At 38.2% G+C, this 144179-nt stretch overlaps 4 protein-coding genes across 9 annotated transcripts in view; 3 read left to right on the top strand and 1 right to left on the bottom strand.

Annotated features, from left to right (window-relative positions):
* LOC115430433 (nipped-B-like protein B) overlaps nucleotides 1–1249 on the top strand; it is a 52011-nt gene extending 50762 nt beyond the window's left edge. For all 3 annotated transcript variants that reach the window (XM_030150432.1, XM_030150433.1, XM_030150434.1), the window contains exon 47: nucleotides 291–1249. In XM_030150432.1, the coding sequence (XP_030006292.1) occupies nucleotides 291–650 (360 nt within the window). In that variant the 3' untranslated portion in view covers nucleotides 651–1249. The remainder of the gene's footprint in view (nucleotides 1–290) is intronic.
* A 2402-nt stretch (nucleotides 1250–3651) lies between these two features.
* Nucleotides 3652–31597, top strand: nup155 (nucleoporin 155). Of its 4 annotated transcripts, none has more exons than XR_003936938.1 (34): nucleotides 3652–3800; nucleotides 4022–4192; nucleotides 5137–5274; nucleotides 5427–5523; nucleotides 5946–6016; nucleotides 6105–6197; nucleotides 6738–7001; nucleotides 7081–7154; nucleotides 7238–7329; nucleotides 7473–7570; nucleotides 7699–7866; nucleotides 9811–9911; nucleotides 10441–10611; nucleotides 10709–10819; nucleotides 13236–13330; nucleotides 13407–13492; nucleotides 13686–13827; nucleotides 14451–14517; nucleotides 14606–14721; nucleotides 15975–16078; nucleotides 16825–16958; nucleotides 17062–17253; nucleotides 18951–19089; nucleotides 20380–20515; nucleotides 20598–20751; nucleotides 20835–20939; nucleotides 22479–22633; nucleotides 22739–22868; nucleotides 22966–23079; nucleotides 23173–23293; nucleotides 25018–25128; nucleotides 29076–29212; nucleotides 29327–29533; nucleotides 30089–30169. XR_003936938.1 is itself a non-coding variant. In XM_030150440.1 (34 exons), exons 2-34 carry the CDS (start codon nucleotides 4051–4053, stop codon nucleotides 30853–30855), a joined length of 4104 nt encoding a protein of 1367 aa, XP_030006300.1. In that variant the 5' UTR covers nucleotides 3652–3800; nucleotides 4022–4050. The 4 variants fall into 4 exon arrangements, 3 of the variants coding, with proteins under 3 accessions (XP_030006300.1, XP_030006302.1, XP_030006301.1); XM_030150440.1 differs by lacking the exon at nucleotides 30089–30169 and adding an exon at nucleotides 30717–30855 and having other exon boundaries at nucleotides 29327–29433; XM_030150442.1 differs by having other exon boundaries at nucleotides 29327–29465; nucleotides 30089–30178.
* A 4462-nt stretch (nucleotides 31598–36059) lies between these two features.
* ora5 (olfactory receptor class A related 5) lies at nucleotides 36060–37250 on the bottom strand. The gene has a single exon (XM_030150457.1). It carries the CDS (start codon nucleotides 37185–37187, stop codon nucleotides 36060–36062), a length of 1128 nt encoding a protein of 375 aa, XP_030006317.1. The 5' UTR covers nucleotides 37188–37250.
* Nucleotides 37251–43688: 6438 nt separating this feature from the next.
* zdhhc8a (zDHHC palmitoyltransferase 8a) lies at nucleotides 43689–102457 on the top strand. The gene is made up of 10 exons (XM_030150448.1): nucleotides 43689–43855; nucleotides 73655–73776; nucleotides 76362–76519; nucleotides 80928–81100; nucleotides 83285–83387; nucleotides 84814–84905; nucleotides 92290–92419; nucleotides 92588–92699; nucleotides 96298–96410; nucleotides 100716–102457. Exons 1-10 carry the CDS (start codon nucleotides 43752–43754, stop codon nucleotides 102015–102017), a joined length of 2409 nt encoding a protein of 802 aa, XP_030006308.1. The 5' UTR covers nucleotides 43689–43751; the 3' UTR covers nucleotides 102018–102457.
* Nucleotides 102458–144179: the final 41722 nt, after the last annotated feature.

Below are 144179 nucleotides of genomic sequence, written 5' to 3' on the forward strand. Positions count from 1 at the left end.
GCAGTGTTTACACATCATGTTTTAGTATCTGTTCCCCAGTCTTGGAACTTCGGCGGAGGTGATACCAAAAAACTAGTACAGGGTACCAGATTCCAGGTCCGTTTTTGTAATGGAAATGCAAAAAAGCAGAGTTGAGTCGAGTTGAGCCGATACCACGAATAGTAGTGGAAACGCAGCATATTTTATTTTGTTTGAAAATTTTTATTTTTTTTTTCCAATTTTACCACTTTACTGTTTTACTGATTAAAAATGTGTCCGTAAATAAATGTGATGATCAACTCAATCCCCAGAGGAAACCAAGAAAAGGCAAGGAATGTGCAGAGGATTCAGGTCAAATGAAGGAGATGGTGGAAGTCATGGACGTCATCGCCATCTGCTGTCCCAAATACAAGGACCGGCCGCAGATTGCCCGGGTGGTCCAGAAGAACCGGACCGGCTACAGCATACACTGGATGACCGGAACCTACTCTGGACCCTGGGCCGAGGCCAAGAAACGGGACGGACGCAAAAAGGTGCCTTGGCTCGACACTATCAAGGAGTCGGACATTATTTACAAGAAAATCAGCCTGACGAGCGGACAAAAGCTCACCAACAAAGTGGCACAGACGTTACGGGCGCTGTACGCCGCCAAGGAGAAGAGTAAAAAGTGAAGTTACTCTGAACCCCCTTTCAGCCCAAAGGATTTGAAAAGAGAACAGGCTTTGAAAATCGAAGAGGTGGGGAAGTGAAATATGGTTACCACTGATCTGTTCAAACATGACAAACACACTAGAAGAAGGAAATGTTTGGGAAAACATTGTGCGGGGGTTCCTTCGCTGTTGTGCAGCAACTTGGTTGTTTGATTTTTACTCCCACTGTAAGATAGTTTAACTAAACACATGTTTATATCTGAACATAATTCTGTAAAAAATAAAGTGAATGTTGGAAATTAGTGTATTGATGATGTTCTTAATAAAGTGTTTTTGGAGTTTAAACTAGCACCAGACGATTTATTCACCAGTTCCAAAAGCTTTGAAATGTTCTCTCTTTTGTTTTGTTTTAAAGTTTGGTCATTTGGTTGGTCACCCAGACTGTGTAATGGAGTATATTTGATATCATTTCTTAATGTTCAGACCAGTGCAGTATCTGTGCCTATGACATGCAGGGGAGCAAGTTAGATTTTGATGTTAGAAAACAGAGCGAGTCAAAAGGCATTCCCAGCAACTCTGATCAAACAAATACTGCAATAAATTTTCTTATGCCTTTGTTACCTGTTTGCATTTTCTTCCATTTTAGGAAGTTATGTTGTATTTCCTTCTTTCACAACAGTTTTTCCAAACCTAAGGGAATTTATGCAAATTATGAAAAAGTTGTTTCCGGAGCATATTCCACATTTGGAGTCCTACATTTCAATTTTATTGCGAATGCAGTTCAACCAGGTTATTGTGGTGCGTTCCAAAGAGCTGGGAGGTCCAACTCGGTAAAATGCATTGGAACGCCCGTCCAAGGTGGAGGTTCTAGTTGCAAAGTGGGGTCAGATTGAACTACCCCCACTGCAAATATCAAAATCTTACCGAGTGCATTTTTCTCATTTCTAGTCCAAATATCTCATCACACTTAAAATAAGACAGAATCACCTAAAGAGTAACTTTTCAGTGAGATATATGAACTGATTTTTAGACAATAGATCTGGAAAATCTTATTTCAAGAAATCTTACCAAGATAGTTTTCACTTGTTCCAGTGGCAGATTTTTTTTTTTTTTGCTTAATTCAACATTTTTTTTGCTTAATTCAAGGAAAAAAATCTGCCATTTTCCAGAATTTTCCAGATCTATCAATCAATAGAAATCAATAGAAGTGAATCCCCAAAGGAACTTTGTGTTGGTAAATGCAAATTATGCAAATTTACAGGATTTCACTTCTGTTGCAACATGTTGATGGTCATATGAACTATGTTTTCAGGTCCAAAATGTCCAATTTCATCACAATTAATGCTATATTTTCATGTCACAAATGACCAAGTGATATTTGAACTGATGTTACCTGAAAGCAAATATTCTATTCTTTTAGATTCCCCAATTTTTCTTACAAGATTCTATCCTACATATCACATGTTTTATTTTTACAGGTTGCAATATGGAGTATGGTGCTGATCCATCCTGCTTATGTTACGCCAATACATACATTAAGAATGTCACATGTCACTTTTTAAATTAACAGTTTTCTGATAATAAGCATTTTTATTAAGAAATAACAATTCTATATTGTTATTTCCTCTTTAGTATGATAAACTATACAATAAATAATTCTGATCCTAGTTTTTGCACAGGGATCATTAGTGTAAACGGTGACATGGCTGCTGAGCATCAGTATGATGGGATCTGTAACAACCATGTCACATCCGTCCACTGCCACATTTTGTGTTTTTGTGTCAGCTGTTATTGTTTTAGATCCACAATACTAGCATTTATGAATAAGAGGAGAATTAGCAATAGTAAGTATATAAGTTTATTCGTAATAAAGTACTGGTACTGACCAGATCATCATGGGTAATGTCACGTCCGTCCACCAGCAAAAGTTTTCACATACACGTGCTATTCCAAATCCAATATTTCTGAAAATGTAGCTTCCACTGTCAGATAATATCAGTAGTCTGTGCACAAATGTATTAGCATTATTTCAACACAGTTCTATGCATTTCTTACAACTTTTTTTTCTTGACAAAAATGGCCACTCATTTGACCCCTTAAGTAAATTTTAGCTGTTTTAAATAAAATAAATTTAGAGCTAAAATCTACATGATGCTTTTCAGTACTGTTACACAACTTAAAGGCTTTTAGAAGATAGAAATGAAGGATGAAAAAACACTTAAAAATAAAGAATATATTTTTATTACTGCAATAATATTCTTTCTACATCTTCACAATAACTTGCAAGAAAAACACATTCTTATTCTTACCATGCATTCCATTTTTAAACATAACACTGGGTTACAAAAAAATGTTTTTTGCAAGTTGTCTAGGTTTTTTCAACTGAATTAGGACCATTTTGCATCGCTAAATCCAAAAATGACATCTGTTTTTCTCAATCAGGTCAGGTTTTTTTTGCTAATTTGATTTTGAAAAATTTGATCTTCTCACAAAATATAATAATACCAAAATAAGATTGGTAAGCACACTTTATGAAACTTGTGACTTGATTCCTGTTAGGTACAATGGTGTATTCACCGCAGATGTAGCAGAATACGTCAGGCTTATTTTTGCAAGATCTTCTAGTCGAAGCCATTTCATTCACCTGTAATATTAAAAAAAAAACATTAATCATAAATTGTCAAAAGTAAAATCTTCAGAACTTGTTTGTTGCAAAAAATATGAAAGAATTTTGTATCATAGGATGTGAAAATGCCCATAAATGTAAGCAAAAATGTTAAAAAGCCAATATGTAGCATAGTTCAGAAAGTTGACCTGATTGAGCAAAATTAATGTGATTTTTGGATTCAGCACACCAAAATTATCCTAAATCAGCTCAAAAAACTTAAACAATAGATTTGTTTATTGACCAGTGTAATTTGTCACTCTGCTGTGGTGGATGTATGGTGACTGACCGCTGGATGGCAGCACGACGCCACACTATGTATGAGTCTACGAAAAAAACACACGAAGAAGAAGATGTTTCACCGGAAAACAATCTTTGACCCGTTCGTCTGTGCATGAGGTTGGCGGGCTACGGTTGGAAAGTGTTGGAGGAATTTGTTTTAACTACACTTTTGAACCGGTGGACAGAACTTATCGGCCACTATCAGCGCGGAATCTTAAAAAGGGGTAAAAAGAGCATTTGAACACACTTCTTAATGCTAAGTTAGCCAGGTAGCATAAAGCTAACACGGGTTTAACGGTAGCTGAGTGAGAGCCGGTTCAGGTTAGCTTAACTAGCTCTTCTTCCCACAGACTGTAAACTGGTACCAAACTTGGCAGCCGCTCTTTGTCTTGTTTTGCTTCTTCTCTTGGTATGAGTCTTGGTTTTGATTGGGTTTCCCCGGTAGGCCTGTAAGTTAGCGGTGGTAGCTCAGCCATGCCGTCCGCCGCCGGACCCAGCAGCCCCGCCGCTGCTCTCGCCGAGGCGCTGGAAAACTCTGCCCGGCTGATCGACAGACACCTGCAGGATGACCGCTGCTTCCCGGACCTGTCAGAGCTGCTCAGCGTCCCCTCTCACAGTGAGTGAACACTGAGGATGACAAGAAAATAAGGAAACATGGTTCACACAAGCTGATGGCACCTTTCTTAAGGATCTTTACAGAATGAATGTGTAATGTTATGTTTCTGACATCTGCAGGGACAGAAGAAACATTCACCTTTTTTACTTCTGATAAAATACTAATGTCATATTGTGAAAACACACAGCTCCAAATAAATGTTCAGAGTTCAATCCCTCATTATTAATATGTGAATATTATCAGTAAAGTGTAGTTAAAGTATGAAAAGTGTTCAGTTAACAGTAAAATGTTCCCCAACATTGTTTAACCATTACGTATGATGTTTTTCTAACTCAAGGTAACCTTTATTACAGAGCTGTTTAGAAAACAGTAGTTTGGAAGTTTTTAAAATGAACATCCCACAAAACTTCACAGTGGCAGTTCTGGGAGTAATACCTGAAGGTCTGGATAGAAAGGCAGATAAATACCTTTTGAATATACTATTCACCGTTGCCATAAAGTCTATAACCATCAGTTGGATGAAACCAGAACCTCCCTCATATAATACATGGATTCAAAAAGTTTGGGATATTTACCAGATGGAGCAGATCACATACTTGCTCAGGCTTCAGAAAACCATATTTACTAAAAGATGGGAACCTATGTAATAATATTTATTGGTGATGCAATACTCCATGTTGTTTTTCAAGGTGTTGTCATTCTGCCTCTGATGAAGATTTATATCTACAGCCTTTTTTTTTTGGAAGTGAACATTGTTTGTTTGCTATAATTGTTCAAAAAAGAAAGAAAGAAAGAAAGAAAGAAAGAAAATAGTAGTTTTACTCCCACTGTATGTCACCTTTTGTGATTCTCACTCTGAATATATTTGTGTTCGAGTGAACTGTGAAGTCAAACTAAAGACTAGTGCATAAGCATATTTTGGTGTGTGCTGATTGTGTTTCCAGACATGCCGTCCCTCTCTGGTGTGTCGGACATGGACTACCCCCTCCAGGGCTCAGGTTTGCTGAGTGTGCCAAACCTCCCAGAGCTCAGCGCAGTCCGCCGAGTCCCTCTACCACCTGAGCTAGTGGAGCAGTTTAGCCGTATCCTTTGTCATTTCATAAACACTAAAACAACTTTCTAGTGGACTTTGAAGTTTGTCTTATTGACTTTCTATTTCAACTGTGAAAATGACCATTCTTTTGTTGAAAAAAAATGTCCAAAACGTTTGACTTTCAGCTTAACATTTTTGTAGATATGCAGTGTAACTGCATGATGGGAGTTTTTCCTGAGATCTCTAGAGCGTGGCTTACCATTGACAATGACATCTTTATGTGGAACTATGAAGATGGGTGAGTACACTGAGATCTTGATAAAACTGGGTTACTGTTAGGTATATTTATTTTTTAATTTGCGTAATGATAAACATGAAATAAATATGATTAGTTATTCTGTTTTTGGGGCAGGTGTATTTAGATACACCAGGAATTCCATCCATCTGAAATTTTTGTCAAACCGATTTGTTGGATACTATTCACTCGATCTTTTCAAATTTCACACATGTTCTTTACATGTGCCTTTCCCACTTTGCGCATTTTTCTTTTTTTTGGGGTTGGGGGGGGGGGTTAAAAGATTCAAAGTTAAGACTTAAAATAAATCCCTGGATATGCAGGGTATCAGTGAGCAGGAGGGGCACAGTGTTGTGTGACTGTGTAGGGGACTGGGGTATTGTTAACCTCTGCTGACTTTTACTCTTGTTCTCTATTCTTTGCAGAGGAGATGTGGCCTACTTTGATGGCCTTATTGAAACCATCTTGGCAGTTGGTCTAGTTAAACCAAAACAAGGTACGTGTATGTAAGACTTAATTTCACTATAAATCAAAAAGGTAATTTTTTGCATAATTTTTTCATTGTTTCTTTTTTGTTTTCTCAGGGATTTTACAGCCTCACATTCACTACCTGTTAGTGTTGGCCACTTCTGTGGATGTCGTGATCCTGGGGCTCAGCTTTCCTAAGAGCCAGGCTGGTAAGTCACCCTCCCCCACCACCTGCCCCTCTCTGTTTAGCAGTTTCTTCTCTAACTTGTCCACAAAAAAACATGCACTAGATAAAAGGTCCAAACTGAAACAGTGGCATCCAGTGGTGAAGGTGCAGATTGCATTCTGGGCTTTTGAATGAAGAGACTATCAACTGTGGCCTGACCAAATTGAATCTGTCTTTGTGGTAATAGCATAGGACTTCATCATTTTAACCATGAACTCAGACAGATGCAAACATTTAGATTTTTATCAGAGTGGGAGTGTTAGCAAATTATTTTGTTGTTGTGAAAGACAGTAAAACATTGAGTGGCTGAGTGAAGTTATACTCCATGTGCAGTTCTATGAGTAAACGAAATTGAGACTGAATACACTGTGGCAGGCTGCCAAAAATAAATAACTTTAAACATTGTTGGTTATACAAGTATCAGCTTAGACTTGGGAAATCAGGGCATCATACCCCACGTGGTTCATATGGTGAGTTACATCATTGATTTATCTGAATCATCATGTTCTGTCTTTTTTTCTAGGCTTGAATGACAGCATGTCTGGTGGGATGCAGCTGCTTCCAGACCCCCTGTTCTCCATCCCCACAGACAACACCTACATCCTCTCCATCACCTCCACAGACCTGGGACGTATCTTTATGGCAGGGAAAGATGGCTGCCTCTATGAGGTGGCCTACCAGGCAGAAGCAGGCTGGCTGAGCCAACGCTGCAGAAAGATCAACCACTCCAAAAGTTCTCTTTCCTTCCTCGTCCCCTCCGTGCTCCAGTTCTCCTTCTCTGAAGATGGTAAGCAAAGGAAATGTGCTCTATTCTGGGAAAACTGTCATTTGCCTTAAGACCTTCAGCTTTGCTGTTGTTTTCTTAGACCCCATTGTGCAGATTGCGATTGACAATACCCGTAACACCCTCTTCACACGGTCTGAGAAGGGAGTCCTGCAGGTAAGATGTTTACTAATTATCATGTTAATATTTCTCTGGTGCGGAAATCACGTCTTATTGGAGATGACTGTTGTGTCCTCCAGGTGTATGACCTGGGAGCAGATGGACAGGGGATGAGTCGGGTGGCAACAATGTCACAGAACTCCATTGTGGCAGCAGCTGGAAATATTGCTAGGTTTACCAGACTTTACTGCACCTCATACATATCATATACTTTTATCTCAGTGTTTATTTTGAAGTTGTTTACATATGTCATCTAACTCCTTCGTACAACTGAAATTGCACTGACTTTACGCACATTCTCTCCGTCTCCTACAGGACAATTGATCGTTCTGTCTTCAAACCCATTGTTCAGATCTCTGTGATTGACAGATCTGAGTCCACAGACTGCCATCTGCTGGCTGTCACTCATGCAGGTAAATTTAAGTGTTGAGTCATTAAATTAAATGTTAAAACAGAACACAGCGGTACATATTGGATGACATTACTTGTGTTTTTAATTTTGTTTTTTTGTTTTTTAATCTGTCATATGTTTTGCCCGTAGGTGTACGTCTTTACTTCAGTACTGCACCGTTTGCCCCTGCACTCCAGAAACATCTTCCGGTGAGACCGAGTCTCTTAGCTTTGGTCCACGTTCGCCTTCCACCGGGATTCTCTGCATCCTCCACCCTTCAGAAGCCTGCCAAGGTCCATAAGGCACTACATATCAAAGGTAACAAACCTGAGGTTAACAGAGGGTTGTAGTGGAGTTAAAGGTGTTGGTCATTCCACCCTGCTCTCCCCTGTCTGATTCCATGTCCAGGTGACATTTTGTTCCATGGAACTGCCTTCTCTCTCCTGTCCTGGTTTCCTTTCTCCTCAACAAACTGCTGTTGAGGGAGAAAAAAGTCCAACATTGTCAATAATGAACTTAAAGCTGCTTATGGCTTTCATCACCAATTTTTCATCAAATCTGTAAAGCCCGAGTCATAGCCGAAGTATCACGACTCTGTAAGTCTTTCCGTGATTACTCACCTGAATCTCTTCCCTCACAGTGAACAATTTCAAAGTGTTCTCCACCATAAACAATCCATTTGTTTACAAACAGAACCGGTAGGTTACTCTGGCATTTTCGTGGAAATTTGTTGCGACATGCATTGTTTGAAGTGGAGCTTCATGCGGCTGCAGTTGCAAGTAGTAGCAAGCCATACACATGCCATACACATGTATGTATGGATAGATAGTCTGTAACAACAAACCAATAATAAGCATTAACTTCAGTTATCACAGGTCTCAATTATTATAAGTAAAATAAAGATGCAAAAGATCAAATAAGCCTGAGAGTGTTACATTGAATGCACACAGCATATAGACTCTAACCCAGGGGTCCCCAACCCCCAGTCCCTGGACCGGTACTGGTCTGTGAATCATTTGGTACCATGCCGCAAAGAAAAAAAAATTGTGGTTAATATTAGAGCAATTTTTTCCATTAGACTTGCGGAAATTTTATTTTGAAAAGCGACCGTTTCCGCCCTCGCCTCACAACCGCTCTTGACTCTGGTGCCATTTTATGAATCAGTAGCAATACAACCTAAAGAAATGAGCAAAAAACAAAATTCACTGGACAACTTTTTCGGGAAGAAACGAGGAAATGATGAGGCTGCAGAAGGGTCACAGACTGTCTGCAAACAGAAAGCTGCATTTGGAAGGAAGTATCATGATTCCTGCCTAAGTTACAGGTTCATTGCAAGAGGTGACACACAAGCACCTCAAACCTGATCTGGCACATCAATCCATGTTTGAGACAACTTCAGACCTCTGTGCATTCCGGATTAAAGTCAAAGCAGAATATATGGATATCACCACAAAAGCCCTGAAAGTCTTTCTTCTGTTTTCAACCTCATATCTTTGTGTGGCTGGGTTTTCTGCGATGACAGTTAACAAGACAAGAATCCAGAGTAGACTGGATCTACGGAACACAATTGGAGTGTGTCTCCCATCACCCCCAGATGGGACCGTCTAATTGCAGGGAAACAAGTCATGCATGAAATCGGTCCGTAGTACAAAAAAGGTTGGGGACCACTGCTCTGACCCCTAACTCACCCAAGAAATGCAATAGAATGGCGCCATCTAGTGATGTTAAAATAAACTACAATGTGGTGAACACGTGCACATGACTTAGACCTTACACCCATCCCCACATTAACATAACAATGAATTACAAGTGTTGTAACATTAGATAACTCTGTAATATGCAAATGCTCATCAACAAGCTCTTATTCACGTGTATTAATGGCCATGATCGGGCTGCAACCCAAAGATAATGAGCTAGTGTGGCTAAGTGAAGCAATGAAGCCGTTTTCATGTTTGTTGCCGCTGTGGCCATAATGCAGCTGCGTGAAGCTCCACTTCCCACAATGCACATGCAAATGGAGTGTTTATGGTGGAGTACACTTTGAAATTGTTCAGGGAAGAGATTCAGGTGAGTAATCACGGAAAGTCTTATGGATTCGTGATACTTAGGCTATGACTCGGGTTTTACAGATTTAATGAAAAATTGGTGACGAAAGTCATACGCAGCTTTAATGGTTATGGTGGTTATTGTTGTTTTCCATTTAGATCTGTATCGTCCAGAAAATTCAATGTTTGTGTTTTTTTAATGTTTAAATGATATTAGGAGTCCTGCTCATGGCTGCGTCTGAGACTGAGGACAGTGACCTTCTGTGGTGCATCAATCATGACTCGTTCCCTTTCAAGAAGCCCCTGATGGAGACTCAGGTAGCTACTCCAAAGCATCAATGAAACTGATTAAACCTGTCTTTCATCTTGGATTGAGCTTTTCCCTCCAGTGCAGCTCATACATGTACAGTAGAATTTATACTGAATAATCAGGATTAGAATGATTTGCCACTTATATGGCTCAAAATGTCTGTGATGAAATCATTCCTTGACAAACACTGTTAAAATGATTAGCTTGTAGTGTTCATTTTGGGTCTTTTCATATGTTATTATTGGAAAAAACCTGTACCACTTTTAATTTGGAGTCAAAAATAATTAGGTATGTTACAACATACATACACGTGCAATGTAACAGGTTCCAAACTGTAACTGTCTGCATTTACCAGCTTTTTAAGGTGTATAAACCCCAGTATATCTACCAAACGGAGCTTTAGTTGGTGACAAATGAAATGTTTTTGTCTAATAATTGTCTGTTTAGTAAAAGCTGGACAGATGTGTTCATTATAAGTGGTTTCACTCTATTTTTTTGTCAAAAGTAATAGACCAGACCCACTGTCTTTTTCTGCAGATGATGTCTAACGTAGACGGACACACTTGGGCCGTTTGTGCCATCAATGAGGAGAAGCCAAGTAGAATCACCACTCCTCTGAACAAAGACCAGATCCCCATCACAGACTCACCTGTGGTGGTTCAGCAGCATAACATCCCCCCACAGAAGTTCGTCCTGCTCTCTGCAAAGGTTCAGCTGGTTTCAGTACTCTTGGTGTGACCATGTTTTCTGATGATCTGTTGTCTTAATTGCAGATGCTAACTGTAGACTTTGTACGTTCTTGTAGGGGAGTCACATCTTCCAGAAGCTCCGACCTGTGGACCAACTGCGCCACCTACTGGTCAGCTGCGCCGGAGGAGAAAGTGAAGAGATTGAACGATTCTTCAAGCTGCACAGGGTAACGCAAATCCTTATGTTGCACTCACAGATTTGACAAGATCCTTTTAAAAACATGTCTGAAGCTATAAATAATGTATTAAAGCGTAAAGGCATTTTAAGTTTTATTTTTTCTATCAACACTTTTTCTTAAACAGCCACGTTAAATGCAGAAAGGCTAGTTTTGTTAAGTTTAACTGGGCTCCTCTTGTATTCTTTGAATGACAACATTCACAGCCTTCAATAAATACTGACTGCAGTCTGGTTTGTCCGGTGATATTTTTGGACCAGAGAGAAAGTTGGAGAAACCAAACAGTTCAGTTATTCATAAAACTTAGAGAAGATGCAGTAAGTTTATCAGTACAAACCACACCAGTAGTCTGTGATCAACTTTCTTGTTTCATTGATTTTGGTTTAAATCAAAATAAAGTGCAATCTGTGTTCTTATTCAACAAAATGAAAACACCAAAGATGGTTATTTATGGTTTTAAACTCTTCTTCATGCAGGGATCCCATGGGGTCTTAAAAAGTCTTAAAAGCCTTGAATTTCCAAATTTGCATTTAATACCTTCAAGTTTTTAAAAGGTTTTAAATTTGATATGGTAGGTCTTAAGTTATGTTGCCATAAACTTGTTGGCTGTATTGTGTTGAAATGTGTTCAAGCTGCAAAGAAAGTAACATTCCAACCCGACAATTTGTACTGGAATTAGGAACCAGTTATCACTAGCTTTGCAGCCCCCAGTGAGAAATGACAGAACTTTGAGCCCAACACACACACATGCAGCTGTTAGTCACACACCCACCTGAGAAAGCTGCCTTTGAGAACTTTAAGGGACAGCTCGCAAGTGGAAAGTAACCACAAGGAAGTGCAAATGTAATAATACCTGGTTGTAGGAAAGATCATTCTGGACCTGGTTGACATGAGTGGAGGGGAACGTGTTTGAAGTTTGCTGCACCTTGTGCAAGAAAACAATTTAACTTGGAACAATGGGAATCAAGGCGATGAAGTAAATGAATAAATGTTCCTAAATTCTAGGAGTCAGGAATTTTTGCCAGTATGGCCACAAAATAGGCATTACATTCTGTTCTAAGTGTCTTATAAAGGTCTTAAATTTAACTTGTAGAACCCTGTAGGAACTAGAGATGCACAATATATGGTTTGAGCATCGTCATCGCAATGTATGCGCAATAGTCACATCGCAAAGTCCTGCAATGTAGGAGGCAAATGAACTCAACGTGTTCTCATCTAACTTACCTGGGTGCCTGACACACACTGCACGCAGCGATCCACCAATCACAATTGTTCTTAATCAGTTTGCTGAAGCAGACCACGCTCCTGCACATGGAGGGAATCACTGGTAACAACATTGAAAAACGAGCAACGAACAAGAGAAAATCACTGAAACCGAAGACATAGTGCCAAAAAGAAAAGCAACTTTGGTTATCTGGAATTATTTCAGCTACAGAAGGATGAAACTGAAACATGTGTTCTGTGTCGACAGTGCCTTCCACCTGTTGCCACAACGAGAGGAAACACAACTAATTAGTTTGACTATTTATGTCGGCACCACACAGATATTTTATCCTCCTGAGTAGTTTTTCATATCGCAATATATATCGCAGGGTAAAAAAAAAATAAATCGCAGTGTCAGTTTTTTCCAGTATCGTGCAGCCGTAGTAGGAGCCCTGTTATGGTTACAACAAAAATTAGAATGTTAAAATGTACATGAGTAAAATTAAGTAAAACAACAAAACAAAAATAAACCTTGAAGGCCAGAGAAAAATGTTTATAATGATGATGGTATTTATTCCAACATATATTTTCAGAACAATAAATATCAGTGCAACACCCAGTTCTAAGTAACCTTATATATATATATATATATATATATACAGGGGTTGGACAAAATAATGGAAACACCTTAAAAAATCAACAAAATATAATTTAATATGGTGTAGGTCCGCCTTTTGCGGCAATTACAGCCTCAATTCTCTGAGGTATTGATTCATACAACTTGTGAATTGTTTCCCAAGGAATTTTAAGCCATTCTTCAGTTAGAATACCCTCCAACTCTTTTAGAGACGATGGCGGTGGAAATCGACGTCTTACTTGAATCTCTAAAACTGACCATAAATGCTCAATAATGTTGAGGTCTGGGGACTGTGCCGGCCGTACGAGATGCTCAACTTCATTAGAATGTTCCTCATGCCTTTCTTTAACAATTCTAGCTGTATGGATTGGGGCATTATCATCTTAAGGTGACGGTGTTTCCATTATTTTGTCCAACCCCTGTATTTTTTTGTAGTCATCGAGTCATAGACATTTGAAGTTATTCAATTTTACATAATAAATATGCATAAATATACATTGTTTGATGCTAAATGACCGACGGAGGACATTGTGCTTATCTGGACTTGTTCGCCTTGTTTCTGGACAGGAGGAGCAGGCTTGTGCCACATCGCTGATCCTAGCCTGTTCACGTGCTGCTTCTGATAGAGAGGTTTCCCAGTGGGCGACCAGAGCGTTCTTCAGGTCAGATGAGACTGTTTATACACTTACATGTTTCATACTGGACATGAGTTAAAATCAGTTCTCTGACTTTTCTCAGATATGGTGGAGAAGCACAAATGAGATTCCCATCAGCGATGACGTCTCCAAGTACTGTTGGACCTGTGATGAGTTCTCCAGCACCAGGTTAACATTAACAGAACATATATATAGTCTAGTTTAGAGATGTACATGAATAAGGACCAACACTCTAATAGATACATAGATAAGTGTGGCAAACTCTAATAGCACATTGTCTCACTTCAAACAGCGCCAACATTTTAAAACGGTAGATGATAGAACATGTTTTAAAAGGTTTATGTTAACTCTCTCCCCTCAGGTGTCGTGCCCCCGGCTTTGGCCACTCCTTTTGCACCAATGCATGCTGGGTCTGCCCCCATCACTCCCATGTCAGCCGGCCCAGAGGTGATTTTCTCAGGGAAACACAACGGCATCTGCATTTACTTCGCCAGGATTCTTGGGTCAGTAACGTGTAAAATCAACATGTTTTGAATATACCCTGGGTGACAACTGCTGGGTGCAAAATATAAGGAGTTTTCCTGCATTCATACAGAGTGTCTTTGTCTACGTTCAGACTGCAGGCAAATGTGACCCAAATCTGATTTTGTATTTTTTTTTGTGCATATGTGACCTGTATCTAAACTGTTAGACAGTTTGAACAGAACAAATCCAATTTTTTTTTTCCAAATCTGACCCAGACCACTTTCATATGTGGTCCTAAATCCGATACGTATCTGATATTTTGCAACGTGACTTCAGTCTGAACGGCCAGGTTGCATTTATCCGAGCTTTACTTCATTGAAATGCGACAAACGTCACAATTCAGCAGGAAAAACATACTTACGTCTGTAAACACAGTGCGTGCCTTTGTGGTCATGTAGTATTATTTCGAAGGCTCTGGTATTAGGCTACATTGGGACCTCTTTTGCACATGCAGGTCACTTCAGGGTCACATTCAGTTCATACTCAAGACTGATAGAAGTGGCATTTAATGTGTAATATGAACGAGCACACCAAAAAATGTGAATTGTGCATTAAGATCTGCTGTTTGAATGTTGCATTTGTCTTTTGTTCTGTTTATCAGAAATGTATGGGATGGGAGCCTTGCTTTTGAGAAAACGATAAGCAAAGGAAATCAGACTGTCGGTATTGTAAGTATCTTAAATAAACCAATCATCCATGTGTAGCAGTTTTTTTCATTATTTATAGTGTAAACATTGAAAACAATTGTTTTTACAGTTGGAAAGCAGCGTTGGTTCTTTTGATCTGGAGTCTGTGCTGCTGGAGCTCCGTGGTTTGCAGGAGTTTCTCGATAAAAATTCTCAGTTCAGTCCGTCGTCCCTCGGTGCTGCGAGGTAAGACCTGCTGGGTTAGCTTGTTAGCTCATGATGTATTGATGTGTTGTGACAAAATTGGTTCACACCCCTCTTAACACTTCATTAACCCTGTGCCAACACTACAAATAGGTCTGGCACCATCCACTGTCTTTCTGGAACAGGGAAAGACCTGAGTTGTTTGTACTTAAAAACAAACAAGTCCCATTGATAGTGGACAGCTCTGAGTACAGGGGCAGTAACAGCACCTTTGTAAAATAGTCCTGGGAGAGAAGCTGCTCTCATCAAATGTATGCATATGAAGAAATGGGATGGTTTTGACATCGACAGGTTTTCAGGAAACTGGCAGGAATGGTAAGAGTATTTCCTCTGGGACAGAACATGAGAAAACACCACAAAAAAACATATTTATCACTTATTTTCAGTGTGTAGTTGCAGCTTGAAGATTGTTGTTCTTCAGGGTAGTGAGGGGGACTTTCCAAAAGGAAACACAGATCGCAGAAGGACAGCGTCAGTCCTTTTCCAGCAGAGTACAGCCTGTATTAGGGCTGCATGATTTTGGACAAAAAAACAAAATCCAGATTTTTTTCCTCAAAAAACTCAATTTTCAATTCTGATTCAGGCTGGTGGTGGTGTTTTAGTCGGGAGGTCGTTTTAGTGTGCAGCCCGCAATGCAACACACTGCTCCCACTCTGGTGTGTGATGATGTTTGAGGAGCTGAAATAAGTGGGTTGTGCTGCTCTCTTTGACTGATACTGCCTTCAGGCTGAGTTTGCAGTGAGGAATGGTTTGGTTCTCATTGGAAACTTCGAAGCTGTACCAATTCCACACAACTGACTTGCTCTTGCTATTTTTAGCCACGAACTTCTCACTGTCTTTAGCAAATGCCATTTTTGTACTGGTGCGTGGAAACCAAAGACTGTGGAGACCGCTCTCACAGTTAGGAGGAGGAGGAGCTTATGATAGCCCTGAGGCACACGACCCAGGGACACGAGAGATGAAATTAAATTTGACGATTACCGTTTTTAAACATTGTCCTAATTAAATAATCAGATTTCAATTTAAAATCGATTAATTGTGCAGCCCTAGCCTGTATTCCAGACTTGTTACTGAACACAAACTGCTTTTGTATGTCTACTAATTGTGTTTGTAACTGGAGGTTAACCAGGTTATTTGTAGTTTAGTTGGTTTGGTTGTGTGACTTATTATGTACTGAACCTGTAGCTCAGTCTTGTTTGTGATCTGAATCGCATCTTTTTTTCTCCTGGTTATAGTTTTAGCTCCCCTGCCAACTTGCAGCAGAGGTTGCTGGGATTTATGCGTCCTGATGGTGCCAGCTCACAGCAGGTTCAGCAGGAGCTCCAGAGAAAATATCACAGTGAGTTATGACACAGTCCCACCTGTCCCTTCAGTGTTATTTATATGTAGAGTCAATGATGTATTATATTATTAGGAGTATCTGTTACAATATCATTTGTATCCAAAAGCATGTTTCTGATGGGCATATGTACGTATGTCTTTGATGTATAAGTAAATACACATGTTCTGTTTATCTCACTGGCCAATTGGCCACGTGCTGAAAGTGTTGTGTCCAGTGCTGTTTTTGGTGTCTTTGTTAGCAGTTTCTTCAAACATCTTCTCTAACGAAACTGCAGGTCGAATTCATTTTTTAAAAAATTATGTCTCTTCTTTGGGACAATGTCTGCAAGGTTTGTTCACAGTTTTTAGATACTTAGATTTTTAGAAAAAATTTGGACACATTTTTGATATATTTAAAATGTATCTTTCCTTCTAATGGTCCATATTTTGATGGTTTATAACATGTAAATGGTTCCAGATATCAATATAATTCCTATTGATCACTGATAGAAGTCATACATGGACTTGGATTGAATGAGTTGAGTTCTCCTCCAGTGAAAGTCCCATCCACTTCTATTGTTAGATTGATCTCCTGCATCCAGACCACAGGACTGGAACATAGAGACAGAACCTGACAACCTCACACATTCAACTGGGGATTGATTCAGATAGAACATGACGCTGACACATGGGAACTTTGGAAGTATTTTTTTTTCCCTTCATGTTGTGACTCCTGTCTTTTTGTCGTTTCCTCTGTGCATCCAGCTAAGGCTCAGGTCTATGAGAAGGTGTCTCTGCAGGGCATCCAGCAGTTAGTGCATCGTTCCTATCAGACACTGGCCCTCTGGAAGCTCCTCTGTGATCATCAGTTCAGCCTCATTATGTCTGAGTTACCAAAGGTACATGTGCAAACACCAGCAGTCATCTGGAACACACACCACTGCAGGCTCTGCTGTTTCTGGAGGCATAGATTTCACTGTGGCCTTTTCACCTCTTTTGTAGGAGTTTCAAGATCAAATGAAGGGAGCAAGTTTTAAGGATGTTGTTATCCGGGGCAAAGAGCTGTCTGGAGCTCTCATCACTGCCCTCATTAATGTCTACATCAAAGATAATGCCTCTGTGGATGCCATCAGTAATCATCTGCGGGACATCTGCCCCCTGCTGTACAGCAGTGATGACAGCGTGTGCTCTAAGGTACAAACACACTCGCATGGTATATTTGGTAGTTTTTTTAAGCAGTTTTATATTTCCAGACATACTGTAGGACAAAAACATTGTACTCAAATTAACTATCTCTTATTATTGTATATTATTGTTCAGGGATACCGGATGTTTCCTGCAATCTTCCATTTTCAAACCTGTGCAGTTTTATACTAGGTACTGTTTGGTACCAAATGTCTTCATGCTCATTTGACCATTAGACTGGCGTTCATATGAGCACAGGGAGATTTCTCATCTGTCAGAAGACGGATGTGACTGTGTCAAACACAGATGTCATACTTCTCAGTGGAGTTGGACAGGAATTTAAAATTAAACCATACTAGATATCCAGTGTTACCACCGTCATGAAAAACTTCAGTAAAGTCAAATTGTTAAAAGTTTGAAAAAATCCTGTATTTAATTTTTTAGCATATAAATTCCTTGCCTCCTGGTGAAATCTGCACAAATTAGCTATAATTATATCCCCAAAATTGAGTTTCAGGGATTTAATGGTTTTACCCCAAATGCCACTGCTGGATTTCCTTTGTGTTTTGGTGATAACAAGGACAGATTTGGTTGGATTTCTTCTCCCTTGATAACAACATAGGGGATCCCTAGTGGAAGAACTGTATGGATTTCAGCTTCTCTATGATTATTATAAGTCATCCACATGCTTCATCCACGCTTTAGTTGAAAATCTGTTTTGTTTTGTTTTTTTACATAAATCAAGCAATAATAGGCTGACAGTTCAAATTTGGTTCATATTGATGTTCTTCCAAATGTCTATGTTCTGTCTACCATCCAGAGTTCATATGTGGTCATTTTCATTCCCTAGGTGGAGTTTTGTGGTTCTCTGACCATTATTCTGCCACTATCAGGTCTAACAATTATCATGGATAGATTTATATATAGCAGAGGATTGGGGGGATTTCGGGAATATACCCTTGCTGTTGGCCCCCGACAGCGTTAGCCTCGTTCTATAGATGTGTTATGTTACCAACAGTTGTAACAAGAAGTATATTTGGGGAAGCAGAGGCATAGTTTAAAATGGAATGAATGAATTTTTTAACAATTAACCAAATTATATAAAGTAAATATGAACTCAAGTAGAAAAAGCCAAAAACCTAAACTAAGAAAATGTCAGGTTCATGGTCTGAGAGGTCTGTGGGGGCAGCAGGAGCAGCAGGAGCATGTCTTCTGAACCTTTATCTGTAGAGGAGTATTCAGCTGTTAATCATCTGGTATTGATTAGGACCTGCGGAAGATGTAGAGCAGGGGTGGCCAACCCTGGTCCTGGAGAGCCACAATCCTGCATGTTTTAGATGTTTCCCTCTTCCAACACACCTGATTCAAATGATAAGCCTATCATCAAGCTCTGCAGAAGCCTGATAACGACTGTCAGGTGTGCTGGAAGAGGGATACATCTAAAACATGCAGGAGTGTGGCTCTTCAGGACCAGGGTTGACCACCGCTAATGTAGAGCATGAATAGACCACAGACAAAAGGACACTGTGGTACCGGGGCACACAGGTACAGGAGGCAGCTCAGTCTTCCTGACACAGTCTCAGCTTTGTATTTTTTATTTTCAGGATCATTCTGAGGACGTGATGATCATGGATTAAAGTTACTGATTCCCTGTCTTCATTCATGTATGTCAGGACCTGACTGAACTACTGTTGTCTCTCACTCAGGCTAATGAGCTGCTGCAGAGTTCAAAGCAGATCCAGAATAAGGCAGATAAAGAAAGAACGCTAAGGGAGTCCATGCGACTCTATCAACAGATCAGCCAACACACAGATCTGCCGCTCGTCTGCTCCCAATACAGGCAAGGTAGGAACACGGTCATTTTCTATAGTCTTTACTCACAACCAAGAGATTTACACTGGCTTCAGTATAAAATAATATTCTAATCAATAGAGGATTGAAGTTGATGGCAACCACAGACATCACCTGGGAACAGATGTCATTATTGATTATTATACATATTATCCACAAACAGGCTCAGGAACTCTTTAATCCCCTGGCCGTCAGATTGTACAACTCATCACTGAGTGGTCGGGGGGGAGGGGGGTTGGGGGTCTTGCCGCCTTTCCACTACATGGAATTGACTCGGCTCGGCTTGACGCGACTCAGGTACCTGGTCCTATTCTTGGAGACCGTTTCCATTACAGGATACTACCGACTTTACAGTACCTGGACGTCATAGCGGTGCGGCATGTTACTTTCGTGTCGTCTGCTCAGAGAGTTGCTGATAAATTCGCTCGTTGCGTGTTGTCTCATCAAGCTTATGCTGAATTTTTACGTTGGCCACCAAAGACTGAATCTCCTGGACCAACCATGGTGTAGTTTCGCAGGCTGTCATCATGTGGATTAACCTAGCGCTATATTTACTGTAAACTTCCGCATTTGTTTTATGTAAAACGGCGGGTCACAGAGACAACTCTATGACCAATCAGTGGTCTGCAGTGTTTACATGTCATGTTTTAGTATCTGTTCCCCAGTCTTGGAACCTCAGTGGAGGTGATGCAAAAAACTAGTACTGGGCATCAGACTCCAGGTCCTTTTTTGTAATGGAAACGCAAAAAGGGCGAGGCGTGCCGCTACCACATAGTGGAAACATGGCATCTGTCTCAGTCATGATCACATTAGAGCTGATCCAGTGAGACTGTAAAATATCCAAGCACCTTATGTAATTGGACTACACCTACCTTTCAAACCACCGTAGATCACTTAAATCACTGTTACACTTTATATCACTCTACCGTGAAATGTGTAAATACAATCAGAAGTCTTTGTTTACAGCATTGTACAGGAAGTTTTTTTTTTAGAGTAAGTTCTTTCACAAGTTTTTTGGAATGTGTGTGTGTATATATATATACTAACCTTAATGTCAGCCTGGTTACTGACCCACCTTTTTTGGTCTGTTTGTTTTTTTGTCTTCTTGTGCTGTATGCAAAGCTGCTGAATACTTGAATTTCCCTCAGGATTAAAAAAGTATCTATCAGTTATGAGGGCAGAGTTATTGCGCCGATATAATTATTACATATCTGCCAACTGACAGTTAACCCTTTCTATATTTGTGTAGTTGGTGTGTCTGCTAATGCTATTAAACTTTGCCAGTGCGCTTCTACGAGGGAGTTCTTGAGTTGTGCCTCACAGCAGCTGACAAAAAGGACCCACAGAGACTTGGACCTCACTTCTATAAAAACGGAGAGCCAGAGGAGGACAAAGTGGGACAGCAGGCTTTCCAGGAAAGGTAAAATGAGGCAAAAAGACAACATTAATTCAAAGTGTTCGTAGGAAATCACCAACATTTTCAACTCTTATTGCTTTTGTAGACTTTCATGTTACAAGTGCATCACAGACACAATGCAAGAGCTGGTGATCCAAAGCAAAGCTGCCCCTCAGTCCCCCAGTGTCCCTAAGCAACCAGGGCCTCCTGTCATGACCTCTGACCCCAACATGCTCAGTAATGAAGAGGCTACTGCACATGTGAGTTACAGTGAGACAGATGCATGTTTTAGCCTCGTAGTACATCGGATCTGCACTACCAATGAAAATCTGTTGTGTTGCAGTTTGAGCAGATGCTGGGACTGGCCCAGAGGTCTCAGGATGAACTGTTTCACATCGCTCTGTACAACTGGCTCATCCAGGCGGACCTGACCGACAAGCTGCTGGAGGTACTGTGTCTGCTTGTATAAGGGGAGGCTGAGAAGTCCACAGGGTCATTATGATGCCCTTCTGGTCTAATGCTGTCTTCACGTGCTATTGAGCCTTTCCACTTTCCCACAATTAACCAGTGCGTTGTGTTCAAGTGCTTTTGTTGTCGTAGTGAAATGAAAAATGGCTGATACACAATTTATGGTGACCTGCTACTCGGGTAAAACTGTTTTGGACGTGTTAATTCATCTGATACAGCATTTAAAAACACATTTTTTGCACATTGTGTGTAATATAAATGTGCAAAATCATCAGCTAACAGCAGCAGAACATTGATAAAAGCATTGTTTGTCATTGGCCATGAATCCCTCGTGGCTCTCTGCCATGTTGAAAAGGTCAAAGGTTATTTTCATCTCAGCAACTCATGGATCAAAAGTTTTTCCCAGTTTTCAGGTGGAAAATACGATGTGAAGAGGTGTTCGTGTGCAATTTTTGAGTTTGTAACTAGTATTTCCTATAATTCCTGTAGCACATGAAGGCAGCGTATGGTTAGGTCTGGGATAGTTTTGAACATTGATCTTCTGTAACGCACACACTTTTTTTAATGACACTGTTTTGCTTAAAATGTTAAATGTTTGAATATGGACCTCTCGTTTGCATTTTGATTCAATTTAGAAAGATTTGGCTTTAAATACATCAGATGGGAAGTCAGAAATCACATGAAAGACATGAAATCACCATTTAGATATTGTACACCACAAAAGTAGAGGCTTCTGCTGTGTCCTTTGCTGCATGGCCTCTTTTTCCACCTGTCTTATGTATCTCTGCTCTCATCAGTAAAGGCTCAAAGTGCCCTGAAATTTAATTTTGTAATAAACCATCAGCAAACCCTAACCAACACCCAGTCAGTCAAACTTTTACTATAGATTCAGGGTTTAGGAAAAACATGAGACATACAAGAGCAGTAGCTACATACAGAAGTGTAAGAGAAAGCACTAAAATAAATAAATAAAATATGATTTCAAGAGTGTGTGCATATACATATTTAAAATAATCAACCAAAGACTTCTGGTAATGTGTAGTAGTGATGCTTTTGTTTGTCAACCACATGATTATTTAATGTTTACAGTCATTAAGCCAGCATGCTTTAAAAGTAGTCATTCTTACATTCACAAACAGTAATTGTCATATAGCATTGTTATGCTAAGTTTCTTTAAAACACATACGTATGGTCAAACGTGGTGTACAATATGCACTGAACAGGGACATCTTTGTTTGTTTTTAACATGAACTCAGGACAAACATGATTGAAAAATACTCTTTCCTCGCTAAAACTATATGCCATATATTACAAGAGAAACACATTCACAATGAATATATTGTAAGAAACAGGTTAAAATGTCTATAGTTTTCCTGCGTTTCTCCATCTGGCTTCTCCTCTCTTTTGGTAGGTTTATATTTTTACTCTGGCTCAAGGCAAACACCTGTCAACACTGTTAGATAATTTCCTGTTTGTTGTTTAAAAGCTCTCTGTGTTTGTTGTGTGTTCTGTGGTCCAGGTGAACTCTCCGTACCTGGAGGAGCATTTGATGCATATGATCAAGCAGGACCAGAGTAAGGTGCACAACATGGACTTACTATGGCGCTACTATGAAAAGAACCGTAACTTTGGCAAAGCAGCGCACGTCCTGGCCCGCCTCGCAGACATGCACAGGTTTGGAGATGTCACATGAGGACCCAGCGTTGGTTCTCCTTTCTCCTTTCACATGTTTGTTGCATCTTGCTTAGTATTCACTTGTCCCTATCTTTTTGTTTCTAGCACTGAGATCTCTCTGAAGCAGCGTTTGGAGTACGTTGCTCGGGCCATACTGTCCGCAAAGAGTTCCTCCTGCATCTCAGCTCAGGCATCTGATGGAGAGTTCCTACATGAGCTGGAAGAAAAGATGGAGGTGTGTGTTCTGCAGGTCACACTGTAGTAAATATAGATGCAATGCAGCCATGGTAACCACTGGGTGTTTCTGTTTTTATGGGTTTGGACTCTCTTAGCTGGTGCGTATTCAAGTGCAGATTCAGGAAACCCTCATCAGGCAGTATTCCCATCATCCCTCTGTAAAAACGGTCATCTCTCAGTTGGACTTGGAGCTCATGGATATTACAAAGGTAACATACACCACCAGGATGGTGGAACATGTGTGGTTTGGGTTTATTTTTCAGTATCAAACATGTTTATAATGTGTAATGTCATTTGTGTAGCTTTATGGGGAGTTTGCCGACCACTTCAAACTGTCTGAGTGTAAGCTGGCTATCATTCACTGCGCGGGACACTCGGACCCCATCCTGGTCCACTCACTGTGGCAGGAAATCATGGAGAAAGGTGGGTGGCATGTTGGGACCATGGGCCTTGTCTTGGATCCTAAATGAGTGTTGGGTTTTTGGGATCAGTGTTTTGTATGTTTGTTTGTTTTTTACTTAAATTTTTATTAATATTGTCAACATTTCTAAACAACAATATAACACTGTTTGGTAGGGTTGCACCAATCCATTACTAGGATTGGATATTGGCCCTGATACCAACATTTTAGCTGGATCAGGGATTTGTGAAAGCAACTGATCCGTAAGACCGATCCTTCCCCTTTGGGTTATAGCTCTGTAGACAAAGCTGTGAGAAAGTGAAATGAGCCCCCCCTCACCTTATCACTGACTACCTGCTGCCCCCGAGAAACAAATTTGCGACCGGGGGGGATGATGTACGGGACAATATGCACCCCCCAGCACCCCACCACATCGTACCCCTCTCTTTCTGTCTTGCTCTCAAATTTCACTCTGTACGCACGAGGTACACAAAAGACATACGGCTCCAAGAACCTCTTCTACTCTACCTGGAACCGAGTAATGTCCTTTATTTACAACACGAAAAACTCTCCCTGATAACTCATGAATTCATGAGTTTTAAGCTAGATCATGAGGGGCGACGTGTCGTTACACAGCCTAACACAACACATCATTTGCTCTCAAATCTGGCTTGTAGACCAACTCCACTCTTGTCTTCTTTTTGTTTTATTATTTATGCCTGATGAGTGTCATAGCTACAAATATTATTGTCTCTATTTGTTTTGTATATTTATTTATTTAATCTTAGATGGGGATGCGTTGCCCAGGACTTTGTAGGGTGGGGGGAGGGATGGGGTGGGTATTGTGTTTTTTGTTATGTAGAAAATCCAAAAATATTGTTTGTTTTTTTTTCTTGTATGACTGCCACTTTCTTTTAGCTTGACTTCAATAAAAAAGAATGCTGGAAAAAAAGACATACAGCTGCAGGTTGAGAACCTCTTTTCTAAATCAACAATGATATCAGATCAGTATCAGGTATTGACCAGTACGCAAGGCATCGGTACTGGCATCAGAACTGAAATAGTCAGATCGGTGCATTCATACTGTTTGGGAGTCCCATTGTCAGTAGTCCATCCATTCTTTGCTTCTTCAGTTATTACCTTTTTGTTTTGTTTTTGTTGCTGTTTTGGGTTCTGAATAAAGTCCATTTTCCCCATTTTTCTTCAAACTGTGCCTTCTGTAATCTCAGAGTCCACTTTTCCATTATACAGATTTCTTCTGCAATCTCTGTCCCCTGTTCCTGGTTAGGAGGATCTACTTTGTCCCATTTCCTTGTAATTACTTTCTTGCCAGCTTTCAGTAATCTTTGAACCAAATAGCTATCAGATGCTTGGACATTTTCTTTAGTGTTATTAAAATGACAAAGATAAAGGATCATGTAGTTCATATGGATGTCATATCCCTGTAGCTCCTTCATGCTTGTGTGTATATTATCCCAAAACAAGGATAATTTATGACATTTCCAAAATACATGTGAGTGGTCTGCTTCCATTTCTCTGCATTCTATCCAGCTTGGTCATTTGTACCAAATATTTACTCTTAACCTTAGGTGTGATTTAAAAAAAAGAAAAAAAAACATTTCAAATTCTTCCAGGAGAACTCCCTCCTTATGTGTGAATTACTGGATGTCTGATGTATTTTCCGTATCTTGCCATTAATCATCTGATATTTTTGCATTGAACGGTGTTTTGTATGTTTCTTTCTTAGAACTGGGGGACACTGTGGCCATGAAACCCATAGACAGGATGAGGTCTCTGAGTCTGAAACTAGTGTCACTGGGAAAGATTTATGCTGGAACACCAAGATATTTTCCTTTGGGTAAGCATCCACGTCTGGTACCTACGGCTGTGTTTCATTTTCATCTCCTTGGAACTTTCCGTTTCACTCTTGACTAATTATAAATAGTTGAGTTGTGCATCAGTGGTGTCAACATGTCTCTGTGGTGTAATTCTGCAGGGTCCTGTAGACGTTTGACATGACTGTATAATTACCTTCCTATTACAACTGGCTTGCTCTAACTTGTCTTCTCTTTGGAGACAGTAATTCATTTTACATTTGGGCGCTTCTATGAAACTGGTCCAGAAAACAGGACAGAGGGGCTAAAAATTCAAACCAGATGTAGACTAATGTTATGAAGCAAGTTTGGAAGCACTTTGGGTCTATTTGCTGAGATAAAAGAGAAACTATTTTTCAGATAAAACACATTTTTAAATTATTTCTATACAAAAATCCGCATGTAACGGTAAAAAAAGACACGGAAAATTACACACAACTATTTTTTTGAATATCGCTTTGTTCTCTCACAGGTACATTTTGGGAATCAAACTAATTATTCAAGGTAGAGTGTTTCACAAAAATGACTGCTGTTGCAAAATCACTCACAATTTATATGCGTTTAACTGTGCAGGTTCTGTATGTAACACCAGTTGACACGATGGGTTCCACACCAAACCTGGAATGAGACTGAGATTGATGAAAAACCCTCGTGTGGATTAGAAAACACACATTTAACACAGTGTCTTTATTTATTGTCTATATAAGACCATTTACAGACATGTTTTCAAATCTAATGCACTGACACCTAGGAAGATTTAATGTCCATATTTGGGTTCTATTTTTGGACCCAATATTTGGTTAAACATTCATTAATTATGGGATGGCTCAGAGCAAGAGTATAATGCTTTTGCATTTATCTAAGGTCATCATTAGGTCCATCCTGGGGGGAAATATGTCTACATTTACCTTTTATTATTGGGTCTACAAAGCTGCAAAAGTGACAGATACTAAAATAAATCCAGTTTCATACAAGCACCCGTACGTCCTCTGTATACTCACCGAATCACAGTAAATACTGAGAGAAAACAACCATCGGTTTTTCCAAACTGTTAATCACTGTTTATGGAACACATGAGGCGTACGGCATACTTTCAGAATGAGCTCAGATTCATGCTCTACTGTCCTACTTAAACCTGGTCTGTGCTGAACTGATACCTGGTTCCACAATAATGTAAAATGATACATATCTGACAAGTGATTAGGACATGAGCAGAAAATATTTATCTAGAAAACAGGTCTTTATACTTGTCTTGGATCTGTGTTGTCTGCATTGTTCCTCCCTTATACTGTATGTAATAAAATAAGAATAAAATATGTCAAAATAAGAGAAATGAATAAATACAACTCGGTTCCAATCCCACCTGAATGATATGGATGACAGGTCAGTGTGGCGTTTACCAACTAAACTCCTTTAACTCAGTCATTTGTGTTTTACTCACTTTTTAAAATTATTTTCACAAAGATAAAGAGAACATGTTTTTTTCTGTGGAACTCTGTTTTTCTTAAATCTCCCTCAGCTCTAGTATCTCCTTCATGTAGGGTTAGGGCACAGGTAAGTGGACGTCACCTGAGTGGATCTTCAAAGGCCGATACAGTAACGATGAGTAGTCCTCAAATATCATCTTTATCATCAAAGTCAAACACTTAATCGGCAAAAGTGCCAAAGTAATTATTGAACTGAATAAAATGATGGTAATAATTAGGGCTAATCGTTAAAAGATCACGATCTCAATTCACACATGTACGTGATCTCATTTCTAAACACGGACAATTCTTAAGCATTTTATTTCATGGCTACATAACAAACAAATGCCCACAAACACAGAACCGCCTCCGCCTCCTCCCAAGGTTATTATCATTAACGAAAATTAACGAAATGACGAAAACTAGAATTGTAAGAACATTTTCGTTAACTGAAATAAATAAAAACTATAATTAAAAGAAAAAAAATGCTAACTAACTGAAACTGTATTGTATTTACAAAACTATCTAAAACGTATATAAAAATTATGGAAAAAATTCCCTTCATTTTTGTCTTTGTCAACGTCGGATTGATATGAAATCGATTTATTTCCCTCAATCAATTTTAGCTCCTGGCACCATATGATATTTAACGGTCCGTCACTTCTTGTCACTTGTCGTTTAGGCGTCCTCTCGTCCCCACTCTACCTGGAAACAAGAAGACTAAAGTTGGGAGAAAGCAGCAGAGTCCTGTACGGGATTTATTTGAATTCGACGGTGAAGAAGATAAGATATAGAGAAACTAAAACTAAACTAAAACTGAATATTTAGAAAATAACAAAAACTAATAGAAACTAGCAAACCTGCTCTAAAAACTAATTAAAACTAACTGAATTAGAGAAAAAAAGTCAAAACTAAATAAAACTAAACTATAATGAAAAATCCACAGCTATTATAACCTTGCCTCCTCCCTCAACCAATGGTAAAGCGTCTTTAGAACATGTGACCTGCTGCTGTCGGCTGCAGTTGAGTGAGGAAAGAGTGAATTACAGCGGAGGAACGTCTGCAGTTAAGAGAGTGAAATGGATGAAAGCCCCAGTTGGAGTGGGAGAGTCACCTGCCTGAACTGGTGTCTAATAAAGGTTCACATTCGGCGGAGTTAATCTCATGTCGGTCATTTCTGTCATCCAGATCCAAGTGTCTTTTCACTTTCACTTCTCTGACTTCTGCTGCTGTTCTTCTTCTCCTTTTCTTTGCCGGTGAGGATAACTCGGCCTTTAACCAACAATCAAAAGTCTCGCCCTCTCCAAAAATTTTAGATTAAAAAAATTCCATTGTGCCGGCTGGAAAGTTTCTTTGCGCTGAAAACTTTCACACATCAACTGATGTCGCTTAGCAACCAGGACCATAAGTGACCGGACTATTTGCGGAGTGGTATGAAAGACAAGAATCAGAGGTAAAAGAACCCATTTTCCTTGACAGCGGTGCAATAAACATTTTGTGAAAAAAGTCGTGCCAGAGAATCGTGATCTGAATTCTAAGCAGAAAAATCGTGATTCATATTTTTGCCAGAATCGTGCAGCCCTAGTAATAATCCCTTAAACATCAACACCAAAATTAGTGGTTACTCAGTAAATCTGTAACTGAACATCAAACCAGCCTCAACAGCAGGGGTGTCCAACATACGGCATGGGGGCCAAAACCAGCCCATCAAAGGTTCCGATCCAGTCCACAGCATGAATTTGCAAAACGGAAAAATTACAATTAAAATATAAACAGTCAAGGGTGTCATTTGGTATTATGAAAATATTTACAATTACAGACTATTATCACAATAAAATGTGAATAACCTGAACAAATATGAACCACCTGAAATGTTTTAGGAAAGAAAAAGTTCAGTTTGAACAAAATAATAGATTCACTGTGATCTGTAAGTTGTTGATAATAAGCTAAGGCATAATATTCTTCAAATTGCACTTATTTTTCTTAAATGTCAGGTTTACATGGTTGTTGAGGTTATTCATATTTTCATAATGCAATTGGACTTTTTTCACACTAAAACAAAGTGAGAATTTTGGATTATTAAGTATGTAAAAGTTATTATGCCTAGTATTTTACTGGTCCGGCTCACTTTAGATCCCATTGTGCTGAATGTGGAACCTGAACTGAACAGTCTGAGTAATGGGAGTTCTGTTCCCACAGTCAGTCGACTTTCCCAAAAATCAACAACTATCAGAGCCACATTGTGTTGGTCTCAGTAGTTTTCTGCACCATCCTCTGAACACTTCTGAGAAGGCCTCTCTGCAGTGAATCGGTTCAAACTGCTTTAACCACTTGGTTCACGTTGACAGTTTCTGTTTCTGTCTGATTTGACCGCATCCATTCTGATCTTTACCTGAAGACTGTTTTTGTTTTTAAGTGCGGGGGAGAAATGACCATGACCGAATTGTGTGTGTTTGTGTTTGCAGAGTTCCTGGTGAAGTTTCTGGAGCAGGAGGTGTGTCGGCTCAACTGGGACGTGGGCTTCGTCACCTCCACCATGCAGGAGATCGGAGTCCAGCTGCCACGTCTTCTGGAGGTCTACGACCAGCTCTTCAAAACTAGGGTGGGTCATATCGCGACAGAACATTATCAAGTCTATCCATCAGTGGTGTGTACATGTCCCTGAATGCAGCAGCGGTCCACAGTTCTAAAGTGTCCGTCTCCCCTCGGTTCACAGGATCCCTGTTGGCAGCGGCTGAAGAAACCCCTGCACCTGGTGGAGTGTATTCATGTGCTTCTGTCAGGATACGTGGATGACCCCAGCAGAGTCCCCACCTATGACAGGTAACCACCGTCTACTAACCCATCTGTGATGGGTAACCACTGCCCACTAACCTAACCCACCTACGACGGGTAACCACCGTCTACTAACCCATTATGACAGGTAACCACCGCCCGCTAACCTAACCCGTCTACTGCCCCGTTTCCACTACGCGGTATCGGCTCGACTCGACTCGACTCTGCCTTTTTGCATTTCCATTACGAAAAAGGGCCTGGAATCTTGTACCCGGTACTACTTTTTTGGTATCGCCTCCGCCGAGGTTCCAGGACTGGGGACCAGATACTAAAACGTGACGTGTAAACACTACAGACCACTGATTGGTCAGACAGTTTTCTCTGTGACCCGCCGTTTTACAAAAACAGATGCGGAAGTGGACAGTAAATATAGCGGTACATTAATCTACATGATAACAGCCAAAAACTACACCATGGTCGGTCGAGGAGATTCAGTCTTTGGTGGCCGACGTAAAAATTCAGATGAGACAACACGCAACGAGCGAGTTTATCAGCAACTCTCTGAACAGATGACACGGAAGTACCGTGCTGCATCACTATGACGATCAGGTACTGTAAAGTCGGTAGTATCTTGTAATGGAAACGCTCTCCAGGAATACTGGGTAAAGCTGGTTCTACGCAGTGGAAACGCGGCATATGAAAGGTAACCACCGTCTACTGACCCATCTATGACGGGTAACCACCGCCCACCAACCTAACCCATCTATGACGGGTAACCACCGTCTACTAACCCATCTATGATGGGTAACTACCGCCCATTAACCTAACCCAATCTATGACGGGTAACCACCGCCCATTAACCTAACCCAATCTATAACGGGTAACCACCGTCTACTAACCCACTTATGACGGGTAACCACACACTGGGTTTATGTTCAGTTAATGAGAGATTTTACTGAAAAAGTCAACTTTTCTTCAGTTTTCTCTGTTTTTGATCTAATAACCCTCAACTTAAATCTGAGTGTTAATGAACATCTACATGATCAGTGAATTAAATATAGGAAAATACCAGATTTATACCGAAAACATGCAAAATACAAATGATAATTTTTGAATAAATGGTGTAAAATGACTTAAGAAAGTTGAAATAGAGAGAACTTTTGGGAACTGCCACAAAAGTAGCTCTGGGTCTTTAAAGGTTAAATTATTGAAATGTGTTGTTATTGTTGAATAGTTGATGTTAATAATCAACAACTAATCAATGACTAGTTGGAGCTGTTGTGTGTAATCCTGAATCCTGGTTGAACTCTATTTTCTCTGCTTCCTTTCAGACGTCGTTTCACTAACGTGTGTCTGGACGACATCTGCGGTTACCTGGTGGAGCTTCAGTCTCTGAGCCCCAACGCGGCGCTTCAGCAGACCATCGGGAACTTCAAGGCCCTGCAGGCCAAGCTGGAGAAGCTGCACTGAAACCACGCGGACCACGCTGGAATCTGACCCACGGACTTTTATTTGCATTGTGTGCAAAACACTGAAAGTGACCTGATGTTGAAGTTACTTGTGTTTCTATAAAGAAAAAAACAGCTGAAGTCTGCGATGTACAGGATAGTTTTCACTGATCTAAAATACACCTGCTCTTCATGTTTGAAGTGAATCCACAGGTGAGAACCAGCCGCTAAAGCCTTCACATCCAGAGGAACACGGTGGATTGGTTGGACTTGTTCTTCTGTAATGGATCTTGTCATCTTGTACAAAAACTTTCCCGCTGTGTTGTCTCTTCTGCCAGAGTTCATCACACTCTTCAACCTAATTTCCATGTGTAATTTTATTTTAACTGATTTGTTTTGTGATTTTATATTTTAACACGGTGCTGCACTGGGGAAGAAGGCAAAACAACTCTGGCCTGCATTCATGAAACATTTTTATAATGAAATAAAATGTTTTTGTGTACTAGACCTGTTGAACCCACTACGTTACGTACCTGTTTGATCATCGGCACAAAGCGTTCAGTGACTGTTTTAAAACGCTGATGATGCAGAGGTCGAATGAATGGACTGTTAGTGTAATTGGCTCTAATTGCGGTGCCTCCCAGAGCTCCATCAGCACGGCAGTAATTGAAGGGATTTTAACTTTAATTACATGTCAACGCTCGTAAACAATTCTGTTTAATTTTTAACCGTTTGAAAATAATAAATTTCACTGACTGTTTGGATTAATACGTGCTCGTATTCTGCACCTGTCATGTAAAGAACATCCACCCCACAGATTCTGAAATGAACAGTCACATCTTCGCAAACCAAACTTTTGCATATATCAGGAACTGGCAAGTTTTTGATTTTTTTTTTTTTTTTAAATCATTTCCTCATCAGCAAAGGCAGCTATTGCTCTGGATTTATTGAATTTTTTAACCCATAAAGACCCAAACAGCCAACAAGAGAACAGCTGGAGAAGAACTGTCCACTGGAGTGACCAGTCTGCATGAAAGTGTTCAGTTCAGGTACACTGTTCTGTCACCTTTATCAGGACTAAAGGTCATGTGAGCATTCAGAGGTGGATTCAGTCCATGATCTGATCCGAGCCACTTTTTTCTCTTGTAAATATAAATGATTTACCATCAAACTATAACATGCAGTTTTCTCTAGAGCAGGGGTGTCACACTAATTTTAGTTCAGTTCCACATTCACCCCAATATGATCTCAAGTGGGCCGGACCAGTAAAATAATACCACTGAAAAAAGTAAAATTACATTATGATAATGTTTATATCTACATAATTTCCTTAATCTGAATAACGTGAACAACTTGAAATGTCTTAAGAAAAACAAGTGCAGTTTTAACAATATTCTGCATCATTTTATCAGTTTATCGTTTACACGTGCGTTACTACTTACATTACAATTACAAATACACAAAACATTTAGTAACAGGTAGAATATTGTTAAAATTGCATTTACTTTTTTCAAGACATTTCACCTTGTTCATATTTCTTCAGGTTATTTGCATTTTTTTTTGTACAAGGATAGTTTGTTAATGTAAACATTTTCATGTAATTTAACTTTTTTGCACTAAAACAAAGATAAAATCTGCAGTTGTCATTATTTATAGCTTATTATGACAGTATTTTTCTGGTCTGACCCAGTTGAGATCTAATTGGTTTATATGTGTATGTATGGAACCTGAATTAAAATGATTTTCACACTATTGATTGTTAATATCTTCAGTGTAATTTTTGCATTTCACAAATTCATCCTACAGGCCAGATTGGACCCTTTGGCGGGCCGAATTTGGCCCCCGGGCCACATGTTTGACACCTGTGCTCTAGAGGCTTAGGCTGTGCATGATGGGTTTTTCTGTTGCAGTTTGACTAAAAGCAGCAGAGGTTATTGCATTTAGACTAAAACTACAAAGAACTGCTCCTCAGTCCAATTCATATAAATATTGGCTCAGTGGGAAAGTTTGGACTGCATTATTTTAATTTAATGACACAATGAAAAGCAGTTTGGAAAACGAAGGAATGAATTATTTATTGAAGAATTCAGAGGAACCACAATGTAAAGTTATGTCACTTTGACCAGACACAGAATGGAATAAAAGAAAAACAAACACCAGGAACCAACTGAAGAAACAATGATTACACTGGGTTACAAAAAAATGTTTTTTGCAAGTTGTCTAGGTTTTTTCAACTGAATTAGGACCATTTTGCACCGCTAAATCCAAAAATGACATCTGTTTTTCTCAATCAGGTCAGCTTTTTTTGCTAATTTGATTTTGAAAAATTTGATCTTCTCACAAAATTGATTACATTTTTGTGACTTTATCAGTTGATTTTTTTATATAGTTCTCACCCAAAATAGGTTTTAAGAGAAAAAAATCATTTTCTAACAGGATTCCTGTTAGGTACAATGGTGTATTCACCGCAGATGTAGCAGAATAAGTCAGGCTTATTTTTGCAAGATCTTCTAGTCGAAGCCATTTCATTCACCTGTAATTATTAAAAAAAAACATTAATCATAAACTGGCAAAAGTAAAATCTTCAGAACTCGTTTATTGCAAGAAATATGAAAGAATTTTGTATCATATGATGTGAAAATGCCCATAAATGTAAGCAAAAATGTTAAAAAGCCAATATGTAGCATAGTTCAGAAAGTTGACCTGATTGAGCAAAATTAATGTGATTTTTGGATTCAGCACACCAAAATTATCCTAAATCAGCTCAAAAAAACTTAAACAATAAATTTGTTGACCAGTGTAATCATCAATAGTCATCAAAAACAATGGTTCTGTAATCCAGTACTAACTCCTGTGTGTACCATGTGACTGAAACAGACAGAAAAGAAAACATGGAATGTCTAAAAGCACTGTTTTTATCGGTACAGTGCCACAGATACTGATGGAAGAACTGAAGTGATTTTGGTTATTATCAAGAAAACATGGAAAACAGATAGATATAAGCTCTGAAATTCAACTACTATGAGCTGTTTTTGTTGTTATCGTTATATTTGTCCAAACAAATGGACCTTTAGTCGGACCAGGCATTAAAATGAACAAGAAACTGAAGAAAACAAGGGGTGGGATAAGAATTTTTTCCACGACTATATGTCAAACAGATGAGCTGTAGCTGTTAAAGCTGTTAAAGATCATTTACAGAACGTACAGAGTTTTACCTTCACGAACTACAACACCTATACTGATAATCACTTAAATGGACTGAGTAATTTTTTAAAAAATTTTTATTAGTGATTGTTAACAAGACAATGTGGACAGAAAAACAACAACACATAAACGAAGGGAAAATCAAACAAATAAACAAACAAACAAAAAACAACAACGACAGAGTATTGACAAACAGCAACGACAACATCATATTACAATGAAAAGATCATAAAGTTAAATAGCAGCTAAACAATATAGCTTGGTTAGGGGCGATAGGGTAAAGAGGAAGAGGGGGGTGTGAATGAAAGTAAGAGAGACGGGGGAGTGAGGGGGAAAATAATAATAATTGTTGTAATAATACAAAAATATATAATAATAATACCAGTGGCCTAATTTGCTAGTATTATTGTGGCGGCTGAGTCATTTTTTTTAAGAAAACCAAGTCCTTCTGCTGTAAAGTTATTAATTTCTTTCTTTTAAAAAAAAATAAAAAATTGTTGAGATTAAAAAAATGTTGTGCTTATTGTTTTTATTTTCATGACAGTGTATTAGGGCCACATAAGAAAATATAAACAGTTGTCACTACAAGAATAAGGTCATAAAATATTAAGATAAAACCCGTAATTTTAAGGGAGTAAAGTCAAATTCAAAAAGAGTCATAATTTTATGAGAATAAAGTTGTAATATTATGAGAATAATGTCCTAATTTAAAAACAGGTGGGAAAAATATAATTATGAGAATAAAGTCGTACCCACTGGTCGCATAATGTAGAACTTGGAACATTTTGTGAGGTTCTACTTTCATTTGGGGTTTACGCACAAAGGCCAAATACTGAGCCTATTAGCCCCGCCCACCATCAACACATTCGCATTAGTCGAAGGACTTTGAAGACAGTTCGCACACATTTGGGTTTGTTCTGTCGTAAGATCTGAATGGATTTGGAGCAAATTACTGAACTTACTTAAGGGTTACAATTTCTAAATCATGACTTTTTATCGCACTACTGTGAATTTATTTTCAAAACATTACGACTTTAATCTCATAAAAGTATGACATTATTTTTGTTCACTTATGAAATTTTTAAAAACTCCAACTTTATTCTCATAATATTACGACTTTATTCTCGTAGTGACAAGTGTTTTTATTTTTCCAATGTGGCACTAATACGCTGTCGTACATTTTCACAACATTAAATCAAAATGAAGCAAATTCAAACAATGTGAGTTCTTATTTTCAGCAGCAGGAGGAGAAAACATTATAAGTTAACCCTTTCATGCATTAATTATGAAAACCTCAGTTAAGATTTTTTTCTTGAGTGTTTTTGTTCCTCCATAGGCATGAAAAAAAAAAAGTGATCAAATTGGGTTTTTTTTCATGGAGTTACAAAAATGTCCATGCATTTAATTTTTGAAGTAAAGAAATGTGTTTTAAAACCCAATATCAGAAAGTGAGATAAAAAACAATGAAATAAAATCTGATGTTTTCTCACATTTTAACATATTCTAATGCTAGTTATTACTCTTTTGATGGAAATAATATGCAAAAAAAAAAAAAAACAAAAAAAAAAACAAAACCTTTTTTCTAACAAATAATTGATTTACACTGAAACATGTTACTGCAGATCAGGTTTATCAAGAACAGCAAAGTTACAGTAATGGTATGAACTGCAGTGTATGGGATGATGCATAAGTGTCCACTGTGTTGGCTGATATGGAACTAAAACAACAAAACCCATCAATATACAAGAGAACAGCTGTGAACAACTGTCCACTGTACTGACCACTATGCATGAAAGGGTTAAACTTCTTCCTGCTCCTTGTCGAATGTTGGACTTTCTTTTATATAATCCTATTGCTGTTTGGTTTGAATGCAAATTCAAAATAAATAAATAAATAAAACATAAAAGAAAACATCCAAAGTCAAAATTCAAATTCAAACTTGTCTGTAGTGTAAATGATCCATCAGACGGGTCCCTGTAGACCGTGGCGGTGACCCTGGGTTCATTTATCATCTGCCCGTTTCTACCGTTTACATGAACACGACAGCTTTTTCACCCCGTACAGGAAAATGTAGGGGATGATGCAGGTGTAGGAGGCTGCGATGTAACTGGCCACCTCCACCACCAGGGACGAGGTGTGGATGTTGTTGGTGATGCGCAGCAGCAGGTGGGTCAGCCAGCAGACCAGGAACACACTGGCCACGGCCACCACGCTCTTGGCCGCCCTTACCTGAGTGCTGGGGTTGGGCTTGGCCGACACCTGCACGGGCTTTGAAGAACTTGGTTGGTCTCCATGGTTACCGCCTGTGTTATTTGAATGATTAGAAGTGTGACATGGTGTATTTGGACCAGAAGAACCAGGGACACCTGTGTAGATATGGGGGTCTTTGCTGTGTCCTGGACTGGGCTCTGCTTCTGGACCAGGCCCTGCTTCTGGTCCAGTCCCAGCCGGTCTCCTATCATTCGTTTTTGCGTCGCTGTCTTTATCCTTGACCGCTTCCCTCGGGGCCTCAGACTTGTGACTTCGTATGCGTTGCTGGTTTTTCAGCAGAGTGATGACGATCTGGACGCTGACAGACACGATCCCAGCCAGAGGGAGAGCGTTGGCCAGAGTCAGGTAGAGGATCTCATATGTTCGTCCTGCAGCCGCATCAGGGAAGTAGTCCACACAGTCTTCTTCGCTCTCATTGGTCGCCTCCACTGTGACGAAGAAAAAGTGCGGTATGCTGAAGACCACAGCCACGGTCCAGCCGGCCGCCAGCAGACAGGCCACCAGACGGAGGCTGTCCATGCGGACTGGTGCTCCCCCCCGTTTCAGAGAACCCACCAGCTTCTGGTGCCAGAAGGCGCTGATGAAGAAGGTTGTGAAGATGCTGCTGGTTTCAGACAGGTCGGCGCAAAAACGGAACACGCCGCAGTAAGTCTCCCCCAGGAACCAGCGGCCGGCGAAGTCTGCCATGGTATCGGGCAGGTCCACCAAGAAGTTGGTGATGAGGTTGGAGACGGCCAGGTTTATGAAGAGCACCTCACTGGTGCGGATCACAGAGATGGTCCTGGGCAGGGAGCGGATGGCTAACCAGTTGTTTCCCAGAATCCCTGCAAGAAACATGAGTCCTCTGATGATGGACTCGATCAGCTCCTCTGCATCCATTGTCAAGAGAGAAATTCACAAAACAATCCCTCAGGTGGAACTGACAGCAGTGGGATGGGTGTGGCCTTTATAGAAAAGTACCAGAGCTGAGGCCAATCACATGCAGACCTTCCCCCATAGACCTTCATCAAGTCCTCCCACCGACACAGAGGTGGAACAGTGCCTCATGACGCCTGGTTCATCTCCTCACTCAGCTGAGTCCAGTCAGACAGTCACTATGTCCGCATCAGAGGTGATTTCTCACAGACTGCAAGGGAAGCCCGGCTTCCCCTAAAATTACAAAAATTAAATGGTTAAATATGTTCGGTTGTGTTGACATTTCATTGACTACAAATGTGTTAGAACACGTTCATCTCACAGACGAGTTCATTCAGAATCAGCTTTGTCACAAATCAACAGACTCGATGTTGTTCACTTCTCATACATTCCCGTTGCGCTGTTTTCTCATTCGATCTCTGCTCAGTGCGTTTGTCCGTAGACGCTCAGCGTCCATGCACTTCAATGGGACTGAGTGGAACTGTTTTTTTCATTGCCTCAAAACTGGACGGTAATTGGATAAATGCCACGATGTTGTCCCGCCCCTGGACACTCGGCGTCTCTGGGGGTGAATGGAGCTGTGGGCGGAGCTCGGCCGGGCTGGACGCCGGGATTCCACGTGCTGATTGGAGGATCAGTCGAAAGGCTGAATCCCATTTGATTGACAGCTATTTTGAGATCTCCTCCTTCACTGACACAGTTCAGTTTAATACCGTCACACATTCTGCTGTGAAATCGAGAGAGAAACCACTACGAAATTACTTGTTCATTTCTTGCACTGTAAATAAAACACACTCATTGGACTTCCTTGTTTCAATTTAACATAATTTCAACATTTTCTTTTTTAGTTGGTACGATAAGGTCACTGAGCATTTTCTTAAAAAGGAACGGAGGGACGAATTTATGTTCAAATAACTTGACTTTTTTTTTTTTTTTATGTAAGCTGACAATGAGCTTCCCCTCTCTGAAAGACGAGCAGCCACCACTGGTCCGCATTAAAGGCTCATTTATGTTCTACACCAGCGGTTTTCAATAGATAAGGTGCACCTCCCCTGGGGGGCGCTGGAGAACCCCAGGGGAGGCGGAGGAGGAAGTGGTGCTGATCCAGCTCAGCTTGAATATGGACTTGAAGCAAAGACTGGGAGAAATGCCACTGGTGTTTCTGGTTGTCTGTGGAGAATGAGTTTCCCCAGATGTCCTCTAACTCTATGGAAGTCCTAATCCCAGACTCACCTCCACCTACTTGTGTCAGTGTGGGTTTTCCGCACTGACCTTGAATAAAAACAAATACCAATCCAGGCTGCCGGTGGAGGACAACTTGCATTTATTTCTCTCTACAGTATAGCGCAACAAATCTATGACCTCATTGCTCCCACTGGTCTAGGGATGGATGATTAAATAAAACACAACGTTGGGTTGTCTTTTGAATGCATGAATTTGTCGGGCCATGTTTGGGGTTGATGTCGCTCTAATAGCATAGTCTATTCTGTTTGTTATTTTGTTGTTTAAATCTGAGGCAGTGTGGTTTATGTGGCTGAAATCGTTAAAATGGTTCGAATCTGTGATGAAAATCTGTGTGAATCTGTTCGATCTGATGACGTAAGAATGCCTTCAGTACAGTTAGTTGACTGTCAAATGTTCTTTGTTCCATAATCAAAATAGTGTCCAATAATGACAGAGCTGTCCATGGTGCTGATTCCATTCGAGATGATGTACATTTCCTTCAAATGTGCAGGGGGGCAGAATAAACTCAGGCTTCAGCAGATTCCTTTTGAGACTCTTTCATTTTAACCCAGTGGTTCCCACCCTTTTTTGGCTCATGACCCCATTTTAACATCACAAATTTCTGGCAACCCCAGACATTCAAAATGGAGCCTTTTTTTTTTTTTTTTTGTTGCTAAAATTCATTTGTTTTTGATCTTGTAATAGTTTTCTATACTATGTTGCAAATAAAGATTAATTTTAGGCATATTTAGTCTATATAATGTTTATTATTGTGGACGGAGGCAGAAAAGCCAGGTGTAGATTACTGCACAAAGGGAGAATTTGATTTTCCTTGGTCAGGATATGTACAGTCAGTCCAGCTTGGATTTACAAGGCTGACAATTAATACTGAACAAACAAGAACTCAAACTATGAATGATGAAAGAGCTGCAGCATCTGAAACTGACCACAATGAACATTTGACACATAAACAGAACCACAGTGCTGCAGTTTCACACTCACAGTTTGTCTGCTATGGATTGGGATTGCCTCTGTCAACTCACCATAGATTTTTATTTGTATGTTTTTTTTTTTTTTTTTTAACAATTACAGGAAATTTAAGGCGACCCCATGTGAATTCCAGGCGACCCCACGTGGGGTCCTGACCCCAAGGTTGAAAAACACTGTTTTAAACATTGTATCTGAACAAATGTATAAAGTATGAAATGTCTGAATAAACACAATCAAACTGAAACTAAACTGAAAAAACACCAGACTGGTCAGAGTCAGGATTAAACACAACACAGATGTCCCAGAACAACTGCAAACAAAATATGAAGTCAGTGTTCTTCTGTTTGGTCTGTGGAAGAGCATCCAAACACCACAGAGGAGGTGGACTGGTTTACTGGTGCAGGACATGGTAGGTAGGTGGAGCACATACACTGAGGTCTTCAGACTCTTATTAGAATGAGGATAAAACCGGTGAAGGCACAGTTCACCCTGGACGTGTCGCACTTCACGACAAAATTTCCAAAAAGGCCCGAGTGACGTTTGGGTTTGTTCTGTAAACAAGTGGACTGTGTTTATGATGGAGTCATCTTCTATGAAGGTGTTGACTGTGAGGGCAGTGGTTCAGGTGCAGAAGCACAGACACACTCATGGATTACAGATAATACAGATCTGACTGGGGTTGGACACATCTGAACAAACATCTGGGATCAAAGTCAGACGCTGCTTTCATGTTGTTCTAGTCTGTTTATAGTGATCGGCATCATGACACCATTTGAAGTCACAACATGTCAGTCTAACCCTGGTTGTTAAGTCCTGCCCCCTACATGTCATTCAAATGACATATGCAGTTAGTGGATCAGGTCCCGGTGTGGTCTGTAGTGGATCAGGTCCTGGTGTGGTCTGTTGTGGATCAGGTCCTGGTGTGATGTGGTCTGGTAGTGGATCAGGTCCTGGTGTGATGTGGATCAGGTCCTGGTGTGATGTGGTCTGGTAGTGGATCAGGTCCTGGTGTGATGTGGATCAGGTCGTGGTGTAATGTGGTCTGTAGTGGATCAGGTCCTATTGTGGTCTGTTGTGGATCAGGTCCTGGTGTGATATGGTCTGGTAGTGGATCAGGTCCTGGTATGGTCTGTAGTGGGTCACATCCTGGTGGTCTGTAGTGGATCAGGTCCTGGTGTGGTCTGTAGTGGGTCACATCCTGGTGGTCTGGTAGTGGATCAGGTCCTGATGAGATGTGGATCAGGTCCTGGTGTAATGTGGTCTGTAGTGTATCACATCCTGGTGGTCTGGTAGTGGATCAGGTCCTGGTGTGATGTGGTCTGGTAGTGGATCAGGTCCTGGTGTGATGTGGATCAGGTCCTGGTGTGATGTGGTCTGGTAGTGGATCAGGTCCTGGTGTGATGTGGATCAGGTCCTGGTGTGATGTGGTCTGGTAGTGGATCAGGTCCTGGTGTGATGTGGATCAGGTCGTGGTGTAATGTGGTCTGTAGTGGATCAGGTCCTATTGTGGTCTGTTGTGGATCAGGTCCTGGTGTGATATGGTCTGGTAGTGGATCAGGTCCTGGTATGGTCTGTAGTGGGTCACATCCTGGTGGTCTGTAGTGGATCAGGTCCTGGTGTGGTCTGTAGTGGGTCACATCCTGGTGGTCTGGTAGTGGATCAGGTCCTGATGAGATGTGGATCAGGTCCTGGTGTAATGTGGTCTGTAGTGGATCAGGTCCTAATGTGGTCTGTAGTGTATCACATCCTGGTGGTCTGGTAGTGGATCACGTCCTGGTGTGATGTGGATCAGATCCTGGTGTAATCTGGTCTGTAGTGTATCAGGTCCTGGAGTAATGTGGTCTGTAGTGGATCAGGTCCTGATGTGATGTGGTCTGTAGTGGATCAGGTCCTGATGTTGTCTGTAGTGGATCAGGTCCTGATGTGATGTCATCTGTAGTTTATCACACATCCTAGTGGTCTGTTGTGGATCAGGTCCAGGTGTGATGTGGTCTGTAGTGGATCAGGTCCTGGTGGTCTGTAGTGGGTCACATCCTGGTGGTCTGTAGTGGATCAGGTCCTGGTGTGATGTAGTCTGTAGTGTTTCACATCCTGGTGGTCAGTAGTGGATCAGGTCCTAGTGGTCTGTAGTGGATCAGGTCCTGGTGTGGTCTGTAGTGGGTTACATCCTGGCAGTCTATAGTGGATCAGGTCCTGGTGTGATGTGGTCTGTAGTGGATCAGGTCCCGATGGTCTGTAGTGGGTCATATTCTGGTGGTCTGTTGTGGATCAGGTCCTGGTGTGATGTGGTCTGTAGTAGATCAGGTCCTGGTGGTCTGTAGTGGATCAGGTCCTGATGTGATGTGGTCTGTAGTGGATCAGGTCCTGGTGGTCTGTAGTGGATCAGGTCCTGATGTGATGTGGTCTGTACTGGATCAGGTCCTGGTGGTCTGTAGTGGATCAGGTCCTGATGTGATGTGGTCTGTAGTGGATCAGGTCCTAATGGGGTCTGTAGTGGATCAGGTCCTAATGTGGTCTGTAGTGGATCAGGTCCTGGTGGTCTGTAGTGGATCAGGTCCTGATGTGATGTGGTCTGTAGTGGATCAGGTCCTGGTGGTCTGTAGTGGATCAGGTCCTGATGTGATGTGGTCTGTAGTGGATCAGGTCCTAATGGGGTCTGTAGTGGATCAGGTCCTAATGTGGTCTGTAGTGGATCAGGTCCTGGTGTGGTCTGTAGTGAGTCACATCCTGGTGGTCTGTAGTGGATCAGGTCCTGGAGTGATGTGGTCTGTAGTGGATCAGGTCCTGGTGTGATGTGGTCTGTAGTGGATCAGGTCCTGGTGTGGTCTGTAGTGGGTCACATCCTGGTGGTCTGTAGTGGATCAGGTCCTGGTGGTCTGTAGTGGATCAGGTCCTGGTGTGATGTGGTCTGTAGTGGATCAGGTCCTGGTGTGGTCTGTAGTGGGTCACATCCTGGTGGTCTGTAGTGGATCAGGTCCTGGTGTGATGTGGTCTGTAGTGGATCAGGTCCTGGTGTGGTCTGTAGTGGGTCATATCCTGGTGGTCTGTAGTGGATCAGGTCCTGGTGGTCTGTAGTGGATCAGGTCCTGATGTGATGTGGTCTGTAGTGGATCAGGTCCTGGTGGTCTGTAGTGGATCAGGTCCTGATGTGATGTGGTCTGTAGTGGATCAGGTCCTAATGGGGTCTGTAGTGGATCAGGTCCTAATGTGGTCTGTAGTGGATCAGGTCCTGGTGTGGTCTGTAGTGGGTCACATCCTGGTGGTCTGTAGTGGATCAGGTCCTGGAGTGATGTGGTCTGTAGTGGATCAGGTCCTGGTGTGGTCTGTAGTGTTTCACATCCTGGTGGTCAGTAGTGGATCAGGTCCTGGTGGTCTGTAGTGGATCAGGTCCTGATGTGATGTGGTCTGTAGTGGATCAGGTCCTGATGTGATGTGGTCTGTAGTGGATCAGGTCCTAATGGGGTCTGTAGTGGATCAGGTCCTAATGTGGTCTGTAGTGGATCAGGTCCTGGTGTGGTCTGTAGTGGGTCACATCCTGGTGGTCTGTAGTGGATCAGGTCCTGGAGTGATGTGGTCTGTAGTGGATCAGGTCCTGGTGGTCTGTAGTGGATCAGGTCCTGGTGGTCTGTAGTGTTTCACATCCTGGTGGTCAGTAGTGGATCAGGTCCTGGTGGTCTGTAGTGGATCAGGTCCTGATGTGATGTGGTCTGTAGTGGATCAGGTCCTGATGTGATGTGGTCTGTAGTGGATCAGGTCCTAATGGGGTCTGTAGTGGATCAGGTCCTAATGTGGTCTGTAGTGGATCAGGTCCTGGTGTGGTCTGTAGTGGGTCACATCCTGGTGGTCTGTAGTGGATCAGGTCCTGGAGTGATGTGGTCTGTAGTGGATCAGGTCCTGGTGGTCTGTAGTGGATCAGGTCCTGGTGGTCTGTAGTGTTTCACATCCTGGTGGTCAGTAGTGGATCAGGTCCTAATGGTCTGTAGTGGATCAGGTCCCGGTGTGGTCTGTAGTGTGTCACATCCTGGTGGTCTGTAGTGGATCAGGTCCTGGTGGTCTGTAGTGGACCAGGTCCCGGGGCTTACAGCTCCCCCTTCAGGCGGATGGGGCCGCTGTTCCCGGCTCTGCCTCCGGGTGGGCTCACACACAGGCCGGGCAGCAGGAGGAGGAGGGGCCGGGGCTGCAGACTCCAGTTCCGCCTCTCTTCATCCTCTCTTCCATCTGTTGTGTCTCCGCCGCCGCTGCTGTCGGTCCTGTGGGGGTCTAAACCCGGTTCTTTCCTCATGAGGACTGGCGGATGAGGACGCAGAGGACACCATGCCCTCCAGCGGAGCCGACTCCCTGAAGCCCAGCGCCTTCATCCCGGTGTGCACCGCCGCCTGCCTGTTGGTCGGATCCACGTCCCTGTTCTTCGTCTTCACGTAAGTGATCCACAAAGTCCATGACGACATGCAGCCGGTCCTGCATCTGGGTCTGGTCCTGCACACGGGACTAGTTCAGAAGTTGCATGTTCAGCCTGTTCCATGTGAAAACCCTCAGAACTGGACCCAGACAGAGCCACTGGTACTCCAGGCTCACTTCACTGACACATGTGCTTTTAGACTGGAACTGTCTGAAGTCCAGGAGATAAATACATGCACTTGATTTATTCTAAACTGGGAAATTCCAGTGCAGCAGCAGCATGACACACATTCAGTAATAATATTAAAAAACACAGCAAACATGCACTGTAAAAAAATCTGTAATTTAACAGAATTTTCACTGTTTATTTTACAGATTTTTCCTGTATTTTTAAGATACAGGAAAATAAAAATGAAATTACAAAAATAGACTGATTTTACATGTCAAATGTAAAATAACACAAAAAATCTGTAACTGTGACTAAGTATAAAATTAACATTTTTAAAATAATTTTTTTCTTTTTTCACTGAAAAATACAGTTAAAATACATTTGCAAATGTACTGTAATTTCCCAAATATTTCTTTTCTATTGGTGAGATTAAACTGTTAACTTAAAGTTTAATACTGTAAGAATAATAATAATAATAAAACGAGATAAAAGTACTGACAATTAACCGTAAAAGAAGTATTTGTTCTGTAAGTTTAACCAGACTTGTTTGTTAATAGACAAATATCTTGTGTAATTACAGGAGGTTTCACAACAAAAATGTTGAATAAATGTATTTTTGTGAATGTATAACATGTATAAGCACTGATAAACTGTCCAAATACAGTTTTTATCAGTGGATTGTACAACTGAGTGTCATAGAAAATTATTTCTATCTATCTATCTATCTATCTATCTATCTATCTATCTATCTATCTATCTATCTATCTATCTATCTACATACATATATATGTGTGTGTATGTATGTATGTAGGTAATTTGATTGTTTTAATACAAGTAAATATTCTTTATTAAACATTAAAAAGTCCAAAAAAAAAAGGAAAATCTCACGTAAAGTTAGGGCAAAAAACTGTATTTTAGTTACGGAAAATTACCATATTTTTATGAGATGGTTATTTTCTGTTATTTTACAGTATTTTTTCGGCACCCCTGCTGCCAGAATAATACTGTTTTTTTACGTTTTTTTTTTTTTTTTTAAAAGTGTGAGTAAAAAGAAATATATTAGAAGAGCAAACACTATACACTATAAATTAGAAATATAAAACATTTTTATCACCATTTATTGTAATATTATCCTCTTTATTTAGAGGTTTTTTCAGTGTGAATCATGTATTTTTCTATATTTAATTCACTGATCATGTAGATGTTCATGAAACGTTCAGAGTAAATCCAAAGGTTATTATATCAAAAACAGAGAAAACCGAAGAAAATCTCACTTTTTCAGTCCGATCTGTCGTTAACTGAACATAAATAAACCCAGTGTGTCCATGCACTGTCACTGATCCAACTCCATGGCTTTTACTGGTGAATCAATGTTGTAGAAGATGGCGGTGTTTCCATGGTAACTGAACGTCCAAATGGGTCATATCTGATGAGCACGAACAGATAAAGAACTGCATTTGACACCAGTTATTGACATGTATGGATCAGATTAGTGGATCAGCAGGTATTAAACAGCTCAGATCAGTAGGTGGTTCTGGTTCTGGTGTTTTGGTCTTTCTGGGTTAAACGTCCTCAAACATTGTCCATTTGACAGGGTTTGAATGTTTACTGTTGGAAATGTTTGAGCACATGGACGTAGATTTCAGTGGCTTTTGTTATTTTTGACATTCTGCTAATTTTTATGCTCTTGTTCTGCTGTTTTTGTGTGAGATACGGTTGGAAATGTTTTTAATTGATATAAAGCAAAAATTCAGGCATCAGCTGATAATTCAGAACGTGGAATTCGGAACGTTCTCCCGCAAAGCCACTTGTTCCATTTGATTCATTTTTGAGAAGAAACCTCTGTGCATGTGAACGTCTCACTGATGTGAACGGATCATACTTCCATTTAATCCATAAACCCTTGGATTGAACAGCTGTCATGTGCTGGAGCTAGGGCTGGGTATTGGCAAGAATCTGGCGATACAATACAAATCACATGATACGATATATCACGATATATCATGATACTGTTAAAAAGACAATTTTTTGTTTGATTCTTTTTTTATAAATGATTATTTCCTTGAGGAATTGAATTACATGAGAAATATGCACAAAAACTAAACATTTTTATTTGATCACAACAGGATCTAATGTTATATCACAACATTTTTCTGTGTTCGAACTTAAATTATTTTTTACAGACGTTACAGTTTAAGATCCTGTTCAAATGTTCATATTCTGTTAGTTCAGAACTAACGTCAGAACATTATTTTTTAGTTCAATCCCAAGAAAGGAACTAACATTATTTAACCCTTTCATACATAGTGGTCACTACAGCTGACAGCTATTCAAAGTTGTTCTCTTGTTTATTCATGGATTTTGTTGTTTTAGTTCCATATCAGCCAACACATTGGGCGCTCATGCATCATCCCATACACTGCAATTGATACCATTACTCTAACTTTACTGTTCTTGATAAAATTGATCTGCAGTAACATGTTTGAGTGTAAAATAATTGCTTATTATTTTTATTAGACTGTAATTAACACCAAAAAGGTGTTTTTTTTTTTCTATCCATTTTATTTCCATGAAGTGAGTAATGACTAGTATTAGGGTAAGTTAAAATGTGACAAAACATCAGATTAGTAGCATGGAAAATGTTTTTATTTCATAGTTTTTACACAGCATGTTAGTAAATACATGTTTCTTTGCTTCAAAAATTAAATGCATGGTGTCCAGCTGACTGGACATTTTGCAACTCCATGAAAAATAGATTCATAAAAAAAAAAAAAGAAAAAAAAAATTCTAACGCATTGTTTTTTTTAAAAATCCAATCCAATCCAACTTTATTTGTAAAGCACAGTGGATGAAAGTACTGTACAGAAAAAATGAATAAAAAACAAAATAACAGAGTAAAATACAAGAATAGATTAAAAGACATAGAAAAAGTGTAAAAAATAAATAAATAAATAAATAAAATGAAATAAAATAGATAGATAAAAATACAGAAGAGTAGATAAAACCTAAATAAAAGAATAAAATACAAGAATAGATTAAAAACATAAAAAAGCTGTACGATTAATGGCAAATTTAAGAGGAATAAAAACACTTAGTAAAAAAATCTTGATGAAGGTTCTCATAATTCATGCATGAAAGGGTTAATAAAAGAGTGTTAAATAATAATAAATAAAATATAAACAAAAAAGAAAAAACAAAAATGAACCTCCACAATACCTGCATTTGAATAAATACCTAAAAATATCGATACTGTACTTTTTAATATCGATACAGTATTATGAAATGAAATATCGCGATATATTGCAGAACTGATATTTTCTTCCACCCCTACTTGAGTTCGTCTGGAAAACAATAATGTAATGTTAAAAAGAAGTCAGATGGAAAACTATAAACCAACAAGTTAATGTTTACAAAAGTCGAATGGATTCCATATTTATCAGAAATGTAAAGTGGCAGAGTGGATGTACTTGATTATGAAACATGATTTGCATTTTATTTTGCAGACTTTTAGAAGATTCCAACCAGACTTCCATTCATTAGGTTTTATGTGTATTTTTTTTTTATATAACTTTAAAGGGCTGTCCACAGAACCACCAGAACCATAATGACAGTGGATCACTAATGGTTCATCACTGTGGATACTCATGTCGTTCTAGTTCTTTCCTGCCGTCTCTTGGAACATTGTCTTCCAGGCTGTAAAATACAGTCTTGGATGGTTTTTGGCTTGGGGGGGGGGGCATGTTTTTGTGGGGAACTCACGAGTCTTGGCTGAGGTTTGTGTTCTCTGACAGCTTTCCAGTTTTTGTTTTGTTTTGTGTTTAATTTAGTCTAAATGTTTCTCATTTTTTTCTGGGATTATGAAGAAAATGTTGAAGAAACTGAAAAATGAATGAATGGAAACTTAAAATGGGATTTACTAAATAAAACAGATTTTAGTTTAGTTCAATCCCAACAAAGGAACTAACATTATTTAATAAAAGAGTGTTAAATAATAATAAATAAAATAGAAACAAAAATGAAAAACAAAAAAAACCCAAAAATGAACCTCCAGTATATCTGCATTTGAATAAATACCTAAAAATGTCGATACAGTATTGTGAAATGAAATATCGCGATATATTGCAGAACTGATATTTTCTTGCACCCCTATTCATAACTAACATCAGAGCATTATTTTAGTTCAATCCCAACAAAGGAACTAACATGATTTAATAAAAGAGTGTTAAATAAGAATAAATAAAATAGAAACAAAAAACAAAAATGAACCCCCACAATATCTGCATTTGAATAAATACTTAAAAATATCGATACAGTACTTTTTAATTTTCATACAGCATTGTGAAATGAAATATCGTGATATATTGCAGAACCGATATTTTCTTACGTCACTAGTCGGAGCAGGTGTTTATTCATGTTGATAGTTTCAGGATTAGGGATGTAACTGTAACTTGTGACCAAAATTATCACAGTTATCATTATTATCTCGGTATTATTGAAATTGTGCTCAAAATGTTCAAGAAGTACTAATACACACACTGAAATCATTTAACCAAGTTGTATTTTGAAAAAAAAACAAAAAAAGCAACAACAACAAAAAAAAACAAATAAAATAATTGGCACAATGTACCTTCTGTTGCAGAAACATTCAAATATTAACCCTTAGTGGTCTGAGCCTATTTTCTCTGTTTTTCAGTTGTTTTGATTTTGCCTTTATATTCTATATAAACAAATGTTTACTATACCCATGTTTGATATCTTTTTTTTTCAGCACAACTTCATCTATATCATTTGTCTATTATTTTTTTCACTTTAACCTACTATATCAACATAAAAGGACAAAAAACACAAAAAAATATATAAAATCCGATTAGAAAAATGTATATAATTTATTGCATAAATAACACAAAGATGCTTAACGAACCTTTTCAAAGACTTTAAAAGTGAATATTGGTTCCACATATTAGGTATATAAAACTAAAATTGTAATAAATTAAAACTATACTCAAATGTTTGACATAAAAGCAGATCTTTACATAGGTGTTTTTTCCCCTAAAAGTGCAGTACTCAAACACAGTTATCATGATAATTAGAATTTAAACGGTAATACTAACCGTCTGCAATTTTACCGCGATTTATCGTTATACCGGTAATCGTTACATCCCTATTCAGGATAATAAAAACATGTCACATCTAGGGATATAACAATTACCGGTATAACGATAAACCGCGGTAAAATTCCCGACGGTTAGTGTTACTGTTTAAATTCTAATTATCATGATAACTGTGTTTGATTACCGCACTTTGAAGAGTCACAGTACTGCACATTTCCTGGATCATTGTGCTACTTATTTACATTTATTTTTATTTATTTTCCTGCCAATTTTGGTCAGTTTTTATTCATTTTATCTCATTTTTTGTTCATTTTCATTGATTTTGCTGCTTATGTTTGTGCATTTTTGTCCAATTTGTTCCGTATTTTGTTCATTTGTTGCTTATATTCAACATTTTTATTAAGTTTGTTTACATTTATCTATCTATCTATGAAAAAGAAACTAAAACAACTCAAACTTGATCTGGAAAATGGTCCAACAGTGGCCATAAGGTGCCATCTTTAATGCACATTTGTATGTTTGACGTTTACATGTTAGTATTTGAACGTTTCTGCCAACAAAAAGAACATTGTGCCTATTATTTTATTTTATTTTATTTTATTTTATTTTATTTTATTTTTGAAATACAACTTGGTTCCATTATTTCCGTGTGTGTATAAGTATAAATACCGCAATAATAATGATAACCGTGATAATTTTGGTCATAATAACCGTGATATGAAATTTTCATATCGTTACATCTCTAGTCACATCTTGGTGGCACATTTACACCCCAGCTGATGAAAACACTGAGGAGGATGAGCGGTTGTGCACACATACATACATACATACATACATGTGTCACACTCCAGTCTCATGGATGTGGCCTTCATCCGTCAGCTGACGGAGGCACCAGGGGCTCCCATCTGACCTGGTTGGCTCCCACTGTGGGCTGGTCTGGGTGCCTGCCCACTGCACCCTGTGGACTCAGAGTAAGCACAGTTAAAGGGATAATCCCCCTCCCCTACAAACACAATCAACATGAATCGACTTACGATCATCCACCAAATGGAGCTGAAGAACGTATTTAAATGTCGTCTTCACTCTGGAAATGCTTCTGGTTTGGCCCTAAATGTTAGTAATAACATCAGAACATTTTCATTTTATCAGGTTAGATTGAAAAGGGTGAATTTTGAACACAGCATCCCATAATAAGCAGCCAGCCCGGTTTAGCTTGCATCCTTTATCTTGTGTTTTAATACTAGACTGTCACAGACTTGCTTCACATGGAGAAGATCAGATACAACATGAGTAATAATCTAAAGACATTCTATAGCAGGGGTGTCAAACTCATTTTAGTTCAGGTCCACATTCAGCCCAATTTAATCTGAAGTGGGCCGGACCAGTACAATAATAGCATGATAGCCAATAAATAATGACAACTCCAAATGCTTTTAGTGCAAAAAATAAGATTCAAGTATGTTGAAAAATGCCATTGGTTAAGAAATATAAGTACAATTTTATCAATATTATGCCTCGACTTATCATTTATACATGTGCATTACAGATCAGATCTACAAAGGCACAAAACATGTAGTAACAGGCAGAAAATTGTTAAAATTGCACTGAATTTTCTTTAGACATTTCAGGTTGCTCATATTTGTTCAGGTTATTCACGTTTTATTGTTACAGGATAGTTTGTTAATATAAACATTTTCATAATTTAATGTTTTTTGCACTAAATCAAAGAGAAAAAATGGTGTTGTCATTATTTATAGGTTATTATGATATTATTTTTGAATTGGATGGAAAAATTTGCACTTTGCAAATTCATCCCGCAGGCCGGATTGGAACCTTTGGTGGGCCGGTTTTGGGCCCCGGGCCGCATGTTTGACACCTGTGTTCTGTTGGATTTGCAGCCTTTTTTGGAGCATATGGATCAAACCAGTGAAGACCTTGGCCTTAGAAGTGGTCCAGAACAGGACGCTCACCTCTTTGTTTTTTTGTAGGAATCTATGTGGAATCCAGACAGTTTACTAGTGATGCAACATCAGGTACCTGATCATCTTGAGTTGGACGCCCTCTTTTACTTTACTTACATTTTTTTGTGCCTTCTTTCTTTCTTTTTCTTTCTTTCTTTCTTTCTTTCTTTCTTTCTTTCTTTCTTTCTTTCTTTCTTTCTTTCTTTCTTTCTTTCTTTCTTTCTTTCTTTCTTTCTTTCTTTCTTTTGTATTTATTAATTTCTTTTCTCCTTTGTATTTCTGTAAGCTATTTGGCTGTTTTGAAAAACAACACAAATACTGAACATAAGAACATTTTCATTTTATCAGATTAGATTGAAAAGGGTGAATTTTGAACATAGCATCCCATAATAAGCAGCCAGCCCAGTTTAGTTTGCATCCTTTATCTTGTGTTTTAATACTAGACTGTCACAGACTTGCTTCACATGGAGAAGATCAGATACAACATGAGTAATAATCTAAAGACATTCTATAAGATTTGCAGCCTTTTTTGGATCAAACCAGTGTAGACCTTGGCCTTAGAAGTGGTCCAGAACAGGACACTCAGGTCTTTGTTTTTTTTTTTTTTAGGAATTTATGTGAAATCCAGACAGTTTACTAGTGATGCAACATCATGTACCTTATCATCTTGAGTTTTATGCCCTATTTTACTTCACTTACATTTTTTTGCTCCTTTTTCTTCTTTTTCTTTCTTTTGTATTTATTAATTTCTTTTCTCCTTTGTATTTCTGTAAGCTACTTGGCTGTTTTGAAAAACAATAAAAATATTGAACATAAGAATATTTTCATTTTATCAGGTTAGATTGAAAAGGGTGAATTTTGAACATAGCATCCCATAATAAGCAGCCAGCCCGGTTTAGTTTGCATCCTTTATCTTGTGTTTTAATACTAGACTGTCAAAGACAAACCAGTGTCATATTAACACCTCCTGGTTTGTATCTAAACCCAAACCCTGGATCCACCAGTGACTTTGAAAACAAAGACTTCCACCTCATGGCCCAGTGTTGGTCTACTGACCTCTGACCTCTGGAGCCAGATCTGCCCTAGTTTCCTCCTGTACGCTGCAGCCACGCAGGCGTTTCCAGTAGAAAATGACACCAGATTGGGAGGATGGGATTAGGATCCTGTGGCCGAAGCGACGTGGTCCCCCATCTGGGAAGAGAGAGAGAGAGAGAGAGAGAGAGAGAGAGAGACAGAGAGAGAGAGAGAGAGACAGAGAGAGAGAGAGAGAGAGAGAGAGAGAGAGAGCCAGTCCTGTTCAGCTCTTCCTCCTCCAGTATAAATCTACTGGGGCCACGAGTTGTTGACAGTTTTGATCTAAGACGGTTTTGAATCTTCGATCAGTTCCTCCTATTGGTTTGACTGAATTATTTTATTACTGTATGGATATTACCTGATGGGAGAACAAGACTAGGGTTATACAAACAAACAAACAAACAAACAAACACTGATACAGACCCTGAAACAGAAACAAACAACAGGCAAAAACAGAATAGTAACAGCAGCAATAAACAGTAACAACAATAACAAACAGTAACAGCAATAAACAGTAACAACAGTAAACAGTAGCAACAACAATAAACAGTAACAACAGTAAACAGTAGCAACAACAATAAACAGTAACAACAGTAAACGGTAACAACAACAATAAACAGTAACAACAGTAAACAGTAACAACAACAATAAACAGTAACAACAACAGTAAACACTAACAACAACAGTAAACAGTAACAACAGTAAACAGTAACAACAACAGTAAACAGTAACAACAACAATAAACAGTAACAACAACATTAAACAGTAACAACAACAGTAAACAGTAACAACAATAAACAGTAACAACAACAGTAAACACTAACAACAACAGTAAACAGTAACAATAACAGTAAACAGTAACAACAACAGTAAACAGTAACAACAGTAAACAGTAACAACAACAGTAAACAGTAACAACAACAATAAACAGTAACAACAACATTAAACAGTGACAACAATAAACAGTAACAACAACAGTAAACAGTAACAACAACAATAAACAGTAACAACAACATTAAACAGTGACAACAATAAACAGTAACAACAACAGTAAACAGTAACAACAACAATAAACAGTAACAACAATAAACAGTAACAACAGTAAACAGTAACAACAACAGTAAACAGTAGCAACAGTAAACAGTGACACCAGTAAACAGTAACAACAACAGTAATCAGTAACAACAATAAACAGTAACAACAGTAAACAGTAACAACAACAGTAATCAGTAACAACAATAAACAATAACAACAACAGTAAACAGTAACATCAATAATCATAATAATCAATCATCAGTGCATTTGTAAACCGTACTCATATTGCTGTGTCGTCTGTTATAATGACAGTCGGAGTCTTTGACTAACACATGCCGTCCTGAATGTTGTCGTAGAATATTTAGAACAGTTAAATATGATCAAATGTTTGTTCATCGTCAGAACAGGCAGCGGTTAAACTAAGTCAGACATGATGGGGATTTTCAACTTGTTAAAATTAGGAAAAAATGTGACATTTTTCTTAAATAATACATTTTATATATTTTTTCAAAACTGGAACAAATTTTGTTGAATTCCATTAAATCCCATATGGCAATAAAGACGTATTTCTCACTATGCATCACATCATCTCGTTACATCTACTCAATTAAACATTTCTGAATTAAGTGTTCACAGAAGCCGCCGTAGTACTCGAGACCCTAACCCTAACCCTAACCCTAACCCACAAAGTGCATCTTGGGATATTTAGAGCCAAGTCTACCCGAGTCACCAACCAGTGCGTCCTTGGTTTAAGCTAGCTGAAAAGAACAACAACTGGGTACTCAATGTGTTCTTGGTTTATGCGAACTTTCGATTGGAACAGTACTCGAGCACCGACTGGTGGCGTTTCACTAGAATGCAAGAACGGAAGGACAGACAAGAACACGTATTGAGAACAGGCTTGTAATTCTGGGCATAGTAATGTGATTGTAAGGCTATTTTACTCAAAAATGACTAATATCTCCCAAAATATTGGTCCTGTCAACTTGTCGTTTTCACTAGTCTGTTCATTGACCAAAAATACACAAGTATGACAAACTGCATCAGTCTGCTGTGTACGGGTTTAGTGTGATGCCTGAGACACACACACACACAAACAGAGTCCACTTCCCTTCTATAATATAGGTTTTATTTAAGATCATATTGGCCTGAATGTAGATCCTGTACTAAAACCAGTTCAACATCCTCGACTGTTAATATCTTCAGTATAATTTTTGCACATTTTTGCCACATGTTTGACACCCCTGCATTACACCACGACACTTTATTGGATCTAAGAACAATCTTTTAGTATGTAGGTTAAAAAGACAAACGGAGCCTCCCTCATCACTGTGTGAGAGTCAGATCAATTGGCTGCTGATGTGACGGTTCAAAGGCATTACTTAATTGGACTGCGGTGCTAAACCAGCAAAACCAGGGCAGTGCACATGATGAATGAACCAAGCAGAGAGCAGCGGGCTTCTTATGGGACCACTGTTGCATTTCACTGCAAATGACCTTGTAACCTAAAAAAACAGATGATTTCAAATGAACGCAGCCCTTTAGAATAGAACCAAAACACTTCTGATCACACGGTTCAACATTATTTCACAGTGTCTCATGAATATGATGCAACTCACGGCAACAATCACAAACAACTTCTTACGTACAGTTTCCCATTAATATCAGATAACTCAGTTTGGAAACATCGTCCATGTACGGGTTTGTCAGTTTTAGACTCAGTGTGAGGAAGCACATTCAGTACTGAAGCATAAATAAAAATAGGGTGTTGACCGACTGGATCTGTATTTTTAGCTTACCGGCCGATAGGCTGTAAGCTATTGTCGTCATGCTGCGTCCGGCGTCGTGGTTGTCGTCTGTCGTCCGTTACAAAAATTTCAATCATCTTCTTCGAAACTACAATTCCGATTGACTTCAAACTTGGTATACAGCTTCTTTATGATGATGACAACAAAAGTTAGTGAAATTATTTGGATCCGGATCTGATTCTGGATTTGGTGCCACTTTGAAAAATGTCCCCATTATAACAGATAGGAAGTGGATCGATGCAATAACTCAGTAAATATAAATAATATCCAGTGTAAATTTCTATAGTCCAGCCCTGGTGGGGAGATGACCAAAACATAATGTCCACATGCTGATCAGGATCTTCTTCTGGATCCGGGAACTTACGGAAAATTTAACATGGGCTCTTATGGGGAAAAATTTTCAATCATCTTTTTCTCCCAAACTCCAGTTCTGATTGACTTCAAACTTGGTATACAGCTTCTTTATGATGATGTCAACACATGGTATTGAAATTATTTCAATCCGGATCTGATTCTGGATTTGGTGCCACTTTGAAAAATTTCCCCATTATAACAGATAGGAAGTGGATTGATCCAATAAATCAGTATCAATGATATCAAGTTGGAATTTGAATTTTTTACAGATCTGATTAGAATATGACCAAAACATGGGCTATTTCTGTAATGTAATAAATACACAGAACTGGGTGATAATAAATAGCATCTGGATACATTTCCCAAAGCTTTTAATTTGGCCGGTAAGCTACAGGGCCATAGGTCCTATTTTTATTGAAAACAATGACTTTAACATGTAAACAAGTTTCATGTCAATTTTCTGTAATATTTTGCTTAAAGTTTTGCACTAAAAGTAAAACAGGAATAAAAGCTGAATGTTAGGACTCTGACACTTTAAAAACATGCATCTTTATTCATCAGTTAAAGTCAGGATTTATGATGCTGAAGTGAAAACATGATGTGGTAGGGTGATGGATCTATGACTCCCATATCAGATCAATAACATAACAGACTATTTTGGTGCCAAATAATGAGCTGTGTCACATATTAGACACAGGACAGAAAATGTTAATGAACACACCTTAAGTGGTTTTCATGACAATATTATATTATATTATATTATATTATATTATATTATATTATATTATATTATATTATATTATATTATATATTTGAATGGAAGAAAATAGTCAACAAAGTGGACCAAATACCCATGAAAGTGAATAATTAAGGATGCGCCGATACCACAAGTACTTACATTTGAGTACTTGCCGATACTGAGTACCGATATGAGTACTTAATAATCCCAATCCAGTTGTTAGTTCCTTTTGTAAATGTGTTTTATTGTTGTTGTCATTAGTCTGACTGGAACAAAGTGCTGCTACTGACATGTAATGTGTTGGAATGAACGTTTCTCAATCAATTGAGCAGAGGGCGCCACTCTTAATTAACCATACTGAACAAATACCACGAAGAAAAGTAAAGTTTTTTGAGAAGAAGAAGAAGCTCAATAATAACAGACATGGCGACGACAGGAGGTAATACTAATGTGATGCTGATGTTGATATCGCTGAGGGTAGTTGTCATAAATCTGTCAGTAGTTTTTCTCTAACTCACACAGTCGCTCTTCGAACAGATCCTCTACCTCCACGGTTCCCGCTGGTTCTGCTTTTCCATCTGAGTTCGCACAGAGCCTTATATAGAAGATAATATGATGAGGTTTATATGGCTCTGGGTACACATCCATAGAAAACAGACGGAATTACATGTGGAATGTACGCAGAGGACGGACAGAACGCTCCGTCTGTATCCGTCTTTGTCTTTAACGTAACTTACAGTCTGTTACTTTTGTCACTGTCATTTATTTAGTTAAATCTCCACATTGCTGACATTACTGTTCAGCTGCGTACCTGCTGCACTATGAGGTGAACGTCACGCTGCCGTCAAGTGGTACCGGTGCGTATTAGTACATGTGCTCAGTATCAGACTGATACCTGATACTGGTATCGGTGTCAGCCCTAGCACTTAATATCTGTAACTGAATCTTCTTTAACCCATAAAGACCCAAACAGCCAAAAGCATCTACTGATCTAATCTGTTTAATACCTGTTGATCCACTAATCCTATCAATCCATGTCAATAATTGGTGTAAAATACAGTTCTTCATCTTTTCATGGTTGTCAGATATGACCCATTTGGAGGTTCAGAGGCTCCGTAGTTACCGTGGAAACACCATCATCTCCTACAACATTGATTCACCAGTAAAACCCATGGAGTTGGATCAGTGACGGTGGATGGACACACTGGGTTTATGTTCAGTTAATGATAGATTTTACTGAAAAAGTCACTTTTTCTTCAGTTTTCTGTTTCTGACATAATAACCCTCAACTTCAGTTTGAGCTTTTATGGACACCTACATGATTAGTGAATTAAACATAGGAAAATATATTATTTTCTCGGAAAAAAACACAAAATACAGAGATAAAAGTATCTTAATAAATAGTGATAAATGACTTGAAGAAGTGATATTTTGCTTTTTTAAATGGAATTCTTCCTTTTCCAACATTTCCCTGTGGTCTCCATAAACTGTAAATTCTCTGCTTGGGTCTGAATTCTTCATTAATTCAACTCCACAGGTCCATCTTCAACCCTATTTCTGAGTAATGACACCAGAAAGGTGGTTTGGAGCACTGGCCCTTTAAATGCACATGAGCCACTTCAGGCCCCGCCCCCTCCAGGCTGTTGGCTGTGCCGCTCTGTCCCGTTCAACCAATAACTGAACATTTTAGGTAATGGGCTCCAAGTTTGGACATATTTTCAGTCTGGACTACAACTACTGCTACTGCTGAGAAACAATTATGTTGAATTGGAGAAATGTTCATCTGAAGTCTGGACCTTATATGTGCAAATGTGGAGACAGAACTAGTTATAGACGTAATAAATTAAGAAGGAATTCAAACAGGTTGTAGAAATCCACTGGATGTTTGTCCAAATGAATGTAAAGATAGTTTTGCAGCAGCTGGAGGGTTCAAATTCAAACTGTATGAACTATTAGGGTCCAAATACACAAATAAATGAACCACAGACTAATAAAAGTGGGTTTAGACAAATATGGGCCATTTATGAAAGGTTCAATCTTGAGAAAAATTCATTTTGGATCTGCCACAAAAGTAGCACTGGGTCTTTATGGGTTAAATTCCCTTTGGACGTTTGTCTTTCCACTCATGGGTTCGGTTCACTCCCATACTCAGAGGTCTTCTAGTTCTCATTTCCTGTCTTTGTTCTTCTGCCCTTCATTGTTTGCTTGTGTTGGTGCTCAGTCTTTGTTCAGGTCTGAGCTCAGACGTCTGCAGACATGTCCCTGTTCGTTCAGTCCTGCTCAGACTCTGTCATGGACCTGGTGTTGGTTGTTCCATCGCTGTCTTTGTCCCAGTCTGTGACAGAAGGAGGTCTTGTGATGACCCTGGTGTGGTCTCTACTGTCTCTTTGACCCTGGTGTGGTCTCTGCTGTCCCACTGACCCACTGCAGATCCCAGAGCTTCTTTCTGTTGTGTGTGATTGAATCCATCTCTGCTCAGACTCTGTCATTAGATGGACTTTGTCTTTTATCACAGACATGTAATCAACGTCCAGATGGTCACGGACCAATGAGGACGAAGCCCACAGTAATCTATCTATCTATCTATCTATCTATCTATCTATCTATCTATCTATCTATCTATCTATCTATCTATCTATCTGTCTATCTGTCTGTCTGTCTGTCTGTCTGTCTGTCTGTACGTTTTTAGTTTAAAAAATCTTGCTCCGAAAACTTGTAACAAGTACATTCTGCTGAAAATAAGAATTTTATCATCTATAATTCTTAGATAATGTTGTCTTTATTGTTTATATTTTAAGAAAACTTGATAAGTGTCATTTTCTTTCTGCACTGGCAGTAAATTGTACTTGAAATAAGACATTTTAACCCAATAATGAGTTTAATTTTCTTATTTTTATACAGGCTTTTTTTTCCATCCATCTATCCATCTCCAAATACACTAATCATTAGGGGTGTAAGAAAAGATCGGTTCTGCAATTTATGGCAATATTTCATTTCACAATACTGTATCGATATTAAAAAGGACTGTATCGATATTTTTAGGTATTTATTCAAATGCTGATATTGTGGAGGTTCATTTTTCTTTCTTTTTTTTTTATATTTTATTTACTATTATTTAACACTCTTTTATTAAATAATGTTAGTTTCTTTGTTGGGATTGCACAAAAATAATGTTATGATGTAAGTTATGAACTAATATAAACATTTGAACAGGATCTTACACTGTAATGTCTGTAAAACATCATTTAAGTTTGAACACAGGAACATTTTGTAATATAGTATTAGATCCTGTTCTGATCAAATAAAAATGTGTTTAGTATTTGTGCAGATTTCTGGTGTAATTCAATTCTTCAAGGAAATAATCATAAAAAAAAGAAAAACAAAAAATCGCCTTTTTAACAGTATCATGATATATCGTGATATATTGTATCGTGATCCTAGTATTGTGATTTATATCGTATCGCCAGATTCTTGCCAATACACAGCCCAACTAATCATCAATGGATGAACAATCACAGAGCCAAAATAATCAACCATCAGAACAAAAATGAACAGAATAATCAACAAAATAGACTGAATGTGTAAAAATGAAATATAATCAACATCAGAAAACAATGAATTAAAATAAATGACCTGGACTTGAAAAGGAGTGTTTTGTCAGATCATTCGACAGTAGAACGGTGCCCTGTGCATTCATTCATAAAGTTTATATGTTTAATTTGTTTCTCATTAAATACATTGGTTTGAAGTATTCCACTCTTAGACTCACTCCTGCAGTGCATCTGTGCATCCATTCAATGGGATCGTCATCTTCACATCATTATTTTGGGTCACTAGAAAAATGTATTTGCAACTATTTAAAACAAATGTGTTGAACAGAGGTTGCGCTAGACATTTTTATTGTCCGTCATGTTGACAGACAGGGTCGTAAAAATTCCGTCATAACATATTATTATCCGTCATTTCAAATTTTTATTTTTTAATGATAATGAGATATATTTAGTAGTATTTAATGTTCAAACACATCTCAATGATGCAGCAGCTGTAGTTGCTGCTGGCTGATAAACCAACGTGATATCACGACTCACATAGTTATATACACCACTTTTAATTGGTGTGTTATCTATAGACATTCTAAGCTTTCCTTGTGTGTGTTCATGCAGTGTCAAACATGCACTGAGGGTTAGGGTTTGGGTTATGTGAACCACAGATCTGGGCACAAATTGACATGCCATCTAATAACACATGAAAGGTAGAAAATGCGTACATATAACACACCAAATGCCATAAGAACTGGCGTATAACTTGCTTGTCCGTCATCCTTCACAGCATCAGTCCCTCTTGTGTGAAACTTTCTTTGGTAGATTACCCTCAGTATTTTAATCTGTCAAAATGACGGACGGCCTTCAGAATTTTCCGTTATTTAAAAAAAAATCTGTCAATGACGGAAACATTTTTCGGTTAGCGCGACCTCTGGTGTTGAATTGTTTAGTGTCGTACAGTGCATCCCTATTTTTTCATTTGTTTTGTTCTTTTGTGTGTTTATTCTTTGTGTGTTAGAGCAGTAGTTCTCAACTCAACTCACTTTAGGACCCACTTTTACAGAATTCAAACCAAGCAAGTAAAAAAAAAAAAAAAAAAAAAAAAGGCTTTTTAACCCTTTTAGGACGATTGTGTCTCCAGTGACGCATTTTTACATCCACAGTCATTCAAGTAACTGTAACTCCTGAATTATTTGTGCTGTTGAGAAAATCCAAACGTCATCTGAAAACTCAGATTGGGTTCTTTCTATTGCTGTACAACACATTAGGGTAGAGGCCCACACTGGCTGAGGGGGAGGGGTGGAAATGGGCGGAGCAGAGTGCAGTCGGTGAGAGAGAGATGGAAGATTTGTATTACTTTTAGCAGCGTTTTAGCGAGGTTTTAATGGTGTTTCTGCGCTGAATTCTTTTAAATAATTGTATATAATAGTGATAGTGCTGTTTTGGAGTGTTCTGCAACTGTGTTTTTGTCGAGTTTTGCTGATTTTTTTCACTGTTTTTATCTGTATTTTTCTGGTTTGTATAGTTCATTGTTGAATGACTGGAAAGAACTAAAAATAAGAAGATGGAAAATGGACACAGAATGAGCTAGACAAAAATGTTTGAGCAGATGTAAAATATTTGAAAGTCTATTTCTATAATCTCATAAAATGTCATTATGCACATTTACAGTTGTTTTTCATAGTTAACATGATACAAATTCAAGTCTGTTTTGTTGTTATTGTTGCTATAACACACCAATTTAAGCATCTGTGGCATATAATAATAATAATGATAAAAAATGGACAGATATTGAAAGTTAAGTTCTTCCTGATAAAAGGTGCAAAAGAATTGACAAAAAGACTTTTTTTTTTTTTTTTTTTTACTTTATTTATAGAACTTTTCACCATTTATAGAACTTTCATTTAACAAGTATAACATTTATAATTTCAAGTAATGTATTCATGATACAGAGATTGACACTGGACATGATAAACAAACCGAACCCAAGGAGAAAGAAAAAAAAAAGACACACATAAAAAGACAGTCAAGACAGTGTATTCTGGTACCGTTAAAGAAAGAAAGAAAATAAATAAATGAACAACACAGGTCAGTAATAATATAAACGCCTCAAATGTTTTTAAAGTTCCAGGCCAGGTAACATATTCACGGCGTGTAAAATAGGCTCCCATATAAAAGACATTTTCTGATACTTTTATTGCAAAACCAAGGAAATCAAGGAATCTAGGCGGCCTGTCATAATGGTAGTCATTAAAGCAGGGCTCTCAAACTCATTTTCTTTCAGGGGCCACATTCAGCCCATTTTAATCTCAAGTTGGCCGGACCAGTAAAATAATAACATAATAACCTATGGATAATGACAACTCCAAATTTTTGTCTTTGTTTTAGTGCAAAAAAACCAACAAAACATTCAATTATGAAAATACTTACTTTTATAAACTACCCAAACCAAAAAGATGTGAATGACGTGAAAAAAAATTAATTTCTTAAGAAAAATAAGTGCAATTTTAACAACATTATGCCTCAGCATCTCATTTGTACATGTGCATTATGGATTGGATCTACTTAGTAACAGGCAGAAAATTGTTAAAATTGTGCTTAATTTTCTTTAGACATTTCAGGTTGTTCATATTTGTTCAGGTTATTCACATTTTATTGTTGCAGGATAGTTTGTAAATGTAAATATTTTCTGCAGTAAAACAAAGACAAAAATTAGAAGTTGTCATTATTTATAGTATTTATAAATATAAATAAATATATGTATAGTGTAATATTATTTTTTTCACATCAAACCAAGAAATAAATACAGTCATTATTTTTTGTAGGTTATTCTGCTGTTATTATTTTACTGTAGATGATGTTGGTCTGTATGTGGAACCTGAACTAAAATGAGTTCAACAGCCATGACTGTGGAATTTTTGCACCTTGCAAATTCATCCTACGGGCCGGATTGGAACCTTTGGCGGGCCGCATTTGGCCCCCGGGCTGCATGTTTGAGACCCCTGTTTTTAAAGGGTTTGACACAATATCCATATATTCAGAGAACATTGGTCTAATGATTATATTGTGATGAAAAGTAATGGAGTAAACATCTTAAACCTGAGTACAGTCGACTACTCAGGTTGTTCTTGTATAACTCATATTTAAAGGCTGCAGATGAGTCTAAATATTGTTGCAGTTTTGTTGTTTTTTGTTGCAGTGCTCATAAAAAAAATCCAGAGTGAATATAATTTAACCTTTCAGTCAGATGTTGGCGTACCACGACAACAACCAGCCGACTGCATGAAAAAATAAAGTCATATCACATAACCTGATATTTAAACTAGGTTATTTATTTATGTTTACCTCACATTTTGTGACTCAGAATTACTCCATGACCCACTTTTAGGTCATGACCCATGAGTTTAGAAAGCTGGTATTGGATGGTGAGCAGTGATTTACATTTAATGGAGCAGAAAAACATCAATCTGTCACTTTTAAACAGCGGTTAAATCACTTCTCCAAAAGGGTCAAGTCATGGGTGTCAAACTCATTTTAGTTCAGGGGCCAAATTCAGCCAAATTTGGTCTGAAGTGGGCTGGACCAGTAAAATAATAACATATTATATATAAATAATGTCAACTCCAAACTTTTCTTACATGATGAAAATGTTCACATCTACAAACTGTCCTTTAAAACAATATGAATAACATGAACAACCTAAAATTTTTTGAAGAAAAATAACTGCAATTTTAACAATATTATGCTTCAGTTTGTCATTTTCACATGTTCATTATAACGTACAGATCGCAGTGGATGTACAAATACCCAAAACATTTAAAAACAGAAAGAATATCGGTACAATTACACTTCTCTTTAGACATTTCAGGTTGTTTATATTTGTTCAGGATATTTACATTTTTTGTGAAATGATAGTTTGTTTTAGACGATTCTATGCATAATGTGCGCTGCCTTTATTTTTATTTTATTGTATTTCTCTCAAATTTCATCTTATTTCTTGCACTTCAAAAATTCTATGCATAATCAAATATTTTAATGTGCGCTGTTTTTATATTTCTTTTTATTTTATTGTATTTCTAATCAAATCTTAATGTATTTTAATATTGTATTTTTTTTTCAATCAATGTGAAGCACTTTGGGCTACAATTTCTGTATGAAAGGTCCTATACAAATAAAGTTTATTATTATTATTATTATTATTATTATTTAGTGGAAAATTACATGAAAATGTTTACAGTTGGGTCTGTTTATGAAGCTGGGTTTATTTTAGTATCGGGCACTTTTCCAGCTTTTTAGACCCAATAATAAAAGGTAAATGCAGACATATTTCCCCCCAAGATGGACCTAATGATGACCTCAGATAAATGCAAAACAATTATACTTTTGCTCTGAGCCATCCCATAATTACTGAATTTATAATCAAATACTGGGTCCAAAAATAGGACCCACATATGGACATTAAATCTCCCTAGGTGTCAGTGCATTAGATGTGAAAACGTGTGTAAATGATCTTATATAGACTATAAATAAAGACACTGTGTTAAATGTGTGGATCCTAGTGGTTTTTCTAATCCACACGTGGGTTTTTCATCAATCTCAGTCTCATTCCAGGAGTGGAACCCATTGTGTTCACTGGTGTTACATGCAGAACCTGAACAGTTAAACACAAATAAATTGCCAGTGATTTTACAACAGCGGTCATTTTTGTGAAACACTCTGCCTTGAATATTTACTTTGATTCCCAAAATGTACCTGTGAGAGAATACAAAGATATTTGAAAAAATAGTAGCCCGTAATTTTCGTGTCCTTTTTACCGTGTTACATGCAAATCTTTGTATGCACACGTCAAATAAAAATGTTTTATTTGAAAATTAGTTTCTCCTTTATATCAGTAGATATTTATTTTTGAAATAGACCCAAAGTGCTTCCAAATCTGCTTCGTAACATTCATCTACATCTGGTTTGAATGTTTAGCCCCATGTCCTGTTTTTAGGACCAGTTTCATAGAAGAACCCATTTACAAAGAGATACATTTGGAGTTGTGAGTATTTATAGGTCATTATGATCATATTTTACTGATCTGTTTGTGGAACCTGAACTAAAATTTTTGTGAATATCTTTAGTATGGTTTTTGCATTTCATAAATTCATCCCAGGGGCCGGACCGGAACCTTAGGCGGGCCACATTCGGCCCCCAGGCTGCATGTTTGACACTCCTGGTTTAAGTCAGTAGTCACTTTAACATTTACCCTCAAATTGGGTGAACATAACTTGCACATAAAAATTTGCCTAATAGAAAACGACAATTTCGCCAAAACTCGTTTCTGAATTAAAAGTTTTTGCTCTCACGGCAAGAGGTGTTTTTTTCAGGTGTAGCACAACTGGTATATGACGCAAAACTGCAATGAAAAGACCTTTTTCACGTGAATGAAAAAAATGAATGAATGAATGAATGAATGAATTAATAAAATTTATTGTCATTTGACAGCACAATACATGTACAGTACAGCAAATGAAATTGCAGTTCAAAACAGATGTTGATGGACGTTACAATAAGCAAAGAAGAAGAGTTTTAAAATAACAGGAAACGAATAATTTTGTAATTTACTACGAGATAGAGGGGTAATGCATAGGGTCAAAACACGGTGTTTGAAATCTCTCTGATGGGACATTTTAGAGACAATTTGACAGATTAATGTTGCCAAACGACCCACATTTTTACTTTCAAATTCATTTTTGTTTTAGTTGGACCATAAGAGATTATCCAAAACAAGGAGCTACTTTATATTGAAATAAATGTTAGAATGACAATCAATTAAAGTTCACTCTCTGACAGGACATTACTGTGTTTTATTGTTTGTTTTCAAATCCAACTAATTCTGTGAAGCTCTGTGAGGCAACCTTGTTGGGATACAGGGTACTACAAATAAAATTGAATAAACTGAATTGTTTTGACCCCATAATAATAATGAATAAGTCTGTAGATCAACACGATATTTACGTTTGTCGCCATGTTTATGGAATGACTTCTCGTGTCATCTTGCAATAATGAATAAACAAATCATCGCATTTGTAATTTAATGGAAAAACCCACATTACGCACTTCAGTTTTTTTGACATTTGGTAAATATTGGTAAACTTTTGCACAGATATCCAATGGAAAAGCCACTGTTGATTAGGGGTGTTAGAAAATATCGGTTCTGCAATAAGTCACGATATTTCATTTCACAATACTGTATTGATATTAAAAAGTACTTTATCGATATTTTTAGGTATTTATTCAAATGCAGATATTGTAGAAGTTCATTTTTGTTTTTTTGGTTTTCTTTATTCTTTATATCTTATTTATTATTATTAAACACTGTTTTATTAAATAATAGTTATTTCAATCATCTTAAAACCACTTTTTACGGTCGGAGAGGCAGATGTTAGTTCCTTTCTTGGGATCGCACAAAAATACTGTTCTGATGTCAGTTCTGAACTAATAGAATATGAACATTTGAACAGGATCTTAGACTGTAATGTCTGTAAAACATAATTTCAGTTTTAACACAGGAAAATTTTGTGATATAACACTAGATCCTGTTGTGATCAAATAAAAATGTGTTTAGTATTTGTACAGATTTCAGGTGTAATTCAATTCTTCCAGGAAATCATTAAAAAAAGTCTTTTTAACAGTATCATGATATATCGTGATATATCGTATCGTGATCCTAGTATTGGGATTTGTGTCGTATCGCCAGGTTCTTGTCAGTACACAGCCCTACTGTTGATCCTGACCCACAGTGTTCATATCCCAGTTTATTAGCTCAGCCGTTTGTAACAGTGTCATGACAGGAGCTCCGGGTCAAACTGGTATTTAAACATCTCAGTTTCATCTCCGTTTCACAGCTTATTGTAACTGTTGAGCTACGACAGTTTAAGCACATATCAGACATGTCCATGTTCAGCGAGAGGAACTTGGATCCAAATCCTGAGGTGGGATCACGCTTTGCCTTGTTAATCTTTTTGTCACACACTCCCGGCTTTGTCAGGTTCTTATAATTTCATTACGTTAAATTTGTGCTGAAGACGACAAAGGAGCTCTTGTCCTATTTTCAGCATTTTCTTCATGTGCTAAGCCTGTGAACATCATGGCTTTGTCTGTGGGGGGTTTTCAGTAGACGTCCTCCCCTCATATGATGGTGGGATCATGTGATGTGTTCTGTATGAACCTTAACTGTACGCTGTGTGTGGAGTCGACGGTGAGGATTCCACAATGCACTAGACTGGCAGAAATGGTCTGTAATCCAGAGTTTATAATCCAGGGATTACTGTGTTTGCAGCTGGCATGGCATCAGCGGGCGCTCCTGTCAGCCTGGAGACCCCTCCCCCACAGCCTAAACCCAGCCGGGGGGGGGGGTGTGTGTAGGGATTGGAGCTGCATGCGCTGGGCTCAAGTGCATAATTGAGGCGGACGACTCTTAATTTAGTGCTCTTTCATTTCTGATCAGTCTTTGTTCTAATTTGCTCCCACATGCTGACGGAGGCGAAATAATGAAAGAAACCGAACACAAAACTGAACCACAGACGGTTTGTTCAGTTCTCCAGCTCAGGACAGATGTTTATGTCAGTGTTTTTCAATATTGGGGTCTAGACTCCATGTGGGGTCACCTGGAATTCAAATGGAGTCACCTGAAATTTCTAGTAATAGATTAAAAAAAACCAAAACAAACAAACAAAAAAAAAAACGTTGCTAATAAAAAATATATCGATGGCCAGAATACAAAACCTCCTATCTGAAAAAATCACTTTTTTCAGGAAACAAAAAAAACGTTTAGTTTTATTATAGTATGGTCTTTGTTAAAGATATCCAAGCATATTCTACTATTCTCAGACTCTCTTTCTATATTATGTGTTAACAATACATACTAGGTATACTAGGTTTAATGTGAAAACTCAAAATCTAAAAATTTGCAGATAGGAGGTTTTGTTTTTTGGCCATCGATATGTTGAGTTGACAGAGACAATCATAAAAGACAAACTGTGAGTCTGAAACTGAAGCACTGTGGTTCTGTTTATCTGTCAAATGTTCATTGTGGTCGGTTTCAGATGCTGCAGCTCTTTCATAATTCATAGTTGGAGTTCTTGTTTGTTCAGTATTAATTGTCAGCCTTGGAAATCCAAGCTGGACTGACTGTACATATCCTGACCAAGGAAAATCAAACTCTCCCTTTGTGCAGTAATCTACACCTGGCTTTTCTGCCTCCGTCCAGAATAATATACATTATATAGACTAAATGTCCTCTAAAATTAACCTGTATTTGAAACATAGTATAGCAAACTATTGCATGATCAAAAACAAATTAATTTTAGCAAAAAAAAAAAAAAATCTCCGTTTTGAATGTCTTGGGTCGACAGAAAACTTGGGAACCACTGCACTGAATAATGACAACTCCAAGTTTGTATCTTTGTTTTAGTACAAAAAACTGAAAAACTAAACAGTAAATTATGAAAATATTTACATTTAAAAACCATCCTTTCACAAAAAAGATGTGAATAACCAGAAAAAAAATCACATTTCTTAAGAAAAATAAGTGCAATTTTAGCAATATTATGCCTCATTGTATCATTTATACATGTGCATTACACAAAAAAAAGTCTCTGTTTTGAATGTCTGGGGTCGCCAGAAATGTATGATGTTAAAATGGGGTCAGGAGTAACAAAAGGTTGGACACCTCTGGTTTCTGTCCTTCTGTCTTTGTACCTGGTTGACTTTGAATCGTTCAGCTTCAGCATTCCTTTACAGTGAATGTAGGTTAGTGTGACATTAAATCAAACCCTGTTAATATAATCCAGGGAATCTTTCCCTTTCTATCTACCACCATAACCTGATTACACGGCCCCTCCCTCTAATCTCACACTGTGAAGATAGAATCACACTCACTCACACACACCACTCACTGGACTAGATAGATAATAGTTTTCTAAGATTTTAGGACATACAGTAGACCAGGGGTTCCCAAAGTGGGCTACGTGGACCCCCAGGGGTACTTGGAAGAAGCCCAGGGGGTATGTGACATTTTTTTGGAAAAATACATTAAATAAGTCATCATGTACTGAATAAATACAAAATAAATAATCTGAATTAAAGCTGAATATAAAACACAATAAATACATTCATTGTAGGGGTGCACAATGTTAGGAAAAACTCACATTGGGATTTTTTTTTAACCCTGTGATATATATTGCGATATGAAAAATTACTCGGGAGGATATAATCACTATGTGGTTTGATTGATTGATTGATATCTTTATTTCGGTCATGTAAATGACAATTTAAAAACAGAAATGCAAGTAAATGATAATCAAGAGACAAGGTTATTATCGTTAACGAAGACTAACGAAATAACAAAAACAAGTGTTCAGAGAACGCAAACCTCCACAAAGCACCCCAAACAGTGTGCATGTGTGGATCGACTATTTCTTTTTAAATTAAACAGTTTCAAGGTTGTTCCATACAGCAGAAAAGTTGAAGTTTGGTACCAGTCATGTGTATGTCAAATTATATTAAATTCCAATCAATATTTGTTGAGTTATAATGAAAAATTTGTCGTAAATGGGATTTTCAATGTTAAATGTAAATGTCCACAGAGTCCACATTCCACAGTGGATGTGGACAATTTTGTGCCAGATACAAGGTATTGTTATAAGCTACGGGTGTACCCAATTGGAGGCTAATCGGAGTTGTTTTGAATTTTTTATGAATTTTTGAAAATTGCTCAATGATGAGAGATAGGAAAATTGTGAATTTTGTGAACTTGAACTTTGGCCTACTTGGCCCAAAATTTAATGGGTTGGTCCCAGGGCCTAGGCCTATCTGTGGGTACAATTTGGTAAAGATGGTTGGAATAGTTTTCCTGTAAAGTTGCTAACAAACAAATAAACACATGCAAACAAACAAACACACAAAGCAAAGCGATCACAATGCCTCCTGGTGGAGGTAACTAGAATTGTAAAAACATTTTCGTTAACTGAAATAAATAAAAACTATAATTAAAAGAAAAAAACGATAACTGAAACTGTATTGAAAAACAAACTAGAAACTAAAAACTAACTAAAACATATAAAAATTCTGGATAAAATTCCCTTTGTTTTCATCTTTCTCAATGTCAGATTGATATAAAATCGATTTATTTCCCTCAAGCAATTTTAGCTGCTGGCACCGTATGATATTTAACGGTCCATCACTTCTCGTCACTTGAGGTTTAGAGTCGTCTTCTGGTCCCCACTCTACCTGGAAACATGGAGACTAAAGTTGGGACAAAGCAGCAGAGTCCTGTCTGGGATTTATTTGAATTTGACGGCGAAGAAGAGAAAAGATATAAAGAAACTAAAACTAAGCATTTAGAAAATAACGAAAACTAATAAAAACTAGCAAACCTGCTCTAAAAACTAATTAAAACTAACTGAATTAGAGATTAAAAAAAAAAAGTCAGAACTAATTAAAACTAAACTATAATGAAAAATCCAAAACTATTAGAACCTTGTCAAGAGAATGAGAACAAAACAAAACGGTAACTTAAAACCGCAACGTCTTAAGCCTTAAAATTTACATGAGTGAAAAGGAGTAGGAAGAAGTCTAAACTAATCTAATCTGACCCATTTAAACCTGTCCCAAATTTATCAGCAATTTTGAAACATGTACATTTAGTCACTCATCCGTATTACAACACATTCACCAACACATGCAAAATTCATGTCCAAATAACAAACACCTTATGGAGTTTATTTATCTGTGTACCTCTGGAAAATAATGTCTTTATGCCTCTTTTGAAACAGTCATACTGGAAATGTGTTTCAGTTCTGCACTCAATCCGTTTCACAGTTTAACTCCCCTAACAGTGATACAGAAGCTTTTCAATGTTGTCCGCACTCTTCTGACCTTTAGATTGAAGTTTTCCCTTAAATTATAACCCCCCTCTCTTTCATTAAACAGGTTTTGAATGTTTTTCGGTGGCAATTTATTCCTTGCTTTGTATAATAATTGAGCCGTTTTATGATCCACCAAGTCAAAAAATTTTAGAATTTTGGATTTTAGAATAGAATTTAGGTGCTGATATAAATGGTCAAACACATTAGCTGCGTTTCCTCTGGTTGTGTCGACACAGAACACATGTTTCAGTTTCATCTTTCTTGTAGCTGAAATAATTTCAGATAACTGACGTTGCTTTTCTTTTTGGCACCAAGTCTTCGTTTTCGGGGATTTTCTCTTGTTCGTTGCTCATTTTTCAAAGATGTTACCAGAGACTCACTCCATGTGTGGGGGCGTGGTCTGCTACGGCAAACTGAATAAGAACAACTGTGATTGGTGGATGGCTGTGTGCAGTGTGTGTCAGGTACCCAGGTTGAACTTAGGTGAGAACACATTGAGTTCATTTACCTCCTACATTGCAGGACCTGTGATGTGACTATTGCACACACGTACACTGCGATGACGATGCTCAAACGATATATTGTGCAGCTCTAGTTCATATAATAGTTTTATTGTCAGTTATCTTGTTGAAGCTTTGGTAACATTTGAAGAACATTTATATTTTATATGATTAAAAATGAGTTTATTTGAGTAGCTAAGTCAGGGTTTTTCAACCTTGGGGTCAGGACCCCAAATGGGGTCACCTGGAATTTCTAGTAATTGAAAAATTATTTTTAAAAATGTACTAATAAAAACTCTATGTTGAGTTGACAGAAACAATCATAATACATAAAAGACAAACTGTGAGTGTGAAACTGAAGCACTGTGGTTCTGTTTATCTGTCAAATGTTCATTGTGGTCAGTTTCAGATGCTGCAGCTCTTTCATAATTCATAGTTTGAGTTCTTGTTTGTTCAGTATTAATTGTCAGCCTTGTGAATCACAGCTGGACTGACTTTACATATCCTGACCAAGGAAAATCCAATTCTCCCTTTGTGCAGTAATCTACACCTGACTTTACTGCCTCCGTTCACATTAATATACATTATATAGACTAAATGTCCTCTAAAATTAACCTGTATTAGAAACAAAGTATAGCAAACTATTACATGATCAAAAGCAAATTAGATTTAGCAAAAAAAAAAAAAAAAAATCTCCGTTTTGAATGTCTGGGGTCGCCAGAAATTTGTGATGGCGGAGGTCTGCACTCTCCGAGTGCTTTTCTAGTTTGACTTGTTCTTATTTTTGATTTTGCACTTCTTTTGCTGTTGTGTACTTTTGTGCTTTGCTGCTGTAAATCTGGAGTTTCCTCTTGTGGGACTAATAAAGGCATATCTTCCCTTGCCTTGTCTTGCCTTGCCTTATCTTATCTTATCTTATCTTATCTTATCTTATCTTATCTTATCTTATCTTATCTTATCTTATCTGATCTTATCTTATCTTATCTTATCTTATCTTATCTTATCTTATCTTATCTTATCTTATCTTATCTTGTCTTATCTTATCTTATCTTATCTTATCTTAACTTATCTTGTCTTGTCTTGTCTTGTCTTGTCTTGTCTTGTCTTGTCTTATCTTATCTTATCTTATCTTATCTTATCTTATCTTATCTTATCTTATCTTATCTTATCTTATCTTATCTTATCTTAATAATGCACTTCTGTTCCCTGTAATCTAAGCTTTGTGGTGCAAAAGAAAGCACAAATTTGTGCTGAGTGTCAGCAGTTTATTAATAATGCAGTGTTTGCTCAAACATGTTAATCAGGCCTGGGTTTGTAACATCAGGCCTTTTTCTTTTATTATATGTGAAGTTTCCACATTCACTAAACAGGACACAGTCTAAAACTGTGACTATAAATCAATTCACAGAAAACCTCCACAATATAAAATAACTGCAATACTTGAAAAAGGAAAAAGAAAATCATCATTTTCTGGTCACAGACTCCTCAGGTTAGGTCTGGTTTGGATCAAGGCTGGGCTTCATGGACACACATATGGAGTAATATCCATAATCATCACAGTAAATGTCACATGATTTCCATCCAGCTGATTTTCGAGCTCAGGAAAAAAAAAACAGGTATTGGAGGTATTCATAAGAAAAACAGACACCTGAAAGTCTGTGATTTTGTGAATTAGGCTTCTTTTCTTTTCTTTTCTTTTCTTTTCTTTTCTTTTCTTTTCTTTTCTTTTCTTTTCTTTTTTCCTTTCCTTTTCTTTTCTTTTCTTTTCTTTTCTTTTCCTTTCCCTTTCCTTTCCTTTCCTTTCCTTTCTTTTCATTTTTTCTTTTCTTTTCTTTTCTTTTGTGTCGTCCAGTCCTGCAGGGTGCAGAAATATTGAGCCAGTCCTGGAATAATCATTTTAATTTTAGAAAATTATAATTATTGTTATTATTATTATTGTTTATTAATTATTATTGTTGTTGTTATTTATTTATTTGTCTTTTAATTTAAATTGACATTAAATTTTGATTTATATTAAGATAGCTTGAAAATGTATTTTACTAGTGATTTAAAAAACCTAATGATTAAAAAAATTATACTTGTAATAATAATGATACTTATACTTAGATTTAAAATTTTTTTTTTCAGATTGAATCCAATTTTTTCCTTTGAAAATGTTAAGAAGCAGTTGAACCTGAATAACATTAAATTTATATATATATTTTTTACCGTCACTTATTTTCTGTTGAATACTGTCAGTCACATGTTAGTTCAACTCAATATTTTGGTTTTAAATGAACACAGTTTTTGTCCCAGATTTGCCTCCGTACTGAGGCAGACTGACAGTCCAAACACTGTCCTTTAATCCCTTGCTGTGGCCAGTGGTGACACACTAATACACGCTTATCTTACACTGCAAACAATTACTTTTTGGATCCAGTGCTTCCATCAGAATAAATGGGATGAAGATTATCCCTGGGAATCTTTGTTTGAGATGTGATTTGTATTAACCTTAACCTCTGTGTGTTGGATAGAACTGTGTGGGCTCCAAACTCTGACACACCCTGTATTTACACTGCATCAGACAGCTTCATCTGTGTGTGTGTGTGTGTGTGTGTGTGTGTGTGTGTTCAGGTGCCCATGGCTGGCCGTCACCATCTGCCCAGCTGTGCCACCATGCTGTGCCATCCTCTTCCTCCTCGTGCTGGCCAACTTCACCATGGCAACCTTCATGGATGCTGGTGTGCTTCCCATGGGTTGGTAGTCCCACAGCTCTTACCGTTATTCAAGTGCTTTTTTGGTTTTGATTGATTTACTGAAGTGTTTATTTCAAATATGAATGGAAAAAAAAAGAAAAAGAAGTAAACAAACAAAACATTTAAACATAAGACATAAAATACATATTTGAAAAGGAGTGAGAGGAAGTAGAACTTATTAAGTCCCTCCCCTTCTCCTTAAATAATTAATAACAATAATAATCTTTCTGGTATAAACATATTTATATTCTAATGCACAGGTGTCAAACATGTGGTCTGGGGGACAAATCCGGCCCGCCAAAGGGTCCATTCCGGCCCTTTGGATGAATTTGTGAAATGCAAAAATAGATATTAAGAAATTAACAATCATCTTAGTTCGGGTTCCACATTCAGACCAATTTAATCTCCAGTGAGTCGGACCAGTAAAATACTATCATAATAATCTCTAAATACTCACAACTCCAAATTTTTCTCTTTGTAAATGTAAATATTTTCATGTATTTACACTAAAACAAAGTATGATTTCACAAAAAATGTGCATAATCTGAACAAATGTGAAGAACCTGAAATATCTTAAGAAAAATAAGTACAATTTTAACAATATTCTGCCTGATACTAAATGTTTTGTGTATTTGTAGATCCACTGTGATCTGTAAGTTATAATGTACGTGTGGAAATGATAAACTGAAGCAGAATATTATTAAAATTACACTTTTTTTCAGTTTGTTCATGTTATTCACATTGTTTGAAAGGACAGTGTGTAGATGTAAACATTTTCATAATTGTATTTTACTTTTTTCACTGTAAAACATGAGAAAAGTTTGGAGTTGACATTATTTATCTATTATTATGTTATTATTCTACTGGTCTGGCCCACTTCAGATCAAATTTAGCTGAATGTGGCCCCTGAACTAAAATGAGTTTGACACCCCTGTTCTAATGCATGATACTTATGGTTAAATAATTCTGTTTCTGACTTTATATTATTAAGAAGAAAAATATTATTTATATAAACATGTGATACAATAACGCATATATATGTACATACATATACACATACACAGATCTATCTATCTATCTATCTATCTATCTATCTATCTATCTATCTATCTATCTATCTATCTATCTATCTATCTATCTATCTATCTATCTATCTATCTATCTATCTATCTATCTATACATACATACATACATACATACATACATACATACATACATACATACATACATACATATACACACATACCACATAGGTCTGTGTATCTTTTGGTAATTAGATTTTCTTTTCAGAAACAAAATAAAAACTAGTGGTTAATTGATTTTTGTTTTAGAATAGAAGAATTAAAATTGAATTTCAGTTTTTCCTTTTGAGTGTCAAAACAGATAAAACAAATTTAAAAAACAGATTGATTTTCATTTTCTCTTTCTAATGACGAAAAAGAAAGTTAATACCTGACAGAAATGGAAAAACGGACCAAAAACGCCTCTTTTTTTAATTTTCTGAGACCGGATGTTGTCATTTTCAAGGAAAGAGCACGAATGCCTCAGTCACAGAGATTATTACGAACAATGGGTTTGTATGAATCTTGCAGTTCATACAGAATCTGGACATCGTAGACATGCTCCCTCCACAAATGTCTACGAACTCGATTCAAACAAACCCCTCGTTTGTAAGAATCTCTGACCTAGGCTTTTTTTTTTTATTCAAGAAGTTAAAGTACACAGTCAGTGTATACAACGAGAAAATAACAATTTGCCAGGGGGAAGGATTATACAGTTATTATAATACAATGTCTAAATCAGAACAAATACTGATGGTTTTTACAGCCTTTTTGTTTCCAGATTTATCTAGAAGTGTTTATTTATTTAAAAGAAAATGGGTTTTCTGTCCACATTTGTGGACAAGAGTTTCACAACTTTATACAAAAAAAAAAGAAAATAAAGCTGTCCACCACAAAGGACATTCCATAAAAATTTAAAAAGTGCATCTGAAAAAACTGTTGCATCATAATGTTTCCAATATAGGCACTTATTTAATAAAAAACAAGAAAAGCTTGTACTTTGCTGACATTTCCTGGGTCTTAGGAGGTTAAATAAAGTTCAACATCTTTCAAAAAAATAAAAAAAATTTGGTTTTGTATTACAAAACTTACATTTGTGAATTAAAAATGTATCAAGTAAGAGAATCAAATTATTTATAAAAAAAAAGTTTTTTTTTTTTTTTCTCTGTAACCTTTCCTTGAAATGACAACATCCGGTCTCAGAAAATGAAAAAAAAAAAACTGGTGTTTTTGGTCTGTTTTTCCATTTCTGTCAGGTATTAACTTTCTTTTTTCTTATTAGAAAGAGAAAACAAAAATCAATCCGTTTTTTTAAATTTGGTTTATCTGTTTTGACGCTGAAAAAGAAAAACACCTTGAAATTCAATTTTAATTCTTCTATTTTAAAACAAAAATCAATTAACCACTAGTTTTATTTTGTTTATGAAAAGAAAATCCAATTACCAAAACATACACAATTACCACATACATACTTGTGCTTGTTTGTTGAAAAGAACATTTGCACTTTATCTTCTTGTTTTTCAGCGAGTGAGGATGAAGACAAGGATGATGAGTTTCGTGCTCCGCTCTACAAAAATGTGGACGTGAAGGGGGTCCAAGTGAGGATGAAGTGGTGCGCTTCCTGTCACTTCTACAGACCTCCACGCTGCTCCCACTGCAGCGTCTGCGATCACTGTGTGGAGGTGAGAGCTCCCACTGTGGGCGACCACGGACCAGGCTCAAAGGCACTAAGGCAGGGCTCTCACAGCTGAATATTTCAGTTTACAGGCCTGGAAAAGTCATAAAATGAAGCACAGCTGATTTGGAATGACATGATAATGACACAAACAAAGGTGTGTTAGATTTAGACAAGGATCCCAGAAACAGAGCAGACCTGGGGGGTCCTGGAGGGTCCTGGAGGTTCAGAGGACGTCCAGGTGGAAATGACACAAATGACAAACACAGGCTACATTCAGACTGCAGACGCATGTGGCCCAAATCGGATTTTTGTGTCCATATGTGACCTGTATCTGATCTGTTAAAGATAGACACTAATCTGACCCGGACCACTTTCATATGTGGTCCTAAATCTGACCTGGACCACTTTCATATGTGGTCCTAAATCTGACTCAGACCACCTTCATATGTGGTCCTACATCCGACCCAGACCACTTTCATATGTGGTCCTAAGTCTGACCCGGAACACTTTCATATGTGGTCCTAAATCTGACCCGGACCACTTTCATATGTGTTCCTAAATCTGACCCAGACCACTTTCATATGCGGTCCTAAATCTGACCCGGACCACTTTCGTATGGAGTCCTAAATCTGACCCAGACCACTTTCATATGCGGTCCTAAATCTGACCCGGACCACTTTCGTATGGGGTCCTAAATCTGACCCGGAACACTTTCATATGCGGTCCTAAATCTGACCCGGACCACTTTCATATGTGGTCCTAAGTCTGACCCGGAACACTTTCATATGTGGTCCTAAATCTGACCCGGAACACTTTCATATGTGGTCCTAAATCTGACCCAGACTACTTTCATATGTGGTCCTAAATCTGACCCGGATCACTTTCATATGCGGTCCTAAATCTGACCCGGACCACTTTCATATGCGGTCCTAAATCTGACCTGGACCACTTTCATATGCGGTCCTAAATCTGACCCAGACCACTTTTATATGCGGTCCTAAATCTGACCCGGACCACTTTTATATGCGGTCCTAAATCTGACCCAGACCACTTTCATATGCGGTCCTAAATCTGACCCAGACCACTTTTATATGCGGTCCTAAACCTGACCCGGACCACTTTTATATGTGGTCCTAAGTCTGACCCAGACCACTCTCATACGCGGTCCTAAATCAGACCTGGATCACTTTCATACGTGGTGCTAAATCTGACCTGGACCACTTTCATATGTGGTGCTAAATCTGACCCGGATCACTTTCATGCGTGGTCCTTAATCTGACCCGGATCACTTTCATATGTGGTCCTAAATCTGACCCAGACTACTTTCATATGTGGTCCTAAATCTGATACAGATCTGATATTTTCCAATGTGACTTCAGTCTGAACGTCCAGGTCGCATTTATCCGACCTTTACATCATTGAAATGCGACAAACGTCACAGTTCTGTGTCCCAGGAGGAGGAGTAGTGAAAAACCATATTTCCTTTCCATAAACACAGTGTGTGTCTGCGTGGTCATGTATTCCAGCAGGTCCTCTTTAGTGCATGTGGGTCACTTCAGGGTCACATTCAGTTCAGACTCAAAACTGATAGACGTCACATTTAATGTGGAATATGAACGAGCACACACAAAAAAATCAGATTTCACCAAAAAAATCCACATTGTTCATTAAGATCTGCTGTGAACGGAGCCTGTCACTGTGAGTCAGATGAAAATAAGACGAAGTCAAGGTGAGTCTTTTGTCAGTGTGAGTTAAACAATGAAAACAAGTCCAGTCATGTGGAAGCGATGGGTTTTGGTGGAGAAAAACGAGTGTTGGACAGTGGGTTTTTAAACAGGAGCAGAAAGAGTCGTCTTTTGTAAAAGCAATCTCAATCTCAATTGGACTTTACCTGGTTAAACAAAGGTTAAAGGAGTGATATTTAACTTTTTTAAATGGAATTCTTCATTTTCAAACATTTCCCTGTGGTCTACACATTTATTTATTTATTTGTTTGTTTGACAGGGACAATGCAGTCAAATATAGTTACCAGTTTGCAGCTAATGTGATGCATATAGAGTTTATAACTAGTGCTAATTCTCAACTCCATTCCCTGGTTGGGCCCTTTCACAACATTGCAATACAAGTATAAAATATACATCATTTAAAGCTCTACCTACCGATGTGGCATTTCTCACAGCACTTAGTAAAAGTTTGAACATGAACAACCCGCCTCCCTCCAAAGCCCCGCCCACTTCCCCTTGCCTGAGCTCTGATGCTCGCCTCTTCTCACCTGATGCGCGCGGAGGAAGCGGAGGGGCAGGTCCGGTCCACTTCGGTGTGTCCGCGGACTCCTCCCTCAGTAATCAGATGCATCATCCACCTGCCGCGGCCCTCGTTCCATCAGTAGACCCTGTATTTAAGGGTGTGGTCTGTGCAGTACTGGGTCAGCGTCTTCACTGCACCACGGAGATGAGATGCCCAGGCGACGGGCGCGCGCACTTTGAACTCGTGGCCTCCGCAAATTTTTCCGTGGACATTTGAGGTTTCATAGTCCATACATTTATCATCCTACATAATCCTACATTGTGTGACACTATGTACATGTACCTGTATGAGTCCCACCGTCATAAAAGCTGAGCTTTATGCAGACCTGTTCAGTCCAGTACAGCTGACTTCCAGACTTTTATCTCCATCCTTCATTCATCAGACTCCCGTTTGTTCTCCTTAGTTGTTGTTTCTGTTCATAAATCCGTTTATTCCCTTCCACATGTGCATTTGAGTTCTATCCATACACATCCTAGAAAGACTGTGGTCAGTGACAGGAGGAGCAGCTCGAGTGATGCGTCAGATTCAGAGGTACCCGTATAGGATGTGAGACGGCGATAATGGATCGGATGCTGGACGGCCGTAATGGATGATTGACAGGAGGCTCAGCCAGGTTCGGCCAATTATTTTATTCGGACCAAATAAAATGATTGGTCAGACTTTTATCAGAAATATACCAGAATTAAACACTTTTGAGTTTCAATACCTAGTGGATTTCTTTTACATTTTAGTTTAACACACGCTTATTACGAGCATTTTAAGATGACAAAAGAAAAGTGTAAAAATGCCACATCATACGGTATAGCTTTAAAACGGTCAATACCATGTATAAAAATATAATATATAATAAATATACATCATTTAAAACGGTCATACCATGTAAAAAAATATAATATATAATAAATATACATAATTTAAAACGGTCATACCATGTATAAAAATATAATATATAATAAATATACATCATTTAAAATGGTCATACCATACAATTCGATAATCCAGTGTTGCATTTATATGAGGCATTCACTCACTCTCTCACACAATATACACAATATTTCCAGCTGAGAACAGTTGTGTTTTGTCTTTAACCAGGTTTTGCTTCTAGTGGTGAACATCCTAAACTCTGAGATGGATTTTATTTCTGATGGCAGTGAGTTCCACAGGTTAATACTCTTACAGGAGAAGGATGACTGTCCCAAAGTTTTCCTGCAGAATAGGATTTTGTAATTTAGGTTTGAGGAGCTGCTGGTGACTCTATTGCTGTTTTGTCTCTCAACAAATCGACTGAGCGGTTCAGGTGCTAAGTTGTTTATGCATTTGAAAATTAACTTCCGAAAACATAGATCAATAAAGCTTTCAGAGCTGTGCAACTTGGATTTTTTGAAGATATGGCAGTGGTGGAGATGCTTTGTTTATGGTGGATGGCACTTCAAAATTGTTCACCGTGAGGGAAGAGATTCAGGTGAGTAATCACAGAAAGACTTACAGATTTGTGATACTTAGGCTTTGACTGAGGTTTTACAGATTTGATGAAAAATTGGTGAGGAAAATCTCCCGCAGCGTTAAGTATGTATATTTTCCTGTATTTAATTTACTAATCATGTGGCTCTTCATAAAAGCTCAGATCAAAGTTGATTAATATATCAAAAAGAGAAAAAACTGAAGAAGTGACTCTTTAAACCAAATCCATCATGAACTGAACATAAACCCAGTGTGTCCATCCACTGTCATTGATCCAACTCAATGGGTTTTACTGGTGAATCAATGTTGTAGAAGATGACGGTGTTTCCATGGTAACTATGGAGCTTCTGAACATCCAAATGGGTCATATCTGATGACCATGAAAAGGTGAAGAACTGTACTTTACACTAATTATTGACATGTATTGATAGGATTATTGGATCAGCAGGTATGAAACAGTTTAGATCAGTAGATACTTTTGGGTCTTTAAGGTTTAACAATAAAGTTCTGTCGACGTGGCGTCATTTCAGTGTTTAAAAGCCGTTTGTGTGCACTAACACTGATGACATAGATCTCCTCTACATTGAATTGTAGTTCCAAACAGTACAAACAGTAAAAGTGTTCTGTGTGCTGTTCTTTTTCAGGACTTCGACCATCACTGTCCGTGGGTGAACAACTGCATTGGAAGGCGAAACTACCGTTACTTCTTCATGTTCCTGTTGACGTTGACCGTGCACATGATCGGAGTGTTTACCTTCGGCCTCATATACGTCCTGCACCATATGGACGACTTATGGAAGCTGCACTGCACCGTCACGTATCCTCCTGCGCATTAAAATAATTCATATAAACCTGGGTTTGTGTGAGATCAGTCTCAGCTATCAGGTGTTTGTGCATTCAGATGTGTTACTTTTACTATTAACTACTGTACGTTAACAGAACTTGAAGGCATTTACGCTTTCAATGTAATGCAGCCTTATCTTTTTGCTCCGTTCCATCTCAGAGGCAAATGTTGTACTTTTTACTTCATTAAATTGGTCTAATAGCTTTAGATACTTAGACACTGCAAAAATCTAAATCTTACCAAGTGTATTTTTCTCATTTCTAGCCCAAATATTTCATCACACTTAAAATAAGACATAATCACCTAAAGAGGAACTTTATAGTGAGATAGAAGAACTGATTTTTAGACAATAGAGGGTATGCACGTGATGTCACCGCTAGCAGAAGTCACCGCGGTTCCGCCCACTGAGTGGCAGAAAGAGGGAGATGAGTGACAGCGTTGGCTTCAATACTGTCTAAACTTCAGAACAATATTTAATAATAAAAAATGGGGAAGAGCTGTTGTGTGATTGATTGTATGAACAGGTTTGAAAAGCAGTCGGAGCTATCGTTTTACAGACACCGAAAGACAAAGAAAAGAGAAGTCGATGGATCCACAAATTCAGGAAACCAAACCTAGATCTGTGGATCCTGTTTGGTGTCAGCTAACATTAATTTATGCTGTATTTTTGGGTCAAATCAGACCTTAAATGACATATTGTTTTGGCTAACGTTACTTCTTAGTGCAGCTCTTGGTTTCATGATCAGATCTTTCATGGTTTTTGTCTTCATTTGGTGATTCTGAACCTTGTGCTCCTACATGATTAGTAAACTAACTGAAACTGAGGCTAACCTAGTTTTTCAAATATGGGGGAACTGGAGAATAAAGCTACGACGGAGTATTAGGGCCACATAAGAAAATAAAAACACTTGTCACTATGAGTATAAAGTCATAAAATATCAATATAAAACCTTTAATTTAATGAGAATAAAGTCGAATACAAAAAGAATCACAATGTTATGAGAATAAAGTCGTAGTTATAAAACAAACCTCCTAATTTAACAAAAATGTCATTCATTTATGAGATTAAAGTCGTCATATTCCGACAATAAAGCCATAATATTACAAGAATAATGTTGTAATTTAAAAACAGGTGGCAAAAATATCATAATTTACCAGAATACAGTGGTCCCCTGCTAGTATGTGCGTTGTGTAAAGTACTTGATCTGAACTAGACTCAGTAAATCTCCTCAGTCCCAGTAGATCATGCATATATTCACTGGGGTCAGTCCACGGTCTACTGTAAATGCACTGTGGATCAGCTGGTTCTGGGCCCTAGTTTTGGACCCTGGTTGTCAGTAATGATGAAACCATGTATATTTGTTTCAGGTAAAAACAGTGCTGATCCCCTCCACCCTGGATGTCAGGATCCTCCATTTCTGTCCACATGTCAGTGTTCGTGGACCACTTGTTCTTTGGTAGCTCGTACAGATCCATGTCCAGTCCAACTGTCCTTAATTTAATTTCATATTTCACATTTTCCCGGTCTGGCTGTGTTTACTGCTATACTCCGTCATGTTGAACAGGTTAGTTTTTGCCACTCAGTCTGACTTAGAGGGGCGTGGCCCAGGGGGGAAGTGACGTACGTGCATACCCTCTATTGATCTAGAAAATCTTATTTCAGAAATCTTACCAAGATAATTTTCACTTGTTTCATTGGCAGATTTTTTTTTTTGCTTAATTTAAGATTTTTTTTGGTTAATTCAAGCAAAAAAATCTGCCAATGGAACAAGTGAAAATCAGACTGGAACCTTTGGAGGTTCGGTTTTGGCCCACGGCTCACATATTTGACACCTGTGTTATAGGTTAATGCTGAAGAATAAACTACCCCCAGTTTCTAAAGTAGGTTTAATGAGCTCATCCTTGAACGTGTACAGGAGTAAAATTAAAACAACACATGAATAAAGTAGGAACATGAATCTAAAGCCTCACATACTGGACTTTACCTCCACTTTTCAGAGTTCAAGCACAATTCTGTGATGATATTTACAGTCTTTTTTATTTATGTGAGGTTACTAAAGGTTCAGTTGAAGCATCAGTCCTTAATGCACGACTGGATGTTGGGTTTTTATGCTCATTTCTAACCAGTGAAAATGTGTTCCTTAACAGTGTTTTCAGTTTGGTGGTGATCAGTATATCAGGGCTGTTTCTTATTCCAGTTTTGGGTCTGACTGGGTTCCACTTGTACCTGGTGTCTAGAGGACGGACCACCAACGAACAGGTCAGTTTGAATCTGAATGCAGGATTAGGTTTCATAAAGTTTATTAAGATAAGATAAGATAAGACAAGGTAAAATAAGATAAGATAAGATAAGGTAAGACAAGGTAAGATAAGACAAGGTGAGATAAGATAAGATAAGATAAGACAAGGTAAGATAAGATCAGATAAGATAAGACAAGGTAAGATAAAACAAGGTGAGATAAGATGAGATAAGATAAGACAAGGTAAGATAAGATAAGATAAGGTAAGACAAGGTAAGATAAGACAAGGTGAGATAAGGTGAGATAAGATAAGACAAGATAAGATAAGATAAGACAAGGTGAGATAAGGTGAGATAAGATAAGACAAGATAAGATAAGATAAGACAAGGTAAGATAAAACAAGGTGAGATAAGATGAGATAAGATAAGACAAGATAAGATAAGATAAGGTAAGACAAGGTAAGATAAAACAAGGTGAGATAAGGTGAGATAAGATAAGACAAGATAAGATAAGGTAAGACAAGGTAAGATAAGACAAGGTGAGATAAGGTGAGATAAGATAAGACAAGGTAAGATAAAACAAGGTGAGATAAGATGAGATAAGATAAGACAAGATAAGATAAGATAAGACAAGGTAAGATAAGATAAAATAAGACAAGGTAAGATAAGATAAAATGAGATGAGATAAGATAAGACAAGGTAAGATAAGATAAGACAAGGTAAGATAAGATAAAATAAGATGAGATAAGATAAGACAAGGTAAGATAAAATAAGATAAGATAAGATAAGATAAGGTAGGGTAAGATATGCCTTTATTAGTCCCACAAGGGGAAACTCCAGATTCACAGCAGCAAAGCACAAAAGTACACAACAGCAAAATAAAAAATTAAGGACAAATCAAAAAAAGGTGAAGGATTTTGCAACTGCGGTCGTTTTTGTGAAACACTCTGCCTTGCATAATTAGTTCGATTCCCAAAATGTACTTGAGAGAGAATAAAAAAATATTCGAAAAAATAGTAGCGTGTAATTTTCGTGTCCTTTTGACCATGTTACATGTGGATTTTTGTATAAAAAATAATATAAAATAATCTAAAAATGTGTTTTATTTGAAAAATAGTTTCTGTTTTATCTCAGTAAATATTTATTTTTTAAATAGACCCAAAGTGCTTTCAAACCTGCTTCATAACATTAGTCTACATCTGGTTTTATTTTTTAGCCCCCATGTCCTTTTTTTAGGAGCAGTTTCATAGAAGCACCCATGTAGCTGAAACACAAACCTAAACTACCTCAGATTAAACGTGGTTCAGATGTTATCCTTAAATAGGTTTGTGCTGACCTGCTGGATTTCAACAGGTTTAAAGTTGAATGCAGTTATTAACAGTGTTGTCATTTCTATGAAAACATCTGTGTGGAATAAATATAAACTGCAGATTTATGATCCTCACAGGTAACGGGGAAGTTCCAAGGAGGAGTGAATCCTTTTACCCGAGGCTGCTGCAACAACCTGGAGTATTTGGTTTGCGGTCCTCTCTCTCCAAGGTAACAATGATTTTTTTCTCCTTTATCCCATAAAGACCCAGAGTTACTTTTGTCTCAGTTCCCTAAATTTAACCTTTCTTAAGTGATTTATTCCCATTTATTATAATTTTATCCTCTATATTTTTTGTTTTTATCAGAGAAAATGATGTATATTCCTCAGGACAAGGTTCAAGGTTTGAGCTGCATTTTAGTGACATTAAGGGCAAAAATTCAAGTTCTTGGTTCTGGACTGAAAATATATCCGTTTAGGGTCAAATTTTCTCAGGAACCTGAATCTGAACTCATTTATGCAAAATCTTTTGTGGTTTTCAAATCACTGAGCCTTTATTGGCACAAGGTTGAAACAAAAAAACATGAAATTTGGCCGATGCACTACTTGATTTAACCATTTAATTTGTCAAAAGTCCAACCTAACATGCTTTCTTCTCTTCATCTGTGAACTTTGAATCCTCCCCAGGAGGCCTTCCTTCCTCCACCCCTGGATGGCTTTGGTCTGGGCATCTTAGCCCTATTCAGTCAGTCTGAAATTAAAAAAAATATATATCAATTAGGCATCACTTCATAACATGTGTAAGACCTGTTTTATTAGTTTAACTATAAACTGATCTATAGAAGCCTTCCTAAAGGGATTCTGGCTGCTTACATTGGCTTCATCATTGACAGAACAAGTCAACATCTAACAAATTGCTGGGCAGTTTCAGAAACAAATATGAAAATGTGGTTGTAAAAAAAAACTTGATGTCACTTTAGGAAAGTAAATGGGTCTAAATAATATAAACTAACTGTAGCCCATGTAGGTGGGCAGAATTGATTAAATTTTGGAGGCTTAATATTGAAAATTGAGTGAATGCAAGTTGGGTTTTTTTTTGTTTTGTTTTTTAACAATGGTTTGTATTTTTTTCACAAACTAAAAACTGATGGGGGCAGGGTTAGTAAAAGTAATGATTTGACTGATATGATATTAGAATAGATTTAATTGTTGGGTAATGCTTTATTCACAACAGAAAAAGACAGAGAATGGTGTATAATACATACAGATTTATGATAATATCAACTCTACATAAAGAATTATAGAATTCTTACCTAAAAGCCAAAAAATCCAAACCAAATAGTCCCAGGACGTCTTCTGAGGAACTGGCCGATATGGCGTCATTGACTTTGAACTGAAATCACTGAAACTGATACTCATTCAAAAGGCCAGACCATAAACTCTGCTTCTAAGGTTAAAAGGAAGCAAGTTCAATGAACATTTGCAAGCAGCAGCAGGATTAATATGGGTTTTCAAATTATTTGTCACTGAAAAAAGGGTAATGTTTGCCCACTTTTCAGCAAACATCATGCAAAAAGTCACACAAGGACAAGTGATATGATTTTTTTATGTTATATTCTGAAACTACACAATTTTTCCAATAAATTCAACACAAGACACTGCAGGAAAGGTATACATTTATTCCACAATATTTTTTTTCACAGTGTGACAATAATGATACTCAAAGTTTCAACCTTGTCGTAGGTGGTCCAAAAAAATCTGAGTTTTAGATAGTTTGTCTACCAAGGTCTTAAGTGAGTCTACCTATGGAAAAAAGAACTTGTGCAGAATTTTATCTTAATAGGCAAATATTTAGGGGTAGCTCAAGCTTGGTGTTTTGCCAAACATCAAGGTGGTCAAAAACCATGCAGAGAGGGGTGTAGCTCTGATCTAGGATTTCATTGGCTGCAGCACTAAGAGTGAGGAGCAACTTCACATTCTTCTACAGGTGGTCAGTCAGCACGGGAAACAGTTTCCTGATCCAAAAAAATCCGATGTGTCAAGTGATCCACAGTGACTTCTGTTCTCATTAGGGCTGCGCAATATTGGAAAAAACTGACATTGCAATTTTTTTTAACCCTGCGATATATATTGCGATATAAAAAACTACTCAGGAGGATATAATAGCTGTGTGGTGCCGACGTAAATGGTCAAACAAATTAGTTGTGTTTCGTCTGGTTGTGTAGACACAGAACACGTGTTTCAGTTTCATCCTTCTTGTAGCTGAAATGAATGAATGAATGAATTTATTTTGGTTTTACATCAATCATTGTACTCAATACATCAATCATAATAAACATAAAAACCAAAAAGGAATAGTCTAGAAGCAAAAGCTTATTTTTTTGCCTATCCTTTTCAACTAATACACTGCTTACATCAACTTAAATGTGTACAGCATCGATAATTCACACCATAATAATAAAAATAATAAAAAAAACAAAAACAAACAAAAAAAACAAAAAAAAAAAACCATATCTGCCATCTCAATTCAATATTTCTGAATAATTTTAAACTTAAAGTACTTTTTTTTTTACTTCGCCAAAGGAGTGAATGACTTAAATGCATCATCAGACCCATCCCTTAATTTCACACCCACAATCCCAGTCCCTCTAGACTTCACATTTGTCCTCAATTTAATCCACTCACACATATGAAAATCTCTGAAATTCAAATTACTTTCTCTTAATTCCAAGAACCACGACGGGTATTTGAGACAGTACTATTTTTATCCCTCATGTTCCATATACATATTTAGAAACACTTCTTTATACCTCTTTTTAAATATATTTATGTTTGTACTTTCCTTTATCTCCTGTTCTTGATTATTCCACAAAGTCACTCCACAGCTTGTTATGCACATACTTGTCATTGTTGTTCTTACTTTATGTTTTTTTAAATTTAGCTCTCTCTCCCCTTAGATTGTAGCCTCCGTCTCTTTCATTGAACATTCCCCGGATATTTTTTGGCAGTAGATTATTTCTTGCTTTGTACATTATCTGTGCCGTTTTAAATTTAACCAAATCCATGAATTTCAATGTGTGTGATTTTATAAATAGTGGGTTTGTGTGTTCTTTGTATCCTGCTTTGTTTATTGTCCTTATTGTTCTTTTCTGTAGTGTACATATGGGCTGTAGAGTGCTTTAAAAGATGTTTCCCCAGACCTCTGCACAATAGGATAGATATGGTAAAAATAATGAAGAATATAGAACGTGCAATGATGTAGGATCCAGTATGTGACTTATTTTACCCAGAATTGCAGTTCATTTTGCCAGCTTTGTTTTTACGTGGTAATAATTCCAGATAACTGATGTTGCTTTTCTTTTTGGCACCAAGTCTTTGTTTTCTGTGATATTCTCTTGTTCGTTGCTCATTTTCAGCTTACCGGGTGACAGGCTGTAAGCTATTGTCGTCATGCGGTGTCCGTCGTCGTCATCTGTCGTCCGTTACAAAAATTTCAGCCATCTTCTTCTCCGAAATTATAATTCCAATTGACTTCAAACTTGGTATACAGCTTCTTTATGATGATGTCAACAAAAATTAGTGAAATTATTTGGATCTGATTCTGGATTTGGTGCCACTTTGAAAAATTTCCCCATTATAAGAGATAGGAAGTGGATCGATGCAATAACTCAGTAAATATAAATGATATCAAGTGTAAATTTCTACAGTCCAGCCCTGATGGGGAGATGACCAAAACATAATGTCCACATGCTGATCAGGATCTTCTTCTGGATCCGGGAACTCACGGAAAATTTAACATGGGCTCTTATGGGGAAAAAATTTCAATCGTCTTTTTCTCCCAAACTCCTGTTCTGATTGACTTCAAACTTGGTATACAGCTTCTGTATGATGATGTCAACACAAGGAATTGAAATTATTTCAATCCGGATCTGATTCTGGATTTGGTGCCACTTTGAAAAATGTTCCCATTATAAGAGATGGGACGTGGATTGAATCAGTAAATGTAATGAGACTAGTACAAAGGCTGAACCCAAATGCAAGACCAGAACACAGATGACCAATTGAGAGTGTTTATTAAACACAATCACAGTAGTAAAAACACAGCACAAAATAGTTAACACGTCTGTGAAGGCGTGTGATTCTGGACTCTTCGTCCGGGCTGTGAGCGGGGAATATGGATGGTCAGCACGGCCGAGCCGGAGGATTCCCGTCAACACCCCGACTAGGGCAAAACAGAGGATAGTCAAAAAACAAGCCAGGTCATACACAGGAGGGCAATTCAGGAGGCAACGGGACATGAGGGAAAGGCTACTCACGGTCAGGGTCCAGGCGAGGGTCAAAACACAAGGTAACACGTTGGAGGCTGAGGTAGTCAGGGAATAGGCAGAATCAGAAGTCGAAGTACGAACCAGGTCAGAACCAGATGAGCAGGCAGACAAGGAACAGGCAGAATCGGTGGTCGGAAGGCAAAACGGGTCGAAACGTGCAGACAGACTGACAGGTATCCAAAAACGCTGGTAAGTGAGCACACAAAGGTAGAACACAAACTGGCAAAGAAACAGGGGAAAACACAGGGTTTAAATACACAAGAGGGTGGGAAGACAATAGGACACAGGTGGAGATAATCAGGGAGGAGTCAGGTAATCAGGAGCAGGTGAAACAATCAAGGAGGGGAAGTAAAGACACCAGACATGACACAAGAGGGAAACTTAACAAAATAAAACAGGAAATGACAGAGAAAACAGAAAAGACAGACACAGTCTGGGAGCAGACATGACAGTAAATATCAATGATATCAAGTTGGAATTTGAATTTTTTACAGATCTGATTAGAATATGATCAAAACATGGGCTATTTCTGTAATACAATAAATACACAGAACTGGGTGATAATAAATGGCATCTGGATACATTTCCCAAAGCTTTTAATTTGGCCGGTAAGCTACAGGGCCATTGGTCCTATTTTTCAATGTTGTTACCAGCGACTCACTCCATGTGCAGGGGGCGTGGTCTGCTTCGGCAAACTGATTAAGAATGAATGTGATTTTTTTTTTTTTTTTAATTTATTTCTTTTATTTTTTAACTTTTTTAAATTTATTTTTTATTTTTTAATTTTATTTATTTATTTATTTATTTATTTATTTATTTTAAATTTTGAAGTTTTTTTAAAATTTTATTTATATAAAAAATAATAAAATTAAAAAATTAAAAAAAAAGAATGAATGTGATTGGTGGATGGCTGTGCGCAGTGTGTGTGTCAGGTACCCTTGAAATTAGGTGAGAACACGTTGAGTTCATTTACCTCCTACATTGCAGGACCAGCGAAGTGACTATTGCGCACACGTACATTGCGATGACGATACTCAAACGATATATTGTACGGCTCTAGTTCTCATGTGTTGACATTTCAGTCATGACAGTAATAACTTTCCTTGTTACAGACATAGAATGATTGTAAACGTGTCGCAAACTGTTCATAAAGCACTGAGAAGCAATTATACAAATTAAAGCTTATTTTGTGTTATTCAAATTTTCATTTAAATAAACTGTATTTACCTTTTATAAGAATTTGTCATCCTTTGTACTGTTTGTAAAGCTGATACTATGAACGCCAAATGATGACAACGAAGCAAAACTTTAGGACACTTCCGCTGCCTCTAAATATTTACCAATCAGACTGATATTTTACATGGAATATTTTTTCATGGGTTAGACTCGAATAAGAACTTGGGAGGAAAGAAATTTGAAACTTTTTTTTGAAAGCCATTATTTTGTTGTATTTGTAATGTATTTAATTCACTGATCATGTAGTATTGTATGTATTTAAAATTTCTTAAGTGATTGATCACCATTTATTATAAGATTATCCTTTGTATTTTGCATTTTTTCAGTGTGAATCATGTATTTTCCTATATTTAATTTACTGATCATGTAGATGTTCATTAAAGCTCAGGTTAAAGTTGCGGGTTATTATATTAAAAACAGAGAAAACTGAAGGAAAAGGGACTTTTTCAGTAAAGATATCAAAAACTGAACATAAACCAACTCCATGGGTTTTACTGGTGAATCAATGTTGTAGAACACAGGTGTCAAACATGCGTCCTGTGGGCCAAAACCGGCCCTCCAAAGGTTCCAATCCGGCCCACGGCGTGATTTTATGGAGTTCAAAAATGACACTGAAGATATGAACAGTCAAAGGTGTTGAACTGGTTTGAGCCCAATGTGATCTAAAGTCAAATAATCGTCTAATAACCCTAACAATAAAATGTGAACAACCTGAAAATTAAGTACAATTTAAACAATATTATGTTTGTGTAACATTGTGTGTAAATGCACATGTACAAGTGATAAGTTGAGGCATAATATTGTTAAAATTTAGCTTATTTTTCTTAAGAAATTACTTTTTTTTTTCTGGTTATTCACATCATTTTGGTGAAAAGATAGTTTATAAATGTAAATATTTTCATAATTTAACCCTTTCATGCATAGTGGTCACTACAGTGGACACTTATTCTACAGCTGTTCTCTTGTATATTCATGAATTTAGTTGTTTTAGTTCCATATCAGCCAACACAGTGGACGCTTATGCATCATCTCATACACTGACATTCATACCATTACTGTAACTTTACTGTTCTTGATAAACCTGATCTAGAGTAAAATGTTTAAGTGTAAATCAATTAATCTGTAATTAACAGTTTTTGTAAAAGTTTTTTTTTTTTTGCATATTATCTCTACGAAGTGAGTAATGACTGGTATTAGAGTGTTAAAATGTGAGAAAACATCCGATTAACAGCATTAAACATGTCTGGTAAAGGTTCATACTGTCTTCCACATGTAATTATTGTAGGTAATTCATTTATCAGACAAACTAGTAAAGCAAGTAAACAAACAACTACCCCTGTCTGAGAAATGAATAACCGTAATAAGCATTAAAAATGTTTTTATTTCATAGTTTTCACACAATATATCAGTAAATACATGTTTATTTGCTCCCAAAATTAAACGCATGATTTCCAGCTGAGTGGACATTTTTGCAGCTCCATGAAAAATAGGTTCATAAGAAAAGTTTTTTTAGGCATGCTTTTTTTTATGCCTTAAAGAGGAATAAAAACACGAAGGAAAAAAACATCTTGATTGAGGGTCTCATAATTCACGCATGAAAGGGTTAATGTTTTTATCGCACTAAAATGAAGAGAAAAACTTGGAGTTGTCATTATTTATAGGTTTTTATGCTGTTGTTTTAATGGTTTGGCCCACTTGAGATTGAATTAGGCTGAATGTGGAACCTGAACTAAAATGAGTTTGACACCCCTGTTGTAGAAGATGACGGTGTTTCCATGGTAACTATGGAGCCTCTGTACATCCAAATGGGTCATATCTGATGTCCATGAAAAGTTTAAGTACTGTGTTTTACACCAATTATTGACATGAATTGATAGGATTGAAGGTTCAGGAGTTATTAAATATTTTATACCAATAGATGGTTGTGGTTGCTCGTTTCTGTTTGGGTCTTCATGGGTTAACTTCAGGATTTCAGAAACCCTCATAACTCACCAGCTAACATTGTCCTCTATGTGTGTGTGTGTGTGTGTGCGTGTGCGTGTGTGTACAGGTATGCAGGAAGGCCTTTAAAGAAGACAGCCGTTCATATTCACCCTCCCTTCCTGAGGCCAGAGATCGACAGGCAGATGGCGCTAAAAGTCAGAGACAACGGACTTCAGAGCCACGACGTCCAGAAGAAAGTAAGATCAGATCAATTATTCAATGAGTTAAATTATGCGTCTTATACGACAGCGTCAAAACCCTCGCTCACATTCACTGAGAGGGGGAAGGACTCAGTGTCTCATCAAACAATCATGAGGCGGCCTATCACAGGCCTAATGTCTCTGTGGGTTTGTTCTTCCTGTCAGCGCTCGTCAGCCGGGGCCGTTGAACTGTCAGACGTCAAACTGAAAACTCCACCGCCGCTGCCGCCCAAGCCAGACCACGGCCTGATGAAAAGCCAAGTGGCTGTGACAGAAGGTATTCAAAGAGATTCAAGAGATTCAAAGGGTTTTAGTGTCACAGTGTGGACAGGAAAGAAACAGGGTTCACTGTACGATGAAAATCTGACTCTGACGTCCACACTGAATGAACAAGAGGAGTTAAAATTAGTATAAAAGATTCTGTTGGGTTTCTGTAAATTGGCTTAGAGTCTGGTTTTGACCAACTCTATATACAGGGTGGGGAAGCAAAATTTACAATGAACATTTAGTTGTTTTTTCTCAGCAGGCACTACGTCAATTGTTTTGAAACCAAACATATATTGATGTCATAATCATACCTAACACTATTATCCATACCTTGTCAGAAACTTTTGCCCATATGAGTAATCAGGAAAGCAAACGTCAAAGAGTGTGTGATTTGCTGAATGCACTCGTCACACCAAAGGAGATTTCAAAAATAGTTGGAGTGTCCATAAAGACTGTTTATAATGGAAAGAAGAGAATGACTATGAGCAAAACTATTACGACAAAGTCTGGAAGATACTATTAAAGAAGAATGGGAGAAGTTGTCACCCGAATATTTGAGGAACACTTGCGCAAGTTTCAGGAAGCGTGTGAAGGCAGTTATTGAGAAAGAAGGAGGACACATAGAATAAAAACATTTTCTATTATGTACATTTTCTTGTGGCAAATAAATTCTCATGACTTTCAATAAAATAATTGGTCATACACTGTCTTTCAATCCCTGCCTCAAAATATTGTAAATTTTGCTTCCCCACCCTGTATAAAGTGTCATGATATAACTTTTTTGTTGTGATCTGGCGCTATATAAATAAAATTTGATTGATTGAGTGATTGATTGGTTTTCCCCTGTAAGTCGCTTTGGAAAAAAGTGTCTGCCAAATGCATAAACATAAACATAAACATAAAAGCAGAAATAGAATCCTTTAACGAGGAAATTAAAACAAACGAAACAAAGTGTGGCATGCAAAAAAATGAGCATAAAATATGAAATATAAACTACTGTTATTAAGAGAAAATATGTATTTACATAAATGTGTAATAAGGCTCAAGGTGCCCGTAGGTAGATTTGTTTTGCAGATGAGGTGATTGCTTTTGGCATTACAGCAAGACATACATTGAACCTGTTAAGCAGGTACTTGATCGAGCATCCAGACAGGACAAAAAGTGCTCAGTGTTCCACCATTCATCAGTATAGCAGCATGGATAAGTAAAAGAATAAAATTAATAAATAAGATCAAATTAATAAAAACAAGATGCAATAAAACACAATAAAAACCCAGAGAAGATAAAAGCAGTCTGGGATAAAAACCAGGATAAGAACAAAAAATGTAAAAATTTGAAGTCACAATAATAATAAATAGAGCAAAGAAATGGGATAAATAACTAAAATAAGTTAATAAAGTGCAATGTCACTATTTCTTATTGAGCTCAGTGAACAGCTGTTTTTATAACGTTGTGTCCTGCATGAGTAATTGTGCAAAACTAAGACATAAATAATATATTAACCCAGTGGTTCCAACCTTTTTTGTCTCCTGACTCCATTTTAACATCATAAATTTCTGTTGACCCCAGACATTCAAAACTGAGACTTCTTTTTTTTTTGTGAAAATTGATTTGTTTTTGATCTTGTAATAGTTTACTATACTACGTTTCAAATAAACATTAATTTTAGATGACATTTAGTCTATATAATGTATATTATTCTGGACGGAGGCAGTAAATCCAGGTGTAGATTACTGCACAAAGTGAGAATTTGATTTTCCTTGGTCAGGATATGTACAGTCAGTCCAGCTTGGATTTACAAGGCTGACAATTAATACTGAACAAACAAGAACTCAAACTATGAATTATGAAAGAGCTGCAGCATCTGAAACTGACCACAATGAACATTTGACAGATAAACAGAACCACAGTGCTTCAGTTTCACACTCACAGTTTGTCTGTTATGGATTATGATTGTCTCTGTCAACTCACCATATATTTTTTATTAGTAAGGTTGTTTTTTTTTTCTTATTTTTATCACTAGAAATTTCAGCTAACCCCACTTAGGGTCCCGACCCCAAGGCTGAAAAACACTGTATCATGCATATATTATGAAAAAAGTGTCTAGATTTTTTTTTTTTTAGATTGATTTTATTTCTCAAAATTAGGCTAAAGTTGAAATGCATTTTTATTTATTTATTTTAAAATATGGTTTTATTAAGAAGATATTTAACCTCCTGAGACCTAGGAAAGTACAAGTTTTGGCTTTTTTTAATTAAATAATTGCCTATATTGGAAACATGATACAACAGTTGTTTTTGGAATGTCCTTTGCAATGAACAGTTGTTTTTTTGGTCTAAAGCTGTGAAACTCTTGTCCAGAAACATGGACAGTAAAGTCATGTCTGGGTCTAAGGAGGTTAACTTTAGCAGATCACAGATCAGTCTAAATTCTACAACTAAGATGATCCTTTTGTTCATTGTATGTCTGAAGGTCTATACAGACTGCCCCCATGTGGTTTGGAGAATATTACCTTTAGAACCCTTAAGAGCAGGGGTCTCAAACTCATTTTCTTTCAGGGGCCACATTCAGCCTGATTTGATCTCCAGTGGGCCGGACCAGTAAAATAATGACATAATAACCTATAAATAATGCCAACTCCAAATTTTTGTCTTTGTTTTAGTGCAAAAACCCCCATTAAATTATGAAAATACTTACTTTTATAAACTATCCAGACAAAAAAGATGTGAATAACCTGAAAAAACTGAAATTTCTTAAGAAAAATAAGTGCATTTTTAACAAAATTAAGCCTCATTTTATCATTTCTACATGTGCATTATGGATCAGATCTACAAAGACACTAAACACTGAGTAACAGGCAGAAAATAGTTAAAATTGTGCTTAATTTTCTTTAGACATTTCAGGTTGTTCATATTTATTCAGGTTGTTCACATTTTATTGTTAATGGATAGTTTGTAAATGTTAATATTTTCATAATTCAATGTTATTTTTTGCGCTAAAACAAAGACAAACATTTGAAGTTGTCATTATTTATGGGCATAATGTAATATTATTTTTTCTTCACATCAAACCAAGAAAAAAATATGGAGTCATTTTTTTGTAGGTTATTCTGCTGTTATTATTTGACTGTAGATCATATTGGTCTGTATGTGGAACCTGAACTAAAATGAGTTCCACAGCCTTGACTGTGAAATTTTTCCACTTTGCAAATTCATCCCATGGGCCGCATGGGAACCTTTGGCGGGCCGCATTTGACCCCCAGGCCGCATGCTTGAGACCCTTGCTTAAGAGAGTTAAACTATGTGTCCATAAATGTGGACTTCATGCATGAAAGGGTTAAATGTGCAAAACGGTCAGAGATGAACAGTATGATATATTTGCAGTTATTGAGTATAAGGTACATAAACGATATCACAGTTGTAGAATGTAGAATAATATGCACATGGACTCTGGTCCGTTTAGTTTCAGTCATGTCCATGCCTGTACAGCACCAACAGGATGTGGATGTGACGTCTGTTCAGTATCTCCACCGTGGCTCCATTACTTCATTTGTGAATGTTTTCTGTATTTTACCTGATTCTTCAAAGCTGTTCATTTCTTTTTTGCAGAAGTGGGACATTACACCAAATCCATTATCCCTGTATCTATTCCCACCGTGCCCCAGCTCCGCCCAGTCCTGGAGGCCATATCCAGAGGATCATCTCCCATTCCTCCAGAGCAGGTGCTTGTCAATCTGATCTACATGTGTCATATTGTAGGAGTATTACATGGTTTGTCATGTTCATTTTGTCATACTTAAGAATTTTTGATTCATACAAGCACTGGGTAAATGCATGGAGCAAATATCTGAATTAGGGCTGCACGATTAATCGATTTTAAATTGCAATCGGATTTTTTAACTAGGACAATTTTTAAAAAAGGGAAATCGTAAAATCGATTTCATCTCTCTCATGCCTCCAGGCCGCATGCTTGCGGGGCTACTGTAGGCTCCTCCTCCTATCAGTGACAGCTGTCTGTCACAGAAATGACGGGTCTCGGGGTCATCAGCCTCAGCAGAGGAGCCCAGACAGCCCTGTGCCCACACACATCCACCAGCTCCACAGATAGAATCCCTTCAGCGTGTCCTAGGTCAGCCTGTTCCACGCACAGATCCCCCAGTTTAAATAGAACCCATGGGGATCACTCATATTAACGTGGTCCACGCACGCACGACTGATGCCTGTCACCGACTTACATTGGTATCACTTCTGTGGCCAAGGTACCCCAAAAAGAAAGAAAAAAAAAAACTTTTTTTTTTAAATAATTAATTTAGTCCTCTAACTTACTAAATTTTTCATTCACAGATGTAAGTTCTGTAACACAAAACCAAATATTATTTATTTTTTAAAAGATGTTGAACTTTATTTAAAGCTGTTAGATAAATCTGGAAACAAAAAGGCTGTAAAAAACATAAGTATTTGCTCTGATTTGGACATTGTATTATAGTGTATTCCTCCTGGCAAACTTATGTTATTTTCTTGTGGTATACATTGTTTGTATACTCTACTTCATTCAATAAAGATTTAATTAAGAAAAAATAAACTTCTGTGGGTTCATCACATGATACCATCACAGATTTAAGGTCAGGGCAGTGCCTTGCATTGTGGGCTGCTCACAAAAACAACATGCTGACTTCTGTTGTCTTTTGTAGTTTTACCCAAAAATCGAAATCGAAAATCAAGTTTTTAGAGGAAAAAAATCGGGATTTTATTTTTTGCCAAAATCGTGCAGCCCTAATCTGAATGGATGTGCCATAATTTTCTTCAGTTAAACAGAGAAAAAACTGAGGTAGTCGTTTTTAGACCCAAGGAAGAACATCTTAAAATCAGTATGCAGCTCCAGTCACTTCAGTTAAAAACCTCAGACCAGGCCAGGAATCTGGGTGTTGTCATGGATTCAGACCTGAATTTTAAAAACCACATACAAGCTATTACAAAGTCAGCTTACTATCACCTCAAGAACATTTGTAGGATTAAAGGACTGACGTTGCAGCACGACCTTGAAAAACTTGTCCATGCATTTATCTTTAGTAGAGTTGACTACTGTAACAGTATCTTCTGTGGTCTGCCTAAAAAGTCTTTCAGACGACTGCAGCTGATCCAGAATGCTGCTGCTCCAGTCCTCACTAAGACCAAGAGAGTGGACCACATCAGTCCAGTTCTCAGGTCTCTATACTGGACCACATCAGTCCAGTTCTCAGGTCTCTACACTGGCTCCCTGTCTCTCAGAAAATAGACTTTAAAATTCTCTTACTAGCATATAAAGCACTGAATGGTTTAGGCCCAAAATCCATCAGAGACCTTCTAGTCCAGTCTGAACCATCCAGACTCCTCAGGTCATCTGGTACAGGTCTGCTCTGTGTTCCCAAAGTCAGAACTAAACATGGAGAATCAGCGTTCAGTTTCTATGCTCCGTATATCTGGAACAAACTACCAGAAAATATCAGGTCTGCTGAGAGTCTGAGTTCTTTTAAGTCCAGGTTCCAGACTCACCTGTTCACTGCTGCCTTTGGCTAAAAGGCTTTGGACTTTTTAAATTTTATATTCTCTTTCGAAACTCTGCACTGCAACTCTTACTTTAATATGTGTGTGTTTTTATATGTTTGGATTTTATGTGTTGTTTTCTTACTTGCTGTTTTTAATCACCTTTTACATGTTTCTTTTATAATGTTTTAAATGTGTTTCTTTTTCCTTGTCCTGTGTGAAGCACCTTGAATTGCCTTGTTGCTGAAACGTGCTATATAAATAAACATGCCTTGCCTTGATCAAGGAAGACAGTAGCAAAAACGGCAAGTTGATTGGACCAATATTTTGGGAGATATTAGTCATTTTGAATACAATAACCTTACAGTCACGTTGCTATGTCCAGAATGCTTTGGCGGTGACTGCTGGATAAATGCGGTACAGCATGCACAAATACACAACGGCAGAAAAACTACCACATCTAGAACCCGTGGATCCACACGGGTCAACACACTAGTACTACAGTATACTTGAGTACTGCAGGGTTTTCATGTACCTGCTTTATCTGAGAACATGCTGGACTACCGTTGGAAAGCAGTGATATCATAGTCCAATATTCTTGGGTGTAAATGTGAGGCAAAAAAGTGAAAAAAAAAAGAAAGTTCTCAGTAACATATATACAGTCCTACAAAAAAAAGCTGCCACCTAGATTTAACTAAACTACAATGGAAATAACTACAATCCTTAGTTTAACCTTAGTTTAATCCTTCTTTAAACCTTTAAAGGGCTCATATTTGTCTAAACCCACTTTTCTTAGTCTGTGGTTCATTTATTTGTGTATTTGGACCCTGATAGTTCATACAGTTTGAATTTGAACCCTCCAGCTGCTGCAAAACTATCTTTATATTCATTTGGGCAAAAATCCAGTGGATTTCTACAGCCTGTTTGAATTCCTTCTTAATTAGTTCCATCTGTAACTAGTTCCGTCTCCACATTTGCACATATAAGGTCCAGACTTCAGACGAACATTTCTCCAGTTTGATATAATTGTTTGTCAGCAGCAGCGGTTGTAGTCCGTACTGAAAATATGTCCAAAGTTGGAGCCCATTCCCTAAAATGTTCAGACGTTGGTTGAACGGGACAGAGCAGCACAGCCAACAACCTGGAGGGGGCGGGGCCTGAAGTGGTTCATTTGCATTTAAAGGGCCAGCGCTCCAAACCACCTTTCTGGTGTCATTACTCAGAAATAGGGTTGAAGATGGACCTGTGGAGTTGAATTAATGTAGAATCCAGACCCAAGCAGAGCATTTACAGTTTATGGAGACCACAGGAAAATGTTGGAAAATGAAGAATTCCATTTAAACAAGCAAAATATCACTCCTTTAACTGATGCGGTAGCCTGTCGTTTTTGAAACTTCATCAGTTTGATAGAAGCATAAAGACTGGACTGTGTTTAAATGGATAAAGGTCATGTGTGTAATGAGTCCAGACTGACCCTGTTCCAGAGTGATGGGAACATCTGGGTAAGAAGAGAAGCAGATGAAGGGTTTACCCATCATGCCTAGTGCCTACAGTACAAGCCTGGGGGGTCAGTGTTATGATCTGGGCAGAAGTTTATGGAAACAATGCCATGGTGAATGTGTCCCATAAAATACAAAATATTAGAATGTGGGACATTTTTTGTCCAGGCTGTGTAAATTAACACCATCTGATGTTGAAAACAGGAACAGTTCCAGTAACAGGATATTAAAGGGATGTGTGGAAGAGCTGAACTGAATTAGATTTTTACAGAAAATCACAGATGAACTAAAAATAAGTTTTTACGTTTTACTTTTGAACACAAATGTCTAGTTTTCTACATCTTAGATTTTTAAAAGAGGCTTGATTTTTAAAATGTTTTGGGGGGAATTTATTATTTTTATTTTGCATCATTGTGTGCCTTCAAAACCTTCAACCTGATTTCAAACTTTGAAAATATGAAAAGGAAGTGTAAGTGGCAACAAGACTGTGGACTCTGTTCACTGCAACAAAGGGGTGTCTAAAAACAAGATAAAAACACTAAATCTGAGGAAAAAGGTCCTCAAAATGAGTGAAATATCTGTCCATGCAGCAAGAGAATTTCACTGGACAAGATTTCTTAAATTAAAACTGTTATATCTAGAAATAATCATTTCTACAGATGTATAAACACTTAAAATAAGAAATTAACTCTTAAAATAAGATAAATATCTAACGCTTCTAAATCTAAGTTGTTGTTTTTTTTTTATCTTGGTAAGAACCAAATAATTTGCAGTGTATATTAATGAAGTGGAGTTCAGTTTGGTTTGTACTGAAGCAGTTGTAAATACATGAACTGGTGCAGTTCAGGTCAGTGTAGTTTCAGTTCAGTGTAGTTTCACTTTAACTTGAGTAAATGCAGTTTCTGTCTGAAAAATGTCTCTGTCCATTTGTTGGAGTGAAGGGTGCGTCTGCTTTTTCCACCTCTGATCAGATGTCACAGCTATTTTGTCTGTTTTTTTGTTTAGTTGCTGAAGGCATCAGATCAGCCAGGGACCAGGAGTCCTGACCTCCGCTCTGAGTCCAGAGACAGCCCTGTGAAGGGGGTCCAGCAGGACCACATGCCTGTCCAGCCTCCCCTCCAGACCAACACCAGCTCTCTGCAGCTCAACTCTCTGACTCTCAGCTCCCGCTCTCTGACCCTTAAACACAGCGGTCGCCACGGCAGTAAATCCCAGCTACCCAACATGCATTCTGACAGCATCGGATCCAACCCCCCACCGGGCTCCGTCCCCTCCTCCGGTCTGCTGCCGAACCACAGCAGCCTCTCCTACGATAACCTCATCAACTCTGAGGGGCCACAGTTCCTGGGCCAGAGGGGGGCCCCATCCGTGGGCTACCACCCTCACTTTATGACCCTGGGCTCCGATGGGACTCTGATCCAGCGGCCCTCTCCTCACGCCTACAGTCCTGTGTTTATGGGGGTCACTCGACAGTCTCCTCAGCCCAGGGACCCGTCACCGTCTCTGCAGGGCCTTTCATCCAGGGATCCATCTCCTTCCTTCCAGGGTTTCATTCAGCGAGATCCCTCCCCTGCTTTTCAAGGGCTCATGCCGAGGGATCTGGTCTCTCAAAGCCTAACATCAAGAGACGTCCCCCCTCCAAGTCTGGCCATGCGAGACGTGACATCTCACAGTCTTCGTGACAGCCTTCGTGATCTTGGCGCGCAGGGACTGACACCTCCAAAGTCTGCTACCGTCCGCTACGACAACTTTTCCAAAACCATCATGGCGTCAATTCAGGAGAGGCGGGAGATGGAAGAAAGGGACCGGATGCTGCGTCTCCAGGCCAGATCACAGGCCCTCTACGGGCCAGACGTCGGGGTCTACGACATCCCGAGCAGGCGCAGCCTACCTCCAGATAACATCAGACCCCCAGGTTCCCGTGGGCCAACTCCACCAGCGTATGGATCCAGGGAGTTCCTGATGAGCACAGGTATCCTTGGTTATGGTATAAGGAGCTCGCCTCTGTCCAGCTCCTCCACGTCTTCTCTGACTCGAGGTCCGAAAACATCGAGTTCTCCTCTGCAGAGCAGCAGCAGCAGCAGCTTACAGAGCAAAGGCCGGAGTTCGTCTCCAGCCTACTGCCCCCCCGACAGACACACTCAGCCTCTGCCTTCCTCCACATCCACGCTGCCCCGTTTGCCCTCCTCCTCCACTTCCTCCTCTTCCTCCACCCCCTTGTACGCCACCTATGCCACCACAAAACGATCCTCGCTGACGTACTCCTCTGAAGGGAAGGAATCAGTCGCTTTAGGAACCTTGAAATAGTAAAAAAAAAAAAAAAAGAAGAGAAAACAGTTTCCAATGGTGTGAATGAATCATCTATGCAGTGTTACTCTCAGTCTTCACAGCTCCCAAATGCTTTGTAAATAAGAGGCCGTTTGGGTCTGTCCTGTGTGGGAGGGTGTGCAACAAACATGTACAAAGTGAAGGATCAACTTGGAAACATTCATGCACATGTGGCTTGGGCTGTTTTTCATCCAGAAAAGGGGATTCTCAGGATAGATGTGCCTCCTCTAACAGAGAGAGCTCTAACAAATGCAATCACAGCAGAGGTATGTGAAGAATTATCTGTTTGTATGTGTTTTGATATTACTTTTGTGATAAAATGTATTTGCCACATTATCTGCCATGTCTCTCACGGCAAAAACCCTATTTAATGGAATTTTGTAGGTGTTTATATGAATAAAATTATTTTGTAATTTTCACTTCTGTTTTATGTTTTTCTTTCTTGTGTGAATCATCATTAATGGAAGCACTTACACAATTTGATAAATATATGCACATGTTTAAGTGTTTATATATTAAAAGAAGCTGGTGCACTGTGCTGCAAAAGGGAGGCTATATTTTACAGCTGACTATTTCACTGTACAGATATATATGAATGCATATGTCAGAGGTGGCCAACCCTGGTCCTGGACAGACACTATCCTGCATGTTTTAGATATTCCGCTTTTCCAGCACACCTGACAGTCGTTATCAGGCTTCTGCAGAGCTTGATGATAGGCTTATCATTTGAATCAGGTGTGTTGGAAGAAGGAAATATCTGAAACATCCAGGATAGTGGCTCTCTAGGACCAGGGTTGGCCACCCCTAGTACATGTATTTATGTATCAGCTAAAATTTCCTTAGGGGGTCAAATGAGTGGCCATTTTTGTCAAAAAAAAAAAGTAGTAAGAAATGCATAGAACTGTGTTGAAATGATGCTAGTACATTTGTGCACAGACTACTGATATTATTTGACAGTGGAAGCTACATTTTCAGAAATATTGGATTTTCAATAGCACGTGTATGTGAAAACTTTTGCTGGTGGACGGACGTGACATTACCCATGATGATCTGGTCAGTACCAGTACTTTATTAGTAATAAACTTATAGACTTACTATTGCTAATTCTCCTCTTATTCATAAATGTTAGTATTGTGGATCTAAAACAATAACAGCTGACACAAAAACACAAAATGTGGCAGTGGACGGATGTGACATGGTTGTTACAGATCCCATCATACTGATGCTCTGCAGCCATGTCACCGTTTACACTAATGATCCCTGTGCAAAAACTAGGATCAGAATTATTTACTGTATAGTTTATTATCATACTAAAGAGTAAATAACAAAATAGAATTGTTATTTCTTTATAAAAATGCTTATTATTAGAAAATTGTTGATTTCAAAAGTGACGTGTATCATTCTTCATGTATGTATTGGCGTAACATAAGCAGGATGGATCAGCACCATACTCCATATTGAACCTGTTAAAATAAAACGTGATATGTAGGATAGAATCTTGTAAGAAAAATTGGGGAATCTAAAAGAATAGAATATTTGTTTTTCAGGTAAATTCAGTTCAAATACTAGAAGCACTCGGAGAGCGCAGACCTCCGCCAAGGCTGATCAGTGGCCCCCCCACCCCCGATCACCACCAAAATTTAATCATTTCTTCCTTATCCCATTTCCAACAAACCCTGAAAATTTCATCCAAATCTGTCCATAACTTTTTGAGTTATGTTGCACACTAACGGACAGACAAACAAACAAACAAACAAACAAACAAACAAACCCTGACAAAAACATAACCTCCTTGGCGGAGGTAATAACTTGGCCAATTGTGACATGAAAATATAGCATTAATTGTGATGAAATTGGACATTTTTGAGCTGAAAACATAGTTCATATGACCATCAACATGTTGCAACAGAACTGAAATCCTGTAAATTTGCATAACTTGGCATTTACCGACACAAAGTTCCTGAAGTTCAGTCACATAAACTTGTGTCTCTTTTCTGCTGTGCTAAATTCTGCTTTTAATGGCTATGAAATATTAAAATTATATATATTTTTTAAATTGTTAGCTTAAGCTAAGGTCAGGGTTTTGATATTAGAAATTTAAATAATGCATAGGACTTGAATTTAGATATAGGATCGTCTGTGGCTGAAACATAACCCAGTCAGTTTAGACACACCTCAGATGTAATCCTAACCCTAAAATGGGTCAACAGTGACCTGGTTAAGGGGTAACAAAGGTGGATAAATGATTTACTGACAATGTAAAAGCAAGGAATGAGTCAGTCAGTGAAGTATGGCGCCCTCTAGTGGGCAGATTCAGGAAGTGATCATAGAGAGCAGACAAAATAATTCAAAGCCTCTGTCAGGTGTGTATGTCAGCTGTTGTTAACCTGTTTCATGTATGCATTACACTACCCAGTGGTGTCTGCTGGTCTTTAAAACAGGGGAAGCTCATCTTAGGGCTCCATCATAAAACTATTACAGCAAAGCTATCAAAAATAAAAGGAATGCTTAATTGAGGCTGTTCTGCTTCATCTATCCCATAAAACCACAGTGACACACACTTGCAGGTGTTTGACTGGACCCTTTTTCTCTTCAGCTGATGTAGTCCCTTTGTCCAACCACCTCTCTTCCACTAATATCCCATGGGGCTTAGCTCCAACAGGTACGTTTTAACATGGCTGTCAGTTCAAACGGGTTCAGCCTCTGGGACTAAACCTACTCTGTCCAACAGTTCATCTAGAGCAGGGGTGTCAGACTCCTTTTAGTTCAAGGGCCAGATTCAGATAAATTTGATCTGAAGTGGGCCGAACCAGTAAAATAATAACATGATAATATATAAATACAAATAATGTCAACTCCAAACTTTTCTCTAGAACATTAGAAGTACACATAAAATAAGATATTATAGTTAATTGGTTATCATGATAGGAAGATACTATCATATTTATTGATCATTGTATTTGGAGTAAATATTTGAGGTGGATATGTATATTATAGTTTATATTGAAAACGGTTGATTATTGCAAATCTGATTGTGTATGAGGTGACTAAAAAAAGTGTATATGAATGGTTTTTAGGGATGTTTTGTGTTATTGTAAAAAATATACAGAGGAAAATGCGTGTTAACAAAGCAAAGGAGGTGGATCTAGTTTGATTATTAGATTGTAAAAAGGGGGTGGGAGTCAGTAAGTTAAACTTCTTCCCACTCCTTTTTGAGCGCAAAATTTTTTTATTTATTTATTTGTTTTTACCATGTTGTATGATTCTTTGTTATCTGATGATTCTATGTGCTCGAAATAAACTACTACTACTACTACTACTACGACTAGTATGTTTTAGAGTGAATTTACATTATGAAAGGTTTGCATCTACAAACTATTTTTTCAAAAGATGTGACTAAAATGAACAAACTGAAAAAATAAGAGTCATTTTAACAATATTCTGCCCCAGTTTATCATTTACACATGTACATTATAATATAAAAAATACACCAAAAATTTAGTAACAGGCAGAATATTGTTAAAATTGTACTTACTTCTCTTGAGACATTTCAGGTTATTCGTATTTTTGGCAAAATTATACTTTGTTTTAGTGTAAATACATGAAAAGATTTACGTTTACAAAGAGAAAAAATTGGAGTTGTCATTATTTCTATGTTATTATGATAGTATTTTACTGGTCCTGCCCACTTCAGATTGAATTGGTCTGAATGTGGAACCTGAACTAAAAGGATTGTTAATATCTTCCGTGCAATTTTTGCATTTCACAAATTCATCCCAGGGGCATCCCAGGACTGGACCCTTTGGTGGGCCGGATTTGGCCCCCGGGCCGCATGTTTGACACCTGTGAGCTAGAGTACCTGAAGAAAACCCACACAAACATGAGGAGAACATTCAGACTCCACACAGAAAGTTCCCTGGTTGGAATCGAACCCAGGACCTTCTTGCTGTGACAGTGCTGTCCACTGCACCACCCCTATTAACCCTTTCATGCATGAATTATGAGAACCAAAGTCAAGATTTTTAGTCTTCTTTAGGCAGGAAAAAAAACAACGCAATAGCAATTTTTTTAATGACCCTATTTTTCATGGAGTTACAAAAATGTCCACTTTGCTGCACACCATGCGTTATGTGTCATTTTTGAAGCAAAGAAACATGTATTTAAAACGCAATATCAGAAAGTGGTATACTGTGTGACAACTATGAAATAATATTTTTAATGCAGCAGATCTGATGTTTTCTCACATTTCATCATACTCTAATACTAGTTTTTACTCACTTCATGGGGATAATATATAATAAAAAAAAAAAAAATTGTTTAAGTAACCTGTTAACCCTTTCATGCGTAGTGCTCACTCCAGTGGACAGTTCTTCTCCAGCTGTTCTCTTGTATATTCACAGGTTTTGTTGTTTTAGTTCCACATCAGCCGACACAGTGGACACTTCTGCACCATCCCATACACTGCAGTTCAGACCGTTACTGTAACTTTGCTGTTCTTGATAAACCTGATCTGCACTAACATGTTTGAGTGTAAATCAATAGTTAATTGTTAGACTGTAATTAGCAGATTTTTTTAAAAAACAAAAAGTATTTTTTTTTTGCATATTATCTCCATGAACTAGGAGGATTATTACTGTTATTAATTATTTAAGGAAAAGGGGTGGGATTTTAGAAGTTATGCTTCTTCTCACTCCTTTTTGAATATGCATTATATGTCTTATGTTTAAGTGTTTTTTTTTGTTTTTGTTTTTCCTTTCTTATTATGGTTGCCTTTTTATTTTCTTATTTGTGATTTTTATGTCATATTTTGGGCACCTCTTTTGTAATTCTTTCATAATTAAGAGAATCAAGATCTCCTTGTAGAATCGAACTTGGTAGTACTAGTGGGATAATTGGGAGGGTAAGACGGGGTGGTTGGGTGGATGGGAAAAGGGCATATTCTCCTTATAGTTGTCCTCATTTAAATAATGTATGTATCCTATTTTTTTTTTATTTTTATTTTTTTACAGAAACACTGTTTTATTACTGTATATGTTCATTGAAAACTTTAATAAAAACTGTTAAACTAAGTGTTTTGTTTACTTTCTTCTATTTTGACATTCATATTTGAAATAAATACATTACTCAATCAAATCAATCAATCAAATGAGTCCTAACTAGTATTAGAGTATGTTAAAATGTGAGAAAACATCAGATTAGCAGCATTAAAAAATGTTTTTGTGTCATTGTTTTCATATCACTTTCTGATATTGGGTTTTAAATACATGTTTCTGTCCTTCAAGAATAAAATGCATGGTGTAGCTGAGTGGACATTTTTGTCAATCCATGAAAAAAAAAAAAAAACCTCAATTGTATTGTTTTTCATGCCTAATGAGGAATAAATCACTCAAGAAAAGATCTGGACAAAGGTTCTAATAATTCATGCATGAAAGGGTTAATTACAGTCCAGTAACTGAAAACTGATTTACACTCAAACATTTTAGTGCAGATCAGCTTTATCAAGAACAGCAAAGATACAGGAATGGTTTGAATGTCAGTGTGTGGAATGGTGCAGAAGTGTCAACTGTGTTGGCTGATATGGAACTAAAACAAAATCCCTGAATATATAAGAGAACAGCTGTAGAATTGCTGTCCACTGCAGTGACCACTATGCATGAAAGGGTTCAAAAATGAATGGGATTTTTAAAAATTTAAACACAAAATAAATCATGACCACTTAGAATTTATTGACATCTATTATTCTAAGTTAGAAATGTTCTCTGACATGGACACCAAACGTCAGTATAATAATGTAATATAATCTTTTGGCATAAACATGTCCATAAAGCTCTTTCCACAAAGAAAACACGAGACATGAGTTAGTAAAATTCGATTTCAATTCATAAATCTAAAATATAACTATCGTCTATGTTGTGCGATGGTTAAAGTTTCCCTATAATCAGAGAATCATTTTGTAAGTTCATAACCATTTTAATAGATATTGTGATGGGCATACTTCAGGGTAAGAAAAACAGAAAAATGTGTGCAAATATTCAATCTTTGAAGTGAATACTGTATATCAAAAATGACAGAGATTATCTACAAAAAAAAATCCCATTTATGCGTTCATTTAAGTTTCTCAGGCAGCATCAACAGCCTCCTCCTCTAACCGTCCTTCCATGTCAGGACACGCTCATACATCACTCACACTCTTTTGGATAGAAATATTTCCGACAACAGAAACTTTTACTACGACAATCACACATTTTTGTTTAGGTAGTAAATGACAAGATTTGACACTTTGAGGTTGGAGCTTTTCATCTGAGTTATTGTTGCACTTGACCTTTGAGTAGGTAGAGACGCTGAGATGACACTTGAAAGGCCGCGCTGCTCTCCATCCTTGGCAGAGATTTACATCACAGCTAAATAGCCGACAGATGTCCCACCAGGATGGTAAACCCAGACAGATGGCAAAAAAATGCTCACACAGTCACTTGCATTGACTTTAGCTAAAAACACTGGTCTACAATTTTTTTTTTTAGAAATTGTCTGCCTTAGAGATTAAATGTACTAAATGTTACATATTTTTACAAGATTAATTGGAAAACAAACGACAAACGTACTGGTTTGTTAATGTTTTCAAAGTATATGATAAAGTGTTATTCCACATATATGTTGGTTTATGCTCATTTATCTAATAGATTTATAAATGTTCCACTGATAGAACCCGTAAACTGCATGTATTGTCATGTGCAGACAGTGTTTTGAAGTGGATCTGGTAGATCTGAGCAGAGGTGATTTCTCACAGACTGCAAGGGAAGCCTGGCTTCCCCTAAAATTACAAAAATTAAATGGTCAAATATGTTCGGTTGTGTTGACATTTCATTGACTATAAATGTGTTAGAACAAGTTCATCTCACAGACGAGTTCGTTCAGAATCAGCTTTGTCACAAATCATCAGACTCGATGTTGTTCACTTCTCATACATTCCCGTTGCGCTGTTTTCTCATTCGATCTCTGCTCAGTGCATTTGTCCGTAGACGCTCAGCGTCCATGCACTTCAATGGGACTGAGTGGAACTGTTTTTTTCATTGCCTCAAAACTGGACGGTAATTGGATAAATGCCACGATGTTGTCCCACCCCTGGATGCCAGGTGTCTCTGGGGGTGAATAGAGCTGTGGGTGGAGCTCGGCTGGACTGGACGCCAGGCTTCCATGTGCTGACTGGGGGATCAGTCGGAAGGCTGAATCCCGTTTGATTGACAGCTGTTTTGAGATCTGCTCCTTCACTGACACAGTTCAGTTTAATACCGTCGCACATTCTGCTGTGAAATCAAGAGAGAAACCACTACGAAATTACTCGTTTATTTCTTGGACTGTAAATAAAACACACTCACTGTACTTCCTTGTTTCAATTGAAAATAATTTCAGCGTTTTCTTGTTTCAGTTACATAATTTAATCATTTCTTGTTCAAGTTTAATATCGTTTTGTAGATAGTTAAATCAATCAAACTGTCGGCTAGGTCAGAGTGAAAGGAGCGTCTCTTGTTTAAAAAGGCTGAAGTCTTACACCCACAACACAATGGGCCAAGGCCGTCTGAGCAGCCCAGCTCTGCTGGACATTGAGAGGACACTGGTCCAGTCCCTGGAAAAGACGCCTACTTGGTACGATAAGGTCACTGACCATTTTCTTAAAAAGGAACAGAGGGCTGAATTTATGTTTAAATAACTTGACAATTTTTTTTGATGTAAGCTGACAATGAGCTTCCCCTGTCTGAAGGACGAGCAGCCACCACTGGATCTGAGACAAATGTCCCTTTGGAGTTAAAACCATTCTCTCGTTAATTCTTGAATTTCACATTTTTACCTAAGACTGTGTCTTGGAAAAGCCTCAGTCACAAAGTTTCTTATGAACGATGGGTTCATACAAATCTTCCGGTTCCGAACCCTAATAACAACGTAATGTGTTTTTGTGATCTACTTGCAGCCAGTGCAGGAACATGTGGGTTCTGGGAAGGCCTCCTGATTCACGAACGTAGTGCGTTGTTTTCTGGTTGTTCATAAGGCATTTGTTAGCATGCCCCGCAAAAGGGGGTTTTTGTACTGCGTTCGTGGAAAATCTTGGACAAGATCACCCACCTGGCTATGAACTTAGGAACAGTCCACGAACACTCTATTCTTACAAGTTCGCCTTGAGAATTCGTACAAAATGGTCCATAAATCGTTTGCACGTTGTTCATAGCCATTCGCATTTGGGACTGAGGCTAAACATTTTTGACTTGATTTTTCTTCATCAGTGACTCAAACATGGGAAAATTTCCACAATTTTTTTTACTCTGGAAGCATTTGACTCGCACACCAGCGTCACATGACAACAACAAAGGATACAGAGCTGGAACAAAGCATGTGCCCATGTGCCACTGAGCAACATGTGAAACGTCAACAACAGAGATCTGGGATTCTCAGAGCGGCTGCCAAAAAATGTCTAACACAACCGCAGATCTTATTAGATGCCTTTTTGTTCTGAACACAATCCTGCTGAATTCAGCTGAGAGAGATGAGAAACGTGTCAGAGCAGGAAAAATCAAAGCAGCATTAGACGGAAACGAGGATGTGGAGGAGCTGCAGTCGATGCAGTTTACATTCACAGCTCATCAAACATTTGATGATTATTCATAAAGAGAGGAATAGAAGCATAAAGCAATGCAACCAAACAGCATTTATAGCTACAGCTATACAAATTTAAAGGATATATGATACACACACACACACACCTACACACACACACACACACACACACACACACACACACACACACACACACACACACACACACATATATATTCTAAACTGAATGAGACACACTGAGTATGAATACATGTATCCTGCATTTAATGTGTCTTGATAAATGTTCATAATCTAACGGGAATTTTAACTTGAAGGAATTTACTAATTTGTACCAGATTATTCATCATTGTTCATATATTCGTATTCTTCTGGACAAGAGTAGGAACAAGCACATCAGAGGGACAGACCAGATTGGACAATTTGGGGACGAAGTGAGAAGGTCCAGATTCAGATGGTTTGGACAAGTACAGAGGAGGGAGAGTGAATGATAATGGTAGAAGGATGATGAAGACAGAGGTACCAGACAGGAAGCAAAGAGGATGATAGAAGAGGAGATTTATGGATGTGGTGGAGGAGGACATGGTAGTTAGTGTGAAAGAAGAAGATGCAGGAGGCAGATAAAAGCAGACGATCTGCTGTGGTGCCCCCTGAAGGGAGCAGCTGAAAGTACAAGTAGTGTTAGAAGAAGAAGTAGAAGTGGTGGTAGAAGTAGAAGGAGTAGTAGAAGTAGAAGTAGAAGTAATAGAAGTAGAAGTAGAGGTAGAAGTAGTGGTAGAAGTAGAAGTAGTGGTAGAAGTAGTAGCAGAAGTAGAAGTAGACGTAGTGGTAGAAGTAGTAGTAGAAGTAGTGGTAGAAGTAGAAGTAGTAGTAGAAGTAGTGGTAGAAGTAGGAGTAGGAGTAGAAGTAGAAGTAATGATAGAAGTAGTGGTAGAAGTAGAAGTAGTGGTAGAAGTAGAAGTAGAGATAGAAGTAGTGGTAGAAGTAGAAGTAGTGGTAGAAGTAGAAGTAGAGATAGAAGTAGTGGTAGAAGTAGAATTAGTAGTAGTAGAAGTAGTGGTAGAAGAAGAAGTAGTGGTAGAAGTAGTAGTAGAAGTAGTGGTAGAAGAAGAAGTAGTGGTAGAAGTAGTAGTAGAAGTAGTGGTAGAAGTAGAAATAGTAATAGAAGTAGTGGTAGAAGTAGAAGTAGTAATAGAAGTAGAAGTAGTGGTAGAAGTAGTGGTAGAAGTAGAAGTAAAAGTAGAAGTTGTGGTAGAAGTAGAAGTAGTGGTAGAAGTAGAAGTAGTGCTAGAAATAGAAGTAAGTAGAAGTAGAAAAGTAGAAGTAGAAGTAGTGGTAGAAGTACTGGCAGAAGTAGCAGTAGTGGTAGAAGTAGAAGTGGTGCTAGAAGTCGAAGTACTGCTAGAAGTAGTAGTAGAAGTAGAAGTAGTAGTAGTGGTAGAAGTAGTGATAGAAGTAGAAGTAGTGGTAGAAGTAGAAGTAGTAATAGAGGCAGAAGTAGTGGTAGAAGTAGAAGTAGTGCTAGAAGTAGAAGTAGTAATAGTGGTAGAAGTAGTGGTAGAAATAGTGGTAGAAGTAGAAGTAGTGGTAGTGGTAGAAGCAGAAGTAGAAGTAGAGGTAGTAGTTTTTTTTTTTTTTTTTTTTTATCAATTATTAGAAATTCCAGGTGGCCCCATTTGAGTTCCAGGTGACCCCACATGGGGTTCCAACCCTGAAGTTGAAGAACACTGTCCTAGAGGGGTCATTGGAGTCTGCCCATTCAGTCTACATGTGTTGGATTATGAGGATTTGGAGAAGGCTTTCAGCTGTCTGTCAGGTTATCCTTTTGGGGGTTTGCTTCAGGAGTATGTGGTTCATGGCCTGCGGCTGTGGGCTGTTAGGTCCCTGTATGACTGGAACCAGAGCTTGGTTCACATTGCTGGTAGTAGTCACATTTGTTCCCATATGGGTTGGGCTCCATCAGGGCTGCCCTTTGTCATTTACTCTGTTCATAATTTTTATGGACAGAATTTCTAGGTGCAGCTAGGGGGCAGAAGTGGTCCAGTTTGGCAGTGTTAGGGTTGCATCTCTGCTTTTTGCAGATGATGTCTTGTTGGTTTCATCAAACTGTGACCTCCATCTTGCACTGGGATAGTTTTCAGCCAAGTGTGAAGCAGCCAGGATGTAGATTAGCACCTCCAAGTTCAAGGCCATGGTTCTCAGTTGGAAAAGGATGGACTGCCTTCTCTGGGGTGGAGATGAGTTGCTGCCTCAAGTGGAGGAGTTAAAGTATCTCAGGTTCACTCTTGTTCATGAGTGAGGGAAGGATGGAGCATGAGTTACAGGCAGATCTACGTTCCTACTCTCACCTATGGTAGGGTGACCATATTTTGATTTCCAAAAATTTCCGCCTTGAGATACGTATATGATACTCAAAGTTACCTTAGAAATTTAATATATTTAAAGTAGGCCTTCTCTGTATGGATTAAAAATTGAGTTATACAACAAAATTATCTTCATAACCAAAGACACAAATTCAGATTCTGCGAGGTTATTCAACATGCTTTATTTAAAAAAAAAATGTCTGTCATGAGTCTCAAAATAAAATAAATTGAAAAAATTTATTTTAATCTCGGGAAAAATTTTCTTCATATATATATATACATATATATATATATATATATATATATATATATATATATATATATATATATATATATATATATATATATATATATATGTGTATATATATATATGTACATAAATATTTCTTCAGTTGTCTTTCTTCATTCTTTTGTCTGCCCACCCATATTTGGCGGTAGAGCCGATCTGACACAGTAGTTTTCGGTTGCTCTACAAAGAAGCATGAAAGTCTTTGCCAGAAGTGTCTTTGAAGTTGTATTGCACAAACAGAATCCCATTCAGTGACTCTTTGGTCTACTGGCTCTGCATCAGTGAGAAAACCCTCTCAACATTTGCATTATGAGAGGAAAGTGCAAAGACAAACTGCAATCTTCAGGAGTTCTGAGTAAGCTGCAATGCTTTTGGTCTTCTCAAAATATTTGGCCTACACCACCGGTCAAAAGTTTTAGAACACCCCAATTTTTCCAGTTTTGTATTGAAATTCAAGCAGTTCCAGTCCAATGAGCAGCTTGAAATGGTACAAAGGTAAGTGGTGAACTGCCAGAAGTAAAAAAAACAACAACAACAACAACAACAACTAACAACTTAAAGCAGTTCTGCAGCAATGGAGGTTGATCAAGCCTGGAAAGTTGGTGCTACCAATTCCTCTAGGTGTCCCAACGTTTGTGAATTCCTTCCAACCCCCTCTGTCTGCATAAAAGTAGTGTTGGAACACACTTTGGTACCATACCGTTGTGAGCATTATTTGAACAGTATTGAACAGTAAGGTGTTATGGACTGATCAAACCTGCAACTGGAAGTCTTCTCTTCACAGTTGAAAGTGAGACTTGCTTACTTTGACCACTATCTTCAATGTGCTTGAAGCTGTTGTCCTGTGAGTCTCCTATCACTCCAGCTGTTGACCGTCATAAACTTGTCTTCTGATTCTGTTGTGTCTTCGGCTCTGCCAGACCTCCTCCTGTCAGCATTTCCCCCAGTTTCTGAGTGCCTTTGGATGGTGAAGGAAACTGGATTTACTGACACCTGGACTTTCTTGGACATTTCTCTGTAGGACAGACCTACATTTTTAAGTGTTATGATGGTCTGTCTCTCTTCTATTGTTAATTGCCTTTTCCTCTTTTCCATTTTTATAGTAACACACTACTTTCTGCAGTATAATTCTGTTCAAATAATGCTCATAATGGTATGGTACCAAAGTGTGTTCCAACACTACTTTTATGCAGACAGAGGGGGTTGGAAGGAATTCAGAAACGTTGGGACACCTGTAGGAATTGGTAGCACCAACTTTTGATCAACCTCCATTGCTGCAGAACTGCTTTAAGTTGTTAACCCATTTCTTGTTCACCTTTTTGTATAATTCTGAAATGTACATTATTTTTCAGTTTTGTTTAACCTTACCTTTTTTTTTTTTTAACCTCTGGCAGTTCACCGCTTACCTTTGTACCATTTCAAGCTGTTCATTGGACTTGAACTGCTTGAATTTCCATACAAAACTGGAAAAATTGGTGTGTTCTAAAACTTTTGACCGGTAGTGTACATTTGGTGTACCTGCAGGCCACTGAATTCCTCATTACTGTACCTGTCTTTGAATTTCTTCAGATTGGTGACCTGATCAAAACATCTGACATCATCAGTTGGCACCCTAACCTAGGAGACAATCCTAGGTACTTGATGCAGAACTCCACATCATTCCAATCTGGTGGTTCACTCAAATCTAGAAACATGAATGTCGAGAACTTTTCCACGGGAGTCATCCACTTCTCCAGATACTCCAGACATGTACTGTACAGGCTCTGGACATCAGCACAGATCTGGTCAGAGCCCTCATCCAGTCCATCTCCTATGCCTTTGTGCCGGTAGTTACTCAACTTTAAAGGATATGAGTTGTTGCAATTGAGAAGAATGCTTTGGGTGTTGTTGGATGATTTTCTTCACCTCCATAATGGAGTTGTTCACCTTTTCCATTTCTTGAATGTGGGTGTGGAACACAGACGTGTGAGTGGATGTGCCAGAGGTAGATCTCACTGAAGTTGTTTTCAAAACAAACTTCTGGATCACTATGGGTGGCATTTGCTGAGAGACAAAGAATGCCTTTAAAGCTGGAAACATATTTGTCATCCTGTCAGTGCCTGAGAACAATGACAGCGATGTACTCAATGTTTACAGTAGTCCTTCAGGTTCTGTGTGCATACAGTGTATATGATCATGGCATTCTCAAGGTCAACATCTCTTGTGTCTGTCCCATAATGAACACAATTATTCAGTATTTGTGCTGAACACTCTTAGATGTCTACCTAGAACAGTGTTTCGCAACCTTTTTGAGCCACAGCACATATTTTACATTGAACAATCACAAGGCACATCACCAAACAAAAATGTCACAAAAAGTATGTTTATTGAAATATAACTCAAACCTAGTCTCAATTTACTTCCTTAGTGTGAAACCTGGGCCTTTTTAGTTGAACACAAAGCTGATATTCATGCAGGAATTGAAGAAAGACACACACAAATCTTCCTCAACAGCTCTGTCTCTCTGAGTCTCTGTCTTTTTTCGGGGGGGAGCACATCGGGGGTGCTAGGGCACACTGTTGCAGGGCATTTGGAATAAGAAAGCTGAGAGGGGTGCGTCAGCGACCCCTCGAATGGACCCCTGGATTGAGGTCTGTTGTATAATAGTATGGGAGGTATACCCCCCCACCCCCAACCTGATAACCCGGGGTTCATGGGTAAAATCACTATTGAGGGGGTTTTATCAACAGAACGTACTGCATCAGGGCCGGTTTACTTTCACTTTTGTTTTTTATTTTGCTAAGGGAAACAGGAGACTGTTGTAGTGGAGTGGATCATTGGTGCGTGCAGTTGTATGTATCTATATCACGCTGCTCGCTCACAGTACCAATCAGGTGAAATTGGATCATTTTCCACGGCACACCTGATGATTTCTCACGGCACACTCGTGCCACGGCACACTGGTTGGTAAACACTGACCTAGAAGAAGGTTCTAAATAGAGAACAAATTGCTTACTCAATTTTTTTTTTGTCTCACTCCCATACTCCCATTTCTTCTTTTGCATTTTGAAACTCTACGCAGAACCTTTTTAAGATCCAACAGTGCAAAATGTGAATTCTTGCAATTTTTCAACTGGTCTTAAAATTTTGATCAGGAGTGTATCTTTTCGGCGGGACTGGGAACGCCTTGGAATGCCCTGGAGGAACTAGAGGAGGTGGAGGGGAGAGGAAAGTCTGGGCTTCTCTGTTCAAGCTGCTGACCCCATGACCTGGACCTGGAAGAAGATGGATGGATTCACTGAAGGTCTGTTCAGTCACTTCATAAACAAAAGGAATCATGTCATACTTGTAGCCCTGCTTAATCACTAAAATAGTTACACTTGAGATACTGTATCAGTCCTGCTGTTATAGTTAGAGAAATACCCTTCTGTATTGTGTGTCTGAAATATATACTGATCGTAACAATGTTGTAATCTTGCATTAGTCAAACCAGGTGACTTAAAAACTTTATGACAACCCATTACCTTCATTACATTACATTAAACCACCAACAACAAACTACAACAGCCTCAGTAAATCCCTTCAAACACCAGCACCACTCAGCAAACAGCCAGACATAAACTATAAAAAAGTGCAATGTGTACACAAAAATGAGTGATGGGTAGAATCTGCATTCATAAGAATACCCCGAATAGTCAGAGGAGCAGTTTGACTATATGCAGCTGGTGAAAATTTCTGTGGAATGGGTCGAGAATGTCTGTAGCTTTCAGTAGTATATTGCAAATTGCAATAAATCTTTGAGAGCAATGTCTGAACCCTCTGAAATAAAAAGGGAGCTGCACAGATACGGTTAAAGGGAAATTTAAGAAGAATATTTTGACACGAAACACTGCAGAAACTTCCTGAATTTGAAATTTGTAGACAGACAGACATAAAAAAGTAGACAGAAATGTGTTGTACCAAGTGCAGTTTAATTGTTAAATTGTTGAACTGGATTAATTGCCTGTAACTGAACCCCAAGCTCTCTATGTTTTACTGTCTATTTTAATGTTGTTTTTTCCTCTAAATTATGTTCCATCTCTTTTAAATATATCCTGCATTGTTGTGTAGAACCAAAGGCAATTTTCCACTCAGTGGACAATGAAGTTCCATCTAACCCAACTTAAAATTCCCTTATTATTAAAATAAACCTTCATAAAATGCCTTTATTCTCTAGGCATGGTGATATTGATACCAATAAACAAACTGAATATCATCCCTTCATCAGACTTACTAGGTTTTAAAGGAGTGATATTTTGTTTTTTTAAATGGAATACTTCATTTCCAACATTTCCCTGTGGTCTCCATAAACTGTAAATGCTCTGCTTGGGTCTGAATTCTTCATTAATTCAACTCCACAGGTCCATCTTCAACCCTATTTCTGAGTAATGACACCAGAAAGGTGGTTTGGAGCACTGGCCCTTTAAATGCACATGAGCCACTTCAGGCCCCGCCCCCTCCAGGCTGTTGGCTGTGCCGCTCTGTCCCGTTCAACCAATAACTGAACATTTTAGGTAATGGGCTCCAAGTTTGGACATATTTTCAGTCTGGACTACAACTACTGCTACTGATAAACAGTTATGGAGAAATACTGGAGAAATGTTCATCTGAAGTCTGGACCTAATATGTGCAAATGTGGAGACAGAACTAGTTATAGACGTAACAAATTAAGAAGGAATTGAAACAGGTTGTAGAAATCCACTGGATTTTTGCCCAAATGAATATAAAGATAGTTTTGCAGCAGCTGGAGGGTTCAAATTCAAACTGTATGAACTATTAGGGTCCAAATACACAAAGAAATGAGCCAAAGACTAAGAAAAGTGGGTTTAGACAAATATGAGCCCTTTAAGATAACCCTGCCATGATTATAAAGGCATTTTAATTGTAGAAAAAATGTGTGCCTGTGTCAAAGTTTTCTTGAATATTTAATTTCTTTAAAAATATGCATAGCTTGGGTTAAGTGTCCCTTTATGAAGTGAAAGGGTAAGTTATGATAGTGCACTTTAATCACAGAATAGATGAGCTTCTTTAGTCGCTAGTCAATAGGGATGTGACAAAAATTCGATTCATATAAAAATCGCGATTCTCATTTACTACGATTCAGAATCGATTTAAAATGTCCCCAAATCAATTTTAAAACATAAAACAAATCTGCCGGTAGTCTGCCTCCGTTTTGTATGCGGGATGTCCTGACGTCATCACGCCGTCGGTTCTGGAACATATGCATGCGCGGTAAGCTCTAAAACAAAGAGGAAACTAATGGAGGAGGTAGGGTTAGCTGTTAGCGGCTAACGCGATTAGTGGTTAGGGTTAGCGATTAGCGCGATTAGTGGCTAGCGCATTGACACATCATCAAATGGTGTTAAATAATACTAAATAATACGCGAAGGGATGAAAATGCGTACGTATAGCACAGCAACTGCAATAAACTGGTGTCACATACAACACGATTTCATGAGCTCAGTCTGTCAGCTGCATCACCCAGAGTTTAAGGACGGTGTAGAGTTAGACACCAGCGGCAAACCAACGAACACTGCTGTGCCTCACCAAACTCCCTACCAAGCATGGATAAATGTTTAAAACTGAATAAAAGTCAAAAAGACATTTGAATGTGTGCATTTGTCATTCTGTCTTCCAAGCAGACTGGAGTAGATCATGAGGATCCTTTACACACCTATAGTCTGAAGTAGAAGGGTCATTCCATAAAATTTCATCAAGTGGTCCCCACCTGACCCTCTCAGATTTTTTCCAATTTTTTGCATACTTCTAGTACATTATATATGATGGAAAAATCCAAAATTTCAAGGCTTAATTGTAAATAGTTCCAAAGTTATGACCATTTGAAGTAGGTAGGGGGTACCCTAAAATTGCGACCAAAATTAAGACTTGAAATTTTTGTCTATTTTCAGGCTTCTATAACTTCTGAACAACAAGAGCTAGAGGTCTGAAATTTTCAGAATCATTTCACAGGAATCTATAGTCCTAAGAAATGTGAAAATATTTACTTAAAATTTATAATTGCATGTTACAGAGAATGACAAAGTTGAGATTTTATCCATCGCGAACTTCTAAAATGCTACATTTGGCCACTCATTACATAAAAAACTAATCATCGTATTCATTAGAAATTTAATGTGCTATATCTTGGCTACTTAGGGAATGGATCTGTGGAAAATGAAGGTCTTATGTTATGTTATGTATGATATATGAACAGCTTAAAATCAAAAATATCTGTCCGACCTTTGGATTCAAAGGTCAATAGCAGCATGTGGGGTAGGTAGTATTACAAAATAAAAGACCCCATGTGAAAGTACAGGAATTGCCCTAAATTTTGACACCAAGCACAACTCCCCTACCTACTTCAAATAGTCATAACTTTGAAATTATTTACAATTAAGCCTTGAAATTTTGGATTTTCCCATATATAATGTTCTACAAGTATGTAAAAAATTAGAAAAATCTGAGAGGGTCAGGTGGGAAATTTTCTTAAAATCTGTTGATTTCATATGGAATGACCCAGAAATCGTTATGAATCAAATTGTTTTGATTCGAAAACTGTTTTGAATCGAAAATCGATTTTGAATCGAATTGTAGCCCCAAAAATCGGAATCGAATCAAATCATGAGATAATAAAAGATTCCCATCCCTACTAGTTAATGGTAACAATAAACAGAGGCTCTGAGACCAAGGAGCTGCGAACTTCTGGTGATTACAGTTTCATAGTTCAGTCAAATTCAGGTTATTTGTCTCTGGATGACATACTGTTGCCATGGTTTTCTTTTATTTAGATGCGTTATTTAATTGTGGCAAATGCAGCAATAACACAGAAAAAAAAAGCAGCTTGTAGTGACCTCCACACAGCAGCTGATTTCACTGTAATCAATCTCTAAGTCCTTAAATCCTGTCTGATAGCTCTTCAGATGCAGACTCTGACCTACATTTGTGTGGCTGCCTCCTCTGTGTGAGTGTCTCTCTCTCACTCTCTCTTTTTCTCAGCTCATTGATATGCCTGATCATCAGAGGCATCGCTGAACTGGCTGATTGTCATTTTCAGCTGCAGTGCTGCTGATGCATTTTATTTCCTCCTCTCCGGTCTCTGTTGGTGTGATTAAGCACTTGCTGCTGTGACACTTGACAAGGAAGACTTGGATTAATGAAACCCTGACTTGTTTCTCCCTCAGCACGGGGAGTCAGAATATTTACATTATTTCTCAGATGAGGAGATGCTTTGTGGTGCTGCTTAAGGACAAACTGGAGGGTCCTTGAGAGGCAGCATACATGTGATGTCAGTCAGTAGAATTCACTGAACTTACATCTGCTTCATATTAGGGTGCTATGCTACTAAGCAACAAACTTGGGCCCAATTCCAATTCACCCCCCCACCCCCATCCCCATCCCTACCCCTTGGCCCTTGCACTTAACACTTCCCCCTTGAAACAGAGAAGGGTTAGAGGTTGAAACATTCCTCTAAGAAATGGTCCAACTCTTTGCGAACTGTTACATCATCAACAGTCATCGATGCCGCTATTAACAGATGCGAAAAATTTGTGTCCGAAAGTATTCATCATGTCGTCAGCAGCTGGAACCGTCTCTGTTCCATGGGGCTTTGGTCATCTTTTTACCGCTATCGACTATAAACCACAGAAATGCGATCTATAACACATTGAAAGGGCATTAAACAGTTGATCGAATGATTAAGTTGTTTACAAAGAAAATCCGTACATTTGTGTGTTTCTTTCATCACACTGCTGCACTTTTTTGCTGTGTTTACCTCCATCTGACCAATGATTCAAACAGAATTTTGTGAAATTTCTCCTACCCCTCCTTTCTTAGTGTGGTCCTGGAAAATGTCAGTTTTGAGAAGCTATACAGCCCTGCGCCTTAGCCTTTCCCCTCCGACTAATCGAGAATTGGGACAACACTACCCCTTCATGTGTATGTGCAAAACAGAGGGGTAGGGGTAAGGGGGAGGGGCCAAGGGGTGAATAGAGTGTATGCACATATGCCACTTCCCCCCTGGGCCCCGCCCTCTAAAGAGGGGCGGGGAAACAGCTGTGAAACAGCTGTTAGGGTTTTTGCCACTCAGACTGAGTGGCAAAAACCAACTTGCTCAACATGACGGAGTATAGCAGTAAACACAGCCAGACCGGGAAAATGTGAAATATGAAATTAAATTATGGACAATTGGACTGGACATGGATCTGTACGAGCTACCAAAGAACGAGTGGTCCATGAACACTGACATGTGGACAGAAATGGAGTATCCTGACATCCAGGGTGGAGGGGATCAGCACTATTTTTACCTGATACAAATATACATGGTTTCATCATGACTGACAACCAGGGTCCAAAACTAGGGCCCAGAACCAGCTGATCCACAGTGCATTTACAGTAGACCGTGGACTGACCCCAGTGAATATATGCGTGATCTACTGGGACTGAGGAGATTTACTGAGTCTAGTTCAGATCAAGTACTTTATACAACACACATACTACTGCTGTGGACCAGCAGGGGACGACTTTACTCTGGGAAATTATGATATTTCTCCCACCTGTTTTTAAATTCCGACATTATTCTTGTAATATTATGGCTTTACTGTCGGAATATGACGACTTTAATATCATAACATTGCGATTCTTTGTGTATTCAACTTTATTCTCATAAAATTACGGGTTTTATATCAATATTTTATGACTTTATACTCATAGTGACAAGTGTTTTTATTTTCTTATGTGGCCCTAATACTCCGTCGTAGCTTTATTCTCCAGTTCCTCCGTATTTGAAAAACTAGGTTAGCCTCAGTTTCAGTTAGTTTACTAATCATGTAGGAGCACAAGGTTCAGAATCACAAAATGAAGACAAAAACCATGAAAGATCCGATCATGAAACCAAGAGCTGCACTAAGAAGTAACGTTAGCCAAAACAATACGTCATTTAAGGTCTGATTTGACCCAAAAATACAGCATAAATTAATGTTACCAATCAATCGCACAACAGCTCTTCCCCATTTTTTTTTATTAAATATTGTACTTAAGTTTAGACAGTATTGAAGCCAACGCTGTCACTCATCTCCCTCTTTCTGCCACTCAGTGGGCGTAACTGTGGTGACTACCGCTAGCGGTGACATCACGTGCATACCCTCTATTGGGATTCAGCCTTGGACTTCCATTTGTATTGTACTATAGGAAGAGGTTTAATAACATTTGTAGAGTGGTGTTCACTGCTGCTACCACCGAAACCACAGCTTTCTCTGCCACTTTCTGGCCTTTCCCCTTCCCCTGTGCAGCCAAGATGTAACACACCAGCAGCTGAGTACTTCTAATGCCCTGCATTGTAAGCAATGCACATACACACTCATCCTATGTATGCATGTATACACTGTGATATCCACTCACTGCATAAATACTCCAATTTGCACTCTGCACATATTACAATATAAATCCACTGAAAATCTCAGCCCATTGTTGTTGATTCTGAAAAAAAAAAACAAAAACAAAACTTGTCTCTAGTTGAATGTTTGTCTATATTAGGTCTATGTTCAAGTGGGACTGGGTTCATGTTGTTTTGGGTTCATGTCAAATTCCTTGTATGTGTTCACATACTTGGCCAATAAAGCTGATCCTGATTCTGATGCACACTCCAAACAGTCAATTTGTTGAATTGTTGATAGGGATGCACCGATACCACCTTTTTCCAGACCGAGTATGAGTACCAAGCCCGGATTAACCATATGGGCAACTGGGCAATTGCCCAGGGGCCCGCGATGTCTGAAGGGCCCTGGGTAGCTCGGGCATAACGAAAATATCTGGTTATCTTTTGCTTATAAATGAAACTGTCCGCTGTCCGGAGCTATTGCACTGCACAGAAACCCTGCTCCTGCTGTCTGTGACCGTGAGCTGAGACCCTCTCCTCATTGGTCAGTCCAAAAAGCAAATCAGCTGTGACGCAAATCAACGTGCGTGCACTGAGCGGGATGTGAGACGTCAAGAACTATGCGACATACGTACGCGAATCAAAACGATGTTTACATTGCACTTTAACTCTCTTGTTGAATTCTGAGGTGACAAGTGGATTTCTGTTTAACTCTTTCTTCGCCAATGACGAGATTTTCCGTCAATCCGTGTTTTCACTGTTATGCTGTAGTTGGAGGTGTTGCGGATCATGTGAAATACTTTCCTTAGTCCAAAAACAAACAATTAAGCAGTTTTTTCGGAAAAATGAAGGACCGGGTTTAACGTTCTCGCACTGGAGTCTCCGTATCCCATGGCAACGCATCCAGCGGCAGTCACTGAATGAGGAAGTGCAGACTGTGCAGGAACCGCGCGCAGTTTCAAAAGCCTTAAAGATGATTATGGAGACAGAGTCTGACAGTTCAATATGTGATGGAGCTACAGAAGAACCATTTAGAGACAGGAACGGAGAAACAGAAAGTGAGGGAGACGGACACGGAACACGGGAAACACGGAGCGGCTCAGGTCTGACACGGAGATGGGATGGGGGGGGTGCATGGAGCGACACGGAGAAAATGACAGACAGGAGGAAGAGAGAAGAGACATTTCTAGGGGACATTCAAGGAGAAGACAGACAACCAGATGTGGGACAAGACAAAGGACAGCTAGTGTTCATCTGTTAGAGTGAGTTCAGATTCAGACTGAGGACACAGAACAGATTCAGCCGTAGAATGTCAGCAGGGACAGAGGTAAGACACTGTTGGATTTAGCTGTTGTATGAAATAAATAAATAAATACATATATTCATGCAAAGATAAATAACTGCATGTCCATATAATTATTTACAGATCAAACACAGCAGGTGGTCCAACAGGAGGATGTGGTGCAGCCAAGCAAAGGCCAGAAATCTGCAGTATTTAGTGAATTTGTTTCTTTTTTTCTTGAAAATGAGGAATATTGAAGTGTTTATATCAAAAAACTAAACTAATATGTTGTTACTTATAACTGATGTATGTCAAAGTGTAAAGTTTAGAAGGAACCTGGTGCTTTAGAAGATGTTTGGTCTAAAGTTTGGTGTGGATTCCACTAACATTTTGTGGAATGATGGAATATCTTAGAGCTGTTTGTTATTATTATTGTTGTTATAATTATTTTATTTTGTGATTTTGAATACAGTGTTACTGTTGGTAAAGAAGAAAGAGTCAAAAATGTAAATAGGAAATCAGTTTTATCTTGAAAATCAATGTCTTTGAAAAAATTCAATTTTCTCAGTTTTTTGCTCTAAATTCATTTTTTTCCTGAAAATGACCAATATTAAAATATTCATATCTCACGAACGAATGAAGATAGAATAAAATCGTTTTTTTGTGTTTAAAAGTTGAAGTGCTGTTCTTTCTTTTGATGTATTCAGTGTTCACATACTCCTAACACAACATTTTCAGTGAGCCTCCAAAGATTAGTGAAAATGACCAAAAAGGCTGGCGCTGGCTACCAACTCACTGGAAAATGCTCTGGCGGGGAAAGAGTTAAAATTCATATCTGAGTCTATCAGATTATGTTTGTGTTTTGTCTGTGGGCTTTTTCTGACGATTCAATACATTTGTGTTGGCAAAAAGTGTTCTTAAATATATACTGGATACTTTGGAAATGGTTTCTTATTTATTTTTTGTGAAAATGGAGGACACTTCCCTCTCTTTCTAATGTAGTGGATCAATTTTAGATTATACTGATGCTAATGTGTTTTGTTTTCATATCATCATATGCAAGTGAGTGGCCTTGACAAGAGGCTATGGTGGTGCACTTGTAGTTCTACGAGCATTTACACATTTGTACATCAAAATGCATTTAATGATAGTTAGATATTGAAGTATGGGGTATATTTACATATATTCCTGGAACTTTTTCTGTATTTTGCCAGATTATAGGGATCCTGGGGTTGTGATGATGGGGCCCTTGAATATTGTTGCCCAGGGTACAATGAAGTGTTAATCTGGCCCTGATGAGTACCTACATTTGAGTACTTGCCGATACCGAGTACCGATACGAGTACTTCATAATCCCACTCCAGTTCTTAGTTCCTTTTGTAAATGTGCTTTATTGTCGTTGTCATTAGTCTGACTGGAACAAAGTGCTGCTACTGACATTTAATGTGTTGGAATGAGCGTTTGTCAATTAGTCCACCAGGGGGCGCCGCTCTGAATTAACCATACTGGACAAATATCACAAAGAAAAGTAAAGTTTTTTGAGACGAAGAAGAAGAAAATCAGTAACAACAAACATGGAGAGGACAGAGGTAACACTAATGTGATACTAATATTGCAGTGTTTTCACTGGTAAGGTTTAAAAGTGAAGCTTCAGCAGGAAGAGAAAAGAGAAATGAGCGATAAGTTTCATTTTCACTTCCGTTGGCGGCGGTCTGCACCGCTCCATACCCCTCTCTGTCTGGGTACTCATCCACCAGCACCTGGAAAACAGATGGAATGTATGCAGAGGACGGACAGAACGCTGCGTCGGTATCTGTCTGTGTCTGTAACGTTACTTGCAGTCAGCGTTACTTTTATCACCGTCATTTATTTTGAAAAATCTCCACACTCTTCACACTCCACACACATTATTCCGCTGCGTACCTGCTGCACTGAACTGTGAATGTCAAACGGCCGTAAGTGATATCGGTGCATTTGTATGAGATTACTTTTGCAAGTACGAATACGAATACACACACTGAGTATCAGAGCCGATGCCCGATACTTGTATTGGTATTGGTGCATCCCTAATTGTTGAATGTTGGTCACCACTTGTGTTTCTAGTAAGAACATAATTTTTATTCAAGAGGGTTAAGTACACTATGTTTGTATGTTTGTGTGCTAATGGAAGTACTTCATTTTGGACACAGTGACAGTGATGGTGTAACGTCAGCCCTTAGTTTACTGTGTGTAAACTAAGAGATAACAGGCAAAATATACTCACTGTAACTCACACCAGTTACTGAACAATTCTTTGAGTTGAAACATCCTGTTAAATATTAACAAGTGATGAAACAGCTGTTAGTTTTACCTCTGGCATTCTAGTGGCCACCTCACAGGAGAGGAGGGCTATTGCTGTTTTTTTTTTTTTGTTTTTTTTTTAGCATAAGTGTGTTACATGTGGTTATGTGTTTTGTGTCTTATTCAGACCACATTTTGTTTCATGTGCATAAAATGATGACTTAACTATAGTTAAAGCAGGTAGATCTAATTGTTTGTCCCTCTGATGAAGGCCAGCAGGCTGAAACATGTTGGGGCTCAGGTCCATTCAGACACACCAGAATTACTAAAGGCGTTTTAAAATTATAAGAGAGTACCTTGGTTTTTGTATTTTTTGTACATTGACGGTCCTTTCACCAAAGAGCACTTCTTTTACCATTTTTCATAACTATTTTTCATTACTGCCTGGAGGTTCATGAAGCGTTCCTCTTCACCGTTTGTTCAACACCTTCTTTTTCTAAAATCAGCAGTGTTGGATTATGGCACTCCGTCTTGACTGAGGGTGAAAATTCTGAAAAAAAGAGTGTGTCACTGTACTCTGTCATAGGTGTTACTTAAAGGCAGTGGTTCTCAATCTTTTTCTCTGGGCCCTGCTTTGGAGGTTGAAAAATCTCCAGGCCCCTTTCAACCCAACCAACATTGTAACAGTGGTGCAATTAGAAATTTAATTGAAAGAAACATCAATATTGTAACAATACTTTTTGCTTTTCCTTGAATAATTTGTTGTTCAAATTAAAAATAACTTAGATTTTTGCTTGAATAATACAAATAAACTCAACCAGACTGCTCCCCGAGACAACAATTTTACAAATAAAAATAGGAAATGTGCAATTATCTACAACTATGACAATAAACACGTTGTTACCACAAACACCACCCGTTTCCATTGCACATCTCAGAATATTAACCCTTTCATACATAGTGGCCACTACAGTGGACAGCTATTCTACAGCTGTTCTCTTGTATATTCATGGATTTTATTGTTTTAGTTCCATATCAGCCAACACAGTAGACAGTTATGTATCATCCCATACACTGCAGTTCATAGCATTACTGTAACTTTGCTGTTCTTGATAAACATGATCTGCAGCAAGGTTATAATAGCTTTGGATTTTTCATTATAGTTTAGTTTTAATTAGTTTTGACTTTTTTTTTTCTAATTCAGTTAGTTTTAATTAGTTTTTAGAGCAGGTTTGCTAATTTTTATTAGTTTTCGTTATTTCCTAAATGCTTAGTTTTAGTTTAGTTTTTGTTTCTTCATACCTTTTATCTTCACCATTGAATTAAAATAAATCCCAGACAGGACTCTGCTGCTTTCTCCCAACTTTAGTCTCCATGTTTTCAGGTAGAGTGGGGACCAGAAGACGACTGGAAACCACAAGTGACAAGAAGTGACGGACCGTTAAATATCATATGGTGCTGCTAGCTAAAATTGCTTGAGGGAAATAAATTTCATATCAGTCCGACGTTGACAAAGACAAAAACGAAGGGAATTTTATCCATAATTTTTATACGTTTTAGTTAGTTTTATAAACACAATACAGTTTCAGTTAGTTATCATTTTTTTCCCTTTTAATTATAGTTTTTATTTATTTCACTTAACGAAAGTGTTCTTACAATTCTAGTTTTCATCATTTCATTAGTTTTCGTTAACGATAATAACCTTGATCTCCACTAACATGTTTGAGTGCAAATCAATTCCTTGTTATTGTTATGAGACTGTAATTAACAGGGCTTTTTTTAAACAAGTTTTTTTTTTGTATATTATCTCCATAAAGTGAGTAATAACTAGTATTAGAGTATGTTAAAATGTGACAAAACATCAGATTAGCAGCAATAAAAAAATGTATTTCATAGTTTTCACACAATATATCTGTAAATACATGTTTCTTTGCTTCAAAAATCAAACTCATGGTGTCCAGCTGAGTGGATGTTTTTGCAATTCCATGAAAAATAGGTTCATAAAAAAATTCAATTGCTGTGTTTTTTTTTTTTCATGCCTAAAGACAAATAATAACACTCAGGAAAAAAAATCTTGATTAAGGTTCTCAAAATTCATGCATGAAAGGGTTAAAGCCCAAGCTGTCCAAACTGGTCCAAAACACAAACGTGTGTGTCCATGTGCCTTTTCCAGTCCAGTCCTTGTCCATTGTCCAAACCTAAACTCTTTGTCTACTCTATAGTGACAGATCACCATGGCAGTAGATTGGTTTGGTGTGCGTCCATAAAATGAGTCCGGGGTGCTCCAACGATAAATCATTCGTTCAGGGAAACAATACTTCTAAATGTGATTTCTGGAATTTAAAAGAGTTTGTCTTCATGTTGCATGTGTCTCTGAATAGTTAAAATATGGAAATGAAAGGTGACCTTTCTCTTTTGAAGCTGAAACACTGACCTTTTCTGGTATTTCCAGAATCATTATACACTCTGTGTGACAGCACCATCTGAAATATGAGCAGAATTCAACACACCGCTGGCACCCATTCCGTATTTTTTCAGCAGATTCTTCGTAGCTGCTTTGTCAATGCGTTAAATTGAATTAGCCTCAGCCTCATGTGCCAGGCTGAACAGGGCAGAGGTGGGTAGTACGGCAGGGACACGTACTGCATTCATCTGTGTGGCACAGTGCACAGAAAAGGATGTGAAAATCCCTTCTGAGAACTAAAGACCATGTGGGCATTCTGGTGCAATTAATGGAAGACTATATTCACTAGAATTTGCCTGCTCGTCTGTGGGCGTTTGTTTACAGATGCTGCTTATTATTCTTACTGTACACCTTTTGTTCAGCTCAGAGTGTGTAGATAATGGGCAGTGATAATTACATTCATCTCTGTCACGGAGGAGGTCATTTAGCATCCAGTTACTGATGATATAACGCTTCATCAGCTGTAATGTGCACTATAGCAACGCAACAACACTGTTTATGCATAAAGCTGAGGTGTGCAGTTGGAGAATGGCACTTTTACATCAATAACACACCCAGCAGAGTAGTATTTATTCATCCTGTCCAAACAGAAAAATTATTATATCTAGATCATAACTGGATTGCTTCATGGCTCAATATGTATATGTGTGTAGATGGCATTACTTCAGTCAGGAGAAGCACAGAATAAACCACAGACTGAAAACAGTGACCAAATATCGTGTTCTAAGACATGAGTCTGTTTCGTGATTGTAGAGCATAATAATGAGCATCACAGCTGGGTGATGTGGTGAAAATGTCAGCTAATACAGATAATTGTCACAATGAATCACTCTTCCTCTCCCATTTAAAGGCTGACGTTTGATCCTGAGTTGAAGTTGAAGAAACTAGATAGATATCTGTAGATTTTAACTCTTCATTCATTTAATAATGAGACCAAAATACCATAAAACGTGAAACAAGACAAAACTAGAAAAGCACTCGGAGAGCACAGACCTCCGCCAAGGCAGATCTCTCCTCCCTGATCACCACCAAAATTTAATAACTTGTTCCTTGTGCCAGTATCAACATTTCCTGAAATTTCATACAAATTCGTCCATAACTTTTTGAGTTATCTTGCTAACAGACAGACAGACAGACAAACAAACAAATAAACAAACAGACAAACCCCGATGAAAACATAACCTCCGCTGTTCCTTGGCAGGGATAAATATTGTAAAAGATGTAATATGATAAAGATGACACAGAAGACACAACAAAATAAAACCTACAACTAGAAAAGCACTCGGAGAGCGCAGACGTCCACCAAGGCAGATCAGTCGCCCCTCACAATCACCACCAAAATTGTATTATTTGTTCCTTGTGCCAGTATCAACACTTCCTGAAAATTTTATCAAAATCCATCCATAACTTTTTGAGTTATCTTGCTAACAAACACACAAACCCCTCCCACCGTTCCTTGGCAAAGGTAATAAAAATAACAAGAATAGCACTCGGAGAGCGCAGACCTCCGCCAAGGCAGATCAGTGGGCCCCCGCCCCCCATAACCACCAAAATTTAATAATTTCTCCCTTGTGCCAGTATCAACATTCCCTGAAAATTTCCCGAGAATCCGTTCATAACTTTCTGAGTTATCTTGCTAACAAGCAAACAAACACAGACACATGGACGCAAACACACAAAGCAAAGCGATCACAATACCTCCTGGCAGAGGTAAAAACAGGAAAAACTAGAAGCACTCGGAGAGCGCAGACCTCCGCCAAGGCTGATCAGTGGCCCCCCCCCGTGGGCCCCCCCACGCCAAGGAGGTTATGTTTTTGCCAGGGTTTGTTTGTTTGTCTGTCTGTCTGTCTGTTTGTCTGTCCGTTAGTGTGCAACATAACTCAAAAAGTTATTGACAGATTTTGATGAAATTTTCAGGGTTTGTTGGAAATGGGCCCCCCCGTGGGCCCCCCCACCCCCGATCACCACCAAAATTTAATCATTTCTTCCTTATCCCATTTCCAACAAACCCTGAAAATTTCATCAAAATCTGTCCATAACTTTTTGAGTTATGTTGCACACTAACGGACGGACAAACAGACAAACAGACAGACAGACAAACAAACAAACAAACAAACCCTGGCAAAAACATAACCTCCTTGGCGGAGGTAATAAAAGGAAAATGACATCAAAGATGTAACAAGATGAAAATATTAAAAAAAAAAAAAAAAAACATGTAATGGAGAAAATTACATAAAATATACGTAGAGAAAAACGACATAAAAGATGTGACAAGAAAATGATATAAAAGTGGTTGCAGGATAAAAACATACTCTATGTAGTTAAGAAAATTAATGTAATGCAAGAGTGAAAAATAATGTTTATTGGTTATAATTTTGGTTATAATCTTTAGCATATAGGTTTTTTAAGATTTTAAACTCCTCTTACATAAAATAGGTAAAGCCTTTGTAAATGCCGTGTCTTAGCTCCAAACCAAACTGTTGTCACCTTTTCAATACATACACAAACATGCATAAGAATTGCCCTTAATGTGATGTTTTGACTCAACACAAGCAAAGTCCTTTATGGTGTCAACAGTGTTGCCAGATGGGAAATGACAAATTATTGCACCAGAAGCTTAAAATTATCGTATTTTGAGGGAAATTATCATACATACCCAATTTGACGTTGCTCAGGACCATCTGCTTCAGTAAAACATGACCACAGATGGTGTATAGTATGTCTTATAATGCAGTTTGACCTCTCAGTCAACTAAAAGTAGTAGTGGGGTTGATTGATCCAAATATTGATAACATCAATACCAAGTCAGTATTGGTATCAGATCGACGCTAGTGTGGTGAGAACAACACTTTAGTTTCAGTTTTTCTCTTGTATGCATTGCTGCAGTTTCGTCAAAGAGGCGGCAGCCAGGCTGCGGGGCTCATAAGGTACAGATAATTTTGAAAACATTTTTGTATTGCAGTTTCTGAACACTACCTGAAAAAAAGAATTTGTTTTGTGGTGATCGTTTTGTGCACTTTGTTTATTTAAGAAAAAAAAAACTCCAGACATGGCAATGTATGGGGAAAAATTGTTTGGTTACTGTTCTATTGTTTCTGAAAAAAAAAAACACACCCTATTTGATAAAGTATTTTCTATTTAATTATAAACTTTGCCTTAATTCTGTCCTGGGTTGTAACTATTTAATAATAAAAAAGGAAACATCACAAAACACTTAAAGGTCATGAAAATTAATTGAGATTTAGCAATTCGATTATGCATGCACCTTAATTATTGAAACATATCTGTATTGATATCGGCGATACTGGCCCTGCATTTACTTGGTATTGGATCGATACCAAAACATGCAGTATCGCACACCACTAATTAAAAGCACTGTCGGAAAAAATCTGCCACGGCCAGAACAGCGCCCCCACCTGTATGAAGGAGGGCACTGAACAGCCCAGAATATCAGTCAGATTGAACCATGTACTGAATAATCATGGATAAAGGTCCTGTGTCATAAATATTTAAGACTTAATCTGTTTATACATTAGAAATAAACATCAGTCCATCCACTTCAGTGACTCAAATCGTACTATATAATGCACATCGTCCGTTGCTGTCTGTTGCAGTACAGGAAGGCATTTGTACAGCCTTCACAGGCCTGATTGCCGCCAAACTCGCCAGATTAATAGAAACATAACCTGACTAGCTACAAGGCACAATTTTATGTCCGTATTCAAATGTTGTGAGGTATTCTGGGCGATTTTAGCCTCTCGTGCTCTCGTACAATGGCACCACGGGTACAATGCCGCTAGTGCTTGATAATTGAAGCACTTGCTGAACAAAGCTGTTTTAGAGTTTTATTGTGTTCAAAACACACTTCTGATTACATTTCATGTTGCCATTCTATGTCATGCATCTCTCGTGCTACATCGTACGTTGATTGGCTGTAAAAAGGCACGTGAGACAATGCACAACATCAGGCACAGTGCGGGACATATCCTTTGTGTTCCCTCATATCCATGTATTGAAGGGGTCAAATTATTGAACATTATAGGATTTTTGGAATTATTAATCGTACATCGTACAGAGATTAAAATTATTGTACAAATGCGATAATTATCGTACATCTGGAAAGGCTGGGCGACAAACAAAAACATGTGGAAGTAGCTGCTGTGAGTTCTTGTCATTTGTTATTTGTTGCTCCCATTATTAGATGTTTACAACGGTGTATTAGGACCACATTGGATAAATAAAAACACCTGTCACTACGAGAAAGTTGTAATGTTTTGAGAATAAAGCCATATTATGAGAATAAAGTCGTAGTTTAAAAAACCTCATATTTCAACAAACATAATGCCATACTTTTATGAAATTAAAGTTGTAATATTTTGATAATAAATTCGCAATAGTGCGATAAAAATTCATAATTTATAAACTGTAACCCTTGAGCCTTGGTGATGACAGAGTTTCCAGTTACAGCAAACGCAACAAGTGAAGCAGCAACTTTCACTTCTGTTGGAGCGGACTAATGTGTTGATGGTGGGCGGGGCTAATACGCTCAGTGTTTGGCCATACATAAACCCCAAATGAAAGTAGAACCTCACAAAATGTTCCAAGTTCTCCATTATGTGACGAGTGGGTACGACTTTATTCTTGTAAATTATGATATTTTTCCCACCTGTTTTTAAATTACGACGTTATTCTCGTAATATTGTGGCTTTATTCTCGAAATATGATGCCATTATTCCTATAATATTGCTTCATTCTCCTAAAATTATGACTGTTTTTGCATTTGGCTTTATTCTGATAAAATTATGGGTTTTATCTTGATATTTTACGACTTTATTCTCATAGTGACAAGTGTTTTTCTTTTCTTATGTGGCCCTAATACACCGTTGTAGATGCTAAACAGTAGAAAGTGCTTTGAAATGTGGATGAAAACATAAAGGTGATAACATTCAGAAGTCTTCTCATAACACAGCTGTATGAATACAACACAGTATTCACCTTCAACCATTACTCTTACCATCTTATTAATTTTACACAGAAAATCTTGCAATTTATCTGTTTCCACAGTGAGAAAATGGATGAATACAGGCGTGTTTTCATTCAGAACTTCCACTTGTTGGCCTTGTGTGCCCTGCTGTCAATGCTGGACTGAAAAGACAAGTATTTTAACCTTGGTTTACTGGTATGTAATGACTCTTTTCACTCTGAAATTCAATGTTGGTTGTTGCAAGCCTGGTGTTCTTAATATGCAGTTTGTAAGATTTTCCTGTAAAGCAGTTGTTGGATGGACTTTTCAATAACAAAGCGTCTAAATCAGAGCTGTTTAGGAAAAATCAATCAATCAATCAATTAATCAATCACAGCTGTCAAACTCATTTTAGTTCAGGTTCCACATTCCGTCCAATTTGACCTCATGTGGGCCGGACCAGTAAAATGCTAGCATAATAACTTATAAATAATGACAACTCCAAATTTGTCAGTTTTACAAATAAAAAAAAGAAAAATTACAGTATGAAAATGTTTATATTTACGAACTATCCTTAAACAAAAAATGAGACGAACCTGAATGACCATGATCGACCTGAAATTTGTTAAGAATCATTTAAAAACATTTAAACAATATTATATTTTAGTTTATCATTTACACGTGTACATTAACACATACAGATCACAGTGAGTCAAGAAATACACAAAACATTTTGGCTACGTTCAGACAGCAGGTCTTAATTCACCAGTTGGATTTTTTGGTGAAATCTGATGTTTTTGTGCGCTCGTTTATATTCCACGTTAAATGCGATTTCTATCAGTTTTGAGTCTGAACTGAATGTGACCCTGAAGTGACTCACATGCACAAAAGAGGTCCTGACAGAATATGTGACCACGCAGACACACACTGTGTTTACAGAAGGAAATATGTTTTTCTGCCGCTCCTCCTCCTGGGACGCAGAATTATGACGTTTGTTGCATTTCAATGATGTAAAGGTCGGATAAATGCGACCTGGACGTTCAGACTGAAGTCACATTGGAAAATATCAGATACATAACAGATTTAGGACCACATATGAAAGTGGTCTGGGTCAGATTTAGGACCACATATGAAAGTGGTCTGAGTCAGATTTAGGACCACATATGAAAGTGGTCTGGGTCAGATTTAGGACCACATATAAAAGTGGTCTGGGTCAGGTTTAGGACCACATATGAAAGTGGTCTGAGTCAGATTTAGGACCACATATGAAAGTGGTCTGAGATTGTGATTGTATGAGGTTGTGCGCTCCCCTGTTCTGTTCTGTTTTGTTGTATAAATATTTCAACTGAAATTAATGGTCCATAAAAAGAAATTATAGAAGAGCAATATGGATGTAATGATCGAAACTTTCTGTATCCATCCTATTGTATTTTCTTGAATGATTCTGTAATTAATGTATATGATGGACATTTGCCTTTCTAATAAAAAGATAATCTCAAAAAAGAAAGTGGTCTGGGTCAGATTTAGGACCGCATATGAAAGTGGTCTGGGTCAGATTTAGGACTGCATATGAAAATGGTCTGGCTCAGATTTAGGACCGCATATGAAAGTGGTCTGGGTCAGATTTAGGACCGCATATGAAAATGGTCTGGCTCAGATTTAGGACCGCATATGAAAGTGGCCAGGGTCAGATTTAGGACCGCATATGAAAGTGGTCTGGGCCAGATTTAGGACCGCACATGAAAGTGGCCAGGGTCAGATTTAGGACCGCACATGAAAGTGGTCTGGGTCAGATTTAGGACCGCACATGAAAGTGGTCTGGGTCAGATTTAGGACCGCATATGAAAGTGGCCAGGGTCAGATTTAGGACCACATATGAAAATGGTCTGGCTCAGATTTAGGACCGCATATGAAAGTGGTCTGGGCCAGATTTAGGACCGCACATGAAAGTGGCCAGGGTCAGATTTAGGACCGCATATGAAAATGGTCTGGCTCAGATTTAGGACCGCATATGAAAGTGGCCAGGGTCAGATTTAGGACCGCATATGAAAGTGGTCTGGGCCAGATTTAGGACCACATATGAAAATGGTCTGGCTCAGATTTAGGACCGCATATGAAAATGGTCTGGCTCAGATTTAGGACCGCATATGAAAGTGGCCAGGGTCAGATTTAGGACCGCATATGAAAGTGGCCTGGGTCAGATTTAGGACCGCACATGAAAGTGGCCTGGGTCAGATTTAGGACCGCATATGACAGTGGTCTGGGTCAGATTTAGGACCGCATATGAAAGTGGCCTGGGTCAGATTTAGGACCGCATATGACAGTGGTCTGGGTCAGATTTAGGACCGCACATGAAAGTGGCCAGGGTCAGATTTAGGACCGCATATGAAAGTGGTCTGGGTCAGATTTAGGACCGCATATGAAAGTGGTCTGGGCCAGATTTAAGACCACATATGAAAATGGTCTGGCTCAGATTTAGGACCACATATGAAAATGGTCTGGCTTAGATTTAGGACCGCATATGAAAGTGGCCGGGGTCAGATTTAGGACCGCATATGAAAGTGGCCTGGGTCAGATTTAGGACCGCACATGAAAGTGGCCAGGGTCAGATTTAGGACCGCACATGAAAGTGGTCTGGGTCAGATTTAGGACCGCACATGAAAGTGGTCTGGGTCAGATTTAGGACCGCATATGAAAGTGGCCAGGGTCAGATTTAGGACCGCATATGAAAGTGGCCTGGGTCAGATTTAGGACCGCATATGAAAGTGGCCTGGGTCAGATTTAGGACCGCACATGAAAGTGGCCAGGGTCAGATTTAGGACCGCACATGAAAGTGGTCTGGGTCAGATTTAGGACCACATATGAAAGTGGTCTGAGTCAGATTTAGGACCACATATGAAAGTGGTCTGGGTCAGGTTTAGGACCACATATGAAAGTGGTCTGGGTCAGGTTTAGGACCACATATGAAAGTGGTCTGAGTCAGATTTAGGACCACATATGAAAGTGGTCTGAGATTGTGATTGTATGAGGTTGTGCGCTCCCCTGTTCTGTTCTGTTTTGTTGTATAAATATTTCAACTGAAATTAATGGTCCATAAAAAGAAATTATAGAAGAGCAATATGGATGTAATGATCGAAACTTTCTGTATCCATCCTATTGTATTTTCTTGAATGATTCTGTAATTAATGTATATGATGGACATTTGCCTTTCTAATAAAAAGATAATCTCAAAAAGAAAGTGGTCTGGGTCAGATTTAGGACCGCATATGAAAGTGGTCTGGGTCAGATTTAGGACTGCATATGAAAATGGTCTGGCTCAGATTTAGGACCGCATATGAAAGTGGTCTGGGTCAGATTTAGGACCGCATATGAAAATGGTCTGGCTCAGATTTAGGACCGCATATGAAAGTGGCCAGGGTCAGATTTAGGACCGCATATGAAAGTGGTCTGGGCCAGATTTAGGACTGCATATGAAAATGGTCTGGCTCAGATTTAGGACCGCATATGAAAGTGGTCTGGGTCAGATTTAGGACCACATATGAAAGTGGTCTGGGTCAGATTTAGGACCGCATATGAAAGTGGTCTGGGTCAGATTTAGGACCGCATATGAAAGTGGTCTGGGTCAGATTTAGGACTGCATATGAAAATGGTCTGGCTCAGATTTAGGACCGCATATGAAAGTGGTCTGGGTCAGATTTAGGACTGCATATGAAAATGGTCTGGCTCAGATTTAGGACCGCATATGAAAGTGGTCTGGGTCAGATTTAGGACCGCATATGAAAATGGTCTGGCTCAGATTTAGGACCGCATATGAAAGTGGCCAGGGTCAGATTTAGGACCGCATATGAAAGTGGTCTGGGCCAGATTTAGGACCACATATGAAAGTGGTCTGGGTCAGATTTAGGACCGCATATGAAAATGGTCTGGCTCAGATTTAGGACCACATATGAAAGTGGCCAGGGTCAGATTTAGGACCGCATATGAAAGTGGTCTGGGCCAGATTTAGGACCACATATGAAAATGGTCTGGCTCAGATTTAGGACCGCATATGAAAATGGTCTGGGTCAGATTTAGGACCGCATATGAAAGTGGCCTGGGTCAGATTTAGGACCGCATATGAAAGTGGCCTGGGTCAGATTTAGGACCGCACATGAAAGTGGCCTGGGTCAGATTTAGGACCGCATATGACAGTGGTCTGGGTCAGATTTAGGACCGCATATGAAAGTGGCCTGGGTCAGATTTAGGACCGCATATGACAGTGGTCTGGGTCAGATTTAGGACCGCACATGAAAGTGGCCAGGGTCAGATTTAGGACCGCACATGAAAGTGGTCTGGGTCAGATTTAGGACCGCATATGAAAGTGGTCTGGGTCAGATTTAGGACCGCATATGAAAGTGGTCTGGGCCAGATTTAGGACCACATATGAAAATGGTCTGGCTCAGATTTAGGACCGCATATGAAAGTGGCCGGGGTCAGATTTAGGACCGCATATGAAAGTGGTCTGGGTCAGATTTAGGACCGCATATGAAAGTGGCCAGGGTCAGATTTAGGACCGCATATGAAGGTGGCCTGGGTCAGATTAGTGCTGTTCAAACTGTCTTTAACAGATTGTACACAGGTCATATGTGGACAAAACAAAAGAAAAAAAAAACAGATTTGGGTCATATTTGCCTGCAGTCTGAACGTAACCTTTGTAACAGGCGTCTGGAACTGTAAAGTCTAGCACTTAACTTCATGATCAATACAACTTGTCCAGACTCAGTAACTCCTTTGACTGTCACTGTGGACTGTGTAAATTCATCCTGTAGGCCCCATTGGACCCTTTGGAGGGCCAGTTTTTGCACCCCTGATCTAAACTGTCACTTACGACACACTAGTATGTATCTGTGGATTGGGAGACCCTGGCCTTTTCCTGTTTCTTCTTCTCCTCTTGCTATGTTTTGGGATGTTTAGGAAGCCCACAGTTATAATATATCTGGATGACAAGTGTCCAAAATATCCTAAATCTGGATGATCGAAGTGGGATCTAAGAATTCATGCCTTACATCAGATAAGTTCAAATGTCAAGGCTGAGCTAAGTGCTGAGATCACATTGACTTCACTTTAAAGCTGCAGTTGTTGCCCACTGCTTTAAATCTATCATGATGTTACACTATCGGCTATTTATCTGAAAATGGACAGAAATAAAACGCAGTGTTGGAAGATAAACCGTATGTCATTGTTGTCACATTGGAGGTGTGGGGCCAAATGGAGTTCACCGGCTGATAGGCCATGGGCTACTGTGAAGAGGTTGTGTCTGGCATCGTCTTCAACGTCATCTTTGTCATCTTCATTGCTGCCATCGTTATTGTCGCTGTTGTCGTCTTCATCCTCGTCTTTGTGTTCGTCATCGTGTTCGTCGTTGATTTCGTTGTCATCTTCATGTTCGTCTTCGTGTTTAGCGTCATCGTCTTCGTTAGCAATGCCTTCAAATATCTTCTTTGACAAAACTACTACTTGGATTCATTTCAAATTTTTATTTATCTTTCTTGGGTCAATGTCCACAAAGTTTGTTCACAATTTTTTTTATTTTTGACAAATTGTTGAAATATTAAAAATGTGCCTCTCCTTCTAATGGTCCATATTTTGATGATTTATGACACAGGTCTCAAACATGCAGCCCGGGGGCCATATCTGGCCCGCCAAAGGTTCCATTCTGGCCTGCGGGATGAAAGTGCAAAAATGAACCTGAACAGTCAAGGTTGTCCAAATCATTTTGGTTCAGGTTCCACATACAGACCACTGTGATCTACAGTAAAAATAACAACACAATAACCCATAAATAATGACAACTACAAATTTTCTTTGTGAAAAATTAAGTGGACAAAATTTAAGTGAAAAAACTAACATTACGCTGTGAAAATATTTACATTTACAAAACTATTCTTTCACAATTAAATGCAAATAAATACTATACATAAATCAAAACAAAGATGAACAACCCGAAATGTGCAATTTTAACAATATTCTGCCTGTTACTAAATGTTTGGTGTATTTATAGATCCACTGTGATCTGTGGTTGTGTTAATAATAAGAAATGTAATATTGTAGAAATTGTTCAAATTTTAGTTCCAAAATCCAAAATTTTAACAATATTCTGCCTGTTACCAAATGTTTATGTAACATTGTGTGTAAATGTACATGTATAAATAATAAGTCGAGGCATAATATTGTTAAAATTGCACTAATTTGTCGAATGAAATTTCTGTTTGTTTGTTTTTTCAGATTATTCACATCTTTTCTGTAAAATGTAAATATTTTCATAATTTAATTGGGGTTTTTTTGTACTAAAACAAAAAGAAAAACTTGGATTTGTCATTATTTATAGCTTATTAAGTCATTATTTTACTGGTCTGGCCCGCTCGAGATCAAATTGGGCTAAATATGGCCCCTGAAGCAAAATAAGTTTGACACCCCTGGTTTATAACGTGTAAATGGTTCCAGATATCAGTCTAGTTCCTATTGATCACTGATAGAAGTCATATATGGACTTGAAGTGAATGAGTTCAGTTCTCCTCCAGTGAAAGTCCCACCTACTTCTATAGTTAGATTGACCTGCATCCATACCACAGGACTGGAACCTAGAAACAGAACCTTTCAACCTCTATTTTGACAACCGATTTTTTTTACATTTAGTTTAACTCAGAACAGAAACAGAAACATAACGTGCAAGTTGTGAACATGAGTTGGTCTCTATTCCAGTTTTGACAGCCCCCCATTATACTTGGCATAATGTGATAATGTTAAGTGCTTGGCTGTTGCACAATGGACCCTTTCTGAAAACATTTAATACCATTAAGGCTTTAAAATCATCCAAATGTATCGCACACATAAAAGTCACAGCTCTGCAGTGTTGTGTAGTGGTGTCAGACATGTTCCTGCTATGGCTGAAATTCATGAAGTGACACTATGCAGAATAATTATTTGCTTACTTTGGCAGATCTTTCAACACAAGTCCTTGCGATGAAGGTCTAACTCTAAGGTTACATTCAGACAGCAGGTCTTGATGCACAATTGAGATTTTTTGGTGAAATACATTTTTTTGTGCGCTCGTTCGTATTACACATTAAATGCAACTTCTATCAGTTTTGAGCATGAACTGAATGTGACCCTGAAGTGACTCGCATTCACAGAAGAGGTCCTGACGAAATATGTGACCATGCAGACACAATATGTTGGCGGAAGGAAATATGTTTTTAAAAGATAAATGCAACCTGGCCGTTCAGACTGGTCGCATTGCAAACAAGTGTTCAGAGAACGCAAACCTCCGCCAAGCACCCCGAACGGTGTGCATGTATGGATCGACTATTTCTTTCTAAATCAAACATTTTCAAGGTTGTTCCATACAGCTGAAGAATTTGAAGCTTGGTACCAGTCATGTGTCTGTCAAATTATATTCAATTCCAATCAATATTTGTTGAGTTAGAATGAAAAATGTGTGGTAAATGGGATTTTCAATGTTAAATTGAAATGTCCACAGAGTCCACATTCCACAGTGGATGTGGACAATTTTGTGCCAGATACAAGATATTGTTTTAAGCTACGGGTGGATCAAATTGGAGGCTAATCGGAGTTGTTTTGAATTTTTTATGAATTTTCAAAAATTGCACAATGATGAGAGATAGGAAAATTGTAGATTTTGTGACCTTGCTGTGACCTTGAACTTTGGCCTACTTGGCCCAAAATTTAATTGGTTCATCCCAGGGCCTAGGCCTATCTGTGGGTAAAATTTGGTAAAGATGGTTTTAATAGGTTTCCTGTAAAGTTGCTAATAAACAAACAAACAAACACACAAAGCAAAGTGATCACAGTACTTCCTGGCAGAGGTAAATATCACATATGTATCAGATTTAGGACCACATATGAAAGTGTCCTGGGTCGGATTTGAAAAAACTGGATTTGTGTTGTTCAAACTGTCTTTAACAGATCGAATACAGGTCTGGGTGAAAAAATCGGATTTGGGTCACATTTGGCTGCAGTCTGAACGGAGCCTAAGAGTCTGTTGGGCAGGTAACAGTGCTTTGATTCATTAAGAACAAATATGCAAACAGAATGGGAAGAGTCTGTTTTGGTATGGTTTGGGTAATTAATCATTTCTTAGAGAAGAAAAGGAGGATGGAATTCACATACAAATCAAAAGTTTGGGATTTGGAAAATACTACTTCTGCTTCCCCAGCCCCCACTGTTCTTCGGTGACTTTGATTGATTGATTGATTGATTGATTGATTGATTGATGTATTTATTTCGAACATGAATGTCAAACAGAACAAAATAAATAAACAAAACACTTAAACATAAGACATATAATACATATTCGAAAAGGAGTGAGAAGAAGTACAACTTATAAACTCCCACTCCTTCTCCTTATATAATTAATAACAATAATAACCTTCCTCGTCTGATCATATCTATACACTATGCCATAATTTGACTGATACTTACCAGTAAATAATTATGTTTCTGGCTTTGTATTATTATGAACAAATATAATACAATTTACATAAACACATAATACAATAACGCATACAGGGGTTGGACAAAATAATGGAAACACCTTAAAAAATCAACAAAATATAATTTAATATGGTGTAGGTCCGCCTTTTCCGGCAATTACAGCCTCAATTCTCCGAGGTATTGATTCATACAACTTGTGAATTGTTTCCAAAGGAATTTTAAGCCATTCTTCAGTTAGAATACCCTCCAACTCTTTTAGAGACGATGGCGGTGGAAATCGACGTCTTACTTGAATGTCTAAAACTGACCATAAATGCTCAATAATGTTGAGGTCTGGGGACTGTGCCGGCCATACGAGATGCTCAACTTCATTAGAATGTTCCTCATGCCATTCTTTAACAATTCTAGCTGTATGGATTGGGGCATTATCATCTTGAGGTGAAGGTGTTTCCATTATTTTGTCCAACCCCTGTACATATATACACACACACATACACACTTATACATACATTACTTTACTTTGCTCTTGGTACTAACCTACAGTGGGATTTTCAAGTTCCAGGCGTGGACAGGCAATAAGTGACAGCTGTGCCTCCTGAGTACAAACACAAGCCCCTTTTCCACATCACTTCTGTTCTGGGTATATTTCACCTTTATTCCGGTGTAAATGTAAATGAAATGGTGGATCATTTGGTTCCACCTCTGTCTTGGCTCTGTAACTCCTCTGGAGGTAGTAACAGAGTCCTGATAAAAGTGGAATCAGGATTTCTGGAACACTATGGACAGGGGCGCCGCTACCAATTGCGGGCCCCATGAAAGCTAAACGTTGTGGGCCCTTTCATAAAATTCAGTATCTTGTCAATTTGTCGGAGTGGGGGGGCAGTCCACACATAACATCACTTGTGCTAATGTGAAAATGAAACTGAAACTTAACATGTTTTCAATGACCAATCCCTGACTTCTATCCTCTTATTCAGCGGATGTTACAAGACATTTTCACAACTTCTAACCTGTATCCATGGGACCCCCCCCACTGCTCTATGGCCCCCCCACAAATGCTGAGCCCCATGAATTTGTCATGTTTACCCCCCCTTATCAGTGCCCCAGGCTATGAAACAGGAACACCTCTCGTTCTGCAACCAAGGTGTGAGGTTTTGATGACGTATTGCGTGTGCGACCCCCGTACTGGGGGAATTAAAAATGAACGCGGGCTGTGTACAGTAAACAAACAAACATATCAACGCCACCAGAAAGATGTGGAACTGGAGAGATGCCGAGATCCAGCAGCTGTTGTCACTTCAGGCGGAGGACTCTATCCATGCTAACATTTGTTGTCGTTTTGAGAGCCAACACCGCTCTGCTCGAGGTATTTCCGACGACCAGGTCCGTTGTGTAAAAGTCCAGCCTGTCTCACCTCTGTTCCTCTTTTGTCTTGGCTGTGGAAATCACACAATGGTGGCAAAAAGGTTGGATCACCATCTCACCTTTTTTCCAGGATATCTGTGTAGAACAGTGGCGGCTGCTCGTCTTTCAGACAGGGGAAGCTCATTGTCGGCTTACATCAAAAAAAAAAAAAAGGTCAAGTTATTTAAACATAAATTCGTCCCTCCGTTCCTTTTTAAGAAAATGGTCAGTGCCTTATCGTACCAAGTAAACAAGAAAACGTTGAAATTATGTTAAATTGAAACAAGGAAGTACAATGAGTGTGTTTTATTTACAGTGCAAGAAATGAACAAGTCATTTTGTAGTGGTTTCTCTCTTGATTTCACAGCAGAATGTGTGACGGTATTAAACTGAACTGTGTCAAGTGAGGGAGTAGATCTCAAAGTAGCTGTCAGTCAAACGGGATTCAGCCTTTCGACTGATCCTCCAATCAGCATGTGGAATCCTGGCGTCCAGCCCAGCCGAGCTCCACCCACAGCTCCATTCACCCCCAGAGATGCCGAGCATCCAGGGGCGAGACAACATTGTGGCTTTTATCCAATCAGGCTGCACTTGTAAATAAGAATCTG

Source organism: Sphaeramia orbicularis, chromosome 12 (genome assembly GCF_902148855.1).
Source record: "Sphaeramia orbicularis chromosome 12, fSphaOr1.1, whole genome shotgun sequence".
NCBI lineage: Eukaryota > Metazoa > Chordata > Actinopteri > Kurtiformes > Apogonidae > Sphaeramia > Sphaeramia orbicularis.

Excerpts from the sequence above, each read along its gene's own strand:
- zdhhc8a (XM_030150448.1), top strand. The coding sequence starts at position 43,752 with ATGCCCTCCAGCGGAGCCGACTCCCTGAAGCCCAGCGCCTTCATCCCG. Across the intron at positions 73,777-76,361 it reads TGCTGGTGTGCTTCCCATGG|CGAGTGAGGATGAAGACAAG; the intron begins GTTGGTAGTCCC and ends CTTGTTTTTCAG. Across the intron at positions 96,411-100,715 it reads CTCCCATTCCTCCAGAGCAG|TTGCTGAAGGCATCAGATCA; the intron begins GTGCTTGTCAAT and ends TTTTTTGTTTAG.
- ora5 (XM_030150457.1), bottom strand. The coding sequence starts at position 37,187 with ATGGATGCAGAGGAGCTGATCGAGTCCATCATCAGAGGACTCATGTTT.
- nup155 (XM_030150440.1), top strand. The coding sequence starts at position 4,051 with ATGCCGTCCGCCGCCGGACCCAGCAGCCCCGCCGCTGCTCTCGCCGAG. Across the intron at positions 4,193-5,136 it reads GCTCAGCGTCCCCTCTCACA|ACATGCCGTCCCTCTCTGGT; the intron begins GTGAGTGAACAC and ends TTGTGTTTCCAG. Across the intron at positions 7,571-7,698 it reads GCTGGCTGTCACTCATGCAG|GTGTACGTCTTTACTTCAGT; the intron begins GTAAATTTAAGT and ends TTTTGCCCGTAG.